This window comes from Eschrichtius robustus, chromosome 3 (genome assembly GCF_028021215.1).
Source record: "Eschrichtius robustus isolate mEscRob2 chromosome 3, mEscRob2.pri, whole genome shotgun sequence".
NCBI lineage: Eukaryota > Metazoa > Chordata > Mammalia > Artiodactyla > Eschrichtiidae > Eschrichtius > Eschrichtius robustus.
The window spans coordinates 126,443,845-126,588,023 of record NC_090826.1 but is presented as its reverse complement, the minus strand read 5'-3'; the positions used below and the strand labels follow the sequence as shown (position 1 = coordinate 126,588,023).

General features: G+C 39.5%; 1 protein-coding gene and 1 pseudogene across 1 annotated transcript; both read left to right on the top strand.

Moving 5' to 3' along the window:
• Nucleotides 1-57,884: 57,884 nt before the first annotated feature.
• DPT (dermatopontin) lies at nucleotides 57,885-99,079 on the top strand. Its single transcript, XM_068541208.1, has 4 exons — nucleotides 57,885-58,254; nucleotides 79,956-80,081; nucleotides 94,209-94,316; nucleotides 97,926-99,079. Exons 1-4 carry the CDS (start codon nucleotides 57,950-57,952, stop codon nucleotides 97,990-97,992), a joined length of 606 nt encoding a protein of 201 aa, XP_068397309.1. The 5' UTR covers nucleotides 57,885-57,949; the 3' UTR covers nucleotides 97,993-99,079.
• A 5,685-nt stretch (nucleotides 99,080-104,764) lies between these two features.
• LOC137761435 (riboflavin kinase pseudogene) lies at nucleotides 104,765-105,429 on the top strand (annotated as a pseudogene).
• The last annotated feature ends 38,750 nt before the right edge of the window (nucleotides 105,430-144,179 follow it).

Sequence of the window (144,179 nt, the reverse complement as noted above, 5' to 3'; positions counted from 1 at the left end):
AATACTTCCCTTGGGAGTGGACCAAACAAAGTTTTGGTCCACTCCCAATCTCTAAACAAATCTAAAAATAGCTTAAAACATCTCCCTCTATGGGCATGAGTGTGGAGGTTTGGTATAGGAGATCCATAGTTAATGTTATCCCTTATGCAATCTCCGCCCACTGTTGTGAGAGAAAAACAAGTTTTCATCCAATGTGTTCTCAATTACTAGGTTCACTTAATGGGAAAACCCCCAGCGATTATGGTAGTTGCCATCAAGAGAATAATGGTAACTAGGAGAAAAGAAACAGGCTTGAGAGGCTTTGTCTAGCCATCTATCTATATTAAGTAAGAGCAAATGACACAACTGATTCCCTCAAACTGGGGTCCAGAAGACTTTTTTAGTAAAACTTAACCATCCACTGATTCTTCCCTTTGGGTGTTTCCCCACTCCTGTTCTCAACTAACTCATATAACTATACTACTGAGAATCTGGATTAGGGCTTCAGATCAAACACCAAAAACAAAATATTAGCTTAAAGTCGCTAAAAAGATAAATTTAATGCTATTTATAAATCTAGAGTTCAACTTCTGTAGCCTTAACAAATATCACAAATGTACACAAGGACAAGTTATAGTTTCTGTAGCCCTAAATTACTGTGGTTCCTAAAAAGATCCTGAGAGGAAGAGATAGAGACACTTATGAGCAAGAACAACTCAGCATGGGGATGGGAGGGTGGGGTGGAATTTCAGGGAGCTTTCTTTGAAATTCTACCTTTTCTTTGGCTCCCTTTAAAATGCAAATATTTTATTTGAGAAACTCGACTAACTGATTCATTGTTACTCACTAAAGTCTCAGCACAGATTCCTTTCTCAGAAAAAGAGAGGGACAGGACCTGAGAAAGAGAAAGAAAGAAAGAAAAAAAAAGAGGGTGGGTGAAGGTTATTTCAGAACAGGTATCTTTTGAAGGGAAAAGATGAGAGAGGTCTGGACCAAGTGGGGTCAGGCCTGGCTAGCACCAGGAAGGAACTGCCAGCTTGAGGGCACAGTGAAGCTTAAGAAAATGACGGCCTCCCAAATAAACTTGACTTCAGCGTTTGACCCTGAACCAGCTCTGACTCTTGTCACCTTTTCTCTCAGGCACATTCTCACTTTCCAGCTCTCTCCTCCCATCTCCCTCACTCTAGCTCCTCTCTTGAGCTTTATCTCCCCAGTGATGGGCCCTCGGTAATGAATTCTTTGATCTGGTTCAGTCAGTGGTTCCCCCAGACGCTTTCTGCCTTTCTTTAGAGAAGATGTGAGTAGAAGAAAGCAAAGTAGAGCCATGACCTCCCCACCAGCAGGCTGGCTGATGTTCCTTACATTGCATTTGTCATTCTGGACATTTGTAGATCTAGAAGATGCATGCCTGGGGGTGGGGGGAGCTGTGACTCAAATTGCAGTCTTTTTTTGGGCTCATGAGTAAGTGCTCTCAGCACCTAAGGAAGGTAGATACAGAAAGGGAGGGGAGGGGGGAGTTAAGAGTCAGTAAAACTGTAACTGTTTGCCGATAACATGATACTATACATAGAGAATCCTAAAGATGGAACCAGAAAACGACAGAGCTAATCAATGAATTTGGTAAAGTTGCAGGATACAAAATTAATGCACAGAAATCTCTTGCATTCCTGTATACTAATGATGAAAAATCTGAAAGAGAAATTAAGGAAACACTCCTATTTACCATTGCAACAAAAAGAATAAAATACCTAGGAATAAACCTACCTAGGGAGACAAAAGACCTGTATGCAGAAAACTATAAGACACTGATGAAAGAAATTAAAGATGATACCAACAGATGGAGAGATATACCATATTCTTGGATTGGAAGAATCGATATTGTGAAAATGACTATATGACCCAAAGCAATCTACAGATTCAATGAAATCCCTATCAAATTACCAATGGCATTTTTTTACAGAACTAGAACAAAAAGTCTTAAAATTTGTGTGGAGACACAAAAGACCCTGAATAGCCAAAGCAGTCTTGAGGGAAAAAAGCAGAGCTGGAGGAAACAGACTCCCTGACTTCAGGCTATACTACAAAGCTACAGTAATTAGGACAATATGGTACTGGCACAAAAACAGAAACATAGGTCAATGGAACAAGATAGAAAGCACAGAGATAAACCCACGCACCTAGGGTCAACTAATCTATGACAAAGGAGGCAAGGATGTACAATGGAGAAAAGACAGCCTCTTTAATAAGTGGCGCTGGGAGAACTGGACAGCTAAATATAAAAGAATGAAATTAGAACACTCCCTAACACCATACACAAAAATAAACTCAAAATGGATTCAAGACCTAAATATAAGACCAGACACTATAAAACTCTTAGAGGAAAACATAGGAAGAACACTCTTTGACATAATTCACAGCAAGATCTTTTTTGATCCACCACCTAGAGTAATGGAAATAAAAACAAAAATAAACAAATGGGACCTAATGAAACTTCAAAGCTTTTGCACAGCAAAGGAAACCATAAACAAGACGAAAAGGCAGCCCTCAGAATGGGAGAAAATATCTGCAAATGAATCCACGGACAAAGGATTAATCTCCAAAATATATAAACAACTCATGCAGTCCAATATTAAAAAAGCAAATAACCCAGTCAAAAAATGGGCTGAATACCTAAATAGACATTTCTTCAAAGAAAACATACAGATGGCCAAAAAGCACATGAAAAGCTGCTCAACATCACTAATTATTAGAGAAATGCAAATCAAAACTACAATGAGGTATCACCTCACACTAGTTAGAATGGGTATCATCAGAAAATCTACAAACAACAAATGTTGGAGAGGGTGTGGAGAAAAGGGAACCCTCTTGCACTGTTGGTGGGAATGTAAATTGATACAGCCACTATGGAGAACAGTATGGAGGTTCCTTAAAAAACTAAAAATAGAATTACCATATGATCCAGTAATCCCACTACTGTGCCTATACCCAGAGATAACTATAATGTGAAAAGATACATGCACCCCAATGTTCATTGCAGCACTATTTACAATAGCCAGGTCATGGAAACAACCTAAATGCCCATCGACAGGTGAGTGGATAAAGAAGATGTGTTACATATATACAATGGAATATTACTCAGCCATAAAAAGGAATGAAATTGGGTCATTTGTAGAGACGTGGATGAATCTAGAGACTGTCATACAGAGTGAAGTAAGTCAGAAAGAGCAAAACAAATATCGTATATTAACGCATATATGTGGAACCTAGAAAAATGGTACATATGAACCAGTTTGCAGGGCAGAAGTTGAGACACAGACGTAGAGAACAAACGTATGGACACCAAGGGGGGAAAGCGATGTGGGAGGGGGGTGGTGTTGTGATGAATTGGGTGATTAGAATTGACATGTATACACTGATGTGTATAAAATTGATGACTAATAAGAACCTGCTGTATAAAAAAGTAAATAAAATAAAATTCAAAAATTCATAAAAAATATTTCCACAAATACAATAAATTCTTCCAAACATTTAAGAAAGAAATATCCAATTTCCCAAAGAATTAAAAAAAAAAAGAGTCCTTGGGTATAGTGATCTGAGGGACATGTAAGAGACCTCTTTCCCCACAATCATGCAAAAAAAAAGTAGCTTCCCCACCAGGCACTATGGTGTGGAAATGCAACTACTAGAAATATGCTTATTTCAGTAATGCATTGCCCTCTCCTCTTGGTCCTTTTAATTTTCTTTTTAATGTAAATATCCTTGAGAGGGATCACTGAGTCACTGATACTTTAATGAGAAAATATACTTATGAAATAATCAGAAATCTTTCTTTAGTCACAGGACAATTGGTGTGAACACCCAGCTGCTGGGTTGGGGATGCTTTGGGGAATAGAGTGACAAAGGTGGATAAAAACAAAAGGACAGGCACAAAAAGGAGAGAAAGGGAGGTCAAAGCATCCTCACTGAGATAAAAGGCTCTCTACCCCACAGCTGGCCAAAATCCTCAGGTCTCTTCTTCTCTTGTCCTCAGTGTCACGTTTTCTGGGGTCATTGTCAACCACAGTGCATGTGTGTGCATGTATGCATGTGTATGTGTGTGTGTATCTTCATAGTAAGTAGCCTATATTCTAGTATTCTAGTATATAGTATATGGTATACAGTGTATAGGAAGTATATACATAGTATACAGGAAGTGTTCTAGAGTTCTATCAATCATGTTACTAATACAGATTTACTTGTGATCACTAAGAAAAAGAAGAGTTCAGAAAGTGACTTTCACTTCACTGCAGAAACTACTAAAAATGACTAATTTTCTTCTCTAGCTATTAAACTGGTAAACTTCATTTCTCTCATAACAGTTTGAAATTGTATCCACAGAGGTGACCTCAAAACAGAGTTAATTGTTCTGGAAGCCGGCTGACACATTTTCCAAAATTCTAGGACAAAGGGACAGTCAGGTATGAAGTTTCTTAATGGCCTATTCCAGAATTTAAAATGTAAAACCATTTTGGAACAAGTTACCTGCAACCCAAGACAGAAAACTATCTTTCCAGAAATGAGGGAGGGGGAAGGTGGGAAGGACTTGGATGATGCAGCAGAAGAAACAGAAAACCAGCAAGTAAAGACAACTTCTGTAGAAGCAGACTTTGCAGTTCACCCTGTTTACTGCTTATTAGACTCTCCTGAGACTCACTCTTGCTCTGACACCTTCAGAAAATTCACAGATTTTAACTTAATGCTACCATAAAAACATTTTATGTCCCTAGGAGGACATAGCTTCCTACGAGATAGCTTCCTACAAAATAGCCTTGCATGAAAAAAAAAAAAGCTTTTAGAGGAACGTTGACAGTAGGGCCCAGGTGGCCCAGGCTATCACTTGAATTCTATTCATTCACTTTTACTCCAATTTCAGGTCTTATAGCTCTGGTACACTCATGTATATTTTGCTTAGAAAAAAAGCCATCACTCTAAAATTATTCAACTCTGAAAATACTGTCATTTTTGTTTCCCAAACTTTCTTCGGCCTATCATCAATCAGTTACACTTCTTTACAGACTTAAACCTAAATAATTTGAAGCAGTTTTGGGTCTTTCCTTGATAGCTGTTGTTTAAATGTAAATCTTGTGAATGAGAATAGATTCTAATTCATATCACCTCAACCAATAATCGAGATTAGCAGATGGCATCTTTTTCTATAAAGGGCCACATAGCAAATATTTTAGGGTTTCAGGGCCCAATGGTATCTGTGGCAAGTACTCAACTTTTCCCTCATAGCTGGAAAGCAGTCATACACAGAGCATAAAGAAATGGGTATGGCTGTGCTCCAATAAAGCTTTACTTAAAAACTCAGGCAGCAGGCTGAATTTGGTGCAGGCCATGGTCACTGACCCCTTATCGAGATGGCTATATAAAACACCCATGACACAGCAGAAGCAAGAAGAACTGCAATTCTGCAGCCTGTGGAAGGAAAACCACATTCACAGAAAGATTGACAAAATGAAAAGGCAGAGGACTTTGTACCAGATGAAGGAACAAGATAAAACCCCAGAAAAACAACTAAATGAAGTGGAGATAGTTAACCTTCCAGAAAAAGAATTCAGGATAATGATAGTGAAGATGATCCAGGACCTCAGAAAAACAATGGAGGCAAAGATCGAGAAGATGCAAGAAATGTTTAACAAAGACCGAAAAGAATTAAGGAACAAACACCTAGAAGAATTAAAGAACAAACAAACAGAGATGAACAATACAATACCTGAAATGAAAAATACACTAGAAGGAATCAATAGCAGAATAACTGAGGCAGAAGAACAGATAAGTGACCTGGAAGACAGAATGGTGGAATTCACTGCTGCAGAACAGAATAAAGAAAAAACAATGAAAAGAAATGAAGACAGCCTAAGAGAACACTGGGACAACATTAAACACAAAAACATTCACATTATAGGGGTCCCAGAGGAGAAGAGAGAGAAAAAGGACCCGAGAAAATATTTGAAGAGATTATAGTCAAAAACTTCCCTGACATGGGAAAGGAAATAGCCACCTAAGTCCAGGCAGCACAGAGAGTCCCAGGCAGGATGAACCCAAGGAGAAACACACCAAGACACATAGTAATCAAATAGACAAAATTTAAAGACAAAGAAAAATTATTGAAAGACACAAGGGAAAAATGACAAATAACATACAAGGGAACTCCTGTAAGATTAATAGCTGATTTTTCAGCAGAAACTCTACAAGCCGGGAGGGAGGGCCATGATATACTTAAAGTGATGAAAGAGAAGAACCTACAACCAAGATAACTCTACTTGGCAAGGATCTCATTCAGATTTGACAGAGAAGTCAAAAGCTTTCAATGCAAACAAAAGCTAAGAGAATTCAGCACCACCAAACCAGCTTTACAACAAATGCTAAAGGAATTTCTCTAAGTGGGAAACACAAGAGCAGGACAGGATCTACAAAAACAAACCCATAACAATTAAGAAAGTTGTAATAGGAATATACATATCAATAATTACCTTAAACATGAATGGATTAAATGCTCCAACCAAAAGACACACGCTTGCTGAATGGATACAAAAACAAGGCCTATATATATGCTGTCTACAAGAGACCCACTTCAGACTTGGGACACATACAGACTCAAAGTGAGGGGATGGAAAAAGATATTCCATGCAAATGGAAATCAAAAGAAAGCTGGAGCAGCAATACCATATCAGATAAAATAAACTTTAAAATAAAGAATGTTACAAGAGACAAGGAAGGACACTACATAATGATCAAGGGATCAATCCAAGAAGAAGATATAACAATTATAAGTATATATGCACCCAACATAGGAGTACGTCAATACACAAGGCAGCTGCTAGCAGCTATAAAAGAGGATATCGAGGGGCTTCCCTGGTGGCGCAGTGGTTGAGAATCTGCCTGCCAATGCAGGGGACACGGGTTCGAGCCGTGGTCTGGGAAGATCCCACATGCCGCGGAGCAACTAGGCCCGTGAGCCACAATTACTGAGCCTGCGTGACTGGAGCCTGTGCTCCGCAACAAGAGAGGCTGCGATAGTGAGAGGCCCGCGCACCGCGATGAAGAGTGGCCCCCACTTGCCGCAACTAGAGAAAGCCCTCGCACAGAAACGAAGACCCAACACAGCCATAAATAAATAAATAAATAAATAAATAAATAAATAAAAATTAAAAAAAAAAAAAAGAGGATATCGAAAGTAACACAATAATAGTAGTAGACTTTAATACCTCATTTACACTAATGGACAGATCATCCACACACAAAATTAATAAGGAAACACAGGCTTTAAATGACACAACAGACCAGATAGATTTAATTGATATTTATCGGACATTCCATCCGGTGCACACGGAACGATCTCCAGGATAGATCATATCTTGGATCACAAATCAAGCCTTGGTAAATTTCAGAAAATTGAAATCATATCAAGCATCTTTTCCGAACACAACGCTATGAGACTGGAAATCAATTACAGAGGAACAAATGTAAAAAACACAAACACATGGAGGCTAAACACTACATTACTAAATAACCAAGAGATCACTGAAGAAATCAAAGAGGAAATCAAAAAATACCTAGAGACAATTACAATGAAAACACAATGATCCAAAACCTATGGGATGCAGCAAAACAGTTCTAAGAGGGAAGTTTATAGCAATACAAGCCTATCTCAAGAAACAAGACAAATGACAAATAAACAATCTAACTATACACCTAAAGGAACCAGAGAAAGAAGAACAAAAAAAAAACCTAAAGTTAGTAGAAGTAAAGAAATCATAAAGATCAGAGCAGAAATAAATGAAATAGAAAGAAAGAAAACAATAGCAAAGATCAATAAAACTAAAAGCTGGTTCTTTGAGAAGATAAACAAAATTGATAAACCTTTAGCCAGACTCATCAAGAAAAAGAGGGAGAGGACTCAAATCAACAAAAATTAGAAATGAAAAAGGAGAAGTTACAACAGACACCACAGAAATACAAAGCATCCTAAAAGACTACTACAAGCAACTCTATGCCAATAAAATGGACAACCTGGAAGATATGGACGAATTCTTAGAAAGGTATAACCTTCCAAGACTGAACCAGGAGGAAATAGAAAATATGAACAGACCAATCACAAGCAATGAAATTGAAACTGTGATTAAAAATCTTCCAACAAACAAAAGTCCAGGACCAGATGGCTTCACAGGTGAATTCTATCAAATATTTAGAGAAGAGCTAACACCAATCTTTCTCAAACTCTTCCAAAAAATTACAGAGGAAGGAACACTCCCAAACTCTTTCTACGAGACCACCATAACCCTGATAGCAAAACCAGACAAAGATACTCCAAAAAAAGAAAATTACAGACCAAAATCACTGCAGAATATAGAAGGAAAACTCCTCAACAGAATACTAGCAAACAGAATCCAACAACATATTAAAATGATCATATACCATGATCAAGTGGGGTTTATCCCAGGGATGCAAGGATTCTTGAATATACACAAATCAATCAATGTGATACACCATATTAACAAATTGAAGAATAAAAACCAAATGATCATCTCAATAGATGCAGAAAAAAGCTTTTGACAAAATTCAACACCCATTTATGATAAAAACTCTCCAGAAAGTGGGCATAGAGGGAACCTCCCTAAACAGAATAAAGGCCATATATGACAAACCCACAGCCAACATCATTCTTAATGGTGAAAAACTGAAAGCATTTCCGCTAAGATCAGGAACAAGACAAGGATGTTCACTCTCGCCACTATTATTCAACATAGTTTGGAAGTCCTAGCGACAGCAATCAGAGAGGAAAAAGAAATAAAAGGAATAGAAATTGGAAAAGAAGAAGTAAAACTGTCACTGTTTGCTGATGACATGATACTATACATAGAGAATCCTAAAAATGCCACCAGAAAACTACTAGAGCTAAGCAATTTGTTTGGTAAAGTTGCAGGGTACAAAATTAATGCACAGAAATCTCTTGCATCCCTATACACTAAGAACGAAAATCAGAAAGAGAAATTAAGGAAACAATCCCATTCACCATTGCAACCAAAAAGTAAAATACCTAGGAATAAACCTAACTAAGGAGACAAAAGACCTGTATGCAGAAAACTATAAGACACTGATCAAAGAAATCAAAGATGACGCAAACAGATGGAGAGATATACCATGTTCTTGGATTGGAAGAATCGATATTGTGAAAATGACTATACTACTCAAAGCAATCTATAGATTCAATGAAATCCCTATCAAATTACCAATGGCATTTTTTACAGAACTAGAACAAAAAATCTTAATATTTGTATGGAGACACAAAAGACCTTGAATAGCCAAAACAATCTTGAGAAAGCAAAATGCAGCTGGAGGAATCAGGATCCTGGACTTCAGATTATACTACAAAGCTCCAGTAATCAAGCCAGTATGGTACTGACACAAAAACAGAAATATAGATCAATGGGACAGGATAGAAAGCCCAGAGATAAACCTATATATTTATGGTTAACTAACCTATGACGAAGGAGGCAAGGATATACAATACAGAAAAGTTAGTCTCTTCAATAAGTGGTGCTGGGAAAACTGGACAGCTACATGGAAAATAATGAAATTACAACACTCCCTAACACCATACACAAAAATAAACTCCAAATGGATTTGAGACCTAAGTGTAAGACCAGACACTATAAAACTCTTAGAGGAAAACATAGGAAGAACATTCTATGACATAAATCACAGCAAGATCCATTTTGACCCACCTCCTAGAGAAATGGAAATAAAAACAAAAATAAACAAATGGGACCTAATGAAACTTAAAAGCTTTTGCACAGCAAAGGAAACCATAAACAAGACGGAAAGACAACCCTCAGAATGGGAGAAAATATTTGCAAATGAATCAATGGACAATGGATTAATCTCCAAAATATATAAAGAGCTCATGCAGCTCCATATTAAAAAAACAAGGAACCCAATCAAAAAATGGCCAGAAGACCTAAATAGACATTTCTCCAAAGAAAACATACTGATGGCCAAGAAGCACATGAAAAGCCTCTCAACATCACTAATTATTAGAGAAAGGCAAATCAAAACTACAATGAGGTATCACCTCACACCAGTTAGAATGGGCATCATCAGAAAATCTACAAACAACAAATGCTGAAGAGGGTGTGGAGAAAAGGGAACACTCTTGCACTGTTGGTAGGAATATAAATTGATACCACCACTATGGAGAACAGTATGGAGGTTCCTTAAAAAGCCAAAAATAGAATTACCATGTGACCCAGCAATCCCACTACTGGGCATATACCCAGAGAAAACCATAATTCATAAAGACACATGCACTCCAATGCTCACTGCAGCACTATTTACAATAGCCAGGTCATGGAAGCAACCTAAATGCCCATCCACAGACAAATGGATAAAGAAGATGTGTTACATATATACAATGGAATATTACTCAGCCATAAAAAGGAACGAAATTGGGTCATTTGTAGAGACGTGGATGGATCCTGAGACTGTCATACAGAGTGAAGTAAGTCAGAAAGAGAAAAACAAATATTGTATATTAATGCATATATGCAGAACCTAAAAAAATGGTAGAGATGAACCGGTTTGCAGGGCAGAAATTGAGACACAGATGTGGAGGACAAACGTATGGACACCAAGGGGACAAAGTAGTTGGGGGTGGTGGTGGTGGTGGTGGTGGTATGAATTGGGAGATACGGATTGACATATATACACTAATATGTATAAAATAGATAACAAATAGATAACCTGCTATATAAAAAAATAAAGTAAAATTCAAAAGAAACCACCCACTACCTTTTATTTTTATGTACTCCTTATTACATTATCTGAGAGTTATGAAAGTCTCCAAATTGCATAAACTATCTATACATTCATGTAAAGTTAAAAAATTTGCAACACAAAAATGTTTTATTTTAAAAAATATTTTTGTCATATACTTACAGATGAAATGCATACAATGTATTCCATCCAGCTAAATTCCAATTATTTTTCTGAATTCATGAACAAATTTTTATGCAGTTGCAATTTGTATATGTACACCATCTTTCGATTTTGTGGTTTACACTCAATACTCTCTTGTAGAGCCTTTGTTTACTATATTGATATACTCTGCTTACTTATTTTTAAAGATTATGCAATAAGTATTTCATTATACTTATAAAGGTGGCTTAGCAAAAATTCTCTTATTGTTAAATATTTGGATTTTTTCCCATGAGCTAAATAGCACTCTATAAAAATCTTTGTGCAAGTGACATACAAGAAAGTTAAAATCTAAATGTAAAAGCCATATTACTTCTTCCAGCTTTATTAATGATTATGCTTGAAACATGGTAACATTATTTACTCAAAAACACAGCCAGATAATTTTTTTTAAAGCAGCCAGATTGTAAATTGTAGATTGTAGATTGTAAATTAATTGAATTGCCTATCATTTTGAATGATCTGTCAGAAGACTATCCTACACAACTTTTTCTAAGAAATGTGATTTGATCTTAAAATTTTTTTCTTTTTCTATAGTTCTCTACAGATATTGTATATTCCTTCACAGATTCAATGCTTTATTTCAGTATTATACAAGCTCACCTGTGCTGATGGCTTAAATACTCCAATCTATGTTCAAATACTGTATTTAGTATTTTAAATAAGACAGCTTCATTGTCAACAGCTACATAATTAACCTCCAGATACTGTCATGCTCAAACTCACAATTTTCTTTTTCCAAATGAAAGAGATTTGAATCTAAAGTTTGGTAGTTTCCTATTAGAATAAAAGACTTTGCTCCAGCTCAGAGCTCAGGCATTGCTTGGTATTTCTAGGGCCAGCAGTAGATTTTTGCCTTGTAGATCCAAAGGACACTGATGTCTGAAATAGCAGAGAGGGTTAGGTGGGAACAGTATAATGATTTCTCTGTAGGAAAAGTCTTTCATCAGGATGGCTTTCATTTGACTGGAGTATTTCAGAAATACAAATCACCCATTTAAAATGACTGAGACAACTAGGCACCCAAATACAGACTGGTTCAAAAATTTTGATCCATCCTATTTGCATCTTCAGACACTTAAGCCAGCAAGGGACACATTTATAGAGAAATGACACATACTCTAGATTAGAGCTTCTCAAGCAATCAGTTGTAAAGAACCAGGTTTTTGTTTGTTTGTTTGTTTGTTTTTCCAAAATGTCTTCAACTGTTTTATAAAACAATAAAAATAATTATCAGAAAAATAAATTAAAAAACAAAGACATGCCAAAGACAAGCCTCTGCCCCAATTTTGCATTTACTATTAGAGACAATTTTTATTTTTTATTATTACAGTTAATATAAATATATTTATTATAATTATGTTAGGTATTATATCAAATTAGGGTTAAATAAATATAATCAGAACAAGCATAGCATAGGTAAAATTATAAAAACTATATTCATGTTTTCATTGAAAGTGTGTGTATTGGTGAATAACATAGACTTTACCTAGCTAACTGTGAAAAATTCTGAGGCCCAAATTTAGAATAGCACCGCTATAGAGGACCTTGGCTTTAGAGTCAAAGATACCTGGTTTTGTCTCAGTCTCTTACTGGCTGTGTGACCTGAGACGACTTACTGTCTTGGCTTCCATTTCTTCATTTGTAGGGTATAGATAAAAAGAAAATCAAGTGGGCTTCCCTGGTGGCGCAGTGGTTGAGAATCTGCCTGCCAATGCAGGGGACACGGGTTCGAGCCCTGGTGTGGGAAGATCCCACGTGCCGCGGAGCAATGGGGCCCGTGAGCCACAACTACTGAGCCTGCGCGTCTGGAGCCTGTGCTCCGCAACAAGAGAGGCCGCGATAATGAGAGGCCTGCGCACCGCGATGAAGAGTGGTCCCCACTTGCCGCAACTAGAGAAAGCCCTAGCACAGAAACGAAGACCCAACACAGCCATAAATAAATAAATAAATAAATAAAATTTAAAAAAAAAATTTTTTTTAAATAAAAAAATAAAATAAAATCAAGTAAGGTTTTTGTAAGGAACTAGTAAGACAATACATGTAAAGTGCTTAGGTTAGTATCTAGCATAGTAAATGCTAAAAATTGATAGCCAGAATTTCTGTTACAGGGTCAGCCATCATGGAAAAGGCTTACGGAGATTTAGTGACAAAAAATGTAAAGAGCAAGCATACATCTGTCTTCAGGGTACCATCTAATAACAGGAGTCAGATGCGTGTTAAAAACCTACAGCATAATAGACTACTAAACTAATAAGAGTTCAGCAAAGCTGCCAGATACAAATTCAATTTACACTATCAATAACCACCAAGAAACTGTAATAGAAATTGAAATGGCATTCACAATATCAAGAATCTCTAAACTTTCCAGGAATAGAAATAACAAGGAATGACAAAATTTTATGGATAAATCTTTCAAATTCTATTAAAAGACATAGAAGACATAAATAATGAATGAATGAAGTGGAATTAGTTGATATTATAAATTTGTCAGTTCTCCCCTAAATTAATGTATATATCTAATATGTTCCAATATAAACTTTAGCTGAAATTTTTGAAAAAGTTGACAAACTGATTCTAAAGTCTATATTGAAGAATTAGGTTTCACAAAGAGTTGTCAATTTTGTGTGTGCATGTGTGTGCACACAAACACATACACACACACACACTCACATACAAAGAGTGAAGAGAGAATAGTATATACCAGCACAGCAGCAGACAAATAAAATGTGGAACAGATGAGAATGCCCAGGAACAGAGCACATGTGTAAAGAAATGGAATATAATAGAGGTGGGGAATAGATAAATTGTTTAGTAGATGGTGTTAAGAAAGCTGGCTCACTTAGGAGAAATAAATATATGCATTCTTATTTCATGCCATGTATACATTGAACTCCAGGTGGCTTAAAGCCCAAAATGTAAAAGGTGAAACTTTAAAGCTAATAGGAAAAAATATGACCCTAGGGTGGAAAAAGTTTTTTTTAAACAAGACTGTATAAACACAAATTATGAGGTAGAAAATTGTTGGATCTGACTACACAAACATTAAAGATTTCTATTCACCTTGGGCCTAATAGGAAGTGTTAACAGATGTGTACCACACCTAGAGAAGAATTTGCAACGTTTAAAATCAATGGGATTAATACATTATAAAAATAATTCCTTTTAATCATTGAAAAAATAGAAAATGAGTAAAAGATATGAATACAATGCACAAAAGGAGAAACCTGAACGACTAAAGTTAAAGAGATTCTCACCCTTACCTGTAATAAGAGATATAAAAATTAAAACAACAATATTATGTCACTTAATACCCACTTAATTAATGTCACTTATGACATATTAATTATGTCACTTCACAAGAGATATAAAAATTAAAACAACAATATTATGTCACTTAATTGAAAAAAAATTAAAACCTAGAGGACTCCAAGTTTTCAACAAGTTGGGAGAAACAGGAATCCACATGCCTAGCTGGTGGGAGTGGGAACTAACACAGTCTTCTTGGAAAGTTATCTGGCAGCTCTGAGGGAAATTAGAAAGTCTATGCACCCTGCAATACAGCAGTCTCTCTCCTGAGAACATGCCTGAGAAAGTCTCACACAAGCCCATGAGGCACCACGTAGAAAAATGTACACAGCAGCATTATTTGTAGCAGCAAATAGCTCTCCATGATTAGATGGAATATTATGCAGCCGTCAAAAGCAATTAACTAGTGGGTACACATTAGAATATAATATTGAGTAAAAAGGTAAGAAATACAATGAGACACCCTTATGGAGCTGAAAGCACGTACATACACAAAACACCACCACATATTTTCTGCAGATACATACATATCAAGAACATATATTAAACATCATAAAGGAGGCGACTTCTCAATGGTAAGGAATAGTAATGGGAAATGGGAGATGCAGGGAAAACTAAAATAAAATAAGAAAGGGACCTCGTGGGATCAAACATAATAGTGTGTTATGAATTAAGAAAGGTGTTTGATTAAATCAAAGCTCTGCACCTAAAATCCAAAAAGTTAAAAAGGAGGGGAAAAAAGGTACATGCAACGTGGAACAGTGTTACCAAGGCACACTTGGTTCCCCGTACATGCTTTACCTAAGCACATGGAAACACTTGAGACCCTCAGGAGAGAAAAATGAGTATTGAAACTCTGTTCAATCATGAACTGTGGTTCTCCCAGACTGGTCTTTGATCCCTTGACGTTCCTTTCAATTCTGCTATATTTGTGATGATTAGCCAAGTGGGAAGCAGAGGGCTTGGTTTCTCTATCCTGAAAAGCTGGTGACAAAGCTATCTCCTGGTTGAGGTATCCTAGAAACGCTCAACTGTGTTCTTGCCTGAGCAGTATTTTCCATGTTTCTCTTGTACTGCTGGCAGTAGCAAATGTCTTTACCATGGCTGCCGTCCAGAGAATTCGAAGCCAGAGCTCTGCTCTGGGCTAACATCCAGAAGAGTAATTTGGATTCCACGGCTGAATAGCCCCAAACTTTAAGGAGGACTCAGAGGCTACACTGACTGCCTCTTCAAGCCTTTGTAAGCAAGAGGGGAAAAGGCTGGAAGCGCTCAGTCACTCTCAAGTCTGTGTGCGGGCCTTACTTCGATTTTTGTTCTTGTTCCAGGAGGCCCAGATATTTGGTGTTTCAAGAGCAAGAGGTGAAGCATTACCAGGATAGGCATATGTTTGTATTTTAGACTTTGCCTCACCTCCACCCTGGATCTGAAGATCAGTTGGGTAACATTTTCCTTATGCATGCTGTGTTCATGAAAAGATTGAAGTGTGATTATCTTTTCAGTGGGTCAACATTCATTGACAAAACAAGCATGTTCCCACACAGGGTGATAAGAGGCATCTGAAAGTTCTTCTAGTCTCACATCAAATGTCCTTCAACAAGCTGAAAGTCCCATTACGTTTATTAATGGTAACTATCATTTAAAATATGTATAGTGTTGTAAGATGTTTATAAACAAAGTCTCATTTTATAATTTTAACAAAACTGCTAATGCTCTTATCATTCCTAGTTTACTAGTAAAAATGGTTTCAGAGAGGTTCCTGCCTCGTCCAAGGTGACACAGCTGGGATACAGCAGATCCAAAATGCAACCCAGGTCTACATGGGTCCATGTGTACAGCCTTACACCATCTCAGTATTGGTATTAAAAGCTTCTGTTGAGATATAGATATATTTTATGCAGCAAATTGGAAGCTAAGTCATCCTCAGCATTCAGTATTATTGATTGGTTAAAATTAGGTGGATGTGGCCTCAAAAATAGGACTTTGAAAGAATGAAGCACAGAAAACATAAAAAGCTTCCAAGCTTGGGACCACTCATCACCTAAGGAGAACAAAATAGTGCACCACATAGGAGAGGCCCAATCAATACAAATTCCCTTCCCTTCTTGTCTTGCATGAGGTACACAGTGGAGTGTTAGAGAGAGGAGGCTGGAGATCCTGGATTATAGGAGAGGGGGTCGACAAAAATTGAGAGTTCTCTGAAAGGGTGATAAGAGATTCTCCAAGGCAAACAGAACCCACTTTTTTCCAAACACACCAAAGGTCAGTCCTCTCTAATCACACAAGGACTGTTCCCTGTGCCATTTTCTAGCTAAGGTTGATGGTCCCAAAGCACAGGACAGGTTTTGATTCTTTCTCATTACCTCTAAGTCTACCTGAGGACTCTACTGATAAGGAGCCTATAGTTTGTCATTGTTATATGTCAGGCATATTGACTTTCATTTGATAGCCAAAATGCCTGGTGATTACAGGTAATAATAATCATAGCTGCAGTGATAGCAAACTCTAGTTAAGCACTTAGTACGTGTTAGATGCAGTGGCAAATGCTATGTGTGTGTGTGTATATATATATATGTATATATGTACAAAATATATACATATATATTATATATGTATACAGCCTCATTTGATACTCTAACAGTCCTCAAAAGTTAATATCATTACTCCTACTTTATATAATTAAAACAGAATGGAAAGGTCAATTAATTTGCCTATGACCACCCAGCTAGTGCGTGGTGGTGTAAAACCAATTTATTTCAGGCTCCAAATGCCATACTCTTGACCCTTACATTATACTCTTTGCTGCTATTACCCTGATCATCTATGATCTGGGGAAACTGAAACACAGAGTATAAATTCATTAGGGTAACAGTTTGTGATATATTTGTGACCTAAAAACATATTTTACTTCTTAATTGTCCAGCCATTTATTTTACTAATATTTACAGTGAGAAATAATTAATTAATATAATTAACATCTGCAGTAAAGTATAATTGAACATGGTAAATATATTACTAGTAAATGAAAAAAAGTAGACATTAAATGCAATCCTATGGGTTATTTCCTCCACAATTTATTGCCTTCCACTCAAAAGCCTTCTTTAATTTCCTCTAAACCAGGGATTCTTAATCTTGGGTCGCAAAGGATTCATGGATAGAATTCCGCGGTGGAAAAGGGAAGATGTACAAAGATTTAGATAGGAAAAAAATGGCATTTTTGTTTCACTGATCTCTAATTGAAATGCAATATGTTTTTCAATGACAAATACTGCCAACAAACTACTGCAGTATTTATGAATATCTAATTGATGACTTTGTCATCAGTAGAAATTGCATATTTTTAAATATTATTGTACAGGTGTGACAAATATCTTGAAATATCATTTGTACATATCTCTACTTAGAAATTGAAGTAGTTATTAGACCCACTGCTAAATCTTTCATCTAATACTTCCATAAAGATACAAACATAATTACTATATAAAAATATTTTAATATTTTGATAAGTGCATTTCAATATAATTTGCCTCTTTTGTAGTCCAATGTAATTGATATATTTAATAACATTATTGAGAAGAGTACATGGGTTTTACCATAGAAAAGTTTGAGAACCTTTCCTTGAAGCTACACATTAGAGGTAACTTCTCTTGCAAGTGGGACAGAGAAGGTAACCGAACCTGACCTCTGCAGAGAATGGGGGTCCTGAACATAAGGCACCCTCTGAAAAACTCGTTCTATCCACCTTGCTCAGACCAGTGAATGTGCAGGTAGAGGTATCTCTTTGGTTAGCTTATTTCTTCACGTTCCTAGAAAGCAGCATGTCCTCCTAGACAGAAAACTCAGCAATTGGTGTCTCTCCATATATTGACTAGGCAGGGTCTGCAGTGCTGGCGGGTACTTCAAGAGTTTGGTGCTGTTGGACCTTCCTATATGATTCTGGGAAAGGTCTTCAAGACTCTGAACCTCAAGTTTGTCTCATCTAAAGTCAGGATAACAAGGCTTGATATTTGTAAAGCACTTTACAGCTTTCAACCTCCCTTTACATTAACACTTCAGCCGCCACAACAGCTCTGAGGTACTGGATAAGCATTATCACCCTTGTGCCACATGTGACAGGACAGGGTAGAGCTGGGACCAGCACCCTTAGCCAACTACCCCTTCCTCAACACAGATGCCCCCGCACTGTTTCCCTGCAGAAGTAGCTTCTGGGCACCTCTCGCCTGCTGCTTCCATCCTTAAAGACACTCTTCCTCCAATGACTCATTTCTTCCCATGATGATCCCTCTCTACCCTGCTCTATGTAGCACCTGACAGCCTACCTCTCATGAATCCATCTTAAATCGTAATATTCTTGTGTGCTCAGGTCTGAATCTCATAACAAATCTCAGTCCACAAATTTATGGACTGGATGAGTCATTTAAGCTGCCTGAGCCTTATTTTCTTATCTATAAACAGGGTATTACTGATTTGAGGTTTGTCATGAAAATAAATGATGTATGAAGATGCTTTTGTAGAATCATACAATACTTTATAAAATGTCACTTGATGCTATCAACAACCAAAGTAAAGACAGACTGGGAGGTGGTGAGGTACAGAATAAGGGTCTGAGGTCGCACAGACCCCTTGGGTCCTAGCTATGACTTTTTACTTGTATTGATATAACCCTGGAAAAATTGTTCCCCCTTCCTGAGCCTTAGTCTTCATCTTTGATAGAAATATTTTTATCTTCCTATTAAAGTTTTGTGAAGCTAAAGGGGATCAATGTATCAAGGACCTTAATACAATGCCTGGCACTTAATAATTTGTGCCGTTATATTTTTCGTGGTGGTGGTGTGGTATGATTATTTTTTTCTTTTTTAGAACAGAATCTTTTTTCATACATTTTATGTCCACAACATTAAGCATAGTGTTTTGCAAATAATAGGTACCCAAATATAATTTTTGAAGGAATGCTTGTTTTTATTTTTTTAAAGCTTTGTTTTTAAAGGGTTTTTTTGATGTGGACCATTTTTAAAGTCTTTATTGAATTTGTTACAATATTGCTTCTGTTTTTATGTTTTGGTTTTTTGGCCGCGAGGCATGTGGGATCTTAGCTCCCCAACCAGGGATCGAACCTGCACCCTCTGCATTGGAAGGCGAAGTCTTAACCACTGGACCGCCAGGGAAGTCCCTTGATTGTTTTTAAATACTATGAGGTAGTCAAGAGATAGGAACCACTGTAAAAATTTTAAAATTCTACCTAAATATCATAACTTCCTATTTTTCTATGTTACAAAGCAGAGTGAACAGGCCTCTGTTCTTGGGGTTCATCCTGGTTATTTTCTCCACTGAAGACTGTAGGATATATAGTCTACATAACACTTCCTTGTTCTACTGCACATGTGACTTTGCAGGCTCCACACCCCCATTAGGTGGTGAGCTCCATGGGAACTGAGTCCACGTTTACAGTTCTTCAATCCTCAGGCATCAGCATAACACAGGGCAAGGGCAAAGGCAAGGCCCTCACAAACGTTTATTGCTGACCACCACCATTCTGCCCATCCCATGGCACAGGGGCCACGCAGAGGCAGCTGCTAAGGCTTTGAATACAGGACCCATTCTCCTTTTCTGAATTCTTTTGAGAAAAGCAGTCCTTAGGTTTAACATAAGAGAACTAAAACACCCATTGAGGATGCTGTGATTTTTACTACAGGAGTTAATTATGAGCTGAATGAAATGAAAAAAGAGAAATGTATATAGGCATTTAATGTTAAATTAATTAAATGCACAGCTTGACACTTCAGTGTCATCCCAGCAGATATAATAAAGTTAAGCATATACCTCTAGCTTATTAATTCTAGGAGCTCATAATGCATGATATTAAACAAGATTGAAAAGGCGTCTATCTAAAATATGATGTTCCTGGAGATGGATATCTAGCTTTTATGTCACATTTAATACTGTACGAATAGCTCTCATCTGCATCATATCATTTAAGTCTCATGACACCCTTGTGGAGTGGATGGCATTATCTCCATTTTTACACGTGAATAAATGGGAGTGTAATGAATTAAATCACTGCTTAAGAATATACAGCCAGTGCATTTTTCATTTATCGCTGTGTAACAAATTACCCAGAAACTTAGAGACTTAAAACAACAAACATTTATTATCTCACAGTTTCTGTAGGTCAAGAATCAGGGCACAGGTGAGCTGGATGTCTCTGGCTCAGAGTCTATCCTGAGGCTACAGTCAAGTTGTTGCTGAAGGCTCACCTGGGGGAGGGCTGGCTTCCAAGCTCACTCTGGGGCAGAATTCAGTTCTCTGCAGCCTGCTAGCCTAAGGATCTCAGTCCCTCACTAACTCTTAGCCAGAGGCCTCCCTCAGTTCCTTGCTGTGTGGGCCTCTCCATAGGACAGGTCACAACAGGGCAGCTGGCTTCCCTCAGTGAGACAGAGAGAACATGGGGGAGGGCACCCAACACAGAGCCACAGTCATTTTACAACCTAACCTTGAAAGTGACATCTGTCATTTCTTCTGTGTTTTATGAAGGGAGTCAATAAATCTCCCACGCTCAAGGGGAGGGGATTAGAGTGAGGCGTGAACTGCAGGAGACAGGGCTCACTGATGAATCATCTTCGAGGTTGTCTACATAGCTAGTTAGTAGTGAAGAAAGGACTCAGATATAGATGAGTGTTTCGTCTAAAACACCGTGATGCTCTAGCCAGGATCCAGGGATTCATTCGAATGTTTACTGCTGGGACTATTCTTGACACAAAAGATTTTAAGATATAATATGTGTCCTCAAGAGACTCACAATATATACATGAAGACTGACTGGACAGTTACAACACATTGGGGCAAAGGCCGTGCTAAAGGAAAGCAACGGGACAGTGGGAAGCACCCAGGAAGGCACACAGCCAAGTCCTGGAGGGACTCAGACGTCTGAGCCAAGTGTTGACAGACTTGACGGACTCTCAGGCCTAGGTGAAGAAAAGAAGGGGAGAAAGGCCTGTCCAGCGCCTGTGAAAGGCAGAAATTTGAGAAAATATCACCGTTCAACAAAGTGTGGATTATTTACTACAACTACTAAGAGGCAAGTAACACATGAGGCTGGAGAATTAACTATGTGCAGTAGCTCTCAACCCTGATTACACTAGAACCACCTGGAAGGCTTTTTAAAATGGCCTATACTTTAAGTTAAATTAATGAAATCCAAATCTCTTGGGGGTGGACATTGGTTTTGGTGGGGATTTTTAGCATTTATTTTGTGGCAGTCTTTTTAATCCTCGTATCTACCCTATGAGGTAGATATTGTTAGTGCCCTCATTTTACAGAGGATTTACTTCTGCATACTTCATTTTATTTCTAAATTTAAGTTACATGGCATCAGACATGTGATCTAAATGCAGTTCCCCCAAATACATTAACTGTGATGAATACATTTGCATTCCTGCCATGGTGCCTTGCAAATAATATTTTCTAAAATAATTGTTTCATTCAAGTTAGCCATCTTGCACATGGCTGATTCACTTTGTTATACAACAGAAACTAACACAGTATTGTGAAGCAATTTTACTCCAATAAAGATCTCTTAAAAAAAAAACAATAACCATCTTTGGGTTGCGAAAAAGCAGTTGATAATAAACTACCAAATACTTTAGCAGGTTAGTCCTACAGGCTCCTCCATGAACCAAATTCTGATTATGAGGAGTGACTGGTGGATGCAAGGGAAGAGAGACCTGGTTCTCTGTCCTCAGTTCGGGATAACTCTGAAGGGCCAATGCAGCCCAGAGCTCCTGTGGGATCAGCTGAGGCCTTTGTTGAGACTGCACTGTAGTTCAGCTTCTCCCTTTACCCAACCCTGCCTCCTTTACTCTCTCACAGGTCTTGATCTCAAGGACTCTCCCCAATAAACTACCAGCACACAGATTTCCATGTCTCCAGAGTCTCCCTCCTGAAGAACCCAACCTAAGAGCAAAGGACTGTGGAAGGACCACATTTATTAACTTTATTTTACCTTTAATAGATACATTGTATATGCTTCATAATCAGAGAGATTGTACATGCTTCATAATCAGAGAGATTGGAGTTTATGAGTTATCATCTCTGGGAAGTTACTTAATCCCTGTTTTCTGATTTCTGAAGAGAATTTTACCAGGATTAAATACAATTCACATAAAGCACCTATTGTGGCATTTGACAAAATACAGGCATGCAGTACATGGAGACCTATAACTTAGTAAAGTAGAATCACTAGAAGACTACATATCTAGGGCACATCTTCTTAACCCCTCCACATTGGTACTTTTTAAATCACTCTAGGAAACTCCAAGATGTTGACAGGGTAAGAACCACTGGACTCAATCATGAAAGGGCCTTGTCAGCTATGCTAAGAAGTTTACATTCTATTTTGAAAATATCAAGGGAGATTTAAAGTAGGGCAGTAGCTTGATTAGGTTTGTATTTTAGAAATATTCTATCTATACAGTCTAGAATATGGAAGAGAGGAGATGAAACTGGAAAGCAGGAGTGGGGTACAGAGGCTAATGCAATAATCCAGCTTAGACCTGAAGGTGAGAAACGGTGAACCAAAACAGCAGTGAAGATATAAGGGAAGGGACAGATTTGAGGATTTTAAGGCAATAAATCTGTTGCATGTGGGGTGTAAGAGGGAGGAATAAGCTAGAGGTGACTGCAGGTTCCTGGCTTGAAACCATGGGGAGACAGTAGTGTGAATCCTCAAGAAAGGGAATGCAAGAGGAGCAGCATGAATGAGTGAGGAAATTGTAGAAATATGAGTTCAGATGGGACAGGACATCCCAGTAGAGATGTTCAACAGGCCACTGGCATTATAGTAAAAGCTGACAAGAAAGATGTGAGCTGGAGATAATTATTTATGGATCACAAAGCCACGGTATTGGATGAAATCAACAAAGAAAGAAGTTAAGGATGGAACCCTGAGGGAGAATATTGTTTAAGATGAAGGCAGAGAAAGGGAAGCTATCCTCCAAGGCTGAGAAACAGCTACCTAAAACTTGAGAAGAAAACCAGAAGAAAGTAGTGGCATCTAGAGCAAAAGAGGAGAAACTTGCAAGAAAAGAAGGTAACCAACAGGGCCAAACCCTACAGAAAAATGAATAGCCCCTCTTTTGAGTAGCAGTTTTGTATCAGGCACTTCACAATTCTTTCAATGAAGAATATTTGCCAGTATATGTGAGAAGAGCCCTGATTTAAATAATTACATTTATTATTTCACATATCAAGATGTCAACAGAGAGAAGGCTCCAGGAATAGTATGCCAGAGCTGATCGGGATTTATCCGTGAGCTGGAATAAGATCACCATCCAGGAGGGTATCCAACCACCTCTAAAAATTGTAAGTTTCTGCTAACAAGTAGGAAGGAGGAAAAATGAATTTTGGGTAGCCAACCAATAGTGTCTGCTACAGAGGATTTACTTTAGGTTCCCTTCACAACAATTGTGCAAGGTAAGGATTATTGTCTCCTTTTTTTTTTTTTAAATAGATAAGGAAACCATGGAAGGCAGAAGTAAGAACATTTCCAAGAACGCACGTCTTAGAAGTGGAAGATCCACAATTCAATTCAAGTCTGTCTGATTACCAAGCCTGTATTTTTGAAATAGCTTATAATGAAAGTTTCTTCTACAGCTCTCCATAAAGGGGCACACAATCTTTTCTTAATATATTTTTTCCTTAGGCACTTATTTCCCCATTCATATGTTTGTGAAGGTGTCCTCTCTAAATAAGCTACTGTGACCTTACATGCCTGCAGCTTCCTCACTTTACAGCTACTTCTCCAGCTTGTCGAGATTATTCAGAATTTTAATTTTACTCTGCAAGGTGTTAGTCATTCCTTATAACTCAGGATTAACTAAAGAGAGAAGCACACTGTCAGGAAACATCTTTCAAGCTGTGACCGCAGTCACCTGTGTGTGCTGGGTGACCAGGACTACTCCTGGAGTGTGATTAGTGGTGCATCTACCTTACAGTGAAATGCCCTCTAGAGACTGAGTTTGCCTAGCTTGTTAGCAAGTTTGCTGTGGCACAGAGTCATATGTCTTATTGATGATAAGATAGTCTGTATTTATTACTTATTTTACCTATAGAGTAGCTCAACAATCTGGCACAGAAGAATATTAAATCAGTTCACATGAAATGGGTTGCAAAGCTGGTTTGTTATAAACAGCTGTGATTGTCCACGTGTTATCAGATTCATCATCTGACTTTCTCTAGGGTGTTTCCGGGAAACCAGGTCACAGTGACTGATCAACCATGTCATGGACTTTTCTTTACATTCCCTCGTTTCCCCTACATCTTCTTTCTTCCTCTGACACTTGCACTTCCTCTGACACTTGCAATTCATTTCCATGAATTTCTTTTCCATAAGAGAGTTCGCCAATTTAACCCTGGAGCCATGCTCAGTGATGAAATAGGCACAAACTTGAATAATGGATTTTTTTTTTTTTTGGCAGCCCCACACAGCTTGCAGGATCTTAGTTCCTGAACCAGGAATTTAACTTGGGCCCTGTGCCCTAACCACTGGACCACCAGGAAATTCCCAATACTGGATTTTAGGTGGACTATTAACCCTCCAGTTTCTATAACCAGTGCCATCCGTGGGCATGTCTGTTCCACATTCCAAAGGGAGTGAAAGGAGAAAATGAAATGGGTGGGCAGCAAATCTAGCACAGTTTGAAGGTAGTATCATTTGATTTAGGTCCCAATGCCCCCATTGGCCAGTGACTTGATCCTTCTTGCTCACTAAATGTTAGTCTTCTACCCCATGAAGGACAGCTATGGGATATGAGCAAGACTGACATACAGTGGGAAGATGTTGATATCAGGAGAATTGTTGATGATAGTAGTAGCTACATTGATTGAGTGATTACTATGTGCCAGGCACGGTGCTCAGCACTTTTCCATACAATAATTCTTTTGATCTTCATAACAACCCTGTGAGGTAACCACTATAAATAGCCCTATTGTACAGCAGAGGAAACTGAGGCTTGGAGAGGTTAAGTAATTTGCCCATGGTCACCCAGCTAGGTAGTGACAACCTGAAATTTCAATACAAGATTTTCTGTCTTCAGAGATAGCAATTCTTAGCCATTCTGCTGCTCTATCTTATATAAGCAATAGCAATCTCCTCTTGACTCATTCATTTAACTCATATATATATTGAAATTTTGCTACTGTACCCAGGACTTGGGTTTAAAAAAGGAATAATACTTTATTGGTTCTCTTGGGTGTATTATTTCTTCAACCCTCCAAATTTTCCTCCATAGAGAGGGTAAAACCCATCTTGGTCTATAACAAAGGTAAAAGTTCTAAGGAAGGCTTTTCAAAGGGGAGGCTGGCTCAGTTCTCACTAATCCTGGACTGATCTGAGTGGAGAGGGGGCTTCCCAGGAGAGATGGGACATGAGCACTGAGTCACCTGTGGCCAAGCACAGAAGGAATACGGGGCTACATATCTTGCGTTTAAGAAGGCAGCGAATGTTTTTTAATAAATTATTAGAGGACAAGTGTAGGCTACTGTGAAAGCTGGAACCCCTGGGAGCCAGAGACACTAAGGCCGTATTCATCCACTTGGAGATTCTTCCCTCTGGACATCTACTGGGTGCTCATGGAAGGTCTGAAGTTAGGGCTAGGGACCCAAGGGAGCATCCATGGATGGTGCAGGCCAGTTGCAGATAAAGCATGAAACATCACCCACTCCCTCTCCTCTAAGGAACCAAAACCTGCAGTTGCTGGTGGGAAGGCAGCTAACTCTGTCACCCCTAGGTCAAAATTGAAGACCCATTGGGGCTGGGAGAAAGCAAAAGAAAAGAAAAAACACTAGCCCCAGGGTAAAGGGATGTAAGTCCCCCTGGGCCAGTTTTTATATGAATCCCACTGCTGAGAGTAGGGCAGGACCAAAGAGAAAGACCCACCCTAACAACCTGAGACCCAGGGCATGCCTAGAGCAGATTAGCAAGCCTCTGGCAACAATTAGCAATAGTCTAGTGCCGGGGATCAAGAGGAAGCAAGGAATGAGATGCTCTCAACCACAAGGGCACAGGAAAACAGGAGGTTTGGGTGGTGCAGGAACACTGAAGAAGACTTTCAGGCTGCCAGCTGTCCCCAAAGATGATGCCAGAAGAATCCGGAGCTGGTGGTGCACTGAAGGTAACAAAAGCTAAAGTCTGATTGGGGTACATTTGGGCTTTCTGAAACTGAAGGTTCGTATCAATCGTCAATTCTTTAAAATAGTGTTGCCTTTTCTCCACTTTCATTCCTGAACTCTGATTAGACCTAAGTTAGTCATCTAGTCTCTATGGTCCATACTCTTCATGTTTCCCATCTCATTGTTTCCCTGTGCTACGTCCTGGCTTATTTCTGCAAATTGATGCTTTCGGTTCACTTATCGTTACAGCTGTGTCTAATCTGTTGCTCAGCCTACTCAATGAGTTTGTACATTTCAAGTATACTTTCTTTTATAGGAGTTCTATTTGATCTTATTTGACTCTCCTTTGTCACTTTTGTAGTCTCTTATTTCTTGCTCATACTTCTGGCATTTTTTAAAATGTATTTAAACTGGGAATTCCCTGGAGGTCCAGTGGTTAGGACTCCGCACTTTCACTGCGGAGGGCCGGGGTTTAATTCCTGGTCAGGGAACTGAGATCCCACAAGCTGCACAGCGCGGCCAAAATCTTAAAAAATGTATTTAAACACTTTAAATATACACACTTTATATACCACAACTAATAAATCCAATATCTGAAATCCTCATGCATCTGATTCTACAACCTGTTTGCTTCTGCTGGCTCTCATCTATGATACCCTGTTTTTTCCATGCTTTTTGATTATATTCTTGTTTGATTTAACTTTATGTGGAAAAGGGTCCTGGTGAAACTATATTCTTCCATAAAGAAATTGTGTTTTGCTTAGCCAGATGATAGGGGGCTACAGATGGAATACCATCTAAAAATAAAGTTTTAACTTGCAGTTTTTTAAAATTAAATAGGTAATATGAATTTGGCAAGAAATCCCAAGAGGGCCAATGTTCAATTAAAAATTCTCAAGGAATAATACTTTTTTTCCTCTCCATCTGTGGCCAAGTTTAAAGCAGCAATTTTCCTTATGGGCCCTATTTGTGTGTGTGTGTGTGTGTGTGTGTGTGTGTGCTTTCTTTCTTGTAACCTAGTCTATTCTTTTGTGAAGAATAGATGGTCTTTAGGGTTCTGGCTTTCCTTACCCTCTCTGATTTGCATGGACTCCTACAACATGGGTGGTCACCCAGATCACCAAGAATTAGCTGATATCTCCAAGACAGCCAGTGGTTTAACTCTTACTCTCCTTTTGGATTCCTGCTTTTTCTTTGTTTTTTATCAAGTTGGAATCACTTACAAAAAATAAAGGAGCAGAATGTCCTAGTGATGCTTTTTAGTCTATTCTCGGGTTTGAACCCCGGGTCTGCTATCTTAATCATTATGCAACCTTAGGTAATCTATCTGCTTTTCTGAATTAGTTTTATCATTTTTAAAACATAACTAAGAATACTTATCTACATATCTGACTCTTAATAAGATTCAAGATAATGACTGCAAAGTACCTAGAACCAAAAGACCTTGCCTGGCTACTAAACAGTGGCAGCTATTACAAGTTTTATTAGTAGGCTCCCTGGAGATAAATGTCCTGAAATCTTTAAAAACTCCAAATTGGCCACTTCAAGGCAGGTCTGCTGCTCACTTAGCCCAGAGTGATAGTAACAAAGGAGAGACCTGGTTTGGAGTCCATGCACTATAATACTATGGGTGAGGGTAGTCGTAAAGGAAATTTATTTTTTTCTCCATCTGTGTCTCAATAAGAAATGACCTGGCAGCATAAATGGCACATCTCATGTATGAATGATTGCCTCTTAAAGAAAATAATAAATAGGATAGGACTCTCAATCAAGAGACCAAGTTTTATTATTATACAGCCTCTTGAAAAGTAACAAGGAGTCTGACTTCAGTGGTATTTGGGCTGTGAAGCAAGCATTTTCCATTTGCCAGGGTGATGGTCTTAATGATTACATACACAACATCCAAAGGGTAATTTAATTCACAAGCTCCTGATCCACTTACACTAATATAATTTGAACTTGGCCTGATAGACACCGATAGACATGACAATAAGATTGCCCTCTCTCCTTTTGGTTAATTTGGCCAGAGGAAAATTAATGGTAACTTAATGTCCATTTGAAAATTCTTAGGTCTATTGGATTTTAACGTGGCAAAACACCATTACTTTTAAAAGTTTTTTTAAAGCTTTTTGATGAATAGTTATGTGTTTATGGCCGCTTTGGATGTTTTTGTTTACTGTGCTCTGCAGCAATCACTTAAATGTCTGTCTTTCAAAGAAATAATAAATTATGACAGCATCATTAATTGGAGGCTGTCCTATATCTTAGGAAATGTTTGCCTATAAAACTATGGAAAGTGGCCATGGTTTCCATTCTTTCCCATCTCTGGAGGGATGTTTATATTAAATTGAATTGATTTTGCTGGCAGCTTTACCCCCTTCCAGTGTTCACTCAGACTTCCACAAATATTATTTGAACCCTACAATGAGTATCTTTTTTGGGTTGGGCTCCCTAGGAAACAGATTTTGCTGGCAGGTCTATTGACAAATGCTTTTGGCTACTACACCTGTTAGTGAGTGAGGAAAGCAGGACTGGGAAAAAGTAGAAGTTGAATTTTGACCCAGTATCAACGAAGGCCTCAGCTAGTCATACAGAAAGTTCTGGAGCTGAGGATGGCCCTTCAGAGTTGTCTTAATTGAGGCAAGGGCCCCAGGCCTTTGTACCACTGTACTGACCAGCCATTGGGCTGCGACTGTAGAGGGGATAAAACCTTGGGCAAGGAACTTTCTTCTACCAGGGGCAATGCCTGAGAAGGCACTCAGCTGTGAACCATCAGCAGCCAACATTCCCAGCAGCTAGGGAAAGTCTATGCTTCCATCCTGAAGGTGGGACATGGGAAATGCATTACAGTGTCCCCTAACCCGGGGATATACCAGTGAGCAAATCAAACATAGTTTCCTGCTTCATGAATATTCAATGTTTCTCTATTTCCTTTACCGTGACCTCCAAAGGTCACACTCATCCTGTGCTTGGTAGCCCTGCTCCACTCTGTCTTCATTTACTTGTTCGGGCTTCCTTTCACTCAAGGACCTTGGAGACAATTATGACCATCGTTAGCAATGTTTGAGTCAGCATTGGGCCCCTTCTTGCTTGAGGAAAGAGTTCTATTAACCCAGTGCTGTGTTCCCAGTGGTTTGGTTCTATCCATGATCTGAAATCACAGCTATAACATGAAGGCATATTTAGGATTGATCCAGGGAATGGGCGCTCTCCAACATCTCCTTTCCTCCAGTGTCTTTTAGATACGGCTCTACACTAGCTGGTCTCAAACTATTGTGAGCATCAGAACTTCTGGAGGCTGTTTTTAATGACACAGAGATATCTGGCCCCAGAGGTTCTGATTTAGCAGGTCCAGGTTGGGTACTGGTACCTGTAATTATAGAAAGATTCTGAATTGGTTCTTATGCATTTCAGATTTGAGAAGCACTTCTCTAATCCTTCTGCTTTGTGATTCTGGGAGTCTCCTCCCCTCACCCAGACTTACATTCCTGACTTGAATATTTTTCTCCTCTGGCCAAATTCTGTTCCACTTTGAAAACTGGGCTCAAGGGTCACCACTGCATTTAAGGGCAAAATAACACCATGATTGAGTAAGGTTTCTGCAATCAGACAGGTGAAATCAAATCTCAACTTATTTTATTGACAACATACAGAAATAAGTTTGCTTATGTAATCTCCCTGAGCTTCAGTTTCTTCTTCTGTTATATGAGAATAATAAAACTATTATCTCACACGGCTCTCAGTGTTGTGATGAGGATTAAATGATATAATATTCAATACATGTAAAGTGTTGAGTACACCACCAGGCACACACTAAGTATGCAATTGTCACTTCCCAGTGGGAAGGCAGCACAGCACAGTGCTGCCAAGTGCAGGTTCTTTGTCTGTATGTGGTCAGAATTGGGACCTCATACAATGTACTTAATGTCTGTGAGCCTCAGTTTCTTCTTTTTAAAATTGGAGTAATACTAACCTCCATCTCAAAAGGTTGTTGTGAGTATTTGAGACAATAATACCTGTAAAGTACTGTGTACTTTCCTGGCACTTAGGAAGGATCTCAGCAAATATCTGTTATCATTACTCTATGAAGATATCCTGCCTTTTTACTCACGATGCAGAATTTACTTTTCCTCTTTGGCATTTCCATAAAACTGTTCATACTCTTATGAAAGTACTCATATTACTTAACAATTATCCCGGAGAGACCTTCAAGACGGCGGAGGAGTAAGACATGGAGATCACCTTCCTCCCCACAAATACATCAGAAATACATCTACATGTGGAACAACTCTTACAGAACACCTACTGAACGCTGGCAGAAGACCTCAGACCTCCCAAAAGGCAAGAAACTCCTCATGTACCTGGGTAGGGCAAAAGAAAAAAGGAAAAACAGACAAAAGAATAAGGATGGGACCTGCACCAGTGGGAGGGAGCCGTGAAGGAGGAAAAGTTTCCACACACTAGGAAACCCCTTCACTGGTGGAGACGGGGGTGGCGGGGGGGAAGCTTTGGAGCCACGGAGGAGAGCGCAGCAACAGGGGTGCAGAGGGCAAAGCGGAGAGATTCCCACACAGAGGATCGGTGCCGACCTGCACTCACCAGCCTGAGAGGCTTGTCTGCTCACCCACCGGGGCGGGTGGGGGCTGGGAGCTGAGGCTCGGGCTTCGGAGGTCGGATCCCAGGGAGAGGACTGGGGTTGGCTGCGTGAACACAGCCTGAAGGGGGCTAGTGCGCCACAGCTAGCTGGGAGGGTGTCCGGGAAAATGTCTGGACCTGCCTAAGAGGCAAGAGACCATTGTTTCGGGGTGCGCGATGAGAGGGGATTCAGAGTTCCGCCTAAATGATCTCCAAAGACTGGCGCGAGCTGCGACTATCAGCACAGATATAAGCGCGGACCCCAGAGACGGGCATGAAATGTTAAGGTTGCTCCTGCAGCCACCAAGAAGCCTGTGTGCAAGCACAGGTCACTCTCCACACTGCCCCTCCCGGGAGCCTGTGCAGCCCGCCACTGCCAGGGTCCCGTGATCCAGGGACAACTTCCCCAGGAGAACACACGGCGCGCCTCAGGCTGCTGCAACGTCATGCCGGTCTCTGCGCTGCAGTCTCGCCCCGCATTCCGTACCCCTCCCTCCCCCTGGCCTGAATGAGGCAGAGCTCCCGAATCAGCTGCTACTTTAACCCAATACTGTCTGAGTGGGGAACAGACGCCCTCAGGTGACCTACATGCAGAGTCAGGGCCAAATCCAAAACTGAACCCCAGGAGCTGTGCGAACAAAGAAGAGAAAGGGAAATTTCTCCCAGCAGCCTCAGGAGCAGTGGATTAAATCTCCACAACCAACTTGATGTGCCTGCATCTGTGGGATACCTGACTAGACAATGAATCATCCCATATTGAGGAGGTGGACTTTGGGAGCAACAGTAGACTTGGGGTTTGCTTTCTGCATCTAATTTGTTTCTGGTCTTACGTTTATCTGAGTTTAGTATTTAGAGTTTATTTTCATTGGTACATTTGTTTATTGATTTGGTTGCTCTCTTCTTTCTTTTTAAAATTATTTTTAATATTTTTTATTTTTAATAATTTTTTAATTTTTAATTTTAATAACTTTTTCTTTCTCTCTCTTTCCTTTCTTTCTTTCTTCTTTCTTTCTTTCTTTCTTTCTTTCTTTCTTTCTTTCTTTCTTTCTTTCTTTCTTTCTTTCTTTCTTTCTTTCTTTCTTTCTTTCTTTCTTTCTTTCTTTCTTTCTTTCTTTCTTTCTCCCTTTGCTTCTGAGCTGTGTGGCTGACAGGGTCTTGGTGCTCCGCCCAGGTGTCAGGGCTGTGCCTCTGAGGTGGGAGAGCTGAGTTCAGGATATTGGTCCACCAGAGACCTCCTAGGTCCACGTAATATCAAATGGTGAAAGCTCTCCCAGAGATCTCCATCTCAGTGATAAGACTGAGCTCCACTCAACGAACAGCAAGCTACAGTGCTGGACACCCTAGGCCAAACAACTAGCAAGACAGGAACACAACCCCATCCATTAGCAGAGAGGCTGCTTAGAATCATAATAAGGTCACAGAGACCCCAAAACACACCACCGGACGTGGTCCTGTCCACCAGAAAGAAAAGATCCAGCCTCATCTACCAGAACACAGGCACTAGTCCCCTCCAACAGGAAGCTTACACAACCCACTGAACCAACCTTAGCCACTAAAGACAGACACCAAAAACAACGGGATCTATGAACCCGCACCTGTGAAAAGGAGATCCCAAAAAAAGTAAGTTAAGCAAAATGAGAGGACAGAGAAACACACAGCAGATGAAGGAGCAAGATAAAAACACACCAGACCAAACAAATGAAGAGGAAATAGGCAGTCTAGCTGAAAAAGAATTCAGAGTAATGATAGTAAAGATGAGCCAAAATCTTGGAAATAGAATGGGGAAAATACAAGAAACATTTAACAAGGACTTAAAAGAAACAAAGAGCAAACAAACAATGATGAACAACACAATAAATGAAATTAAAAATTCTCTAGAAGGAATCAATCACAGAATAACTGAGGCAGAAGAACAGATAAGTGACCTGGAACATAAAATAGTGGAAATAACTACTGCAGAGCAGAATAAAAAAAAAAAGAACGAAAAGAATTGAGGACAGTTTCAGAGACCCCTGGGACACATTAAATGCACCAACATTCGAATTATAGGGGTCCCAGAAGAAGAAGAAAAAAAGAAAGGGACTGAGAAAATATTTGAAGAGATTATAGTTGAAAAATTCCCTAATATGGGAAAGGAAACAGTCAATCAAGTCCAGGAAGTGCAGAGAGTCCCATACAGGATAAATCCAAGGAGAAACACACCAAGACACATATTAATCAAGCTACCAAAAATTAAATACAAAGAAAAAATATTAAAAGCAGCAAGGGAAAAACAACAAATAACATACAAGGGAATCCCCATAAGGTTAACAGCTGATCTTTCAGCAGAAACCCTGCAAGCCAGAAGGGAGTGGCAGGACATATTTAAAGTGATGAAAGGGAAATAACTACAACCAAGATTACTCTACCCAGCAAGGATATCATTCAGATTTGACAGAGAATTTAAAACCTTTAGAGACAAGCAAAAGCTAAGAGAATTCAGCAGCACCAAAACAACTTTACAAAAAATGCTAAAGGAACTTCTCTAAGCAGGAAACACAAGAGGAGGAAAAGACTTACAATAATAAACCCCAAACAATTAAGAAAATGGTAATATGAACATACATATCAATAACTACCTTAAATGTAAATGGATTAAATGCTCCAACGAAAAGACATACTCTGGCTGAATGGATACAAAAACAAGACCCGTATATATATTGTCTAAAAGAGACCCACTTCAGACCTAGGGACACATACAGACTGAAAGTGAGGGAATGGGAAAAGATATTCCATGCAAATGGAAATCAAAAGGAAGCTGACATAGCAATTCTCATATCAGACAAAATAGACTTTAAAATAAAGTCTATTACAAGAGACAAAGGAGGACACTACGTAATGATCAAGGGATCAATCCAAGAAGAAGATATAACAATTGTAAATATTTATGCACCCAACATAGGAGCACCTCAATACATAAGGCAAACACTAACAGTAATAAAAGGGGAAATCGAGAGGGCAGCACAGAGGGAGAAGACTCAAATCAACAGAATTAGAAATGAAAAAGGAGAAGTAACAACTGACACTGCAGAAATAGAAAGGATCATGAGAGATTAACACATGCAACTATATGCTAATAAAATGGACAACCTGGAAGAAATGGACAAATTCTTAGAAAGCACAACCTTCTGAGACTGAACCAGGAAGACATAGAAAATATAAACAGACCAATCACAAGCACTGAAATTGAGACTGTGATTAAAAATCTTCCAACAAACAAAAACCCAGGACCAGATGGCTTCACAGGCGAATTCCATAAAACATTTAGAGAAGAGATAACACTTATCCTTCTCAAACTCTTCCAAAATATAGCAGAGGGATGAATACTCCCAAACTCATTCTATGAGGCCACCATCACCCTGATACCAACACCAGACAAAGATGTTACAAAGAAAGAAGACTACAGGCCAATATCACTGATGAACATAGATGCACAAATCCTCAACAAAATACTAGCAAACAGAATCCAACAGCACATTAAAAGGATCATCCACCATGATCAAGTGGGCTTTATCCCAGGAATGTAAGGATTCTTCAATATACACAAATCAAATCAATCAATGTGATACACCATATTAACAAATTGAAGGAGAAAAACCATATGATCATTTCAACAAAATTCAACACCAATTTATAAGAACCCTCCAGAAAGTAGGCATAGAGGGAACTTACCTCAACATAATAAAGGTAACATAATAAGACAAACTCACAGCCAACATCATTCTCAATGGTGAAAAACTGAAGCCATTCCCTCTAACATCAGGAGCAAGACAAGGTTGTCCACTCTCATCATTATTATTCAACATAGTTCTGGAAGTTTGAGCCACAGCAATCAGAGAAGAAAAAGAAATAAAAGGAATCCAAGTCAGAAAAGAAATAATAAAGCTGTCACTCTTGGCAGATGACATGATACTATACATAGAGAATCCTAAAGATGTTACCAGAAAACTACCAGAGCTAATCAATGAATGTGGTAAAGTAGCAGGATACAAAAGTAATGCACAGAAATCTCTTGCATTCCTATACACCAATGATGAAAAATTTGAAAGAGAAATTAAGGGAACATGACCTTTTACCATTGCAACAAAAAGAATAAGATACCGAGGAATACACCTACCTAAGGAGACAAAAGACCTGTATACAGAAAACTATAAGACACTGATGAAAGAAATTAAAGATGATACAAATAGATGGAGAGATATACCATGTTCTTGGATTGGAAGAATCAACATCGTGAAAATGACTATACTACCCAAAGCAATCTACAGATTCAATGCAATCCCTATCAAACTACCACTGGCATTTTTCACAGAACTGGAACAAAAAATGTCACAATGTGTATGGAAACACAAAAGACCCTGAATTGCCAAAGCAATCTTGAGAAAGAAAAACGCACCTGGAGGAATCAGGCTCCCGGACTTCAGACTATACTACAAAACTACAGTAATCAAGACAGTATGGTACTGGCACAAAAACAGAAATATAAATCAATGGAACAGGATAGAAAGCCCAGAGATAAACCCATACACACATGGTCACCTTATTTTTGATAAAGGAGGCAAGAATGTACAATGGAGAAAAGACAGTCTCTTCAATATGTGGTGCTGGGAAAACTGGACAGCTACATGTAAAAGAATGAAATTAGAACACTCCCTAACACCATACACAAAAATAAACTCAAAATGGATTAAAGACCTAAATATAAGGCCAGACCCTATAAAACTCTTAGAGGAAAACATAGGCAGAACACTCTATGACATAAATCACAGCAAGATCCTTTTTGACCCAACTCCTAGAGAAATGGAAATAAAAACACAAATAAACAAATGGGACCTAATGAAACTTAAAAGCTTTTGCACAGCAAAGGAAACCATAAACAAGACAAAAAGACAGCCCTCAGAGTGGGAGAAAATATTTGCAAAGGAAGCAACTGACAAAGGATTAATCTTCAAAATTTACAAGCAGCTCATGCAGCTCAATATCAAAAAAAAAACAACCCAATCCAAAAATTGGCATAAGACCTAAATAGTCATTTCTCCAAAGAAGATATACAGATTGCCAACAAACACATGAAAGGGTGCTCAACATCACTAATCATTAGAGAAGTGCAAATCAAAACTACAGTGAGGTATCACCTCACACCAGTCAGAATGGCCATCATCAAAATATCTACAAACAATAAATGCTGGAGAGGGTGTGGAGAAAAGGGAACCCTCTTGCACTGTTGGTGGGGATGTAAATTGATACAGCCACTATGGAGAACAGTGTGGCAGTTCCTTAAAAAACTAAAAATAGAACTACCATATGACCCAGCAATCCCACTACTGGGCATATACCCTGAAAAAATCATAATTCAAAAAGAGTCATGTACCACAATGTTCATTGCAGCTCTATTTACGATAGCCAGGATATGGAAGCCACCTAAGTGTCCATCAACAGGTGAATGGATAAAGAAGATGTGGCACATACATACAATGGAATATTACTCAGCCATAAAAAGAAACGAAATTGAGTTATTTGTAGTGAGGTGGATGGACCTAGAGCCTCTTATAGAGTGAAGTAAGTTAGAGAGAGAAAAACAAATACCGTATGCTAACACATATATATGGAATCTAAAAAAAAAAAAAAAAAAAAAAAATGGTTCTGAAGAACCTAGGGGCAGGACAGGAATAAAGAAGCAGATGTAGAGAATGGACTTGAGGACACAGGGAGGGGGAAGGGTAAGCTGGGACGAAGTGAGAGAGTGGCATGGACATATATACACTACCAAATGTAAAATAAATAAGTAGTGGGAAGCAGCTGCATAACACAGGGAGATCAGCTCAGTGCTTTGTGACCACCTAGAGAGGTGGGATAGGAAGGATGGGAGGGAGACGCAAGACGGAGGGGATATGGGGATGTATGTATATGTATAGCTGATTCACTTTGTTATAAAGCAGAAACTAACACATTATTGTAAAGCAAATATACCCCAATAAAAATTTTTTAAAAAGTTAAAAACAATTTTCCCCATGTTTCTTCATTAGGCCTTTTATATTATATTATATTATATTATATTATATTATATTATATTATATTATATTATATCAATTATATTATATTATATTATATGATATTTTATTTTATGTTATGTATATATACACATATAAAACAACCACCACCTCATAGGTATTCCATAAATGTTAATAAATCCCTGAAGCAACGCAAAATAATCAGGTAAGTTTTTTTATTAGATCAACAAGAGGTTCTTTGAGTTGGTCCTTAAAATGGCCAGAAAATCTGGCTTATATGTGACCTGATTTATTTTTGGATAACTAACAACATCCCAGACTCATCATGTGTTTAATGAGAGACAGGAAGTGCATTGCTTTCCTGGAAGAGCTTAATAAAGTCCTCAGTGTATGATGCTAAAAGGGAAGATGAGAAAATGAATAAATTAATGTTTGCCAAGAGCAAGAAGCTCTGGAGAAAACAAAAGTTGCATAATAATATAATGGCTGTGGGTCATGCATGGCCAGAATTTTTCTCCTTTAGTCATTGAGGGAACTCAATCTTTTACAGTAAACAGGTACACTATCTCTACAGCTTTTGTGAGATTGAATTAGGCAGGAGACTCAGATTATTTCCATTCTGCAGATGGGGAAACTGAGGCATGACATAGGCATAGATTTTCCCTACGTCACATACCAATGAAGTGGTGCATGTAATAAAAATAGCTACTGGTTGTGAAGAATCTACTATGTCCCCTCACTCTTAGGCTTATTATAAACATTATCGCTAATTTTCACATCTATGCTGGGAGGTAAATATTAGCAAATTGAAGTTCAGAGGGGTTAAGTGACTTGCCTAAGGTCACAGAGTGATTAAGTGACAGAATTTGGGATCATACTGTATGATTCCAGAGTCCATGCTCTTTGCACTACATCAAGACCAGGCATTCTGATCTCTAGCCTAGAAGATTGCACTGTGGGATAGGGAAACAGTACTGGCTTTTGAAAAACCTGTGATTAAGTTTCAAGATTTCAGAGAGCAGTGCACAGGACATGGTTGAAGGTGAATTTAGCCTCAGGTGAATGCCGCTGCAAAACCAGTTGTTCCTGGTTTAACGAATGTGATTAAGTTGCAGCGGGAAGTGGGGTCGAGAGGAAGAGTTTCAGGGCCCTGCTCTGGCTCAGTGGAATAAATAGTGCAGGGACCCAGCCCTCAGCTGGAAAGAGGAGCCTCTCGCAGGGAATGGACTGCTATCTCTCGCTTGAGTGTCCTGCAGAGGAGCAGGAGAGAGAGGCTGTAAGCTAGTGTGGTCTCGGGGAAAGCGCGGACTGCACAGCCAGACAGGCTAGGTTTGAATCTTCTTTCCGACATTCTCTAGGGTGTGCCTCGGGTATGTTCCTTCACCTAGCTGAGCCACTGCTTCCCAGTTGGGAAATCAGAGACATTCTGATCATTTTCACAGCAATGTGATGATGATTACAAGAACTTATGATTAAGATGCCAGTCGCAGAGCAGGTAGTTTGACCTTCCAGCTCTGGGATGGCTGGGACTCAGAAAGCAGTCAGAAAGCCAAGCTGCTTCACTGGGAGATGAGGTGACCCAGGGCAGCCCAGGCTGGTTTGTGGTTACCAGCATAGGCCAGACCTTGCCTTTACTGCCCTACAGGAAGGAATAGGTCATGGTTCCGGTTCACTAGCTGGTACGAGGTAGTTTCTACCAGGCTAGCATAGAAGAATGAGGCAGTGAGAACAGGAATCGCTCAAGGCGAGATTACGTCCCCGGGAAACAGCACCAGACTGCCTTGCTCTGCCCAGAAAGCAGCAACCTGCAAGCTGGGGCTACAGAGTCCCCGGGTATGGGAAGGGGTAGGAGAGAAATTGTCTACTTCTCAAGGCCACTTGCAGGCCTCTGATACATCACCCACACCTTTGAGCAGAGTGTGAAAATGACACCTAGCCCTGCCAGATCTCCCTCTTTGTATTTTGCCTGATGAACAGCAGGCTTTCAGGGGCACAGCTTTAGAAGAGTGAGAGTTTTCCAAGTCCAGACTAAATGGAGCCGACATGGCACCAGGGCCTTGGCATTTATTATTCCTGGGGAGACTTGAGCTCTCCTGTAATTTGCAATTAATATGGTGAACTGTTTCTCACTTGTCAGCAGCCTAGACTGAGTGCCTGCTCTCTGCAGAGCACAGTTGCACAGACGGACTTAGAGTCCTGACTTTGAAGCACACAGCATGGAATGGGAGCCTGAGCCAGGGCTTACTAACTGAAGGGCTTTGAACTCCCTGAATTTCAATTGCCCCATCTGTAAAATGGGAATAGCATTAATATAACCTGATGCAAATGAACAAATGCATTTTCAGATACTTTCTCTAATGCCTGGCACTTGTTAGATGCTCTGTAAATGCTACCAATACAGTGAATAGTAGAACAGTTGTATTCTCAATGTGGTCACACTGAAAAGCAAAGGAAATAATGATAGAATGAAATGCACAGATTGCATGACTAGAAAGAAACATGGGCTGCAGAATTATGGAGAATGACCTTAAAAGCATTTATTTCAGACAGATGGCCACACTGTCACTGATGAAAGTCAGTCAGCTCTAAGGGGGCCTCGGCTTTAGAACTGCATTTTATATGAGAAGGATTTTTAACTTAGTTATCATATGGCTCAGGGGTGTGGGTGATAATTTTGTTCATTCCACAGATATTTTTAATGCCTCCCATGTACAAAGTTTTCAAAGTAAAACAACTGCCACATCCAGACTAGAGTGATTGGAATTATTTGGGTCGAAACTAAAAAGAAGGTAGTTTACCCTGTGCGTTTTCAACTGGTTCTTTCAGCATTCCCTTTCCGCCGGGTGTCTTCTCCCCCAGCACATCCCATCTCAGCACAAGTGTCCTTAGTCATCTCTTAGGGTCTCCCTCTTTTCCGGATGTCAGTCAGAACTCACCTGTCCTTGCTCATTGTCTTTCGTTTTTCCGGGCCCAGTCTCGGCTAACTATGAGAAATTGAACTGGGAGACCACATTTCACATCATATTAATGATTACAATCCCATTATAGTCTTAACCATCTGAGAAATATTTACAGCATAAACAGGGATGGGTTGGGGACTTCACACACTGGCCCAAGGAACAGAATCTAATAGGATTTCAGACGCTGCAACAGGAAGATGAGGTATGTACAGATATTTTTGCTTCCTACTCTGTCATTTTTTTTGCCAAAAGATGGGAAGAAGGAAGCAAAAAATTTGCAGAAAGAACAATGGGTCAGATGCTGACTTGGGCTTTGGAAATATGTAAATCAATAAGACAGTCTGAACAAGTTTTAAGTAGAAAAAAGGATGTGATTTGGAAGGTGCTAAGATACCTAATACATTTTTCCTCCAAATAGAGCTTTTAGCCATGTTATGATTGTGACATTTTCTTAATATTTCCCCCTCTGTTGAAATCTCCTATGCTTGTCACCTCTCACCACCCACTTAACTCATTTCCTGTTTGACCTCTTGGATCAATCCTTAAAATGCTCCAGGTCACAAAGTAGACATTTAAAAGGAAATTTGTGATTGTACTGACACAGTGCTTCTGCTAAGTGGTCAACCCTTAAGTTTGTTTTTCTGGCATTTTAATACAATGGTCACATCAGGGTGGTTCCTTCAATCAGGCCTATAATAAGGTTTCACAGGTGAATATTGGTTCTTATCAAAATGTGATTGTTTATATTTACAGTCTAGGGTCAAATTTTTTTTCCTGGAGAAATACCTTTGAAATCGTAATTCAAGTAGAAAGTCTGGTTCATTAAGAAAATTTAATTTTATTTACAAATATACAGAAAGGAACCTAAGGCTTATTTGAAGTTGTTTGATTAAAATTTTATAATACCGTATGGGTTAAAATTCAGGAAATATCAGATTTTTAAAGTTTTAACCTGATACTCTCTAGAACATTGAATTTAAAATTAGGTCTTTGAAGGCAGAAGCAGTGCCCTGTGGTTTATCCTCTCTTGGTAGGAATTCATAGTCATAAAATATTAGGAAAGAATCCTTTGGGTTGCAGGGACCCATGGTCTGCGGTTGGATTCAAGGTGTCCGTACCGTCCCTGAAAATGTATGTTAAAAGTCTAATGTATGCACTTTCTTCTGAAAGGAAGGTTTAGTGTTTTCATCAGATTCTCACAGTTGTCTATGATCTTTAGAATGCTAAGCATCACAGTCTTGAAGATAAGCTGCACCGACCTCCTCATTTTACCGGTTGGGAAACTGCTCACTTCCTCCCAAACTTGTACGGTTAAGCAACTTGCCTGACAGTCTGCATGAGTGCAAGGCAGATCCCAGGCATAGACGAAAGTCTGTGGACTTCAGGAGCATAAGAATTAGAACCATCTACACTAACACCAGTATCTGCTGGACCTTTTAGGCAAACGAAAGATACTAAGTTTAGCTTTTTAAAATATTATTTTTAGTTTTTAAAAATATTATTTTTCACCATAATTGTAAATGGCTCATTAACATTGATGAGGAGCTGGAATTGTATCAGTGAAACCCTGCATCACTTAGGTTCACTGGCATCCAGTTTGGCTCTGATTTAGGACAGGGGCTGCATATGTGCTGGAATAAACACCCCCTCCCTCCCTTTCTCCTGCACTGCATCCTGCTCACATGTTTGGTGCCGGTGGCAAGTATTTGGTCTCTTCTGATGAAGCCCTGGAGTTGAGGGATGCTGTCTGCTTTTGTTTCATGGAAAATAACTGCCATATCTCGCCCTGATATCTGAAACCTCATACCATGGTTCTCATCCAACAGGTCTGTCAGGTGTGAGGTGTTTGCACAACAGTTTCTTGGACAATAAGGAGAAGATAAAATTTCCCAGATGAGGAGGAAGTGATATGAGTGGAAACCTGCAGAGGTTTAATTCCCCTCTCTCCTCTCCTCACCTCGTCCCCACCCCTCTCAGAGTCTGTCAGTACAATGCTATCTGCACACATACTACAAGCTGTACAGGGTCCATAAATCATAGTTGTAAATGATCCACCATTTAATATTTATTCAACTTAGTGTGTCAACTGATTTGTCTTTAGCTGAGTAAGAGTAAAGTTGAATTTGAAAGGTTAAACTGTCAGGAGTTGAGTGACCTTGATTCCCTTTCCTGGCAAACCTGGGAAAAATTGCCCAATTCATCGATCTCGATGCTCTCCAAATAACTTGTTTAATATCATTACTCATATTTTTCTCAGTGATTTTTCCTGTAAAATGGAATTTGTACTTGTGTGTTTCAATCATTTCTCACCCTCAATCAATTTCCCGACCACCCATGTCAGGGTGACTGTTAAATCTGATTTGTTTCTTGCCGTTTTAGTTGTTGCTGGGGAGACACAGCACCTCCCTTCCTAGTTATCATGTTTGGCAGAAGGAGTTTTCTGTTTTAATTCATCATTTCAGTTCAGCTCAACAATGGCTTCTGAGCCTTTACTATGTACCCACACTGATTCTGAGGAACTCATGGCTGAAACAAGCAGTCCTTGTCTTCAAGAAGCACACAACTTTGTGTGGGAGTCTCGTGTAAGCTGATAATTTTAACACATGGCAGCATGACAATTTCATGCTGAAAAGAAATACGGGCAATGTGTTACGGCAGCTCAAAGCAATGACATCTTAGTTGTGTGATCAGAAAACTCTTCAGAGAGGGGGATGCATGTGAGTTGAGCTTTTTTTTTTTGCCTAAAATAGTCAACGGGTATCTTTCGTTGAGTGCTTACTATGAAGCATTGTGCATTTTCTCCTTTCATACTCACAACAATCCTATGAAGTAGATACTATTATCCCTATGTTACAACTGGGCAAACACAAACGTAGAGTTCAAATAACCAACTGCCAAAGGCAGTTCTTCTTGCTGACTCCAGAACCCCTCACCTCACCACTCTATCATGCACCTGCTTATTTGAGTAAGTTCTCTAATCAGCAGGAGTTGAAAGCATCCCAGGCTGCACCTCTATGTCTACTGGATGAGCCGTAGAAATGGAGTCTCAGAGGGCAGGACTGTGCAGCCTAGAAAAGAGGACAGGGATTGTCCTCAACTCCTGACTGGTTCCTCTGAGCCAGGCACTGCCTGAGCACTTCACAGACACAATTATCATCTCATCCTCATAATACATTTGAGAACTGGATATTATTATGCCAATTTTTATAATTGAGGAGACTCAGAGAGTTATGTTTACTTACTTGAGGCTTCAAGGAATATTGGAGGGCAGGGACTTGATGTCAAGTCCTGATGATTCCTTTCCAACCTCTCTAATCCATTAGGGGAAGAGTAGGCTCCACAAAACTGATCAAAGACTCCTGGGCTTTTGACCATAAGTATACCTTCACCTTCCTTTCTCCAACCCAGGACTAGAAAGCAAATGAAAAAAAAAAAATAGCCTAGATTCCTTTCATCAAATTGCCTTCCTGTTGTGAGCTGGATTATAAATTGGCAATTAGGAAGAAAAGGGAGTAGATTAATTCTCACCATAACTCCCAAGATGAATACTGATTACCTTATTTTACAATGAAAGCATTTGTACTCAGAGAGTGAAGAAACTTTGTCATGTCGATGAAAATTCAATTAGCTATCAAGAAGAAAAAGAAAGAATTTTAGTCCAGCCAAACTGAGGATTATAACCAGGAAGGCAAATTCTCAGAAAGCTCTGAGAACTGTTCCGCTTGTTAGACGTCAAAGGCACAGTCATGTACATTTTCGAGACAAAGGATCATACATCAAAATGACATACTGATATTTTACATAAAGTTTACCAAGGATATATAGTCCAGGTAAGTGCGTACAAAGCAAGCAGCAAGTCACCATGACCCCCTACAGAGCTGGGAAAGAACACTATTCTTTTGAGAAGTTACATTGCTAGTGTGAGCAGAAAGAAAAAAAAAAATTGATCTTTATGGTTGAACAGGCACTCCTATCTTTAAGGAGCTGTGGTTAATGCAGAGGCACACTGCACATTAGGGAGGGAGGAGGCCCAAATAAACACAGAGAGAATTTTATGTTTAATTTTTTCTTGTCCTGCCTTAAAATGGAAACTTTATTTCATCAGTCGAAATTAGATGGCAATTATTAGAAGCAGAAGGGATGAAGGCATCATTGTTTGATATTTATGGAGATTATCAAGATGTAAAACAATTTGTGTTCAGATATTTATCCCTGGCCTTTTCTGGGCTATTCTTTTAAAGGACTCAAAGTCAAAATTTGCAGATGGATCTCCTCCCTCAAAGTTTGTATTTGGGGTATTCTAGTCCTTGTGGGGTTTGAGGAGCTTTGCATTGGATTTACCATAAATGTTAACAAATTCTCCTTTGCCTTTCTCTCATGAAGTCTTCTTGGAGCAGACCCCATCTGAGGCCACTTTCACAGATCTGGATTATCTCTCCAAAGGAGGTAAGGGAGAATCCCAAGATTCCAGAACCCTAGGGAGACTCTGTGAAATGTACTTCCCATTCCAGAAAAGGGAAAATAGCGTGTTTCTCAGATGGTCCTAGGGTAAGTACCCAAATGCCTTTGGGTAGCCTAACCAAGCTGGTGATTTATGAAGCAGCTCTCCATGACAATGGGCACTGAGAAGAGCTGACTGACAATGACAAATGTGAAAATGTTACTCAGAGGTACTAAATTGTTACTAAACTGTTGAAGATTGTACATGGCTCAGAGTTTACAATTCTACCATAGCAACAATAAATATTTATCAAGCATCAATTATGGGCCAGAAACTCCATTAGAAATAGGACGTAAGGGTGAATAACATAGAATTTCTATCTTCAGGGACCTTACAATCTAGAGAAAGTTTCTAAAAAATAAACAGGCAAGCACACAAGTTTGGGAGGTGGTATAACAGGGGCACTTAAACAGGAATGCACAGGTGAGCACTATCCAGATGGGAGGGTCAGGGAAGGCTTCCCAGGAGAGGTACTGTCTAAGTGGAAGTCTGCACATGGGTTGAGGTGATCCCAGTGAAAGGGGAAGAGGCCATGGAAAGTGTCCTGCACTGTTGGAAGATCACACAAAGGCCAGGAAGTAAGAAAATCATGATATTTCTAGACATCTGAAAGTAATATGGCTCTGGTGAAGAAGTAGGGGGTAGACTATGAGAGGACAGCTCCTAAACTTTCTCAATGATCGATTCTTTTCCAGAACCAATAATTTAATAGTGACTTTGAGGTTTCAGAGACAGAAGCTTTGACAACACTAAAAAGTATCTTTTTTCAAGAATATATTTTAAATATAGAATTACTAAATGTTAGAGATGGAAAGGGTCCCTCATCTGATGCAATCCCCTTGTTTAACAAATGAGGAAACTGAGGCTCAGAGAGGTTTGATGACTTATCCAAGGTCCCAGCAAGCTTTAATAAATGATTTTGCTTTAATAAATGCACAAGTATACTACATTGCTGGATGGGAAGAAAGTACTGTCAAAGTGAATATTTTTTTCCAAATTCAGTTATGGCATTCATACAACTCCAATTAAAGTGGCAAAAGGATTATTTACAAACAATCCAACAAACTCATTCTAGAAATTAGTGACACTTAAATGTTCAAGTCTTTTAGGGTAATTGTCTATTCCATAGTACAGTCTACACAGAAAGGTAGGATGGAAGATATAAGAACCCTTTCCTTCTAACACACAAGGTACTTTCACATGTTATATCCCACTTTCAATGAGTCCAAGTACATTTTAAGAACACACTTTCCAGGGGAAACGTTCTTGTCCTTACTACTGTCCTGCAACCCGACAGCTAGCCAGCAAGCTGATGCGCAGGTAAGCCCTGTGATGACGCCTTCAGTGAAAGGAGCAGCAAAGGCATCATAAGTCATCCCTGACTCAGAGCCTTCCATTCCAGCCCTTAAAAATATTTCCTGTATTAGTTGTTCTTCCTTCCAACTGCAATAAGAATTAATGCTTATATAATGTCTCTCATCCCAGGAGCTCTAAGGGCTTGACTAACATAATGGTGCTTAGTACCTTTCTGATTAGCCATGGGAAAATGTCAGTTTTCATTGCTCAGGAAAATTACTGCTCTTCCTCGTACCCACCCCCGACAGCCTAATTCATCACTCTCAGGCCAGGAGAGCAGAGTCCCTGCACTGGAAGAGCAGACTGAGACCGGAACAAGGGCGGGACTTGCGTCAGGGATTGGGAGGCTGTTTCCGAGGGGTGGTGTTTACACAGGGCTCCGACTCCCCAACGTGAGCAGTGCTTTGGGAGTTCTATTGTTTAGGGAACCTCACCCTCCCCGCTGCTGTCCTTGGCTCACTGCAGTCTGCTTCACTACTGTGCTTTAAAACCATGCGCTTCCTGTAAGCCACCTTGTTGTCTCATGGGTTTGTTTCTGATGCCAAAAGCTCTGTGTGTGTGTTTGTGTGTGTGTGTGTGTGTGTGTGTGTGTGGTTCCTAATTAACAGGGCAAAGGTTGCAGCATATGGACGACCTCCTTTCAGAGCTATGCAATCTCATTTGTAGGGTATCCAAGTACTTTGAAGAAACAGATTACACCTGCGGGGATACTAGTACTTTATACTCTACTCCTTCAGTACTTTTCCATCGTTATAATACAGATGTATTATATGTATATGTAACAATCCACATGATCTAGCGGATAGAAAGAAAATAATTCATTCAGAAAGCACTTAAGTGATGTCATTCCAAGGCAAATTTCCTAATTTGAAATCGGCCTTTTAAATGCTTAAAGCTATGTATATAATCCACATGATCTAGCAGGCAGTAGGTATTCAGTAAATATTTAGTCTCTTTCACTGGCAGGACTATAGAATGAATCAGTGCATCCTTGCATTGATTGGAGGCGGTAAAGCTGGCCTTATTATTTCCACTTTACCAGTTTGGAAATGGAAGCTTTGAGAAGTAATGTCCCAAGTTACAGACATATTGGGTGACAGGGTCTGGATATCAACCCATGTCTCCCAGTTCCAGATTGAGGGTCCTGAAGCACCCCACATTGCTCTGACAGTCAGTCCCAGCACCCCTGCCAGGTGTCTCAGGGGTGTGGAGGACTTGGCATCGTGAGACTCCACGAACATGTCCTGTAGTTCATGCACATTTAACACGTCCTTCCCTCTGACCATCCTGAAGCACGCAGGGGCAGGGTGTTAACAGGGGAAGGAGCCTCCCTGAAGGTGACTTTCCTCTCCAGGGAGAGAGTATTTCCATTGTCTCTGCCAGTTGCTTCCCCAGCACTGTCTGTCTGCCGCTTCCTCTGATCTTGCCTGATTACCTTAACTAAGAGTCACTCTCTTGCTCCCATTCCCGCAGGGACGCCCTTGTACTTCCTTTGGGGTTGTACACTCACTTAACCTTTCTGGCCTTCAGATGATGGACTTGGTCACCTAGGAAGCCTATTGTCTCTCCCAACTCTAAAAACACATGACCACTCCAGATCAGCATTTCTCAAAGTGAGGTCCACAGACCACCTGCATCATAGTCACGGAAAAATGTGCCAAAGGCAGGTTCCTGGAGCCCCATCAACCCTACTGAAGTGCAATCCCTGGGGAAGGGGCCTTAGAACCTGTTTTTAATGAGCTCCCCCACCCCCACTCCCACCATGACTTTCATGCATAACAAAGTCTAGAAGCACAGGGTTAGGTGCATATTCATTCCCTGAGAATGAGTCTGATTTCATATTGTTCCCCGAGTGAGTGAGGCAGAACCACGCAAGGCTCCTCTGCCAACTACCCAGCTGCTGGTCCGGGTCCAGGTGTGTCCCTGGCTCCATGGCACGCGGGCTGCAGTGAGGGCTTTGCACTATAATCCTGTTTTCACGGAGCCCACCCTGGCCTCCTGCTCACACACCGCCCATGCAGACCGTGACAGAGAACTGAGAACCACAGCAAAGGCTGCAGCCCAGCCTTCCTCCCCTCCCTGTCAAGAGCCTGGAGCCAAGCACGCTGGACGCTAATGACTGCTATTTTCTAACCCAGCTTTTTAAAATGCTGCAATATTAACGTCTACCAAAATAATTCAACCCTCTTGGACAGTGGAGTTGCTTCACCTAAGCAGAAGCACTGATTGAGTTGCCAAAGCCATGCAGGGTGTGTGTGTGTGTCTGTATCTGTGTGTCTGTGTGTGTATCTCTGCATGCACGGGTGTGCCCACGTTCATGCACTCATACATATATGCACATACTTTACTTTTAATCTACACAAAATTAAATAAGACAGTATGTAGAAAGGGCTTGAAGAGAGGCTGGTATTAAAAACAAAAAATGAGTTATGGTTTTACAAGGTGACGTGATGGATATTCTCCATTTCTCCTTCCGGATTACTTCTCTTTCCTGCCCTGGGCCCTGAGAAGCGTAATGCACTGCGTGAAAGTGCCCTCCGGCCCTCGGGTCCTCATTAGGCTTGGCCAGTGGGAGGCACCAGGGGAATATTAAAGGATGAGAAGAAAGGGGCAAAATAGTAATTTCCCTGCCCAGCCCTGGTAGGCAGTGACGGGGTTTCTCCCCATGAAGCCTCAGCTTCTGTTGGCTGTCCCCTCTTCTAAGACTAGGTTCCAGTAACATCACCCTTTCCCTGCCCCTTCAGGCCTGGGGGCAGTATTTCAGCTCTTTCTAGTGTAGCTGACCTGGGGGTTCACCTTTAATCCTGCTCACACCTTTGCGCATGGTTCTTTCATTGATTCTCTCCAGTCATCCCTCTTGAATATGTACCTGTTTCTTGCCGGGACCTGGCTGATATAAATGATAAGTGCCTGGATTCAATACAAGGGCAATTCTGAAGCATGGTGACGGTCCTCAGCACTGGACATCTGTCTCCAGTTGCTTGTGGCCCTTGGCTACCCAGTGGGAGAAGAATGTTCTTTTCAGTTGTGTGATGTTGGGAAGCATCACTGTGGTTCCTTGTTCAATGTGAAGCCAGTCCCACTTCCACCCACCAATCTTCTACCCTCAGGGCTCATGCCACTCCATCCAAATGCCCACTTTTGCAACTTGTTCCATTCGGGGAGAGAGCAAAGCTTTGTGTTCCACCAGACTTTAAAACAGATTATCTGTACCAGCTGATAACTTGGGCAAGTTTCTTTCTCAGCATCAGTCACCTCCTTTGAAAAACTGGGAAAAGTTGTCCTTCAAAGAATGCAAAGATGACATTCAAAATCATGAGTATAAAAGTGTGTGCCACAGTTAGACATACTGATGTAAGTGTGCAGGTCTGTGAGATGTCAGTTTTCTTAGTGCCTCCCACTGGCCAAGCCTAATGAGGACCTGAGGGCCGGAGGGCACTTTCACGCAGTGCATTACGCTTCTCAGGGCCCAGGGCAGGAAAGAGAAGTAATCCGGAAAGTGAAATGGAGAATATCCATCACGTCACCTTGCAAAACCATAACTCATTTTTTTTTAATACCAACCTCTCTTCAAGCTCTTTCTACATACTGTCTTATTTAATTTTGTGTAGATTAAAAGTAAAGTATGTGCATATATGTATGAGTGCATGAACGTGGGCACACCCGTGCATGCAGAGATACACACACAGACACACAGATACAGACACACACACACACCCTGCATGGCTTTGGCAACTCAATCAGTGCTTCTGCTTAGGTGAAGCAACTCCACTGTCCAAGAGGGTTGAATTATTTTGGTAGACGTTAATATTGCAGCATTTTAAAAAGCTGGGTTAGAAAATAGCAGTCATTAGCGTCCAGCGTGCTTGGCTCCAGGCTCTTGACAGGGAGGGGAGGAAGGCTGGGCTGCAGCCTTTGCTGTGGTTCTCAGTTCTCTGTCACGGTCTGCATGGGCGGTGTGTGAGCAGGAGGCCAGGGTGGGCTCCGTGAAAACAGGATTATAGTGCAAAGCCCTCACTGCAGCCCGCGTGCCATGGAGCCAGGGACACACCTGGACCCGGACCAGCAGCTGGGTAGTTGGCAGAGGAGCCTTGCGTGGTTCTGCCTCACTCACTCGGGGAACAATATGAAATCAGACTCATTCTCAGGGAATGAGTATGCACCTAACCCTGTGCTTCTAGACTTTGTTATGCATGAAAGTCATGGTGGGAGTGGGGGTGGGGGAGCTCATTAAAAACACAGGTTCCAGGGCCCCGGCCCCAGGGATTGCACTTTAGTAAGGTTGATGGGGCCCCAGGAATCTGCCTTTAGCACATTTTTCCGTGACTATGATGCAGGTGGTCTGTGGACCTCACTTTGAGAAATGCTGATCTGGAGTGGTCATTTGTTTTTAGAGTTGGGAGAGACAGTAGGCTTCCTAGGTAACCAAGTCCATCATCTGAAGGCCAGAAAGGTTAAGTGAATGTACAACTCCAAAGAAGTACAAGTGCATCCCTGTGGGAATGGGAGCGAGAGAGTGACTCTTAGTTAAGGTAGTCAGGCAAGATCAGAGGAAGCGGCAGACAGACAGTGCTGGGGAAGCAACTGGCAGAGACAATGGAAATACTGTCTCCCTGGAGAGGAAAGTCACCTTCAGGGAGGCTCCTTCCTTTGCTAACACCCTGCCCCTGCCTGCTTCAGGATGGTCAGAGGGAAGGGCTTGTTAAATGTGCATGAACTAAAGGACACGTTCGTCGAGTCTCACGATGCCAAGCCCTCCACACCCCTGAGAAACCTGGCAGGGGTGCTGGGACTGACTGTCAGAGCAATGTGGGGTGCTTCAGGACCCTCAATCTGGAACTGGGAGACATGGGTTGATATCCAGACCCTGTCACCCAATATGTCTGTAACTTGGGACATTACTTCTCAAAGCCTCCATTTCCAAACTGGTAAAGTGGAAATAATAAGGCCAGCTTTACCGCCTCCAATCAATGCAAGGATGAACTGATTCATGCTATAGCCCTGCCAATGGAAGAGACTAAATATTTACTGAGTGCCTACTACCTGCTAGATCATGTGGATTATATACATAGCTTTAAGCATTTAAAAGGCCGATTTCAAATTAGGAAATTTGACTTGGAATGACACCACTTAAGTGCTTTCTGAATGAATTATTTTCTTTTTTTCCTCATCTGTATCCATATCTTCCCAATGGGACATTCCTTTCAGCAGTGTTCTCTAGCAGATCATAAGCTCTTCATTACATGTATTCTGATTTCAACATGTTGTTTCACTTACAAGCACATACTATATTTACTACAGTGATATTTCCAGCAGCCTCCATGTCTCTGGGCTTCATTCATCCTCACAGATCCCCAAATACTAATTCGGCACTTAGACCTACCAGCTTCCTTCCATGAGCGTCTCAGACCAACCTGGCTTGGCTCTCCCTTCATAATCTTGGTTCCAGTGCACATGAAGGCCTCCTTCTCCACCATGAAGGCTCCTCCTTCTGCCTGCTGCTTCCGAACCTCCTAAATTCTCCTCCCTCACTCTGTGCCTTCATTGCTCAGCCCTGCAACTCACTCTCAGTGACCTCTGCCATCCACACTCATCACATGGATTAATGGAGCCCCTGACGGTGGTGAAACAACACCCTCCCAGTCTTGCTCATTCCCAGACTAATTCCGCCAGTCACATATCTGCACAAGGATACTCAGCTGCCTGCAGAGCCCTGGGCTGCTCAGTCACACCGATTTGCCTAACGATCCCCTCCGCTCCAGTGTCTAGTGTTTTTCTGAGGTGATAATGACAACCTACGTTTGTGTCAAGCATTACAATTTACAAAGGCTTTGCCAGACCTCAATTTGATATGATTCTCACAGTAATCTCGTGGTGGTTATTATCTCTCATTTTACAGATAATAAAACAGGTTTGTCTAACCCAGTGGTTCTCAACCAGAGATGATTTTATTCCCCAGGGAATGTGTGGCAATGTCTGGAGGTAGTTTTGGTTATCACATTTTGGAGAGGGGAGACCTACTGGCATCTAGTGGATAGAGGCCAGGGATGCTGTTCTACATCCTATAATGTACAGGACAGTCTCCACGGCAAGGAATTATCTGGCTCAAAGTATCAATAGTGCCAAGCAAGATAAGCTGGTCTAATGTCGTTTCATTTACTTGTTGAACCAGGATTCTAACCCAGATATTTGGCGTCCAGGAGCCCCTGCTCTTTTTAGAATCGTGTGCCACTGCTTTCAGGTCCTGCCACTACCTTGGTTAATATCATCTCCTCATTAAGAGAAGAAGACTGATGAATTCAATGAAGTTCCCTTGGTGCTTTGTGCTAGCTGTGAAAATTAGGGTCAGTTATTAATTCTCTCTGAACCTAATTTTCCTCAACCATAAAATGGTTATCCTAGAACTATTGGAAGATTAACTGGTCTGTCACATGTAAAGCACATGGTTGAGTATCCAGCACACAGTAGGTGCACTTTATTCTACCCCTCCCAATCTTCTCTCCTCTCTCTTCTTAACTTCAGCTCTTCCTGAACTTCCTTAACTTTCTCTGCTGCCTGCAGCATGAGCATTTTAAACATTTTAGCTCTCAAGGCTAGCTTCAAATGGCAAAAATGTGGGTTCCATCATAGGAAAGCAAAGGATCACACGAAGAGAGGCAAGCTTCAGGAAGAGGAGGACAGCCTGGGTATACCAGGGCTATTCAAGACCTTCCTCAGCTAAACTGTGAAGCTGGCAAATATTCTTGTTTGGAGGAAAATATGAATGGTTCAGCAGACACTTGCCATCTTTCCTGAGAGTACATATATAAAGACCCTGTATTTTGGTCACATAGTGCTGCAGCCAAATCCTAATTATACACAGACGTTAAAAGGGAAAAAAGAAAGTGCCCCAAAATGGAATCCTCCAATAATTTCCAGTCAATATTTTAGGTTAAGTAATCTGTTCATCTGGGGCTACCACCTTCTCCCAGGCACTAGGATGAGCCATACCTTCTGCCTTTCCAATAGCTTGTCCATGGAGCCAACAGGTCTTATCCAGATTGCTCTAGTAGATGTAGATCTGCTCTGGAGTGACATCGTGAGTATATACTGTTTTAACTAGCAATGTACAACAGGATCTGCCCCAATCCTAAAAGTAACTCACTCAGAGGGATGTGTTGATTCAAAGGCCTTTGTGGAGGTTCCCCATTGAGATCAGGCCAAACAGCATATTCAGAATTTCTCAAGAAGGGATTATATGCCTGAGGAGGCTTCCAGGCAGGAGTGGATCCAGGCTCTAAAAACTCTCACCAGAGCAGCAGTGGCTTTCCATAGCTTTCCGAAGAACGTAGGCCTAATAACAAGTATGGGTGAGGATGTAGAGAAATTGAAACACTCATACCCAGCTGGTAGGAATGTAAAATGGTGCAGCTGCTTTGGAAAGCAGTCTGGCAGTCCCTCAAAAAGTTAAAAACAGAGTTACCATATAGCTCCAAAACTCCACTCTTAGGTACACAGCCAAGGGAAATGAAAACATACGGCCACACAAAAACTTGCATGTAAATGTTCATAGCAACATTGTTCATAGCCAAAAGGTGGAAACAGCCCAAATGTCCATCAATTTGTGATGGATAAATATCATGCAGTATGTCCATACGGTGGAATATTGTTTGGCAATAAAAATAAATGAAGTACTGACACATGCTATAACATGGAAGAACCTTGAAAAAATGCTAACTAAAAAACAATCACAAAAGACCACATATTGAATGATTCCTTTTATATGAAATATCCAGATTAGACAAATCCGTAGAGACAGAAAGTAATTTTGTGGTTACCTAGGGCTAAAGGGTTGAGGAAAAATGGAGAGTGATTGCTAATGGGTACAGAATTTCTTGTTGGATGATAAAAATGTTCTAAAATTGATTGTGGTGATGGTGTTGGAACTCTGTGAATATACCAAAAGTCATTGAATTATATACCTTAAATGGTGAATTGTATGGTGGAAGGAATATAGCTCAATAAAGCTATTAGAAGAAGGAGGAGAAGGATAAGAAAGAAAAGGAGACAAAAAGGAAAAGGAAGAAGAATCATCCAGGCATTGGAATGCTCATTGGCAGTCTCTCCAAAACTTCTCAAGTTCATTACTGCTAGGAAGTGAGACAGTCCAGTGATTACGCTGTGGGCTCTGGAATAAATATGATTGAGCTGGGATCAGATAGGCGTTAGCATGACTGTATTACTCCTTACCAAGTGACTCCTGAAATTTAGGTAGAGTTTTCTGAGATAACTTGTGTGTAGTGGTTCTACAGCATGCATCAGATCACCTGGAGGGCTTGTAAAAATGAATATTGCTGGGCCCCACCCCAGAATGCCTGATTCAGTAGGTCTGGAGTAGGGCCAGAGAATTTGAGTTTCTAACAAGTTCTCAGGTGATGTTGACGCTGCGGGTCCTAGAACCACACTTTGAAAACTACTGATCTAATACTGAGTTCTTGAAGTTCCCCAGGGCCTACTGAGCATACTTTGCCAACAACAGCAGAAATTCATCGTGCAAATTAGTATGTGTGATTTAATATTAATAACCTTATCAATATTTTGCGTGGCAATTATTTCTAAATGTTGATATATAATTAGTGGACTGCAGTTTTGATGAAATGATGAATGGAATCACAGTCTAGGAATCAGAAGACCTGGGGGTCATGCCCTTCCAGCCCTAGGAATTTGAACCAAAAAAGTTCCTGACCACGGTTTTCTCATCTGTGGAAAACAAATCCCAATAATGCCTCACTAATATATACAAGGCTGTGAGAAAGATGATATGATAACCTAGTTGAAAATGCATGGTACATTGCATATGCGTTAAACTTACATTCTTAATGTCTGCTCAGGACAACCAGTCTCTGTGAAACTTCCAGCAATGGGCTGCAAGTCCTCAGTTTCTAGAATCCCCTGAGACACTGCATGAGTTAGGATACTATCAACTTTAAGTAACAAGAATCTATACCCAAACTAGCCTAAACTCTAAAGATGTTTACTTGTGCACATTACAGGGAGTCTAGCCATGGAAGCTGTAAACTATAAGATAAAAGAGGTCTGCAGACAATGGGGAACAGGCAGGGCCTGGAAATTGTTGGGAAATGAATGTATGATAAAGATGAGTGCTTGCAATGATTTGCATTGTCTCTTGGAGCTCTTTAAGTCTTAAGATTACTCACAAGTCATATCCAGAATGCAGGCTATAACTCATGAGCATCAGGATGGTCCATTTTAAAACCTCTACAGTAGTGGTTCTCAACCTTGGCTGTACATGCAAATCATACAGGAAGGTTTTAAAGGATACTCTTGTCTGGACCTGGTTCAAAAGCTTCTGATCTGATGGATCTGGGGTGAGGCTCAGACACTGGTGTCTTTCAAAAGTTCCCCAGGTAATTCTTAAGTGCTGACAGGGTTGAGAATAATTGCTCCAGCATATCATAAACCAAAGTGGTTGCCCTAAGCTTGAAGGACTCCAGTTTCCAGCACTGGGGAGTTACTTAGGGATAGGAGTGATAGGACAGTGGTCCCTAATCTTTCTGGCAGCAGGGACCGGTTTCAAGGAAGGCAGTTTTTCCACGGACCGGCAGGGGAGGGCGGCAGGGGAGCGGGGGAGCTGGGAAGGGTTTTGGGATGATTCAAGTGCTTTACATTTATTGTGCACTTTATTTCTATTATTATTACACTGTAATATATAATGAAATAATTATACAACGCACCATAATGCTGACAGGTGGTGGAGCTCAGGTGGTTATGAGAGCAATGAGAAGCAGCTGTAAACACAGATGAATCTTCGCTCACTCACCCACCATTCACCTCCTGCTGCGTAGCCAAGTTCCTAACAGGCTGCAGACCAGTACCGTCTGCAGCCCAGGGGTTGGGTACCCCTGTTATTGGAGAAGGTGGTACTAAAACAAAACTGGGACTCATGCCTATTCAGCCCAGAGCCTCTTCCCCTCCCTTTGATAACTACATCATCAGAGCAAATTACATGTTCAACACACACACACAAATATACACACATTTGCTTTCCTCCCATGTGTGACTTTCTCCTTCAAGGTTACCTTAATCTAGCCTGAATGCCATCTGGTAAATGTGCTATAAGTTGACAAGGGGTGGAATTCATAGTGTGATTTTTTTCCCCTGGATCCACATTTCTTTAGGAAAGTGGTTATTAAACTTTGGTGTGAGTAAGAATCACGTGGAAGAATTTTTTAATGTAGATACCTGGGCATCACCTGTGAGGTTATGATTTACTAGGTCTGGAGTGGAGTCCAGGAATCTGCATTTTAACAATCTTCACAGGAGCTTGAGAAATCATTGGTCTACAAACACAATTTTAAGAAACTTCCTTAGGGACAGCCCTGATGAAAAATGGGAAATACTACCCACTTAGGAGATGCCCAAAGGGCTCAAGAAATTTGAACAGCTAAATCACCAAAGAAAACAGACAGATGACCAATACACACATGAAAAGATGCTCAAAATCATTAGTCATTATGGAAATGCAAACCAAAACCTCACTGAAATACCACTGGAAACCTACTAACTTGTTAAAATGGTTAAAATAAAAGAAACTGCAATTTTTCTGGGAGGGATGCACAATAGTTCAGCACTTTAGAAATCAGGTAGTTTCTTACAAAGTTAAATATACACTTAATCCAGTATTCTCACTCCTAGATATTTGCCCAAATGAAATAAAAATTTCATCACACAAAAACCTGTTCATGGATGTTTATAGTAGTTTTATTCATAATTACTAAAAGCTAGGGAAAAAAACAAATGTCTTTCAACTGGTAAATGTATAAGCAGTCTGTAGTACCGCCATACCATAGAATACCACTCAACAGTGTAAAGGAATGAACCATTGACACTAACACACAACAATATGGATGGATCCAGAAAGCATTTTTCCTAGTGAAAGGAGTCAGACAAAAGACAACATATTGTATGATTCCATCTATTTGACATCCTGGAAAAGGCAAAACTACAGTGACAGAAAGTAGATCAGTGGTTACCAGGGGCTGGGTATTGGGAAGGACTTGACTACCAAGGGGCATAAGGGGTCTAGAGGGTTGAGGGAACTGTTTTGTGTCTTGATTATGGTACTGGTTGAATGACTGTATGCTGAACATTAGAAGAGATGAATTTTATTATACGTAAATTATACCTCATTGAAAAGAAAACTCAACACAGAGGGGAAAACCACCAAAGAATAAAAAGTGGTTTTATTTAAATTAAACTCATGATGTATTTGACAGCCGAGCACAGTTTCTAGGTGTAGATGGGTCCAATTTCAGCAGCTCAGAAGGATGCTTAAATGTAGTGATAATGCCCAACTTATCTCTCCAGGGGCCCATAGTACTTCCATATGTGACTTAAAAATTCTCAGAGTAGCCTGCAAACTGGCATTCCGTGCTTATACTCGGGGTTAAAAGATGTTGGGCTGAGAACTTAGAGCAGGCATCTAGCCTTGCAGAAATCTAAATAACTCTGACCCTTCAACCTATTATTTTGGTGTTTTGAAATCACTTTCTGCATATTTGTGTGGTCCTGGAAGGCTGGTTTGGAGAACAAACACAGGGGTTTGCTAGTGGTGGGTGGGGTAGGGAAGAGAGAAGTGAAGTGCTAAGAGATGTGGGATAAATTTGCTCCTTTTTTCAAGTGAATGTTTCTGAGGAGTGTGAAGCCATTTGCTTCTATAATCTATCTGCTAAGTTGTTCCTTCTCTAGGGAGTTTCTTCCATTTGCGTGTTCCTTATGTTTTCTTAGAATTCCACCTTAAAACAAACTGAATGTACTTACGGCCAATATCTCCACGCTGAAAAGTTTTGCTTAAACGATGACACACTGCAGTTGGAGCCTGCTCACCCACATCTGGAAGCCACATGTCAGCAGCAGCTCTATAAAACCAGCAGCCCAGCAGACACAGTGTGACATTTTTTGCCAGAAACCCAGACAGCATGGACCTTGCTCTTCTGTGGGTGCTTCTGCCACTGGTCACCGTGGCCTGGGGACAGTATGACGACTACGCGTACTCATATCAGCAGTACCATGACTATAGTGATGATGGGTGGGTGAATCTGTACCGGCAGGGCTTCAGCTACCAGTGTCCCCATGGGGAGGTGGTGGTGGCCGTGAAGAGCATCTTCAACAAGAAGGAAGGTTCTGACAGACAGTGGAACTACGCCTGCATGCCCACGCCTCAGAGCCTCGGGGAGCCTACAGAATGCTGGTGGGAGGAGATCAACAGGGCTGGAATGGAATGGTAAGAGCCAGCAGGCTGCACACGGCCGGTATTATCGCAGCATATCCCTCTCACTGGGGGATGCTTGACGCTCAGGGAACAGCACTTACTGGAGACTGGGCAAGTTCTACAAGGAACCTTTCCATTGCATGCTCTGGGTGGGGCAGGGCCACTGCTGAGCAGACTGCATTACAGGGCAAAAACCCAGAATGGGGGGTGTCCGTGGCAGATGGACTCCTCTGTGGTTCTGTTCCTTCCAGAAGCAGCCCTACTCTCAGTTTGGTCCAGGACTAGTATGGGTCTGCAAAACGTTTACCAGTTCGCCGAAAGTTAAGTACAGAAATTGAAAGTATTTACGGAACTTTATAGCAATTTAACATTGCTGTGACATCCAAGTGACATTTTAGTTTGGTAGTAATTTATTTTGACTGCTTTACAAAAGTATTGGTACCCAATAGTTTGGGGAAAATAAACAATGGGACGTTCACCACAGACAGTTTGAGAAATATTGATTTAGAGCAAACGAATAGGGAGAGGGGTCAAAGAAGCTTAGGCAAAGAGAAGTGAAATTAAATAGCTCTCTCCTGCCCCGATTAAATGTGCTCTCTCAGTTTTGAGTACCAAGGTCCTTCTCTCTGTCTGAATTTAAAATGGGTTTCATTGCTGGGAAATAGTTTACTAAAGTCTTTTGGGGAGAAGGACTGTTCTCTTCTGACTGGGCTCTGCCGTGGTTAAGGACATGGAAATGGTCTGAGCCTGTGTCTTCACTGTGCCGTGTGACTGTCTCACCCTAGTACTTGGTCAGAGCCCATCCTAGGAGCTATGGTCTGTGAGGCCAGTTAATCACAGCAGCCAGGATGAAAGCAGGACCACTGGGTGGGTTGGGGGAATGGGTGGAAACAGACCCTGTGGAAGGTCAGCCTGGGGAAGAGGAAGCCCAACTGGCAGCCTGCTGTTATGGTAACTGTAGAGAGAAGATTCTATGAGGACTCCCAGCACGCATGTGGTATAATGGGGGTTAGGGGTGGTCAAGCACAAAACTCAGAGGGTCACTCCAGCAGCACACAGAACAATGATGGGAGATCAAGAGGAAAAGACTGATGGGTGGAGGGGACCTCTCAGTAATAAAAACAGCGGCCATTGATTGAGTGCTTACCCTGAGCAAGCACCATGCTGGGAGATTTATATGGATTGTCTCATTTAATGCTCAAAACAAATCTCGAAGTCATTTTATAAGTAGACAGAACGCAGTCTAGAGATCAGGGGTTTCCTCAGCTGGGAAGTGGTAGAGCAAGGATTTGGATCCAGTGAGTCTCAGCTCCAAAGTGTATGTGCTTAGCCATGGTGATGTGGGGGACAGACTTGAGAGTCTGCTCCCTCTGCCCAGTGTGGGCTCAGTCAGCACAACCAGGGCCACAGGACTGGACTCAGGGCAGTTCTTCATCCTGGGGAGGGAGGGCTCTGCAAATCACAGCAGAAGCCAGCCCTGGAGGGATTGGACCAGCTTGATTACTACCATGACTGAGGAGGGGCTCAGCCAGCCTGTGGAAGGGATGGGGAGAGGGTCACACAGGCAGCTTCAGGTGGGGGGGGGTCCCATTATTGGGCCTTTCTCATCCCCCCCACTGTCTCTAGTGAGCAGATTTAATTATCCAAAACCCCTTCTGACAGATGGCTGGCTCAGAATCCAGCCTCACCTCAATGACTGACAGTCTCCAGTGGTTCCCAGTAGCCAGGCCAGTTGCCTGCCACAGAGCATGGGGATGACCAAATTACAACTGTCTGTCTAATCCTCCAATTTAGGGGGCTATCATATGGGTGGGGCCCCTCTCTAATGTTCCCCTTGTAGAGCCACAGCAAAACACACTCAGATGATTTCTTAAATCCCAAAGGAAGAACCCTGGGCTCTGAATCAGGAGGCCTGGATTTAGATCCTGGTTCTAAAGACAACTTGCTGGGTGACCTTGAACCACGGGTTCAGCTGTCTAGGCTCCCACCGCATTTGGAAAGTGAGCGGTCAGACTGCATGATCTCGCAAGACTCCATGGCTCCAATTCTCTTTCCTCTGCTTGGCTCTGAAAAGACAGTTGGATTTTTCTTTCATTCTGTTGATTCTTGTGTTTACCCCTGCTAGGGAGAGAAGGCAAGTTACGTTTAGTTTCAAACTTGCCAGCGTGTGACTGGTTTGTCATTAACTCCCAAACTATTTGAAGAAAAGCATGAGAGGGAGTAGAAATTATATGATTTTGTTTGACCAATGCGAGTCGAATGAGAAGCTGACAGGCACGATCTCTCTTCCACCTTCTCTTCTTCCACATTTTTGAGTATGCAGCGTCAAATGATATTTGTTTTCTTTCTCCCTTTCCACCCTCTGTTTTCTCATCTCCTCCTCCATTAATCACAGAGTAAAAAATGTACAAACATGAAAAACAGTAGGACTCAGTTGCCCCAGAACTGATCCCAATTATCCCAGAGGCATTTTTGTTGGATGATTATTGCTTTGAGTTTAGACTCCAGTCTCTGAAAAATCTGGAAGGAAAGAAATAGCTCATAAACAGGGGAGCAGTTATATCTTCCCGTTGGCTGCAGGGTCTTAATCTGTTCCGGAGGAAGAGTTGACAGTTTCGTGCAATTTGGCTGCCTTGTATAACTACATTAGCTTGCAGGCTTATTTTAAAAGGGGACAAGGAATCTTGAACACAGATGTGACAACAGTACATAGGGTCTGCTAAAGACACTTGCTAATTGGAGCGCGGTCTTTAAAAAGTGCTTCTGTCATGGCTGAGTGACTTGTAACACTGCTGTTTTGTTAGGGTTTCTCTGTTGAAAATCACTTCTTCAGTTGGCAGATTCTGAAGTGTGCATGCTGGTCCCTCACTAACAACTGCTTGGAAGCTTTACCTGGGTTCCATGAGTGACATTTTGCCATCTCAGAGCATGCCTCAGTTGTTCTTGGGGAGTCTTCTCAAACCTGGGTTGACCCAGGCTGTAGAACATGTGGGTCCTGTGTGGAACAAGATGAAACTGGAATTTTTTAGTGAGGCTGAGCTGGAGTGTGGTGGAAAGGGCTCTCGTCTTAGAATCAGGAAACTTTGATTTGCAGCTCCTGTTTCTATCATCTCGGAGCTCTGTGGTCTTGGGCATTCAGTTTCTCATTCTGGAAAAAAAGAAAAGAGTGTGACACCCACCTCACAAGCTGTCAGAGGGTGTTACCGTGATGCTTACAGGAGAAAGTGTAGGAGAACTCTAGAACAAATCTAAATCTAAAACAAATTCCTGGCACATCATGGACAGTCAATAAAGATTTTGTGAATCTGAAATTTGATGAGGCTAATTTGAGGCAAACCAGCTTTACATGGAGTCTGAATTCAGAAGAAGAGCATTCAGTATACTGGCATCTGCTTTTTCCCCAGGGCTTCAAAGAATTCCCAAGAAGATATTTCAAAATGGCAGCTTGTTTTAGAGCTAATTATTTGAATTTATGAATTTACCAAAAATACATCACATGATAGAGAAGAGGAAACCATGTTGCTTCCACAACATTCCAAAATCATGAGCTACTCCAAATTTTGGCAGTTTTATCCTTGGCTAAGGTACAAGCCCACATAAGAGCATATAATTCAGCCTGTTAGGCTGAAGTAGCCATAGATAAAGGTACTGCCTCAACAATATCCAAAGAAGTTGCAATAGCATACTCAGCACAATATTTGCCATTGTCACCTTTTAAATAAGAACTACTAGTGAACCATGAATAGTCAACATTACCCAAAGAATTTCCTACAGATCATTTACAAGGAGTCAGTAGGTGATCCATCAGTGTTAAGCAGTCAAGAGGAACTTCATCAGTGACAGAGGGGAGAAGAGTAGTAGAATTAAGATTATTACAACATAAAAGAGTGATGTGAGGAACAGCTAACAAAAGGACTTCTTATGAAGTGAGGAAGCTGAGAAATGTTGAGTGTGATGAGAATTTTCAGGAGAGCTTCTACTGAAATGGTTAAATGGTCCTGGACAAACCTCCACTCTCAGTCCTTAGGTTTTCTCAAAAGTAAAATAAGAGCATTACAGTGACTAGTTAAGGGACAGTGAGGCCTTGAGCCTTGTAATCTTCTAATATGGTTTTTATGCCTTGAAGGGCTTCTTTACTTACAGGATGTTGATTAATTCTGGGAAGAGGTTTTAAGAGATCTATTTGAATCTTGATGGGAGGTGGGCTGTGAATTTTGCCAATAAGGAGGGTGGTAGTTGATTCAATAGGGGCAGATGATCAGTGTCTCCAGAATAAACTCTAGTACCATCAAAAACAAAGCAAATAAAAGATGTCAAAGAGTCATTTAATTCACCTGGTTGGCTGCTTTGATAACTACTGTCAATTCTAGAATTGCTTTCTCCTTTTGGGAGAAAGAAAGTTCTATATACTTCTCTAAGAAGTCTTGACCTAATAAATGGATGGGCAGAGAAACTAAGGAGAAAGAGGTATGTGTCTTTCAAAGGGCCTAAACAAAAGGGAATATGTTCAAGGACAGAAACCTCTTGAGGTTTGTTAGAGATCCCTACTATTTGAATTTTTTTAGTACTACAAGACAAGGGGTGATTGATAGTAGAGGGGTTGAGTACCAGGAGTGTGGTTCCAGTGTCAGTGAGGTCTGGAAGAGATTTATCCCCCATCTGGAGAAACGTTCTTCAAGTCAGTTAAGAGGGAGGATTGGGAAGAGCTCCTATAGTTCCCAGGAGCTCAGTCACTGAGAACTGGGAAGATGTTGGAAAGGCTGATTAGACGGCTGAACGCACCTAAAGCACTTAAATTTGTAGCAAATTCTTTTCCAATGTCCTGGCTTTTTGCAATAATAGCAGAAACTTGGGGTGGGGGTGGGGGTCATTTAGGGGCCTTCACTTGCTGGAGTTGAAGGTTAAGAATTTTGTCAGTCTTCCTTTTAGGTGACTCATTTAAAGTATGAGAGAGCTGGTTTATCAGATTAACTGAATCTGGAGTCGACAAATTTTCCTGTTCCGTCCTGGTCCTTTTTACCAGAAGGGAGATGTTCTGGGTCAGCCTATTACTAAACATAGAGTTACAAGCTACATGGGTGGAATCAACATCTGAAGAAAGACCAGAATTTGCTTTAAAAGTAATATGAAATCAATTGTAATAGTCATAAACATGTTCATCAGATTTTTGTGTGCAAGCCTGAATTTTGTTCCAATCAACAGGCTTTGGAAAAGCCCTAGGAATTGCTCAATGAAGTCACTTATTGATTGCCTGAGCCTGATCATATAATAAGTTAGTGGGCTGGTCTCATGGTTGTACTTCTAGAGACCTTTCGGGCTTTCCTCTACTAACAGTTTTCATTCAATGCTGCTCCTGGTCTTCACCGACAAGCATATGAACAAGCTGATGGAAGTCTTAGAAACCAGGTTGATAAATTTGAATGACTATATTAATTCAGCAAATCTGTGAGGATCTCCACTTACTTTGGGAGAATCTCTGACCATGACTCGCAGTTCAGCGTTAGTCCAGGAAATATAAGAAATTAAGGGTTTAGCCTCTGGATCCCCAAAAGGCTTAATTTTAAAGGGATAGGTTCTGATAAGTTCAGAGGAAAAGGGAGTGGGGAGAGTTTCAGAGAAAAGGGGAAGTCTGGCAAGAGAATTAGTATTGGGGAACTGGGGACGTAAGGGAGGTGTAGGCAGGCAAAAAGAAGGGAAGGGGGAATCTGGCACTGGAGGTGGGGTCCGAGCAGGAGGAGCTGAAGGAGTGAGACAAGATGGTGCTGGAGATGGAGCCTGAGACAGAGAAGCCAAGGAAGAAGAGCCTGAGGCTTCGGGAGCCATGTTATCTTTCTTTAATTGTTTACCTTAATTCATCTTAAAATCTTATTTTGCAAAGATGCAACTTTAGGCTGCTGATAATGTTTGGAAGCCTAAAAGTACCAATCAAAAGAGGCATTCCATTTAGTTTTGGAAATTTTAGAGCTATGGTTGTCCAATTTGGTTTTAAGAGAAGTACGTTTAGGGATTTCAAAAGTTCCTCATAATGGTCATTGATATGCTAAATTGCTTTCGGTTAGGTCAATCCAGTTTGGTTAGACATGCACATGAAGAAGGACCTTGGTTTTCAAACATAAAATGGGCCAGGATCCCTGTAGGAAAGGGGTACCCTCAAAATATTTAGATAACTGGGATCCTATTTCTCAGAGCTTTTTCTCTAGAGTAAAATAATTCTTTTCAAACAACGTAAGCAGCTCAAATAGCTCAAACAGTCTGCAGGCCTAATACCAGCCAGTTCTAAGGGAACAGTCTAGTCCTGGAAGAGCCAGGCAGGAAGCTGCCCAGCACAGTTCCAATAGAACAGCCCTTATTCCTGAATGAATGGGCTGATGGCTAGCCAGTTCAAGCTGGATCAGTCTGATTTCAAAAATCAGGCCGAAGTGCCAAATGAGTAGTCGCATACAGAACAAGGTCTTAACCAAAAAAAATGAAACCTTAAAACAGATCCCAAATAAAACCTGAAGAGCTTCAAAATGCAAAGAGGGTGAAGCTGAGATCCAGGAGAAAGACTTGCCCTCAAACCCCGGGGTCAGTTAGAAAAGCAGTGAGCGACAATGAGCTCAATGTGGTACCAAACCTGTTTGCTTACAAGCCTCAGAGTAATCGGGGGTCTTCACTGGACCCCCATATGGAAGAACAAAATGTTGACCTAAAACAAATAGATGGCCAATTATAACCCCAGAAAAAAATGGGTTTATTTGGAGGAGCAAAGAATTGCAATTTGGGGTCTACAACTATAGTGAGGCATGCACAAGTCCCCCCCAAAGTGGAGAGGAGAAAACTCTTTTATAGAGGGGAAAAGGAAGTTGGGGGGCCCTATAGTAAACAGAGTTCATGGCTTTTCATTGGTTGCATTATGACAATCTCTCATTGGCTGAGCTCTTGCCAGGCAAGAAGAGGAAATCTTTCTTCTTCTGTTGGGCTCTGCTATCTTTGAAGGGTATGAGAGCACCCCTTTCTGGTCTCCTGACTCTAATTGAGGTTTCTGCTTATTAATTTTTTACAGTAGGAACTCAGTTTTCCATAATCTGATTCTAACTGAGACCGAGGTTCTGTCTAGTATGGAGCAATCCGTCCTGATTCATTATTCTGATCATTCAGTACACACAGTGCTCACCTCTTCAGAGAAGTTTTCCCAGACCACCTCCTCTAAACCAAAGTCTCTCACACTCTACTCCCCAAACTGCGTTATGTTTCCTGCAGTGCTCTTGTCATTACATGATTTGTATTTATACTTTGTCCCCTTCAGATTATAAGCTTCATGAATGTAGGGACTTTGTCTCGTTCACCACTGTATAGAATATTGCCCAGCACTAGAATAATGCTGGCACATAGTAGGCCCCACTAAATATGTAGCAAAAGACCAAATAAGACTAGTTAGTGCATCGAGAAGCCCACAGTGTCCTCAACAAAGAAGCCTGAGACCTTCCTGCAAGGGAAACCATTTTGCTTACATTTTTTAATTTAATTTTTTATTTTATATTGGAGTATAGTTGATTTACAATGTTGTGTTAGTCTCAGGTGTACAGCAAAGTAATTCAATTATACATATACATATATCCATTCTTTTTCAAATTCTTTTCCTATATAGGTTATTACAGAATGTTGAGTAGAGTTCCTTGTGCTGTATAGTAGGTCCCTGTTGATTATTTTCTATATAGTAGTGTGTATATGTTAATCCCAAACTCCGAATTTACCCCTCCCCCCCAGTACATATATACAGTGGAATACTACTGAGTCATAAAAAAGAATGAAATAATGCCATTTGCAGCAACATGGATGGACCTAGAGATTATCATACTAAGTGAAATAAGTCAGACAGAGAAAGACAAATATCATATGATATCACTGATATGTGGAATCTAAAAAATGATACAAATGAATTTATTTACAAACAGACAGACTCACAGACTTCAAAAACAAACTTATGCTTACATTTTTGATTCTCAATATTCCAGTGTCTATAATATGGGGCTCAACTTTATTGTACACATCTCATTTTGGCTTCTTGCATTCACCACTATGCAGGATGGTCTTTTTTGACTTCCTGAAGTTCTCTAAACCATGTGCAGAGGATGGCTGACACACTTGTTACCTCAAGAGAAATTCTTTATTAGGTTTCCATTATCCCCCAAATCTTAATGTCCCAATATGCTTTTAAAAATACAATAGTAAAACTCTTTATTGCAAAAGCCATATGGGCTAAATGCTACATGGTATCCTGGTTTGGATCCTGTAACAGAAAAAGTGCATTAGTGGAAAACCTGATAAAACCTAAATGAAGTCTGGAGTTTAGTGGTGTACAATGTTAATTTCTTAGTGTTCATAAAGGCACCAGAGTGATGAAAGATAACTTTAGGGTAAGCTAGGTGAAGGGCATACATGAATCCTATGTATTATCTTTACAAATCTTCTGTATCTCAAAAAATATTTCAGAATTAAAAGATTAAAAAATAAGGATGCAGGCTGGTAGAGTACATATTGGGAGTTTAAAAGGCAGAGCGTAACAGAATCACAAAATCTCAGCACTGGGAGGGATCTCATGTAAAATCTAGAACAACCTCCCTACATCATAGATTAGGAATTAAAGCCAAGAGTGAAGCAATTGAAAAAGCAATGAAACAGGTACATTAAGTATAAGTGCTATTATCTTAATCCTAATTGATATGGTGCTTTATAGTTTATAAAGTATTCCTCATTCATACATTCATTTGCTTATTCATTCACTACCAAATGTTTATTATCACAAACTTTGCCAGACTCCAAGATTATGAAGATAAATAACATACAGTCTATGCCCTTGTACTACTCATGGTCTAATCTTATTTGATCTTCACAATAATATTGCAAGGCAGCATTACTGTTTTCCCCATTTTATACATGAAGGATCATGGTTCAGAAGCATTAGGAGACTTGCCTGCTCATAGCTAGTGCAGAGGTGGAACCCAAGCCACAGTGCTGATGCCACAGTGCTGCCGGTGAATATTAAACGTTGGTGGTATTTTTGGTCTTGAACAAAGTTGTAGTGAGTTCTGGGCTAAAGAAGATATCACATCTATGTAAGATTGGCTTCTGAGGGAAACAAGGTTGAGTGTGGGAGAATAGAGTTATAGCAGATCTAGGATTCTTGCCAACTTTCCATCTTGGTCACTGTCCTGAGATCTAGGAATCAATTGTCTGAGGGAACTTGGGCTTTGCAAAATGGCTCTTGGCTTTGCTCATAAGGATGGTAAACGTTCACTCCTCCCAGTAGGGGATTTGCTTCTGTCTGCATACTTGTCAGATATAATATTCCTAATGAATAAGAGATTTCCACAGAGTTAGGAAACTTTTCTCTCTCTCTCTCTCTCTCTCTCTCTCTCTCTGTGTGTGTGTGTGTGTGTGTGTGTGTGTGAGTTTCTTCGAGGTATCTTGAAGTAATGGAAAGAATATGGACTTTGGAGACAAACAGAACAGTTCTCAAAATGCAGCCCCACTACTAACTTTAGGAAAGTCATGTCAACTTTCTAAGCCTCAGCTTCTACTTCTACAAAGACAATGCCCCAGAATTGTTGTGAGAATTAAATGAGATAATATATATGTATTATTGGCTGTGTGTCCTTTGGGGAATTACTTAACCTCTCTAAACCTGAGTTTCCTTATCCATGAAATGGTGGTGGTGGGGGGGAACTGATTATCCAAGCCCATTTCACGGGATTGTTTTGGTGATTAAAATAATTAATGCAGGTATAGTGCTTAACACAATGCCTGGCACATGGTAAGTCCTTTATAAGAGTTATTTATCCTTACTATTATGACTACTCTCTGGAAACTGAAACTCAAAGAGATAAATATCACACAGTTGGTCAATTATAATGCTGGAGTTGAAATATACAAATTGCTAGATTACAAAGACCACTGATAGGTACCATTTTGTTTTGGGAACATATAATTCAGTATACATATTAAGTGTACAATATGAGTGTCAAATATTTTTCACATTTCAGATAACACAGTGGTAGTATTAGATCTCTTGGTTAACAAATATTGTAAATAATTGACTTCAGGAGCTCCTGTGGTTAATTAAGCCTGAAATCCCTGCATGACCTGGAATTGTTCTCAGGCCAAAAGTGATCTCAGGACATAAATGCATCTCATAATATAACCTGGATCTTCTCAGAGGCCTTTGGGTTAGCCTCTACTGCTTGTATTTTTCTAAAACAGGGCAGGAGTTTGTGTTTTGGGAAGAATTTCTATTTCTCCCTTTTCCTGTCCTATGGCTTTCTATCCAGAGAAGCTGTTCAGCAGTTCATTTCTGATTCACCATCTTGAAACCTGCTAGATACTAGCAGAATTAAAACCCGACATGGAGAAGATAGCAGAACTCTTACCCAGATGTAGGCAGGAAGAGAGTAGACTGCATATAACTCAGCATTATTTAAAGAGACTGTTCATACCCCCATCATTGTGGCAGGGGGACCAGTAATCGGTGGTACAGCGTTTACCTTCAAAACCCCTGCACTATCCCACCATGAGATGGTTCAGAGATAGTACATGTTAGGTGAAATGTGTGATGGTGACATCAACGTGTCATGAGGAAGAAAAATCAGTAAGAGTTAGAACTGTCAAGAAAGGAAGATTTCTTGGAGCAGGTGAGCTTGAAATTATGTTTTATTATCTACTTTCTAAGGCTAATCTCACTGCCCCACTGGAAGAGTTCAACCTTGATAATTCCTAATGTAGGCTCCAACAGGAAGTGTTTTGTGGAGACTAGGCTGTAGCTTCTCTTTCCATTTAACTGCAAATATTTATGATAATAGTAATAAGAACAACTACTACCTTTCCTGCCTTCCTGCCTTTCTTTTTTTTAAAAAAACATCTTTATTGGAGTATAATTGCTTTCCACTGTTGTGTTAGTTTCTGCTGTATAACAAAGTGAATCAGCTATATGTATACATATACCCTATATCCCTTCCCTCCCTCTTGTATCTCCCTCCCACCTTTCCTATCCCACCCCTCTAGGTAGTCACAAAGCACCGAGCTGATCTCCCTGTGCTAAGCAGCTGCTTCCCACTAGCTATCTATTTTACATTTGGTAGTGTATATATGTCCATGCAACTCTCTCACTTTGTCCCAGCTTACCCTTCCCCCTCCCCGGGTCCTCAAGTCCATTCTCTACATCTGAATCTTTATTCCTGTCCTGCCCCTAGGTTCATTGGAACCAATTTTTTTAAGATTCCGTATATATGTGTAAGCATACAGTATTTCTTTTCTCTTTCTGACTTACTTCACTCTGTATGACAGACTCTGGGTCCATCGACCTCACTACAAATAACGCAATTTCGGTTCTTTTTATGGCTGAGTAATATTCCTTTGTATATACGTGCCACGTCATCTTTATCCATTCATCTGTCAATGGACACTAAGGTTGCGTCCATGTCCTGGCTATTGTAAATAGTGCTAAAATGAACATTGTGCTACATGACTTTTTGAATTTTGGTTTTCTCAGGGTATATGCCCACTAGTGGAAATGCTGGGCCAAAGAGTAGTTCTATTTTTAGTTTTCTAAGGAAACTCCATATTGTTCTCCATAGTGGCTGTACCAATTTACATTCCCACCAACAGTGCAAGAGGGTTGCCTTTTCTCCACACCCTCTCCAGCATTTATTGCTTGTAGGTTTTTTATCATGGCCATTCTGACCACTGTGAGGTGATACCTCATTGTAGTTCTGATTTGCATTTCTCTAATGATTAGTGATGTTGAACACTTTCATGTGTTTGTTGGCTACCTGTATATCTTCTATAGAGAAATGTCTATTTAGGTCTTCTGCCCATTTTTGGATTGGGTTGTTTGTTTTTTTGATATTGAGCTGCATGAGCTGCTTGTAAATTTTGGAGATAAATCCTTTGTCAGTTGCTTCATTTGCAAATATTTTCTCCCATTCTGAGGGTTGCCTTTTCGTCTTGTTTATGGTTTCCTTTGCTGTGCAAAAGCTTTTAAGTTTCATTAGGTCCCATTTGTATATTTTTGTTTTTATTTCCATTTCTCTAGGAGGTGGGTCAAAAAGGATCTTGCTGTGCTTTATGTCATAGAGTGTTCTGCCTATGTTTTCCTCTAAGAGTTTTATAGTGTCTGGCCTTATATTTAGGACTTTAATCCATTTTGAGTTTACTTTTGTGTATGGTGTTAGGAAGTGTTCTAATTTCATTCTTTTACATGTAGCTGTCCAGTTTTCCCAGCACCACTTATTGAAGAGACTGTCGTTTCTCCATTGTATATTCTTGCCTCCTTTATCAAAGATAAGGTGACCATATGTGCGTGGGTTTATCTCTGGGCTTTCTATCCTGTTCCATCGATCTATATTTCTGTTTTTGTGCCAGTACCATACTGTCTTGATTACTGTAGCTTTGTAGTATAGTCTGAAGTCAGGAAACCTGATTCCTCCAGCTCCTTTTTTCTTTCTCAATATTGCTTTGGCTCTTCAGGGTCTTTTTGTCTCCATACAAATTTTAAGATTTTGTTCTAGTTCTGTAAAAAAAATTTGATAGGGGTTGCATTGAATCTGTAGATTGCTTTGGGTAGTAGAGTCATTTTCACAATGTTGATTCTTCCAATCCAAGAACAAGGTATATCACTCCATCTGTTTGTATCATCTTTAATTTCTTTCATCAGTGTCTTAGAGTTTTCTGCATACAGGTCTTTTGTCTCCTTAGGTAGGTTTATTCCTAGGTATTTTATTCTTTTTGTTGCAATGGTAAATGGGACTGTTTCCTAATTTCTCTTTCACATTTTTCATCATTAGTGTATAGGAATGCAAGGGATTTCTGTGCATTAATTTTGTATCCTGCTACTTTACCAAATTCATTGATTAGCTCTAGTAGTTTTCTGGTATCATCTTTAGGATTATCTATGTCTAGTATCATGTCATCTGCAAACAGTGACAGCTTTACTTCTTCTTTTCTAATTTGGATTCCTTTTATTTCTTTTTCTTCTCTGATTGCTGTGGCTAAAACTTCCAAAACCATGTTGAATAATCGTGGGGAGATTGGGTAACTTTGTCTTGTTCCTGATCTTAGAGGAAATGGTTTCAGTTTTTCACCATTGAGAACGATGTTGGCTGTGGGTTTGTCATATATGGCCTTTACTATGTTGAGGTAGGTTCCCTCTATGCCTACTATCTAGAGAGTTTTTATCATAAATGGGTGTTGAATTTTGTTGAAAGTTTTTTCTACATCTATTGAGATTATCATATGGGTTTTACCTTTCAGTTTGTTAATATGGTTTATCGCATTGCTTGATTTGCATATATTGAAGGATCCTTGCATTCCTGGGATAAATCCCACTTGATCATGGTGTATGATCCTGCTAATGCGCTATTGGATTCTGTTTGCTAGTATTTTGTTGAGGATTATTGCATCTATGTTCATCAGTGATATTGGCCTGTAGTTCTCTTTTATTGTGACAACTTTGTCTGGTTTTGGTATCAGGGTGATGGTGGCCTCATAGACTGAGTTTGGGAGTGTTCTTCCCTCCGCTATATTTTGGAAGAGTTTGAGAAGGATAGGTGTTAGCTCTTCTCTAAATGTCTGATAGAATCACCTGTGAAGACAGCTGGTCCCAGGCTTTTGTTTGTTGGAAGATTTTTAATCACAATTTCAATTTCAGTGCTTGTGATTGGTCTGTTTATATTTTTTAGCTCTTCCTGGTTCAGTCTTGGAAGATGCTTTTCTAAGAATTTGTCCATTTCTTCCAGGTTGTCCATTTTATTAGCATATAGTTGCATGTACTAATCTCTCATGATCCTTTCTATTTCTGCAGTGTCAGTGGTTATTTCTCCTTTTTCCTTTCTAATTCTGTTGATTTGAGTCTTCTCCCTCTTTTTTGTGATGAGTCTGGCTAATGGTTAATCAATTTTGTTTATCTTCTCAAAGAATCAGCTTTTGGTTTTATTGATCTTTGCTATTGCTTCCTTCATTTTGTTTTCATTTATTTCTGATCTGATCTTTATGATTTCTTCTGCTAACTTTCGGGTTTTTTTTTTGTTCTTCTTTCTCTAATTGCTTTAGGTGAAAGGTTACGTTGTTTATTTGAGATTTTTATTGTTTCTTGAGGTAGGATTGTATTGCTACAAATTTCCCTCTTAGAACTGCTTTTGCTGCATCCCATAGGTATTGGGTTGCTCTGCTTTCATTGTAATTTATTTCTAGGTATTTTTTTATTTCCTCTTTGCTTTCTTCAGTGATCTCTTGGTTATTTAGTAATGTATTGTTTAGCCTCCATCTGTTTGTACTTTTTTACATTTTTTTTCCTGTAATTGATATCTAGTCTCATAGCACTGTCATCAGAAAAAATGCTTGGTAAGATTTCAGTTTTCTTACATTTACTGAGGCTTGATTTGTGACCCAATATATGATCTATCCTGGAGAATGTTCCACGAGCACTTGAGAAGAAAGTGTATTCTGTTGTTTTTGGATGGAATGTCCTATAAATATTAATTAAGTCCATCTTGTTTAATGTGTCATTTAAAGCTTGTGTTTCCTTCTTTATTTTCATTTTGGATGATCTGTCCATTGGTGAAAGTGGGGTGTTAAAGTCCCCTACTATGATTGTGTTACTGTCGATTTCCCCTTTTATGGCTGTTAGCATTTGCCTTATGCATTGATTTGCTCCTATATTGGGTGCATAAATATTTACAATTGTTATATCTTCTTCTTGGATTGATCCGTTGATCATTATGTAGTGTCCTTCTTTGTCTCTTGTAATAGTCTTTATTTTAAAGTCTATTTTGTCTGATATGAGAATTGCTACTCCAGCTTTCTTTTGATTTCCATTTGCATGGAATATCTTTTTCCATCCCCTCACTTTCAGTCTGTATGTATCCTTAGGTCTGAAGTGGGTCTCTTGTAGACAGCATATATACAGGTCTTATTTTTGTATCCATTCAGCCAGTCTATGTCTTTTGGTTGGAGCATTTAATCCATTTACATTTAAGGTAATTATCAATATGTATGTTCCTATTACCATTTTCTTAATTGTTTTGGGTTTGTTATTGTAGGTCTTTTCCTTCTCTTGTGTTTCCTGCCTAGAGAAGTTCCTTTAGCATTTGTTGTAAAGCTGGATGATGGTGCTGAATTCTCTTAGCTTTTGCTTGTCTCTAAAGGTTTTAATTTCTCTGTTGAATCTGAATGAGATCCTTGCTGGGTAGAGTAATCTTGGTTGTAGGTATTTCCCTTTCATCACTTTAAATATGTCTTGCCATTCCTTCTGGCTTGCAGAGTTTCTGCTGAAAGTTCAGCTGTTAACCTTATGGGGATTCCCCTGTATGTTATTTGTTTCTTTTCCCTTGCTGCCTTTACTATTATTTCTTTGTACTTAATTTTTGATAGTTTGATTTTATGTGTCTTGGCATGTTTCTTCTTGGATTTATCCTGTATGGGACTCTCTGTGCTTCCTGGACTTGGATGCCTATTTCCTTTCCCATGTTAGGGAAGTTTTCTACTGTAATCTCTTCAAATATTTTCTCTGTCCCTTTCTTTTTCTCTTTTTCTTCTGGGACCCCTATAATTTGAATGTTGGTGTGTTTAGTGTTGTCCCCGCGGTCTCGGAGACTGTCCTCAATTCTTTTCATTCTTTTTTCTTTATTCTGCTCTGTGGTAGTTATTTCCACTATTTTATCTTCTGGGTCCCTTATCCATTCTTCTGCCTCAGTTTTTCTGCTATTGATTCCTTCTAGAGAATTTTTAATTTCATTTATTGTGTTGTTCATCATTGTTTGTTTGCTCTTTAGTTCTTCTAGGTCCTTGTTAAACATGTCTTGTATTTTCTACATCCTATTTCCAAGATTTTGGAGCATCTTTACTGTCATTACTCTGAATTCTTTTTCAAGTAGACTGCCTATTTCCTCGTCATTTGTTTGGTCTGGTGGGTTTTTATCTTGCTCCTTCATCTGCTGCATATTTCTCTTTCTTCTCATTTTGTTTAACCTAATGTCTTTTGGGTCTCCTTTTCACAGGCTGTAGGTTCATAGTTCCTGTTGTTTTTGGTGTCTTCCCCTAGTGGGCAAGGTTGGTTCAGTAGGTTGTGTAGGCTTGCTGGTGGATGGGACTGGTGCCTGTGTTCTTGTGGATGAGGCTGGGTCTTGTCTTTCTGGTGGGCAGGTCTGTGTCTGGCGGTGTGTTTTGGGGAGTCTGTGACCTTATTGTGATTTTAGGCAGCCTCTCTGCTAATGGGTGGTGTTGTGCTTCCGTCTTGCTAGTTGTTTGGCATTGGGCTTCCAGCACTGGAGTTTGCTTGCTCTTGGGTGGAGCTCAGTCTTAGTGTTCAGACGGAGATCTCTGGGAGAGCTCCTTTCCTGCCCTTTCATAATAAACTTTGTGCTATGCTCTGGGGTAGACACTTGACATATAGCATCTCTTTAATCTTCATGTAATACTATCAGGGTAGAAATTGTTATCTACATTTTGCGGAAGTAGGTATAAATGTCAGCAGAAAGGACAAGATGGGGAATGGAGTCATTCTGTTGGGGCTTAAGAGAGAAATCCAGAACTTTTAAAGCTCCTTTACATAGGCAAACTTGCTCCAAAACTGTTTGCCTCTGCCCCTTGCCATTTCACTGCCCCACCATCCCAAGCCTGTCTCTTGTTTCTCTTCTCTGTCTTTAGTACCAATCTACTTCTTCTCTCCAATATCTGTATTGTTGTGGTGTCTCTTACTAGCACAGTTGTCTGGAAAGGATTGCAGACCAAGTACAGCACAAGACATAGAGTAGATTCTAATGACTATTTGTTGAAAGACTTAACAAACATTCTGAAACTCTGTGACCCATGTTATAAATGTCTGATAGCAACTCTAAGGATTATTCTGGGGAACATAGAATTTACAGGAGTCAAACTTTACTCTAAAAGAATGAGTCTCCTTTGGTGGAATTTATACCCTCATCAAGCTGGGTTGGGAGAGAAACACTGGGGAGTAAGAGCTTTGCCACATGGTCTCCCGTCACATGGAGTGGCCACCAGCCTGGATGATGATCAAAGCTGCTCTTATTCCATATTTGCTATGGAGCTGAAGACTGGCTAGCAGTCCTGGAAACACGTCTGTATGTTTATAGAGCTGGAAGAAAGATACCAGCACAACCAGCCCATCCATTTGATGGGATTGTAAAAGCTCTTAACCAAGATAGTGCTGTTTTCCTTTACCCTGTTCTCCGCTCAACCCAATGCCACCCCCAACTTGCTAAGAGTTTGGACTTTCTTTGAGTTGGGACTGAGACCAGCAGAGACTGGAAGGAGAGACTAAAACTTCACAGAGGAGTTCACCAGCAAAACCAGATATGTGCACACCTTCCAGTCCTGGCCTCCATCATTGGGCCTGGCCAACAGCCCTGGACCCAATGAAGAACACAAAAAACAGTGAGAAAGCCTGGCTGGAGATTGGACCAGAAGCAGAATGACAATACTGGAGCAGCATTTTGTGCTCCCTGAAAGTTCATGAACAGGAGCTTTGGCCTCAGAAATATCTGAGTTTGGATCCTGGATCTTCCTGTTTCCATCTTCACCAAGATTTTTGCAGGCATCATTTTATTTCATCCTCACAGTGACTTAGATGAGGCTCCACACAGCATGTGAAGGTCAGGGCTAGGACCAGAACTCATGTCTGCTGATTCCTCAACAAGGGCTCTTTCCCCTGCATCCTATTGCTTCCATGTTTTGCTATTGTGGACACAGGAGAAGGTTTTGTCTTTGCTTTCAGGGTGAAGGCCCTGAGAGAAACCACTTTCAGAAAGACCGCTTTCTCAGAAAAGATCCATGACTATTGTCAAAGGAGGAGTAACTGTCTGCTGATTTTCCTTCTAGAAAGTTTCTAGTGTCAGGTGGATCATAGCTAACAGTGCTCCAGTTTGTGAAACTGAGCCTCCAGGCTTCAAAGGGATGATAAGAAAGAAAATATGTCTTTTCAAGTGGAGAGGAGAGAGTCCTGAATGAGGGCACCCCAGGGTCCTCAGACTCTGAGGGAATGTTCTCAGGGGGTCTGTGCCTAGGGCTCAGCTGGGGTCCTGTCACTGTTCACCAGGAAAGCTGTAGTCTTGGGCTCAAACTCTTTTCTGTGGACCATTCAGGAGCAACAACCAAGTGCTGGGAAGTAAAGCAGATCCTCAGGAATGTCCTTTCACCATCAACCTTTTTAAAAAATTGAATCTGAATCACTTTAATGATTCAAGTTTTCTCCAACTTCCCCCGCCGCTCCCACTGACAGGCTGCCCTCATTCCCTTTCTCACCTGCCTGGCTCCTGTGTTTGCAATCCTGCAGTTTGTGGCCAAATGTTTAGGTGAGTCTTATTAAATAAGGTACTTTTTAAAAAGGTGATTGAAAGGGAGAGGAATGCCTAAAGCTATATTCATTTTGCACCCTCGTCCTGGAGTAGGCTTTGTTCCTGAAAGAGAAGGTGGAAGTGGGAAGATGGATTGCTCATGTGAGTTCCTGAAAACTACTTGGAGGGAGTTTCAGGGCCCTTCCTGGATTTGAATGACAGGCTTTTAAAAGTCCATTCTGCTTCTGATAATGGAAGATGCCCTGATCATTCATTTGTTCATTCATTCTTCCATCAAACATTTGCTGGACCCCATTGTCAGGTACTGTGGGGAATTCAGATTGAAGATTAAGTGATCTTTCTCCCTCAAGGACTTTACCATCTATTGGGGGCAATAAGTCATACTCAAATATCTATGCTGCAAAGTGGGTGTGTCAGCAACTAAGACAGTCAACTGCTGTGAGCTTTGTTTTAGAGAAACAGCAGCTCAAGGAACACATATGAGTCCACGAGCTTTCCACTGATGGAGACTGGGAAGCCAAGGGCAGATTTCACAGGGTATACTCACAAGTGCCGTGTGGACTAAATGAAAGTATGATGACAATAGTAAGTAATTTATTAACCATTAATAGACACTATCCCCAGAGTTGTATGTACATCGCCTTAGTTGGTCTTCACAATAACTTTAATAAGTACATACTGTTATTATGCCCATTTTACAGATGAGGAAACTGAGACCATTAGAGGGTCTGAAGCCTGTCAAAGGTGACACAGTCAGAAGTGGTTGGAGCATCAGTCCAGCAACATAGCCTATGCTCTTAACCGCCCTGCTGTACTGCTCTCACATGAGTGTGAAAATGTACCCTTACAAAAATCCAATTCTAGAAGGAATAATTTCATTGTGTTGGCCTCATGTACTGCCAAACTCCAGTGCAGGCTCACTCTACTAAAATGTGAGTGCAATGGGACAGAAGCTGGGGGAGGTGAGCTCTGTTTGGTTGTCTAACTTTCATCATATGTTCTTAGGCCCTGGGCCTGTAGTGTCCAAATAATCTTCACAGAGCAGTGTTATCTGAGGTGGTGTGTGAGAGAGTGACACACACACTTCCCATACAGGACTATGGGGTCAGCTGCCTGGCTGGCAGCCGGCGGAGAATTCATGGAACTTGGATGGCCTTCAGAACTGGTATCCCGTGAAACCATTCAGCTTATCTTGCTACATTTATTTTTGCTTATGGGAACTCACCACCCCGGGAATGCTATCCCCGTGATAGTCTGAGTGCACAGGACAAACCAAGACAATGGAACAACAGCTCCAGGGAAACCACAGCCTGGCTCAGTTCTGAAAAGGCTGTTTTAGAGGAAGGCATAATTTTAGTGATGGTAAGGAGGAAGATCACAGAGAGCACCAGTTTGCTGCACCGTCTCTCTCTGGACACATATGAGCTTTGTTTACAACTCTTAGAGCTTTCTGTTGAAGTTGGCTTTCACTTGCATTGCTAGAATTAGGATAGAATAAGACCATGCTGGGAGATCAGCCCCCAAGTCTACCCTTCAGACCTTGGTTGTCCATTCCAAGTGTGTGGCTTCCTGATATGTACCAGGTGTTTTCCAAGGTGGTAATACTCCTGATGAGATGTGAGCACTGGTAGAGCAAAGAAGACTAGATCATCAAAGGGCATAGGTCTCAATTTTTGTCATAAATTGCACTATTGATCTCCTACAGCTGAGCTTTCTAAGGTCTGTCAGAACTTCTTACAGGTCCTGGGAACAGGGAATTCAAGCCAGTTTGTATGGTGACCGAGTACCAAGCCCATCTCTCAATTCTTCTTTCAACACAGAAGCACAGTGATTGATACAGAATAGTGAGGGAGTACAAGTTTGTTGAATGAATGAATGAATGGATAAATAAACACGTTTGAATATATATAAGCATAAATGAATAAATGAATAATAAATGATGAAAAGTACAGATGCTTTCTGACCAGACATGAAATATATTTAATATCTAGTTTTGTCAGATCCAGAAGATCATTTCCAATAATTAAAAACAATGAAATGAAATCCAGTCACTGATGGTTTTATAGTTTGTGTGTCAGCAAGGTCCCTCTCACCTATCAGCATTGGGTACTTATTCTTACTTTATCTATTATATTTTCTGGAAACTTACCTTTCCTTGAAAAGCAGGGTTATATTCCAGCAGCTTTCAGGTCGTGACACAGACAACTGCCTTCTCTGCTTACTCATAAGAGGGAACGTGATCAATGGCCAGGTTGGTAAAAATACAAAGAAGCAGAGGTAGCTAAAGACCTCCTTTGGAAGGTTTTATGAAAGCTCTCACTCTGCCCAAGGTGGGAGCCCACTGTGGCCAGGTGGAGTACAGCAATCTCATCAACACAGCAAAAGGAGCAAGCCTTAAGGCACCGGTGGGATGTGGGGAAGGAGTGGGAGAAAGTGGGACAGGAGATGGAACAAAGGGAGAAATGATTACACTGTTCTAAGCCAACGCTTAGCTAGAAAGGTGCTGTGAAGATGAAACAGGCTGATTCCTAGATCAACAGCAGCCCGGACAGAATGAAAGAGTGAAAATTCATGTGACTGCAGGGAGGGTCTGTGGACTAGAAGAATTAGAACTGAGCAGCTTGGACAGGAAAGGGACCCTTAGAGGATGTTTGAGGAGTTCAGGTGGCCCGTCACCACTCTGTAAGGACTGCCTGCATATGCCAGGACCCACAGTGGGCACTGGGAATAGAATTTTGACCAAAACACTCCCTGACCACGTAGAGCTTGCTGTCTAGTGGGCAATAGAAAGATTCCTGGATAAGTTGTGAGAACTTGGGGCTGTGGTCTCAGCTCCCCACAGCCTGTACTGGGTCACCCTGTACAAATCGCTGTGCCCATCCGGGCTTTGCCTGCTGACTATCTTTGTGCTCAGTCTCCAGGCTTATGCTTCTAAGAAGGTCTTGTGAAAGCTTCTCTTTGTATTCTTTTTAATTCAAGTAATGTGAATTATATTATCTTTTATTTTAAATGGCATGAACAATACAATATTGCATTTGTAAAAATTCTAGATGCCTCTATATCCATTCATTTATGCATTCTTCCATCTAACAATATATTCATAGAGGTCTAACAAGAGCAGAGTTTCCCAATTTTCCTTCGGTTGAAAGACTGTGAACCATTTGAATTTTAATGGTGAGTATACATCATTCCTACCAGTAAAACAAAGTTTTTTTATGATTTGCATAAAAATGGAATAAACTGTAAGGAATCTAGGTCATTGAAAGAGTGGCATGACTCAATAACTGAGGGAGCTGGGATCTTGGAAAGGGGGGGGGGTCTACTTGTGCATCATTGGTTTACTTGGATTTGTTCTCTTCTCTTCAGGTACCAGACGTGCTCCAACAATGGACTGGTGGCAGGGTTCCAGAGCCGCTACTTTGAGTCAGTGCTGGATCGGGAGTGGCAATTTTACTGCTGTCGCTACAGCAAGAGATGCCCATATTCCTGCTGGTGAGTTTAGCAGCCAAACGCAACTCCTCACTGCTTCTGGGGCTGGAGGGAAGCTTGCGGGGGGTTGGGGGTGGCGGTGCTCTGGTCCAGGTTTCTGGCTTCAAATAAACCTGGGCTGTCACAAACAAGTTTTAAATATAGCATCTAGCCTATAGAAGGGGATGAATGGATGGATGGATGGATGGATGGATGGATGGATGGATGAGTGGAAGAAAACACCAGAATAATATTCATACTGGGAGAGACCTTACAGGTCATCAACCCAATGCTCCTATACCCCTCTTTTGGCAGAAAAGGAAACAAACAGAATAGAGCAAGGATGTGACTTGCCCGAAACCACCCAGCTATTTCATGGGGGTTCACTTCTAAGCTGAAGTGTACTGCCTCCTGTTTCAGTGCTCTTTTCCCTCTATCAAAATAACTACTCATCACATCCAAGGCTGCTGAACCCATTTGGGAACCTATGTTTTCCCGCGGGACTTCTTTGGAAGACGCCAACCCTGTTCCAAGTCAGAGTGGCAAACATAGTATATAATTACAGACTGAAAAAGGAGGCTAGTGCTTTCTAGATAACTATGTAATTCCAGTCTGTGAAATTTTGTTCCTTTCCCACTCCCTGGGCTGATACCAAATATCCCCTGACCTAGCCTTTGAGTTGACTAGGAGAATGTGTGTATATTTATTTACCCTGATAACTTACACTGGATGTTGACAACATAACTTGTCCCAAGTTCTTCAGTCTGCAAACAAGTCAGACATTTCTGCTTTGGACAAAGGAATCCAAAAGTGTCAACATTTGAAGGCTGGTGACTCAAAGGATGTATCTCTCCACAGTGTGATGCTTGGAAGAACAGCCTTGTGGGTTATGCTTATTCTCTGCAACCAGAGAGCATTACTCCACAGGTGCCCAAGTGGGGCACAATGTCTCTAGGGATATGCATCTCCAAACTCTTAACATTTTTCTGTTTGAAGCAATGATAAATGGTGAATTCAGAGATCAAGGTCAGCTGATATCAGTAGCTATCTGATGGGGCAGGGACCTCGTCCAGCTTTCCAAAATGCCTCTATAAAGCTTTTCTTACTCCACAACAGCAGGCAAACAGGCATGGATGGCTAGGGTGTAGGATATAACTGTGAAAGGTCCTGACTCCAAGGCCAAAGGGGTTTCACGTGCTGGGGTAGAGTAGAAGGAGCCCACCAATCATTAAGACACTAGGAAATTAATGAACATGGAGCTATGTAGGTAGGTACAAGGTCTTGATATCAAAGACTGACAAATAGAGATGTGCAACTTTTCTTAAGTTGCCCAAGACATTCAAATCTCTGGTAGCAACATTTATCCTTGGCTTTGGTCTGCAATGGTCTGCCCATCCTCCTTCACCACCCCACTCTCTCCCTTCCTCATCACACTACATCACCCAGACATGTCACTGATGGTTGGGAGAACCAAAGGGTGGGGGGAGAGAGGAGAGAATTACTCAGAAAGACACAGCAAGTCAACTTAGAAGCGGTCCCTCTAAGGAAGGCTTCACTTGGCTGCACCTCTTTCTGGCTGCGTGGTGTTAGAGCTGAGAGCTACCACGGTTGTCAAGGAAATGGTACTTTTTCAAAGGGACACTTGGAGCAGCAGCAGAATGAGATTGCCGTGTCACCATGGTAAGCAGTGCATGACTCACTACCCCACTGGTGTGTCTAGACATTTTAGTGGCATCCTTAAATTTCCTGAGTCATGACGGTATATGTTTTTCCAAATTGAATGAAACCTCTAGGGCATGAATTAGGTCATATTTCTTCAGCATCTCAGCATATTGCCTGGCACAAAGTAGGCCCTTAATAAATTTCTCGAATGAATAACAAAACATCACAGGCGCATAGGAACTGTAACAGTGGTGAAACCTGACATTGATATGATGATGTTTTATAGTGGAAAAGGACTTCATTCACGTGCATCATTTTATTTGATCCTTTTAACAGCCCTTTGGAGTGAGAACTGTTTTCCCACACCTTCCCACAGTGAAAACTCCTGATAACTCTCTTATTTGAAACCTTCCCTTACATCACTTTAACTAGCTTGAATCACCTCCCAGGGAACTGGACATGTGTAGATGGGGACGTTTTTCTCTTCCCACTTTGAAGGCCATTCTGCAGCATTGAGCCTGACACTGAGAAGTGAGCATCTATCCTCTCTGTGCTTGCAAGTTTTTAGGGATTCAGGAATAGCACCACTCTGCCCAGGAAAAAAAATAAAAATCATCCAACCAACTCCCACGTAAGTGCGGGATTTATTTGTTTGGTGGGAACCAAGGTGCTGCTCCCATTTCAGTCTCTGCAGTTTCTCATGAGATAATACAGCATCACTGAACTCTGGCAAGAAAGCGAATTCCTGATAGATGCAGACATGGAGTCACTCACCGGTCCCCACTGAGATTGGATACATATGTAAATGTTACACATATTTATTTATATGTGAGAATTAATTCTTTGTCCATTCATCTGCAAACCACAAACACGTCACTGAGGAAGCCACAACCTTTCAGAGACTGTTGGAAATAATTCCTCAGTCTCCAAACAGCTCCAGCGGCTGCATGCCATGCACCAGGCTGTCCCCCATCAGCGCGCTAAGGCTGTCCAGGTGTAGAATATGTCCCAGGAACCGACAGTTTTGAATTGAGCATGTGTTTCCTTTCCTAAATGGTTCTTCTCCAGATTCGTGACCTTTCATCAGGTTCACTGGATAATATGTTTTGACCAAAAAAATAATGTCCTTCCTCAGAATTAACATAGATAACCCGTTAGTTTTCCTTCAGCCTTGAGTTTCTATGACTCTCAGATGTTTCATTCTATTTTCCACTGCCTGGTCCCCCTCTCTCTTCTGCTCAAGCCATAGCCACAGAATTTTTTTTCTTAATTCTTAGATAGCTCTAGCTAACAACAACAACAAAATCGGTTCATCAGAATATTCTCCTCTGTCTACCCCAAAGCACTCCATCAAAGCTAATCTTTAACTCCTACTCTCGTTGTTCAGATTTTAATACAAGATGGATAGTGTCTGCATGACTGTTCCCATGAAATCATGGCAGGGACAAGAATGACCTCATAGGCACCTCCACTGTGGCGTCTGTCACCCCCACCCCAGCTCAGATGCCTGCTGCAGCACTGTTCCCAGAGGTCTGGTAGGAAGGGCAGCTTCTACACTGGTTCTTCTGACCAGCTGGGAAGCTGTTATTATAGAGATGGAGACACCCACACTTTGAGAAATAGGACTGAATGTTAACATTTAAAGCAGCTTGCATTGAGTTTAGATGCTTCGGTGCCCTGGACCAACCATTGCCTGGCATTGCATGATGCACAAAGCACTCATTTTGGGAGACAATGGCCCCTCTGAGCTTGAGCAAAATCAGTCATACCTTTCATCAGTTGGGGTGGCCATCGTAATTACTGTGCCATATTTATAATACAGAAATGTGTTTGCTGCATGCATATCAGTGCTGCCTCCCTTCTTATGCTCAAACTTCAAGAGCAGAAATTTCAGAGATGTCGCTGGTTGTCTAGTAAGTATTGGGTAATGAAGGCCAGGCCCTACTTGCTACTTTAGAACAAAGTAAACCTCGCAATTTGAGACCAAAGTTGTCATTTTGTTCTCTCTAGTCTGCTCCCCTTTACTGTTTTCTAGAAATAATCATTCATTCTTCTATTCATGAATTCATTTAATCAGACTGAATACAAATGAATATAAAATAAGTACAACTCATAGACTTTGATTCAGTTCCTGATGATCACGATGATGATGATAATGATGATTTTTATTTATTGAGCACCTACCATGTTAACACGTTTACTTTTTTTTGAATTATATTTTATTTTTTTAATACAGCAGGCTTTTATCAGTTATTTTATAAATATTAGTGTATATATGTCAATCCCAATCTCTCAATTCATCCCACCACCACCACCACCACCGCTTTCTGCCTTGGTGTCCATAAGTTTGTTCTCTACATCTGTGTCTCTATTTATACCCTGCAAACCGGTTCATCTGTATCATTTTTCTAGGTTCCACATACATGCGTTAATATACGATATTTGTTTTTCTCTTTCTGACTTACTTCACTCTGTATGACAGTCTATAGGTCCATCCACGTATCTGCAAATGACCCAATTTCGTTCCTTTTTATATCTGAGTAATATTCCATTGTATATATGTACCACATCTTCTTTATCCATTCATCTGTCGATGGGCATTTAGGTTGCTTTCATGACCTAGCTATTGTAAATAGAGCTTCAATGAACAGTAGGGTGTATGTGTCTTTTTGAATTACGGTTTTCTCTGGGTATATGCCCAGTAGTGGGACTGCTGGATCATATGGTAATTCTATTATTAGTTTTTTAAGGAACCTCCATACTGTTCTCCATAGTGGCTGTATCAATTTACATTCCCACCAACAGTGCAAGAGGGTTCCCTTTTCTCCACACCCTCTCCAGCATTTGTTGTTTGTAGATTTTCTGATGATGCCCATTCTAACTGGTGTGAGGTGATACCTCATTGTAGTTTTGATTTGCATTTCTCTAATAATTAGTGATGTTGAGCAGCTTTTCATGTGCCTCTTGGCCATCTGTATGTCTTCTTTGGACAAATGTCTATTTAGGTCTTCTCGCCATTTTTTGATTAGGTTGTCTGTATTTTTAATATTGAGCTGCATGAGCTGTTTATATATTTTGGAGATTAATCCTTTGTTTGTTGATTCATTTGCAAATATTTTCTACCATTTTGAGGGTTGTCTTTTCATCTTGTTTGTACTTCCTTTGCTTTGCAAAAGGTTTTAAGTTTCAATAGGTCTCATTTGTTTATTTTGGGGTTTTCTTCCATTACTCTGGCAGTGCATTAAAAAAGATCTTGCTGTGATTTATGTCAAAGAGTGTTCTTCCTATGTTTTCCTCTAAGAGCTTTAGAGTGTCAAGTCTTACATTTAGGTCTTTAATCAATTTGGAGTTTATTTTTGTGTTTGGAGTTAGGTAGTGTTCTAATTTCATTCTTTTCCATATAGCTGTCTAGCTTTCCCAGCATCACTTATTGAAGAGACTGTCATTTCTCCATTGTATATCCTTGCCTCCTTTGTCATAGATTAGTTGACCAGAGGTGTGTGGGTTTATCTGTGGGCTTTCTATCCTGTTCCATTCATCTATATTTCAGTTTTTGTGCCAGTACCATATTATCTTGATTACTGTAGCTTTGTAGTTTAGTCTGAAGTCAGGGAGTCTGATTCCTCCAGCTCCGTTTTTTTCCCTTAAGATTGCTTTGGCTATTTGGGGTCTTTTGTGTCTCCATATAAATTTTAAGATTTTTTGTTCTAGTTCTGTAAAAATGCCATTAGTAATTTGTAGGGATTGCATTGAATCTGTAGATTGATTTGGGTACTATAGTCATTTTCACAATATTGATTCTTCCAATCCAAGAACATGGTATATCTCTCCAACTGTTTGTGTCATCTTTGATTTTTTCATCTGTGTCTTATAGTTTTCTGAGTACAGCTGTTTTACCTCCTTAGGTAGGTTTATTCCTAGGCATTTTGTTCTTTTTGTTGCAGTGGTGAACGGGATTGTTTCCTTAATTTCTCTTTCTGATCTTCTGTTGTTAGTATATAGGAATGCAAGAGATTTCTGTGCATTAATTTTGTATCCTGCAACTTTACCAAATTCATTGATTAGCTCTAGTAGTTTTCTGGTGGCATCTTTAGGATTTTCTATGTATAGTATCATGTCATCTGCAAACAGTGACAGTTTTACTTCTTCTTCTCCAATTTGTATTCCTTTTATTTCTGTTTCTTCTCTCATTGACGTGGCTAGGACTTCCAAAACTATGTTGAATAATAGTGGTGAGAGTGGACTTCCTTGTCTCATTCCTGATCTTAGAGGAAATGGTTTCAGTTTTTCACCATTGAGAATGATGTTTGCTGTGGGTTTGTCGTATACGGCCTTTATTCTCTTGAGGGAGGTTCCCTCTATGCCCACTTGCTGAAGAGATTTTATCATAAATGGATGTTCAATTTTGTCAAAAGCTTTTTCTGCATGTATTGAGATGATCATATGGTTTTATTCTTCAGGTTGTTAATATGGTGTATCACACTGATTTATTTGCATATATTGAAGAATCCTTGTATCCTTGGAATAAATCCCACTTGATCATGGTGTATGATCCTTTTGTGTTGTTGGATTCTGTTTGCTAGTATTTTGTTGAGGATTTTTGCATCTATATTCATCAGTGACATTGGGATGTAATTTTCTTTTTTTGTAGTATCTTTGTCTGGTTTTGGTATCAGTGTGATGGTGGCCTTGTAGACGGAGTTTGGGAGTGTTCCTTCCTCTGTAATTTTTTGGAAGAGTTTGAGAAGGATGGGTGTTAGCTCTTCTCTAAATATTTAATGGAATGTACCTGTGAAGCCATCTGGTCCTTGACTCTTGTTTGTTGGAAGATTTTTAATCGCCGTTTCAATTTCATTACTTGTGATTGGTCTGTTCATATTTTCTGTTTCTTCCTGGCTCAGACTTGGAAGGTTACACCTTTCTAAGAATTTGTCTATTTCTTCCAGGTTGTCCATTTTTTTGGCATAGCGCTGCTTGTAGTAGTGTCTTATGATGCTTTCTATTTGTGCGGTGTCCATTGTAACTTCTCCTTTTTCATTTCTAATTTTATTGATTTGAGTCCTCTCCCTCTTTTTCTTGATGAGTCTGGCTAAAGGTTTATCAATTGTGTTTATCTTTTCAAAGAACTAGTTTTTAGTTGTATTGATCTTTGCTATTGTTTTCTTTGTTTCTGTTTCATTTATTTCTGCTCTGATCTTTATGATTTCTTTCCTTCTACTATCTTTGGGTTTTGTTTGTTCTTCTATCTCTAGTTCTGTTAGGTATAAGGTTAGATTTTTTATTTGAGATTTTTCTTGTTTCTTGAGGTAGGAGTGTATTGCTATAAACTTCCCTCTTAGAACTGCTTTTGCTGCATCCCATAGGTTTTGGATTGTCGTGTTTTTGTTGTCATTTGTCTCTAGGTATTTTTTAATTTCCGTTTTGATTTATTCAGTGATCTCTTGGTTATTTAGTAACGTATTCTTTAGCATCCATGTGTTTGTGGGTTTTTTACGGTTTTTTCCCTGTAATTTGTTTCTAATCTCATAGTGTTCCGGTCAGAAAAGATGCTTGATATGATTTCAATTTTCTTAAATTTACTGAAGCTTGATTTATGACCCAAGATGTGATCTATCCTGGAGAATGTTCCGTTTTCACTTGAGAAGAAAGTGTAATCTGCTGTTTTTGGATGGAATATCCTATAAATATCAATTAAATCTATCTGGTCTATTGTGTCATTTAAAGTCTGTGTTTCCTTATTAATTTTCTGTCTGGATGATCTGTCCATTGGTGTAAGTGAGGTGTTAAAGTTCCCCACTATTATTGTGTTACTGTCGATTTCCTCTTTTATAGCTGTTAGCAGTTGCCTTATGTATTGAGGTGCTCCTATGTTGGGTGCATATATATTTATAATTGTTATATCTTCTTGGATTGATCCCTTGGTCATTCTGTAGTGTCCTTCTTTGTCTCTTGTAACATTCTTTATTTTAAAGTCTATTTTATCTGATATGAGTATTGCTACTCCAGCTTTCTTTTGATTTCCATTGGCGTGGAATATCTTTTTCTATCCCCTCACTTTCAGTCTGTATGTGTCCCTAGGTCTGAAGTGGGTCTCTTGTAGACAGCATATATGTGGGTCTTGTTTTTGTATCCATTCAGTGATCCTGTGTCTTTTGGTTGGAGCATTTAATCCATTCATGTTTAAGGTAATTATTGATATGTATATGCCTATTACCATTTTGTTAATTGTTATGGGTTTGTTTTTGTAGGTCCTTTTCTTCTCCTTGTTTCCCACTTAAAGAAGTTCCTTTAGCATTTGTTGTAGAGCTGGTTTGGTGGTGCTGAATTCTCTTAGCTTTTGCTGCCTTTAAAGCTTTTGACTTCTCCATTGAATCTGAATGTGATCCTTGCTGAGTAGAGTAATCTTGGTTGTAGGTTCTTCCCTTTCATCACTTTAAATGTATTGTGCCACTCCCTTCTGGCTTGTAGAGTTTCTGCTGAAAAATCAGCTATTAACCTTATGGGAGTTCCCTTCTATGTTATTTGTCATTTTTCCCTTGTTGCTTTTAATAATTTTTCTTTGTCTTTAGTTTTTGTCAATTTGATTACTATGTATCTTTGCATGTTTCTGCTTGGGTTTATCCTGCCTGGGACTCTGAGCTACCTGGACTTGGGTGGCTATTTCCTTTCTCCTGTTAGGGAAGTTTTTGACTATAATATCTTCAAATATTTTCTCAGGTCCTTTCTCTCTTTCTTCTCTTTCTGGGACCCCTATAATGCAAATGTTGGTGTGTTTAATGTTGTCCCAGAGGTCTCTTATTCTGTCTTCATTTCTTTTCATTCTTTTTTCTTTATTCTGTTCTATGGCAGTGAATTCCACCATTCTGTCTTCCAGGTCACTTATAAGTTCTTCTGCCTCAGTTATTCTGCTATTGATTCATTATAGTGTATTTTTCATTTCAGTTATTGTATTGTTCATCTCTGTTTGTTTGTTCTTTAATTCTTTCTAGGTGTTTTTTCTTTAATCCTTCTAGATCTTTTTAAAATATTTCTTGCATCTTCTCGATCTTTTCCTCCATTCTTTTTCCAAGGTCCTGGATCATCTTCACTATCATTATTCTGATTTTTTTTTCTGGAAGGTTGCTTGTCTCCACTTCATTTAGTTGTTTTTCTGGGGTCTTATCTTGTTCCTTCATCTGGTACATAGTCTTCTGCCTTTTCATTTTGTTTATCTTTCTGTGAATGTGGTTTTCCTTCCACAGGCTGCAGGAATGTAATTCTCCTTGCTTCTGCTGGCTGCCCTCTGGTGGATGAGGCTATCTAAGAGGCTTGTGCCTCATTTACTTCTTATGCATGTGACTCATGATACTATGACACAGATCAGAGAACTGAGGTGCAGAAATTGTGACTTGTTCAAAGTACTGAACTCAATTCCAACAGGTCTATCTGCTTCCCAATCCCATGTTCTTTGCAGAGAACTGAGCTCTCTGAGTGTTGATAAGGAAATAAGCCCTGGACAGATGAATTATTAGTAACAATACAGTAGGCATCTAGTAGTGAAAACAGAGAAGAAAGTGGTTATTTTTGCTGAAGGGGAGATGTTGCAGGTGAAATTGCCCCCACTGATTGCAGGACCATGGCAACCATGATATAAGGTGGCCAGTGAAAGCCAGCATGAGTCAAAACAAATGTATTTGCTGACCAGCCCTGAGCTTGGACAGTGAGCTGGAAACTCAGTTCTAAGAGAATAATTTGGAAAATACTTAGGGACTTTCCTCTTCTAATTTAAGTCACAGATATCTCTGGAACTGTGTTCCCCATGTTGTGATACATACTTGAACTGTTTGATATATAGATCTCCAAAACCCACCACAAGAGGACAGACATGAACATACTGCATTCTTTCTCATACCCCCAGGGTTCAGGGTCTCTCTGCAGAGAAGGGCACTTTGGTGACTACAGAGTCGTTTAGTCTCACTTGACCACTTTCCCCAGCTCTTTGCAGGAGAAGCCAGGGTGACTGTTCCCTTGAGGTTGCTTTCCTTTATGCATAAGTGCAATTGGGTTTTACTTTTTGCATTTTTGCAAAAATAATTCAAGCAGGTTCTGATACAGCACCTATTGGGGATGCCAGGCCACTGGCAAATTAGCCTAACCTAAAGTTTTCTCATTTCTTGTAGCTTACCTAGGAAAGCATTTATTATGCAAGAGGATTGATCACAAACAGATTCTGTTTATTTAAGACATTTCTCAATGATTTGCCTGTCAGAAAGGGGTATCCTCTTTTTGGCTGGATGCAGAATGTAGGCCAGCTTCAACACATCAAGTCTATAAATGTTGAATTTCTCCTCCATGCCCACTGCTGAACAAGATCATAAAGGTGTATATGACTTCCATGTACCAATGACCCCTCAAAGAGTTCACTCTTTTGATCATCATCAGGAAACAAGATGCTATACAGTATTTTGTTTTTAATCAAATGCTAAATATGTGGTGCTAACAAGTAATAGAACATTAGAATATGATATTTTAAATAAGGTGCTAATTGGGAAGTGGAGAAAATAGGAGCAAAACAGAATTAGAGATTGGACTGACCAGAAGAAGCTTCTCTGAAATGTTGTTTGAGCATGGGCTGAGCTCTAAAAAATGGGATGGAAAACATTGTTTACTCTTGTCTTTAAAAATGCTCAAGTATGGCTTCCTCAGGTACCCCTTTCTGGTTTGTTAACTTGTAAATGCTGAGTTTTCTTCCAGTTTTTATGGTAGAAGTCTGTAGTGTGTGCCTCTCCGGCATCCCACAAAGTGGGATAAGGTTGAGGATGTGACACTAGCTGACTTTGGGCCATGAGACATGGCCCCATTTGTTCATGTGCACTCCATGGCCTGAAAGTGGAGCCTCTAGGATGATCCCAAATAATCCAGCTGTCCTCCCTACCAGCAGGTCAGAAATGTAACAAATAGATGCTGGTGCTATGAAGTCTATGTTCAAGTCTCAGTAATCAATAATAAAGGTGAAGTTTGTTAAAATCTTATACTGAGTCACTTTCTGTTAAAGAATAGAGTCAAAACCCTTTAACTATTAAAAACTGCATAATTTCTTAAGCAAACCTCTGACAAAAAGTAAAATTGTCCTCTTTATCTAACTAAATTCTATCTCTACTCCCCTTTTTAAAATGAATGTGATAACATATATCTGAGTAAGCTCTGTGATATGTCCTATTCTCACAGCGAAGGAGAATGCCATCTATCAGCTGCAGTTCAGTTTGTGGTAATGTATTGGAGAGCAATCATTTATTGATTCTAGTTGGATCTACTGATAATTTCAGAGCTTTAATAACCTTAGACGAGAAAATCCTATATCAGTCTTAAAAATCCCTTCCATTTGCATGGGCTCTCTTCAGTTCATAACTAATTTCTTTCCATCTCCTTCAACCTTATCTCATACAAGAAGTTGTACAAGTGGTTCTATGTTATCAAGTTCTCACTTAGCTTTGGAACAACTTTCTGTCTCTCTCGTCTTGCCTGCATAGGGCATACAAAGTAGTGTAAAGCGAGGAATTGTACCCCAATAGTCACTCATCCAAAAGTGATAGGAGGAACACATACACACACATACGTACTTCTTTGTAAAGGGGTATGTAAGGCTCCTGATAGAAGAGCTTCAGTAATAGACTCACTTCAGTAAATTGAATAAAGACACCTTTCTGACTGACCTTTCCCTTCATCTTGCCAAGCTGAAGGCTTGTTTGATTGTTGTAATTGGTCTAGGAATGTATGTTAATGCTCAGTATGAAGTGTGCTTTGCCAAAAAGCTTCCTGAAGTGACCTGGTAATTCACAAGGAATCTGGAACCACACTGAATTCTCCCCCTCTCTCCCTCTGGAAGCTCATTGCCATAGCTTATGAAACCCTGATCTTCTGCTTCCTTGTAGTCTCTTAATTTCCTGACAAGTCCCTATGCCCTTGTCCCAATACCTAGTTCTGAAAGTTTAAATTCTTTTTTTCCTCTGAGGAGCCATTACTAGGGCTTTCATTTATTAGAATATTTTGTGTGTGCATGATGTCATCATGAACTAAATGGAGACACGTCTATCTGGTTCTAAAATTCAGAATCCTGGAATGTATTGAAACAACAGCCCCCTCTATGAATGGTGTTTGGGAGGTTCACTTTCCTCCCAAAGGGGAGGAAAGGGGCCTTTCTCCCTCTGTATTTTCAGTTTCATAAAGTAGGGATAATTTCTATCAATATCCAAACTCCTTCCCTAGCCCCTTTAATCCAGGATTCTGTAAGATAGTCTAAACTTTATCTCATGATTTTATAAGAAAAACAAAACAAAACAACAACAAACCCCAGAAATCAAGCAAAAACAAAAACTTGCCTGGGATCAAGATGGAAATACACAAATAAGCATGCATAATACCTTCTCCAGGGCATTCTAGAAATTCACTGAACAGCAGTCCCCCACAGAGAAACCTCCCAGTTGAACAGCAGGACCTTTGGTCTGGTCACCTCCAAAAATGAAGCAATAGGGAATGCTTGTTGAAGAAAGCGTTGGATGACTTTTGTCCCCCTTTGAAGCTTAAAACGTCATGATTTTTTTTAAATGCAAGCCTCTTTCCCAATTATTCCAAATGTATTTAACTATCCAAATCATCTGAAGGTAGATCAGTAAAGACTTAAAAAATAAAAGTCTAGCCTAATTATTTCCAATAGTTTTGGCAATTGGATTTAGCCTAATGCAGTATTACCTTATGTAGATTTTGCCTCAGCAGGTATTAAAATGTTTGGCAATTAACTTTTATACGTTGTATCTAAAGAATGCTCTAAAAGTTCTGGAAAATACTTTGTGCTTCCTGATGCAAGAAAAACGCCTCCTACTCCATCTCTTTTAATCCTAATTTGCATTATCAACATTCTCAACAAATCCCTCTTTCTTTGGGTAAACTTGAATCTAGCACTTGTTAGAATCCTCAGGGATCATAAACCAATGGAATCCAAATGACAACCTATTAGGTCCACTTATGAGTCATTTAACATTTTCATTAGAAAGAGAAAGCCCTTGTTCTGGGTCTCTTTAGAAGCACAAAATAGACTTCTGCATTAGCCTTATTTCCTTTCATGAACATTAAGCAGAAATACATGTAACCCACTCCAGGTTGGGTCTGGCATCCTGATAGAGCATAATTATGTCTTGAGAAGAGAAAAATCAGAGAACAAGGACAACTGCATAATGTGGGAAAAGGAATGGTTATGAACAAAGACAGTGAATTTTTAGGGCTCTGGCTAACCCAGGTTACCTTGAGCTAACCATTGATCTTGCTAAATCTAAGCATTGATATTCTCTTGGGAGACCTTCCAGTTTATAAATCAATCTTTTTAAGGTTTCATGACAATCTTGCAGTATTATGACTACACAGAAAGAGATCTTTCTATCATCAACAGACAATGACCTGTGACCCCAAATCACATTAAATTACTAACACTCACTATTTGTTTCCCAAGCAGCCTTGGGGGTGCAGATGAAGACTTTGGGGAACGTATCATAATGAAAGGACTATTTTGGTCCTGAAGAACCAGGAAATTCTAGATTTATTCCAGGGTGGACCACAACGAACCTATTCAGAGAGAGGCCCAGGATTGACTTAATCTTGGAGAAAGAAGGAAAGGAGAAGGAGGAAGAAGAAACAAAATTTCTCCTAATAATTCAACTCCTACCACGTGTCACACATATTTGTATTAGTGCCAATGACAAACCTATAAGGTAGCTTTCATTCTTCTATAGACCAGGAAACTGAGATTAAATGACTCTCCCAAGGCTATTTATTTATTCAGCAAATACTTACTAGGTACCAGGAACTGTTTTAGGTACCAAACAATGGCAGACTAGGTAAAGACTACCCTTGTACAGCTTACCTTTTACTTTAATATTTTTCAAATACCTTTTTGATCATGACTCACAGTAAAAAATGCATATTAAACTATTACACAATGCAAACGTCATATAAATACAAACATGCGTACATACTTGAAGCAAAGTTTTTACACACACACCCAAGAACTTATCTTTAGTGTGTACAATGCAATCTCTGATATTTTCTATTTTATTTCTTCTTTTTCTAAAGTTCATCTGGTACTAACCAATTAAATTGATTTCACGATCTGCTACTAATTCACAATCCACAGTTTGAAAACATGGTTCTAGTGGACTTGAATGGAATGGACTATTATTGATATTAATCAATATTTCCTCAAGGCCTGAGGAGTTATCTACATCTTTTTTAAACTAAGTGTATAGTTTAATGGCAAGAAGGAATATGAGAAGTGCAAGGAAGCTGTCCATCATTTTTCAGCCTGGAATGGCTTGGTGGAGGCCATCCAGCTCTGGTTTGGGTCTCCCATAATGTTCAAACTCCATCTCTCCTTTATAGTATGTCTCTTGTTTGCTCCTGTTTGCCCCCAGCAATAATAGTTTTATCTTTTTCCTCTAACCTTTTGTTCTTCCCACATAGGCTGACAACAGAATATCCAGGCCACTATGGTGAGGAAATGGACATGATTTCCTACAATTATGATCACTATATGCGAGGAGCAACAACCACTTTCTCTTCAGTGGAAAGGTGAGCCTTCACCATGGGCTAGGGTTAGCGAGGTCAGGGATTAGCTCCACACAAGGATCACGCCTGCAGGAACCTTGATCTGGGGTTTTCCCTATTTTAGTTTCCTACTTGGTCTAAGATTAACTGAGAGATTGATGGGACAGTGGAAAGAAATGGGAATTGAACCCATTTCATGCAGCAGCTCGCCCTTGCAGATGAGGTTGTGTTCCAGCTTGCTCAGAGCAGGAAATTCCCAACTTGGTATTCCATGATGTTCTAAGCTCTTCCCTTTACTCAATTTCAAAGAGCACTTTTCCTTACCAAACATTAGGAAGAGAGCACAAAAATGATTGAAAGAGTACCCACTGTCAAGATGAACCCTCTCCAATGCCATTTCTCCCTATGGCCCCCACTTTGGGTTGTGGGAAGGCAGAGAGAAGAGAAGAAGAGGGGGCTGAAGGGGAGAAACACACAAAACTTACCAACCATGTTTAGAAATAAAAAAGGAGAATTTAAATAACGGAAAAGAAAACGGCACTAATTTTTTAAATCTGTTTGCTCTCATAATCAGCTCCCAATCTTATCACAAATATTGACTACATCAAAACAAAACAATAAGAAGAAAATAAAAATTCTTCTCCCTACTGATAAAGAGATATGAATAAATTCAGGTGTTAAAAGGTTGATCTGTCTACTTTTAGTCAGGTGATCATCACTTTACACAGCAAATGAATTCCTGAAAAGTTAGCAATAAATATTTTTCAAATAGGACAAAACCTAACTCATTAACTCATTAAATAATAGATTGACAAATTTGAGTGTGACTTATCTTTTGTGTATATTTATGCTTTTGAGTGCAATGATATCACACCTAACTGAAGTTAAGTTACTTAATATGACCCTTAATTTAAAAAACAAGAATAAAACAGAAAAAAAACCATGAAGTAGCTCTGAAATGACACAATATGTGTTGCCGGTTCCATGAACAAAAACCCTTACATTTACTCATAGGAGAAATTCTTAGTTCTCACACATTAATTAGTTGTATTTTAGATACGTTTTTATCTCGCTTAGTTACTATTTTCTAGAAGGGGCAAATTAAAAAATAAAGAGGGAAGATACTACTTAGAATGAGACTCACTTCACCAGTTAGAAGAAATAGCTGAATGATGTGACACACACAAAAACATACTTAAGAAAAAGAAAGAAAGAAAAGGAAAGACCTAAGAACTCAAAGACTATGGAAGCCCGGTGACATTTAGCAGGAGTGTGTATCCCCAGCGGTCAACACTGGATAACATTATATCAGAGTGCTCAATATTCCTAATGATGTCTCCGAGTCATCATGAAAATTAGTTCTGCATCTCCTGCTTAAGAAGGCAGGAAGGAATACAGTAAAGAAAGCATGCCATCCAAAATTTCCACCAAATAAATACATTTTGGCAGTTAAAATGTCCAACTGCTTGCCTTGGAAATTTTCAGTTATGTGGCTTAACTCAAAATCTTGGAAAACTGAGATACTATGTCATGCATTTGTTTAAAATGAATATACCCATGCAATTCTGCTGCTGTCACTAACAATCAGTGGCTTAAAGGTCCACAACTTGGATTTCTTCCACTCTGCTAAAAGAGGCTGAGGCCACTACCTTGGAGAGATATTGTCAGTGCACAGGACTCACTGGGCAGGAGCTTTTCCTCTACATGCAAATCATAGTGGTTTCCTCCTGGAATGGAGTTGCTCATCTGGGGCACTACTGATAACTGGGGCCAGATACTTCTTTGTTGCAGGAGCCTTTCCTGTGCAGTCTAGATGTTCAGCAGCATCCTGGCCCCTACACACTAGCTGGCAGTAGCAACCCCCACCCATAGTTGTGACAACAACAACAACAACAAACCCTGGGGAGCAAAACTGCCCCTGCTTGAGCACCACTGTCCAGGAAAGAAATCAGCGACTAAGCCTGATTTGAGTACCTTGATTCTTTTACAACCACGTAGTCTACATTTTGCTTAGCATCAATTAAAAGCCTCGTAAAAGGGTAGTGTGAATGCCTGGCTGAAGATCTTATTTACCTGTGTCTGTTGGCACAGAGATAAATAAGACTTGTCTACAGTAATAAAATTCATTTGATAAATACGCATGCCACCAATTTTCTAACCTCCATCTAAAACAAGCCATGTCCTCTGTTGACAACTGCAGGAATAAATACTAATAAATAGTTAGTTATCCAGGCTCTTAAAGATTTGTACTGGAGGACCCTATGCCCAATAACTCTAAACAAACAACCTGGAGCAGCAGACTCAAATTATAAAGGCTGCCTTAGGCTGTTTGTGCAGCATGTACCATAGCTGCTGTTATCTCCCAGAACTGAGAGTGTTCAGTCCCACCTTCCAGATGGATGAAGATCTTATCACTGTTGGTGTTTAAGAGAAATTGATCTGGGAAGAGGCCTTTCAGATTGAAAAGGAAGAAGTATATTCTAAGGTTGAATGACCTCACTGTGCTTGGGAAGCATTTGTGTGATCGTATACGGAATGACTCTTTCTTTTTGCCCTTCATCAAGACTTTGCAAAGGATGTGACAGCCCATGTCCTCGATGGGGTTATGGGTATCAAGTTATGGAGGCATTCTGATATAAGATAAAGAGGAAGGTTAGAGTTCAACAAACTTGGAACCTGAAATTGTCACCTAATTATGTTAATGAAGGTCACTTATTTCTCTGAGTCTGCTTCTCCACCTTAACAGTGACTTATCACAAGGATTAAACAAAAAAATATGTAAAGCATCTAGTGCAATGCTGGATATATTGGAGGACTCAGCAAATAGTAGTTACAATTGTCATTACCATCACCATTATCATTGTTAAACAGTATCAGACCAGAAAAGTGCTGTGCAGAGTAGGATCTCAATAAAGTTTTGTTAAGTGGGTAAACAAAGAACTTAGGCTAGCCCTTAGCAAAGAACATTCCTTGAAATGTATCCACACCATGTTTTTTCAAAATTGAGCAATTCTAGGCCCTCTCATACCCATGCCTGACCATTTAAACAAATACTCAATTCAATTTCTGTTATACAAGAATGGCAGGCATTTTCTTTTTCACTTTATGGTTTTTAGAGTTGTTTCCCTTCCCTTCATTTCCCTATGATAGTGTCTTCTGAAGGGGAACACACAGGGTATAGCATGGAGCCTAGAACATGATAGGTATTTAGGAAAAGAAAGAATGAGCCAATGGATGGCCTAGGTAAGAGAAGATTCTTTACCATGAAGTGGAGACAATGTTGAATAAGTGCTTTTATTACAAGTTGTTAACCTATATGTCCAAGAGGTCCCTTGGAGACAGAGCAGTGGTGAACTGATCACTGGTGATAAACAGGACCTCAACATGCCAGTGACCTAGTTAGTCCCCTCCTAGGTGCAACATGAACTAGGTGAGGAGGTGTCCAGGACTCCTGACCTCATAGAAGATTACTTGTATGTTTTCTAGAGACTTCATAGATGTGTCTTCTGAGAGGAAAGTGAAATTAGTTGGCCTTAAATTCTCCAAAGGTTTTTCATTGCTTTTCTCTTAGCAGTGATTTTTCCTAAGGTGCCTTTTCTCACTGACGTTAGCTCTCTGACTCTCTCCCCACAGGGATCGCCAGTGGAAGTTCATAATGTGCCGGATGACTGACTACAACTGTGAATTTGCAAATGTTTAGATTTGCAACCTACCAATCTGGGTGAAGGGAAGGGGGCCAGGAGACCTGAGGATGTCCACTTATGTTAACATCAGTTGGGACTCCTAAGTGGTTTCTACTGCTCTCTTTTCTTCTCCCTGAGCTGGTTGGTAGTTGCTATGCCAGCTTTCTGGGCCCTTCTGACTAGTATCACACTTATAATAAAATCCACAGTTTCTCACTTTCGACATGTTCCATAGCAACCATTTTATATGAGTGACAATGGCTCTGTTGCACACCATATATTCTGTGTGCATGTTCACAGCCTGAAAAAAAGCCTGGCTGCTGGAGCACCTGTCACAGCCTTGCTGCTGCTTTTACTACCCAATAAGCTGCCTGTTGCTGAGCAGTGTCTGTGAACAGGTTCAGTAGTGGAGTGAAGGGGTAGAAACTGAGGAAGGGGAAGGAAGGTCTGCAGCTATGACTGTTTGAAGGAAACCTAGGGTCGTCACCTAGAACAGACCTTCTGCCTTCAGGGGACGTGCTTCCACTCTCCCCCACCACATGAGCCATGCTTGCCTAGAAGTTCAGCTGCAGAGCTCTGTGCTCCAGGAGGGAGGAGACTGGGAGGTGAAATGAGGAGGTGGAAAAGTTTGGGGGCTGAAAGACTGAGGATTAGAAGAATTTCCTAAATTGGAAGAAGACTACTAGCATACCCAGTAATGAAAATGAGCATAGGAACCAGAGGAACCTGTGGGAATCAGTCTCAAGTAAGATAGAAACAAGAAAGAAGAGAGAGGTCAGAGAATGGGACTCAGATTAGGAACCTGGAGGGAAGGGGAGTGTGGTCAGGTTGCTTTGGAAAACTGAAAAAGGGGCTTAACTCACTGGCACCTGGAAAGGCTGGCATATGCCCTGTAGCTGTGAGAGCTACTGGAAAACTCACTTGGATTGGTCTCAATATTCTGGATGGGAAAGGCTGTCCTGGGGGGTCTACTTCTCTTCTATGTGTCGTTTAGGAGTGTCTTTTGCAGAGGTGGCATTATCTTTCCTCCTCCTGTGATGTCTCTGTCCCCAGCCCTTTGCACTCTCTTCATCATAAAAGGAATAAAAATATTAACATTTACAATGCTGCAAATGTTAAGGGTCAGTTTTCTCTCTCTTCACCTCCCCTTTCTGATTATTCATCTATCCATTCAGAAAATATAGCTTAGCATTGTGATTTGTGCCAAGTACCACGCATGGCACCAGGAATACAGTAATGATAATGACAGAATATGGTTAAGAAATCCAATAAATAAAACATAAAGTGCTAAGTGCTTCCATTAAGGATTGGACAAAGGGTGGAATCACATTTCTTTGCCTTCAAATCCAGCCTGATTTGCCCTCAACGTCCTCCAAACCTCCTCACGCCAATGATTTTTAACCACAGGGAGCCCCTATTTCCTTTATCCATACAGTTGGCCTTTTCTTTTCAGATCTATGCTGCCCTTCCCTTCTCTTCTCTCTCAGGGGACCCAGGAGAGCAGGCAGCCAAGCAAAAGCACAGGGGTCATCCACCTTGTTATGCAAGCCATCTAGGTGGCCAAGATAGTGAATCTCAGCCAGTGATGCTGCATTTCCCACAGTGAGATCCTGGTATTAGGAAGAGGAAGGCAGAGCTAAGGATGTCCTCCTTTGTCTTAATGCTGAGGCCCTTTTTCATATTATGGTTTTGCTTTATTTCTTCCATTTCATTGTTTCCACCTCTGTGGCAACTTTACAGCAAGCTTCACAGTGTTGTTTCACAATGGGCATCATTAATATTTTAGCAGTTGCAGCTCTGGGTCAGGACGGCAGCCAGGAAATGGACTTAGTTGGGTGTGTGGAACACAGCTGGAAGGGAGGTAAGCGACACAGACTGGCTGACTTAGCAGCTATGATGAAAACCAAAGGTGTGTAGGGGGGGTTGCACCTCACCAGGGCTGAGGTTGGAGAGATGCAGCTGGGAGAAGCAGTCCAGGAGACTGCCAGACAGCACAAGTCGAGGAAAACAAAATAATAAAGCAATCCAATAAGTGTCTGTGCCAAGTAGAATAAATGGAGAGAAAAACTATGAGAGAAGCTGTTTTAGCATATAGGCCAAGGACAGTAACACTAAAGACATTATCAACTTGGTTCAAACCTGAATAATTTATACTTTCTATCGTGTCAGTCAGTAAGAACTGGGTGCCAGACTGGGGCTAAATCCCAGATCTTTTGACTGCAAGTTCTCTCTCTGTGCTCTCATTACTCCAATCTTTCTACTTACTTGTCCACAACCTTGGATGAGCTACCTCTCCACTCTAGGAGGACATTTATCTAGGTAATCATTGTGTTTTCTTGCAATCCTAGAATTCCATGAATGCTATCATCTGCCCCAAATTGTTTACAAAGGGCTTTGCTAAGGCATTTTCTTCCAGAGAAGAAGCCTGGGATGAGAGTTGAAAACCTAGGTCCTACCCCTGGCTCTGACAGAAAGCGGCTGTGTAATGCTAGACAAATCCCCAGGCCCACCCTTTCTTCATCTGCCTGGTACGAACAGGAATCCCTTTTCCAATAACTTCACAAGACGGTGATCACATAAAATGGGAAGAAAAGAGACATGATTCTGGCCTCACAGGGCCTACAGTCTGGTAGGGAGAGATGAGAAAACAGACAATGGAGACACAAGTGCAGGAAAGTTTCCTGAGGAAGCCAAGCCTATGGTTAGCCCTGAAGGACCAGGAGAACTTGTGAGGTGAGTGGGGAAATTGTGGGCTCTGGAGTCCAACTGTCTGGGCACAAATCCTGGTTCCATCCCTTATCAACTGAATGACCTTGACTCAGTCACCTACCTTCCCTGAGACTCTATTTCCTTACCAGTAAAGACAATAATAGTACCCACCTCATGGGGTTGTTGTAAGGATTAAATGTGATCTCATAGTGTCTTATACATAATAAGTACCCAATAAATGTAGTAAGAGGAATGGAATATTATTAGTATATATTAGAAAAAAGGTTCCTCAGGTAAGCTGGATATTAGTAGAGATACAGAATAGGAAAATTCATAAAAGAGGTGGGACTTAAGTTTTGCTCTCATTCATTTATTTATTTGTTTATTCATATTCAGTCACTGAATCAATAAATTATTAAGTTCTTATTATATATTAACCACTGTACTAGGCACAGTTCCTGCATTCCAGAGGATTATAAACTAAGGGAGTCAGACAAGCAAACAAATCATTACAGTCCAGATTGATAAGTCAAGAATAGGTATCATTTCAATTGAGAGTGGTGAGAGGTTAGGGTGGGAAAAGGGAAAGTGGCATTTCAGGCAATAGAAGCAACATCATGGAAGGCATAAAAAGATGTATAGGCTTAGGAAAGTTTCCCTAGGAAACACTGATGTCACCAAGGTGTCTCGGAGGCACAAAATGCAGTCATAATGCCCTAAGGATGTACTGGTAGCTCACATCAGCACCATAAATTATTTATGCATATTAATTGCAATTTTTGTATCTATCTAGAACTCAGATTGCAGCTGGGGTCTCCTAGAAATCTAGGGAGAGGGAACTTATCAACTCTTGCCTCTGCTCCTCCATTCCTCTCATATGCACAATACCATGGCCTGGGAAGTTTTCTCTCCATCCTGGGTATTCATCCACATATATTATCTTTATGATCAACTGCTTTGACCCCGACCAGAAACTCAACATTTTTTTTTAGTTCCTTCAGAGGAATGTATTCTCATAAAAGCATTAATGAATGTACAAACTCAAACAAAACAAAAAAAACTTTAAAATTTAGACATTTCCTTCTTCCATGATTTTTTTTATTGTCCATCATGTAGTCAGGGGTTTTCCCTCTCTCTAGCTGGTCCTCCATCTAGCTTCCAACCTACTTGATTCTCTTCTTACACTTCCAGATTCTTCTCCCCCTATTAATGCTCAGTACAGACCGCATCCAAAAACGTATGCATATCAAGGTGGCCAACACAAGCAAAGGCCATATAGTCAATAGAGTCCACTCTTACAAAGAAAATCAAAGAAAAGAAAATCTTACAAAGTTTCAATCAATTTTAATTAAACCTGTTTAGCGCTTCTGTTTAGCACTCTGAAGTTAAACCATTGTGTAAAGAAGTAGTATCAGAGCCTGGTTACCATTCTGGAAGCCAGAGTCATTTAGGTAAGTGAAATCCTTTGCAAAATGGTGTCTGGATCTAACTGGGTGTGTTATCTGTTACCCATTAACGCGTTGAATATATTTTAGCAACTTATTCCCTTGTAAAGCAAGGATAAGAAAACACACCTACCTCAAAAAGTCATTTTAAATAATAATATATTCACGCATAGCTCAGATTTTCATGGAACTTAAACTTTTCACAGGATGAAATAACCACAATCTCCTAAAAACTAAAAGCCAACCAACACTATCTATGTATTTTAAAACCTATTTATTAGATTCTGCTGTGCCTTGCTAAGTACTGGAAATGTACCAATTGTGACTTCCTTCTCCTCCTCTTCCCAATGCACCCAGAAGGAGCCCAGTTGTCTGTGTGAATGAATGAGTATCTGTATCAGTGAAAAATGCTGAATAGAAATATCTTTTAAAAAATGTAAATTCCTGTATTCTCTGAATTCTCTGAATTGTAGCATTACTGTTTATTTCTTTGTTCTTTTTTATACTTTTCTGCCTTTCCCAACTTTAAAAAACAATTTCCATTGATTGTGTTTATAATTTTTTTAAAAAAGTAATTTTAATCTTATGGAACAAAAACAGTCACCAGCTGCCAAGCATTTCAGCCCTAGGACCGTGTTCCAGCTGAAAGGTGAGCATATGGTGACTTCATGGAAAGAAAGATTATAAAACCAGACTCTTTCATCTCACCGGCCGCCTAGTGAGTTATAATTTAATATGCAGAATTACCTGCTCTTTCCAACGTCTCTCACCATCCCCAGAGACAATGGAACAGATGTTCATTCTGTCATATGGCCAATGAGAAACTAATATTTAAAACTCCTCCACTCACCAAAGTCTTACTTGCCCTTCAGGGCCAAGCATGGGCTCAGCTTCCCCAGAAAACTTCCAGTGCTTTCTAAGACTGGTTCAGGGTCCCTCGCTGGCTCCCTCAGTACTCCACATCTTTGTTTTCACTCTCATGAAGGCAGGGGTCCTGCCTCTCTTGTTCATTTGTAGGTTTTTAGTGCCTGGCAAGATGTTTTACACATAGTGGACATCAAAGACATATGTTTTAAAACTAATCTGGATTTCTAGTTGGTTTTCAGTTTTTATTGGGAAAACCGATCAAAGCTCTAAGCAATCAATAATTGAAAACATGAGTAAAGGCACTTTGAAAATTGTGTAGTTCTATTAAGAGGCGTGGTATGATGATGGTGCTGTGGTTTTGAGGGGGGTTAAGGCCATCTCCTGCTCTTTCCCCAGCATCATTGGGTAATCATTAATTTCACCCTTTGCGGAGCTACTCACTAATGATGAGGGAGTTGGAAAACACACCAGTCACAACTGTCACATGTTCAGAAAGTGTGTTACCACACTAATGACCAGAATGTGAATGTTGGTGTTTTTATGACCTTTTCAACTATATTGAAATCAATATCTGAGCAGCAAGGACAGGGCTAGGTATTTGTTGCACATGAGATAGAGCCTAATTAACTAAGCCCTGAAGAGACTGGGGGCTGAGGGGCAAAGGGGCTCAGGTTGGTAAGCTGGTGTAACTCTGTATGAATTTGGATGCTTTTTGAGTCTTATAACAGCATATGAGTTCCAGGGGTCTGGGAGGGCAGTGATTTTTGTTTGATGCATCCCCGATACAACAAATATTTGATGAATAAATAAAAGTAGAGCCCTAAGACAAACGCTAACACAGATTAAAATTTCATGAATACAGACTTTATGACCCTTGTTTTTCCTGGTTATTCCCACTAAAAGTTACTTGTGGGATTAGCTGGACTAATCACCAGCTAATCCCACAGTGAAGCAGTGAAGCCAGTGAAGCAGTGAAGCCAGTTTCTCAGAGTCAGGGTTTCCTGTCTATGAGGTTGCCCGGCAGGCATTCATAAGCCATGCTGGTGTGCCACATCTTCCCTCTCTGTGACTGGTGGATTTCAACTGACCTGGGTGTCTCCTTGGGCCTCTTTTGTTGGCAGACTCAAAGGTGAGCTCATTAGCCATTACCCCTTGGAAAGACGTTTTGGAAATCAAACAGGCTCTGAGTCATACCTGCCTGTCCCCTACCGAGACGGTAGAATGTTATGCAGATTAGTTCTGCCCATTGCTCCCAGGAAAAAGGAATTGAAAATCTCTCACAGTGTAAAACAGCACAGTTCAAGTTGGAGAAGGACTTCCCAGAAATTCAGAGAGAAGGCAGGCTTAGTTCTCCACCTGCGTAGGTAAGCCTTGATAAAAGTCCTTGCAGAGGGAGAGAAAAAAATGGAAAGATGTGGATGAGTGGATTATTGGGGCAGGGCATCAGGTTCAGCCCTTCCCAGAATGGCGCCATTGCTTGTTCTAAATCCATAATCTCACACATCTGTGCTGTTGTACATTTAATGTTGACTTCAACAAGGTATCATTAATCACCTACTTTGTTCCTGGAACAAACTGAAGGAAGCCACAAAGCATAAAACACTCTTGACTTACTTCCGCGGTCGCCGGCGTTCCGGAGCCCAGACGCAGCCTCTGCGTCGCCAGGCACCTTCTGTTCGGTCAGCGGCGTGAAGGTCTCGCCGCAGCGTGTCGTCCGCGCCGCTCGGCCCGTTGTGAGCCCGTGTGCTCGCCGGGTCGGCCAGCAGGCGCAGCTCCAGCCCGTATCCCCCGGCTGGTCCGGGGGGTCCGGGCACCGCCTCGACGGCGCCGCCGCCGGACGCGCGGACTGGACCGCAGCCCGCACCCCGAGCGGACGGCGTCATGAGGCACCTGCCGTACTTCTGCCGCGGGCAGGTGGTGCGGGGCTTCGGTCGCGGCTCCAAGCAGCTGGGCATCCCTACAGCTAACTTTCCTGAACAAGTAGTAGATAATCTTCCAGCTGATGTATCTACTGGCATTTATTATGGTTGGGCCAGTGCTGGAAGTGGAGATGTCCGTAAGACGGTGGTGAGCATAGAATGGAACCCATACTACAAGAATACAAAAAAGTCCATGGAAACTCATATCATGCATACTTTCAAAGAGGACTTCTATGGGGAAATTCTCAATGTGGCCATTGTTGGCTACCTCACACCAGAAAAGAACTTTGATTCTTTAGAGTCACTTATTTCAGCAATTCAAGGTGATACTGAGGAAGCCAAAAAACGACTAGAGTTACCAGAACATTTGAAGCTCAAAGAAGACAATTTCTTCCCGGTTCCTAAAAGCAAAATAGTGAATGGCCACTGATGGAAAAGCATCTTATTTATTCATTCACTATTTTCTAATATTTTACTGCTCATAACTCTACAGTCTCATCTTGGTTATATTTAAAAAATCAAACATTTTCCTACAGCTGTGAATTAGTTTAAACAGTATAATGTAGTTACCATATTATGTTCCAACTGTTCAATTAAACCCATCATGTTACAGTACTAAAAAGTTCATTTTAAAACTCAAGATTCTATTTTATATAATATGTTGATTAAAATGTACCACCAGAAAGGTCTTAAGTGTTTTATAATGGAAATGAAATATATATAAATATGGGTAACAGGCAAGTCATTAGTTTTAGATGAGAACTATAATTCTCATGGTAAAATTCTAGCGTGCATGTACCTGCATAGCGTGCTTTACTAATCAGAAGGCTTATAAAAGTAACTATATTAAGCAGAAGTTTGACAGTTTATTACAAACCTAAGGGGAAAAATCCGGACTTCGTATTTTTGATATTTTGTGCATTTATATATTATTATAGACATGAAGACTTGCGAAATTTCATTTTAATTAGTCATTTCCTTAAAGGGCTCAAATCACTGTACTGTGTTCCATTTTTGTTACAGCTGCCTCAGTTTCAATTGGTCTAGACTCTGTGCCTATTATTTTTTTGTTTTTCTTTTAAAACAGTAAAATGAGTGTTTTTCGAATCTCTAGGTCTCATTTTTGTGTTGTATAACACTTCTCCCTTTTTAAGAGTAGATATTCTTCAAAATTTTTCTTAACCTTTGCTTCCTGTAAACAATTGTCAGTGTCAGTTTTTCCATTTAGAATATCCTACAACTCTACATTTACAAAATGTAGAGTTTCATCTGCGTCTGTATGTACCATCCCATCCCTTCACTATATAAACAGTGATTAAATGCATCTCTCTCTTTTTCTTTGTAGATTTCACATCATTTTTATTAATTAATTACTTTGAGCATCATAATTTATTTAGCCATTAAGGGATTGGGTCCTGTCCCATCGTCAGAATCTTTTCACTTTTTTGTGTGTGAATTTTATTTTATTTATTTTTTATACAACAAGTTCTTATTAGTTATCTATTTTATACATATTACTGTATATATGTCAAACCCAATCTCCCAATTCATCCCACCACCACCACCACCCCGCCACTTTCCCCCCTTGGTGTCCATGCATTTGTTTTCTACATCTGGGTCTCTATTTCTACCCTGCGAACTGGTTCATCTGTATCATTTTTCTAAGTTCCACATATATGCGTTAATATACGATATTTGTTTTTCTCTTTCTGACTTACTTCACTCTGCATGACAGTCTCTATATCTATCCATGTCTCTACAAATGACCCAGTTTCATTCCTTTTTATGGCTGAGTAATATTCCATTGTGTATATGTGCCACATCTTCTTTACCCATTCATCTGTTGATAGGCATTTAGGTGGCTTCCATGACCTGGTTGTTGTAAACAGTGCTGCAATGAACATTGGGGTGCATGTGTCTTTTTGAATTATGGTTTTCTCTGGGTATATGCCCAGTAGTGGGATTGCTGGGTCATATGTATGGTAATTCTATTTTTAGTTTTTTAAGGAACCTCCATACTGTTCTACATAGTGGCAGTATCAATTTACATTCCCACCAACAGTGCAAGAGGGTTCCCTTTTCTCCACACCCTCTCCAGCATTTGTTGTTTGTACATTTTCTGATGATGCCCATTCTAACTGGTGTGAGGTGATACCTCATTGTAGCTTTGATTTGCATTTCTCTAATAATTAGTGATGTTGAGCAGCTTTTCATGTGCTTCTTGGCCATCTATATGTCTTCTTTGGAGAAATGTCTATTTAGGTCTTCTGCCCATTTTTGGATTGGGTTGTTTGTTTTTTTAATATTGAGCTGCATGAGCTGTTTATATATTTTGGAGATTACCCCTTTGTCCATTGATTCATTTGCAAATATTTTCTCCCATTTTGAGGGTTGTCTTTTCATCTTGTTTGTAGTTTCCTTTGCTTTACAAAAGTTTTTAAGTTTCAATAGGTCCCATTTGTTTATTTTTGGGTTTTTTTCCATTACACTGGTGGTGCATCAAAAAAGATCTTGCTGTGATTTATGTCAAAGAGTGTTCTTCCTATATTTTCCTCTAAGAGCTTTATAGTGTCCAGTCTTACATTTAGGTCTTTAATCAATTTGGAGTTTATTTTTGTGTATGGTGTTAGGGAGTGTTGTAATTTCATTCTTTTACATGTAGCTGTCCAGTTCTCCCAGCACCACTTATTGAAGAGACTGTCTTTTCTCCATTGTATATCCTTGCCTCCTTTATCATAGATTAGTTGACCAGAGGTGTGTGGGTTTATCTCTGGGCTTTCTATCCTGTTCCATTGATGTATATTTCTGTTTTTGTGCCAGTACCATATTGTCTTGATTACTGGATTACTGTAGCTTTGTAGTATAATCTAAAGTCAGGGAGTCTGATTCTTCCAGCTCCGTTTTTTTCCCTCAAGACAGCTTTTGCTATTCGGGGTCTTTTGTGTCTCCATACAAATTTTAAGATTTTTCTTGTTCTAGTTCTGTAAAAAATGCCACTGGTAATTTGATAGGGATTGCATTGAATCTGTAGATTGCTTTTTGTAGTACAGTCATTTTCACAAAATTGATTCTTCCAATCCAAGAACATGGTATATCTCTCCATCTGTTTGTGTTATCTTTGATTTCTTTCATCAGTGTCTTATACTTTTCTGAGCACAGCTGGTTTACCTCCTTAGGTAGGTTTATTCCTAGGTATTTTATTCTTTTAGTTGCAATGGTGAATGGGACTGTTTCCTTAATTTCCCTTTCTGATCTTTTGTTGTTAGTGTATAGGAATGCAAGAGATTTCTGTGCATTAATTTTGTATCCTGCTACTTTACCAAATTCATTGATTACCTCTAGTAGTTTTCTGGGGCATCTTTAGGATTCTCTATGTATAGTATCATATCATCGGCAAACAGTGACATTTTTACTTCTTCTTTTCCAGTTTGTATTCCTTTTATTTCTTTTTCTTCTCTGTTTTCTGTGGCTAAGACTTCCAAAACTATGTTGAATAATAGTGGTGAGAGTGGGCATCCTTGTCTCTTTCCTGATCTTAGAGGAAATGGTTTCAGTTTTTCACCTTTGAGAATGATGTTTGCTGTGGGTTTGTCATATATGGCCTTTATTATGTTGAGGTAGGTTCCCTCTATGCCCACTTTCTGAAGAGTTTTTTTCATAAATGGATGTTGAATTTTGTCAAAAGCTTTTTCTGCATCTATTGAGATGATCATATGGTTTTTATTCTTCAATTTGTTAATATGGTGTATCACATTGATTGATTTGCATATATTGAGGAATCTTTGCATCCCTGGGATAAACCCCACTTGATCGTGGTGTATGAGTCTTTTAATGTGTTGCTGGATTATGTTTGGTAGTATTTTGTTGATGATTTTTGCATCTATACTCATCAGTGATATTGGTCTGTAACTTTCTTTTTTTGTAGTATCTTTCTCTGGTATTGGTATCAGGGTGATGGTGGCCTCATAGAATGAGTTTGGGAGTGTTCTTTCCTCTGCAATTTTAGGGAAGATTTTGAGAAGGATGGGTGTTACCGCTTCTCTAAATGTTTGATAGAATTCACCTGTGAAGCCATCTGGTCCTTGACTTTTGTTTGTTGGAAGATTTTTAATCACAGTTTCAATTTCATTACTAGTGATTATTCAGTTCATATTTTCTATTTCTTCCTGGTTCAGTCTTGAAAGATTATACCTCTCTAAGAATTTGTCCATTTCTTCCAGGTTGTCCATTTTATTGGCAGGGAGTTGCTTGTAGTAGTCTCTTAGGATGCTTTGTATTTCTGTGGTGTCCATTGTAACGTCTCCTTTTTATTTCTAATTTTATTGACTTGAGTCCTGTCCCTCTTTTTCTTTATGAGTCTGCCTAAAGGTTTATCAATTTTGTTTATCTTCTCAAAGAATCAGCTTTTAGTTTTATTGATCTTTGCTATTGTTTTCTTTGTTTCTATTTCATTTATTTCTGCTCTGATCTGTATGATTTCTTTCCTTCTACTAACTCTGGGTTTTGTTTGTTCTTCTTTCTCTAGTTCTGTTAGGTGCAAATTTAGATTGTTTATTTGAGATTTTTCTTGTTTCTTGTGGTAGGATTGTATTGCTATAAACTTCCCTCTTAGAACTGCTTTTGCTGCAACCCATAGATTTTGGATCATCGTGTTTTCATTGTCATTTGTCTCTACGTATTTTTTGATTTCTTCAGTGATCTCTTGGTTATTTAGTAACGTATTGTTTAGCCTCCATGTGTTTGTGTTTCTTACATTTTTTTCCCAGTAATTGATTTCTAATCTCATAGCGTTGTGTTCAGAAAAGATGCTTGGTATGATTTCATGTTTCTTAAATTTACCAAGGCCTGATTTGTGACCCAACATGTGATCTATCCTGGAGAATGATCCGTGTGCCCTTGAGAAGAAGGTGTAATCTCTTGTTTTTGGATGGAATGTCCTATAAATATCAATTAAATCTATCTGGTCTGTTGTGTCATTTAAAGCCTGTGTTTCCTTATTAATTTTCTGCCTGGATGATCTGTCCATAGGTATAAGTGAGGTGTTAAAGTCCCCCACTATTAATTGTGTTACACTCAATTTCCTCTTTTATTGCTGTTAGCAGTTGCCTTATGTATTGAGGTGCTCCTATGTTGGGTGCATATGTATTTATAATTGTTATATTTTCTTCTTGAATTTGTCCCTTGATCATTATTTAGTGTCCTTCCTTGTCTCTTGTAACATTCTTTATTTTAAAATCAATTTTATCTGATATGAGTATTGCTACTACAGCTTTCTTTTGATTTCCATTTGCATAGAATATCTTTTTCCATCCCCTCACTTTCAGTCTGTATGTGTCCCTAGGTCTGAAGTGGGTCTCTTGTAGACAGCATATATATGGGTCTTGTTTCTGTATCCATTCAGCTAGCCTGTGTCTTTTGTTTGGAGTATTTAATCCATTCACATTTAAGGTAATTATCGATATGTATGTTCCTATGACCATTTTCTTAATTGTTATAGGTTTGTTTTTGTAGGTTCTTTTCTTCTCTTGTGTTTCCCACTTAGAGAATTTCCTTTAGCATTTGTTGTAGAGCTAGTTTGGTAGTGCTGAATTCTCTTAGCTTTTGCATGTCTGTAAAGCTTTTGATTTCTCCATCGAATCTGAATGAGATCCTTGCCAGGTAGAGTAATCTTGGTTGTAGGTTCTTCCCTTTCATCACTTTAAATATATCATGCCTCTCCCTTCTGGCTTGTAGAGTTTCTGCTGAGAAATCAGCTATTAACCTTATGGGAGTTCCCTTGTATGTTATTTGTCATTTTTCCTTTGTTGCTTTCAATAATTTTTCTTTGTCTTTAATTTTTGTTAATTTGATTACTATGTGTCTCAGCATGTTTCTGCTTGTGTTTATCCTGCCTGGGACTCTCTGGACTTCCTGGACTTGTGTGGGTATTTCGTTTCCCATGTTAGGGAAGTTTTTGACTGTAACCTCTTTTTACATTTTCTCAGGTCCTTTCTCTCTCTCTTCTCCTTCTGGGACCCCTATAATGCGAATATTTTTGCATTTAATATTGTCCCAGAGGTCTCTTAGTCTGTTTTCATTTCTTTTCATTCTTTTTTCTTTGTTCTGTTCTGCAGCAGTGAATTCCACCATCCTGTATTCCAAGTCACTTATCTGTTCTTCTGCCTCAGTTATTCTGCTATTGATTACTTCTAGTGTATTTTTGATTTCAGTTATTGTATTGTTCATCTCTATTTGTTTGTTCTTTAATTCTTCTAGGTGTTTGTTCTTTAATCCTCTAGATCTTTGTTAAACATTTCTTGCATCTTCTCAATCTTTGCGTCCATTCTTTTTCTGAGGTCCTGGATCATCTTCACTGTCATTATTCTGAAATCTTTTCCTGGAAGGTTGCCTATCTCCACTTCATTTAGTTGTTTTTTTGGGCGTTTATCTTGTTCCTTCATCTGGTACATAGTCCTCTGCCTTTTCATTTTGTCTATCTTTCTGTGCCTCTCGTTGTCATTACCTTCACCTCCGCACAGCGGCATCTTTCTCTCCACAGACCTCTGGCAGCACTCAAGCACATATCTCTTACATTTTAGAAAAAACTCCCAAAACTTCATGTTTAGGTTTCCTCAAAGTTTAAACTAGCACCTAGCAGTGCATTTATATATACCAGTTTCTTAAACAACACAAAATACTTGTTTCCCCCTTAGGAAAACTATTGAAGAGCCAACTAGACTATGAAATACAAAGTTATTTGTTTTTAATGTGATTATATGTTCCTGAGCAAATGCAAACTGTTGTAGTTGTGTGTGCACAATATAATTTAAGGCTAAAGAGTGCTATCTAGAAGCTAATTTTAAAGATAACTCTTTATAAAACCATTTTCCCCTAATCCACATAAATGAGAGAACTGATTTTAACAAAACAGTTTATATAATATTTAGAAAAACATCTAAAGTTAATGTTGGAGAAGGGGGAAGCAGCAATAAATTCAGTTGGATTGCTTTGAATTTTTGGTGTATGAATTTACAGCAAACAATGTATTATGTGTTCTTTTCATTTATTCTTTATAGAAATACTTAGAAAATGTAATTTAATGTTAGAAATCCTATACTTGAAAGAAGCCTCAATTATCAGTGGCTCTATGAAACAAAGTTAGAAACAAACATGGAAAGTGTAAAAAAGATTTGTGTTTGTTCAAGTACCTTGCTGCTGATTCTGTCCTCATTGAGTGTGAAAATTCTTTGATATTGTGTTGTCACCTTACATTTTGTTAAATTACTATTGCTTTTGAAAAACCTATAGTGTGTGGTTTAGGAATTAGTTAATAGTGTCTACACTTTTGTAAGTTTTTTATTAAGTATTTATATATTATAAGAAATTGCAGTAGGGCCATTTTCGATTAGTCAATATTTTCAGGCCTTGAAGTAAATCTTATAAATCTTTTTCATAAAACACACACACACACACACACACACACAGACTCCTTTCTTCATGAAGATTTTTGTTCTAGATAGGGAGCCAAGACCTAAAATTCAAGAAAGGTTAAAAATTAAAAGAAGGCTGCTTATAATCAAGTGCTCAGTGAGTGACAATGAAGAGTACGGTGAGTGATACACCCAGGAAATCTCATGTTATTGCAGAGGTAGGAGGATCACTATGGGCTGATGAAATAGAAGACATTGGGACAAGTGAAAAAAGAGTAAGAGTCATGACAGTAGTGGAGATTGTCTGGGCATACCTGTGGAAGTGTGGTGCTTCTCAAGGAGCTGAGGGAAACCCTGGGGCCCATGAGTCCAATTATTACCTCTTACCCATGGAAGGCTGGAGCCCACTGAGGTAAACGACTTGCTCAAGGACACCCTATGAATAAGTGGCAAGGTTGGATCTAGAATTCAAGGCTCTGGTATATTAGCTTGGTTATGTACACTCCGATGTCCCTGTCCAGTGGTTTAGTGAGGTTAAATGAAAGGGTGATTCAGGCCCTTGAACTCTGTGCTCTAACAGGTTTTCCTATTTAACACTTGCAGCTACTCTAGGTAAGCTTGCTTACTGTCATTTTTTAGATGGGTTCAAGGGTTTCTGAAATAGAATGTAACTTGCCCAAGGTCACACAGCTAGTGAGAGTGGACTTGGAACCCAAGTCAGGCTGTTTGCAACACCCAGTTTCTCTCTGCTGTGTCAACCTGGAGTCAAGGGTTTCCAGTGAGAGTAAAGAGACAGAAAGATTTTAGACTCTGTGTTTTATTTTTCAATAGCTGAATGTTGTACAATATAAAGAAAAGATTTACAGATGTATTCCAATATTTTACATATCACCCTTGGAGAGAGAGATACATTGTACAGTAAGTGGAAGAACTTTGTTGGAGGTCTAAAAAGCCAGATGAGTGGTCTGAAAATCATAGCATTACTACTCTACTTTTTCATGTTACTGTAGACTTTACCCATCATAGTAAAATCAGGAACAGATTCAACATCTCCTGTAGTTACAATAACTCTTTGTTGTCTGCCTTCTAAAATGACTCCTACATCACAAACCTTCAATTCCATAAGCTCAATCTAACCCAAGTAAGCAGGATTATTCTGACAACTGAGACAATAATTATCTTTGCTTGGCCCCCAGCCTCCCCAATTATTTCAGCTCCACACAGAGTCACAGCCTGATTTTTTCTTTGCCACATGTGCCCTGGGAAGATTTCTGCCTAGAGAATCATCATGCTTAATAAGTACTACTGTTCTCTTCATTAGATTAAGCCCCAGGATACCCAGTGTGTTAGCAGACTGATAACTGTGTTGGGCTGATATCAAAGCTCTTCTCATGAGGCTCTTTTCCATGAGAAGAGAGGCTCTTTCCAACATTACCATGAAGCTCTTTTCCAACATTATCTTGAAGGATGAATGTTACCTGCATCATAAACCAAATTGATCACTAGAATTTGGCAGTCACAACCTATTCAATAGAAATATAAATTATTTTTTTATTAGCTTTAATCCCAGTGAAGGAATTTGGACCCCTACCCTAATCTAAAGAAGTAGAATAAAGTGTCCCAGATCCATCAGACATTGTAAAGATCTTACTTGCTAAAAGAAAAGTAGAAAATAAGCAAGTTAACAGTACTGGCAATTTTGAGGTTCTTGCACATGAAGTTAGTCGTCCTTAAAGAAGCTGCCTTTGGGCTTCCCTGGTGTCGCAGTAGTTGAGAATCTGCCTGCCGATGCAGGGGACACAGGTTCAAGCCCTGGTCTGGGAAGATCCCACATGCCGCGGAGCAACTAGGCCCGTGAGCCACAATTGCTGAGCCTGCGCGTCTGGAGCCTGTGCTCCACAACAAGAGAGGCCGCGGTAGTGAGAGGCCCGTGCACCGCGATGAAGAAGGCCCCCATTTGCCGCAACTAGAGAAAACCCTCGCACAGAAACGAAGACCCAACACAGCCATAAATAAATAAATAAATAAATAAATAAATAAATAAATAAATAAATAAATAAATAAAATTTAAAAAAAAAAGAAGAAGAAGCTGCCTTTGACCTTAGGTGTCACTTCAGCCCACACAGGCCTCAGTGAATTCAGAGTCGGTCTCCATGTCCTGAGGTAACCAGGTCTTTGATTTACACGTGGCTCTAAATATAGGTACCAAATTGTGATGATGATAACAATTATTTTGTACATACTCTGAGCCGGGTACTTAGCCCTTAAATGCACCTCATTTGAATACTCATAGTAGACTTACAAGGTGGCTATCATTATTCTCATTCTATAAACAAGAAAAACAACAGAGAAATTGAATTACTTTTTCAAGGCCACATACCCTACACATCAGAGCTGACTCAGACCTGGCTGAGTCCAGTGTATGAGTATTGTAATGTAGACTGCGCTATGCTGCTTTTTATAGGTGATGCCGTGGACTGCTAATTTCATTCTTTCTCTCCCCACTTGAGGCCTCAGCCAGCAAGAGCACCAAATCAACTCAACATCTGCAACTATAAAGCCGGTCAGTCTTCCCCTGGTAAACATGGCCCATTACTGTATTCCCAACACCTAGCAGAGTACTTAGTGCATTGTAGGAGATCAAAACGTATTTGTTGAGTGAATGAATGGCTTACTCAGTTGATTATTCTTGGCTAATGCCCTCAGTGGCAGCCCCTTTATTTATCTCTTCTCTCCCATACTCTTTATTCATATTCTTCCAATCATATTATCTCACTATTGCTTTCATTCTCACATCCCCAAACGTTTATACTACCTAAGCTCTTAGAACTTCTATCCCATGGCTCAAAATAAGAAAAAAAGGAAAATAAATAAACATACATTTTTCATCGTTTTCATAGACTCATACCTCGCCTGCTCCTTGTTTTTAGTAAATCCTGGTTTTCCCTGCATTCCTCTTGAGTGGGGGTCATACATTCACATTTGCTCCCAGTACTATGGAATCATCAGTTATAATTTTTGCCTCCTGAGCAATTCTTGAATTTGACCTATTTTACTTAATCTCCAGCTACTACATTTATTTAAACACTAATCATTGCCTCACAGTCTCCTTAGCTACAGTTTTCTTTTGAAATCCATCCATCTGCTGGAAGAAGGTTTTTCCAAACATAAATCTAATATGTTTTGTCCTTGCTTAAAATCTTCACATGATTCCTAAATACATTCCTTTCAGTGATATATATTCTTTCACACTCTGCCCCTCAGGTGTAATTCTGCTCCAGCCATGCAGAATTATTCACATTTCCCTGAAGAGAACATGACATGTCCCTCTATGACTTTGTGTCTTTTATATATTATTTCCCATTCCTGTATTTCCCAGATGCCTCTGTACCTGCACCTTCTTTCCCTGGCTGACTCACAGTGCTGTATCCCTGATTCCCCAGGGTGAGTTAGTAGTCCTTCACTGGTGCTGCCATAATACCTAACTATACCTACTTCACAGCATTTGCCATACTTTTACATTTTTCCTGTTTTGACAAAGACTAAATGTTCTCTTTGTCCCTTTGTACCCACTGTCCCACATACAGTAGGTATTTATTAACTATTAACTATATAAATAAAGTATGAAAGAAGTACCTTCGAACACCAGACAGTCTACAGTTCCATGAAAAATAACTACAAGTAGAACTCATCATCTCTTTTCCAAACTACTGCAACACTTTTCTATTTGGTCTCCTTATCTCCATTCTGACTTGCCTCCTCCAAATTCCACTTACACATGGCTGAGAGAGTGATCTAACATAGTGATCTTTAACTCTTACTTTCTATGCTCCCTATAGTGCATGGGTTTAAGTTCCATTTCCTAATAAAGCAGCACTGTCTTCCATGGGATTGTCCTCTGCTTCTTGTCTCCCCATTCCTTGCCTTCCTTGATCTCTCCCAGGCTGGTTAGGAGACCTTCATGTGGGATCCTACAATACTGTGTATGGAACCATCACTGCCTTTGCCACAATGCTTTATGCTAACTATTTAAAATGATATTCCCACCCTCAGACAGTAGATTCCTTGAGGACAGGGATTGTGTCATATTTATCTCTGAATCCTTGGTAGCTACTACAGGTTATGACCTATAGCAGGTGTTCACCAATGTGTGTTGAATTAATATTATCTGACAACAAACAGAGTAGTTAGATGGCAGGAAAAGTGTTGCAAAAGAAAGCAAACTTTTGAACAAAGATCAGGCCTTCCAGGAGACTTTAAATTTAACGTATCCCAGAATGGTAGGGGACTTGTATTTCTCACCAAAGTTTTCAACTGAAGGCAATACTCTGGTACAAATTGAAATTTGATTATACCATAAAAGTAACAAATAAAAGTGCAGATAATCTTCATAAAATGCAATGAATTTTATAAAGCAAGAAATTTTTAATATACATTTTCAAAACTAACCACATGTAACATTAACATCATTGCATTTATCAGTTAGTATGCACAGCAGCGGATTGCATTCCATTACATGCTCTGTGCCACTGTTTGCCACCACACAATGTCCCCCATCATCAGGCAAGGTTCCAGTCAATTGGTCAGCACGTATTTATTAAAAATATCTTGTGGGGACAGCACCCTTTTGGTTGCAGTGGGGGAATAATGAAATAATAGCACTCAAGCAGCTAGTAATTTATTTGGATAGAAAAAAGATACCCAAGAGCAATAAAAGATAATATATAAATTCAAAATGCAGAAGCTGACCACTGCAGATCTGATGAAAGGAGGCAATCACTGAAAGCTTAACGGAGGAAGTGGAAAGGATTTGGATAGTTGGGAATAGAAAAAAAAGCTCTTATAGTATTTGAGAGTCAATATATGCTTCATTTGTTTGTCTCTTTATTCATCTATCAAGTATGAATTGAAACTAAGAGTCCAGTGCAAATTCATCTCCAGATCCAAGGGCTAGTTTGGTCCCAGTCATGTGTGTTTTATTCATGCTTATTACCAAAGAATGCAAACATAATAAATAACCTGGACAGCTACATGTAAATCAATGAAATTAGAACACTCTCTCACACCATATACAAAAATAAACTCAAAATGATTTAAAGACCTAAATATAAGACATGACACCATAAAACTCCTAGAAGAGAGCATAGGCAAAATATTCTCTGACATAAATCATAGAAATATTTACTTAGATCAGCCTCCCAAGGCAAAAGAAATAAAAGCAAAAATAAACAAATGGGACATAATCAAACTTAAAAGCTTTTGGACAGCAAAGGAAAACATCAACAAAACGAAAAGACAACCTATGGAATGGGAGAAAATATTTGCAAACAATGCAACCAACAGGGGTTAATCTCCAAAATATACAAACACGTCGTATAACTCAATATCAAAAAAACAAAGAACCCAATCAAAAAATGGTCAGAAGACCTAAAAAGGCACTTTTCCAAAGAAGACAGACAGACGGCCAACAGGTACGTGAAAAGATGCTCAACATCACTAATTATTAGAGAAATGCAAATCAAAACCACAATGAGGTGTCACCTCACACCTGTCAGAATGGCCATCATCAAAAAGTCTACAAACAATAAATTCTGGGGAGGGTGTGGAGAAAAGTGAACCCTCCTACACTGCTAGTAGGAATGTAAATTGGTGCAGCCACTATGGAAAACAGTAGGGAAGTTCCTTTAAAAACTAAAAATAGAACTATCATATGATCCAGCAATCCCACTCCTGGGTATATACCCAGAAAAAAACAAAAACTCTAATTCGAAAAGGTACATGTACTCCAGTGTTCATAGCAGCACTATTTGCCATAGCCAAGACATGGAAACAACCCAAGTGTTCATCAACAGACAATTGGCTTAAGAAGATAAGTGTATATATATATATATATATATCTATATATATATATATATATATATATATATAAAATTGAATATTATTCAGCCATAAAAAAGAATGAAATATTGCCTTTTGCAGCATGAATGGACCTAGGGAATATTATACTTAGTGAAGTAAGTCAGACAGAAAAAGATAAATACTAAATGATATTATTTATATGTGGAATCTAAAAATAATACAAATAAAAAAAATAACAACCATATAGCTCTTCTACAGACCTGTGTGGTAGGTATTATTGCCCCTATTTTACAAATGAGGAAGTAGACACCCAGAGATTGTGACTTGACTGAGTTTACATAGTTACATGAGATAGGACTAAGACTTGAACTCAACTTCTGACTCCAAAGCCCAAGCTCTTTCCAGCATTGTGCAAGAGGCAAATGTCAAATTTTGCCAAAAAGTATCATTGGCCCTTCCAAATACCTTCCGGCATGAGATTTTATAGACGATACTTGTAAAAGTATAGTTGATTACAAACATTGGACAAGGAAATCTATACTGTGTTTTCCAATCTAAAAAGTAATAATCCTCTCTAGACCGTATTTATGGGCACCAATTCTGCCATAATTCAGCCATTATGACTGAACTGTTCCATCAAGCAACCAATCAGGCCAATGAAGAAACAAACAATATATCTGATTTATTTAACTGGGTGATTTAAGCACAATGGTTAAACCATTTAAGAGTGAAACAAAACCATAGTTTTGGCCGAGCTTAGTATTACCTCATTCTTTCAGTGTTATGACATACAATACGCTGGATTCCTGTTTGTAAACAGCACCATGCCCTCATTAAAACTGAATTTTGGCTATTAGAGGTTCTAAAATAATTCACTTTGGCTACTCAAAAATGTTCACATTAGTCTCTTTTGGTTTCTTTCATATCTCTATACTCTTACACAATACCTTATTATTTATTTGTTTAATTTTTAATACACTGCTGAATGTGTTATTATTGCTATGACTTGAGCATTATGTAATTACTAAATGTTCACAGAATTCTCCACTTTTCTATGACATTATAAGTGTGCCTTAAACTATTAATCTGAATTGCTATGAAGAGAATCTTTTGGGGCTTCTAGTTTCACTTTTTTTTTTTTTCTTGATGGGAAGACAGTGTCAAATGTTTGAGGCAAATGTTCGGCTTTCATCCAACTCCTGTATGTATGGGCATTCTTTTTCCCTAGGGTGTATCCCTGCTTCCTCAAGGAACCAGCATTATTAGGAATGATTTTGAAATAGCACAACAAGAGAGACCTCCTAAGTGTACCTCACGAGTATCAACCTCTTTGCCTTCAACAGCTTTGTGCTGGACTACAGCTACTAAGATGCCCCCTGGGCACCTGTTGGCTGCATTCTACCTTGCCCTGACTTCCAAGCTTGGACACTTGGTGTAGGTGCTAAATTCCAAGACAACCATTTTCTCTGAAGGGCAATATTTTAACTTAAAATGAAAACAATCCACCCCTAACCAAGACCATGAGTCTTACGTAAATTTAGTTCAGAAAAGAAAAGCAGAAAAAGAATTTCTTTACAATGAGAGCTCTTGTTTCTAGGGCAAAGTATGACTCCTCATGCCTTTGTTCAGATGTACAGATATAGAGGAGATTTTGTAGGGAAATATTTCATCAATTGGGTTGGGAAGATAACAGCTCAGCACCATTGGGAGAGTATGGGACAGAGTCAGGTTACCTGGTTCTCATTCTGCCTCTGCAATGTTCAGTCTGCACAACTTTGGAAAAGTAACTCAATCCTCATGAGTTAAAGTCTTTCTCTGTAAGATGAGGATAACTATAATAATTCCTCCCTGCCTCAATGAGTTGTTGTGAGGGTCAACTTAGATATGATAAAACATACCATAAATACCAAATGCTGATTTTGTTATTAGTATTAATTTTACATTCTGATCTGCCATTCAAGATTGCCTGAGGAGATCCTTCTTTTCAGACCCCGTAAATGCTTTCAGTTTTGAATAGGAAAGAGTTTGAAAGCAAGTATTCGTTGAGTACCAAGTGTGGGTCCCACACTTTGCTAGGAGCTACAAGGATTAACAATAAATAAATAAATATATTGTAATCCTAACCCTAAAAATCTCATAATCTAGTCATGGAGAAGGTATGGATACAAAAGAATACTGAAAAAATCAGGATAATGTAGATTTAGGGCCAATTAGGTGAGACCTAATGGATGGAGTCATACATAGCAGAGGTGGAGGGTAGACAGTGCTGAGGCAAAAATTTGTGAAAGAGGCACACAAGCTGGGTGCAGATATGGGCATCTGGAGAGATTAAACTAAAGGAAAACTCACCCCTTAGTTGAGCCACTCCTGAGCTGAGACCAGTGTTAAAAGATAAACTGAGGCATATTTAAAATGTTTGAGTTTATTGAGCAAAAATTGATTCAAATTGGGCAGTATCCAATCTAGCAGATAGAAAGGAGCTCTCAGAAGTTGTACAAAATGACTTTCATAGGCAGACTGCAACAGGGAAGTTACACTAGGCAAAAAAGTGCATTGGTTATTGCAAAGTTACTTTCCTTTAGGGGATGGTAGAGGTCTATCAGGCAGTTTACCTAACTAGTGCTGATCAGGCAATTTTTGATTGACAGGTTTCAGATTTCATCCCTGGAAAAGCTGAAACTATAATTAAGTCTCAGTCTGGTGACATGGAACTTAGCATGAACAACTCCACTTTGGGCTGGTTTTCTCGTTTTTAACACCAGAAAGGAATGACAAAGTAATTGAAGAGAAACAAAAAGATGGAATCCAAAATTAAGATCTTAGCACAGGATTTCTATCTTCCTAGAAAAAGGTGGAAACATTAGCAAATGTATAAGAAAACATATTCAGTGAAGTTGACTGCAAGGTTGAATAGAATATTCAGTGAAACCAAACACAATGAAATGCTCACCTAAGTACCAATTCTATCACACAAACTAGGAAAAATTATTTTACTAGAGGATTACATTTCATATTTTCAAGTATCCATATCTCTTTTAAAAATGATGAACATTTTTTGAGTCTGTAACTTGTCCAAGATAACTATACTAAGGTCTTTACAGATATCATCTAACATATTATCTAGTTTAATATAACTACCCAGTGAGATAAGTTTTATATCCCCATTTTACTGATGGTAAAACCAACTGAAGCTTTAGAGCAGTGGATTAACTTGCCCACATGAGTGAGGATTCCAAGAGATGTTTTCAATCATCTTAACAAATATTTCTTTTCCTTTTTCTTTTTCATGAGCCACTTGTCCATTCAGATGTTGAAAGGTTGCCAAACATTTATGAGAGAAACAGCTAAAATTGGATAGCTATTCTGTAATTTTGTTTTCTCTGTGAATTGGGATGTAACCTCCATTATTCTATTTTAGTGACAGAACACTTCAGCACTAAACATTTCAGACATGGAACGTGGTATGTTCCCTGTAGGAGCTTGGTTTGAAAACCACTGCTAAGCAAATTAAAAAAGCTGAGAAAGGCAGAAGCAAGAATCCTTGCCTGGCACCAAGAACATTCCTGGCAGCAAATTAATTGGCCTTCTTTAGCATTTTTGCAGTGCCAGGGGCTGGGATCCCAGGCAGCACCAAGAAAATCACTGCTGGGCTTTGTGAGATTTCATCTCCATTACTGACATCTGGGTAAAATACGGTTTTAAAAACCCCAACATTTTTTTTTCTACATTACCCTGAGTTCTAGCTGGCAGCTCTGGATATTTCCACCTCTGTTGCCACTACTAAACTGAAAATCTCCCAATATCAAAGGAAAACCATTCCACCTAGCCACAGCAGCTCTTCCTCTCTGTGAAAGTTGCATGCATGCTGCATTAGCCTGAGCAGCCTTGTATCATGGGGATGAGGGAGGTCACGACCTTCGAAACTTGCTAGACAGCATCTTCTCTTTCCATTTGACCCAGACTCCATTTGCCATCCCTGCAGGTACTTTTGTGTTCCACAAACATGCTCATAGGTCACGGTGTAATTCAGTGTGGCTGAAATGTTATTCAGGAAATAGATTGCTTTTTGTTGTTGTTTTAGATTGCTTCGTTTTGTTTTCATAGAAGTGTTCGAAGTTTTGGAGAAACTTTTTTATAACCAACCAGGTGTCACATAACACGCTCCATCCTGACTCAAGCCCCTGAGTGGAGAGATGGGATTGGGACCTCATCAGTAATGAAATAAGGGGAAGTTCATTTCTGGAGATGAGTGGTGAGGACCACTTGTAGGCAGACCCTTAAGAAATAAGGAATTCCATGAAAGGTACAGGGAAGTGAAGACCAAAGATGATTCTTAAGAGGTCTAGCCAGAGCTTCTTATATTTAATAACACTCCTGAGGGAGAGAGCCTGTTTTCCTTGTTGGCCTCGGTTGGAGCATTTCACAGACAGCTCTAGCTCAGGACAAACTCCTTCTTTTGCATGTGTCCAAATATAGGGAAGACGGCAATGATCAGATTATTCACGGCCCATGCGTACCTCTGCCTAGTTTCAAGTTGCCAACAATAACAAACCTCTTTGCCTAGATTGTCCAGACAACTGCCTCAATTTCTCCTTTCTGTTGTGAAGCTCAATATCACATCTTTAATTTGGCTCTAAGTGAATGGCCAGCTTAAAGTGTGCTGAGAGGGAGAAGGAGGAACAGAGTGGAGAGAGAAAGGTATCCTTTGGGAAACCTGTGGCAGAATCTTGGTGAGCAGAGGTAGTTATGCCAAATTAGAAGAAGAGTCTCACAGTGTGTATTTACCAACCAGGCAATGACTTTGATTTTTTTTTTGGAGTATAGGGACTTCTTTATACTGCAGGATGACCAACCATCCTAGTTTGCCCAGGATTATCCAGTTTTAGCGTTGAAGGTCTCCTGTCTGGAGAAACTCTTCCCTGGTAAGCAGAAAGTCCAAATGGCGATGGGTGTGGAAAGTTAAGGAAAAAGTACAAAACCCATAGAGTGACCAAAAAAATAGAGCTGAAAGTAACTCTGTTTTTTGTGTCAATTGAAAGCAACACATTATGTGCCTTCTATAGTGACTATTGCTGCTTTTTGCCATGATCTCTCTCTTAGTCTGTGCTGCTCTAACAAAATACCATAGACTGGGTAGCTTATAAAGAGCAGAAATTAATTTCTCACAGTTCTGGAGGACAGAATTCCAAGATCAAGGCATGGGCAGATTCAGTGTCTGGTGAGATCCAACTTTCTGCTGCATAGACGGTGCATTTTGGCTGTGTCCTCACATAGCAGAAAATTGCAAAAGAGCTCTCTTGGACATCTTTTATAAGGGCACTAATCCCATTCAAGAGGCAGGACCCTTGTGTCCTTATCACCTCCCAATGGCTGAACACTACCTTCACCTTCGGGGTTAGGTTACATATTTGGAGTTCACAATAATGAGTCATCCTCTGTTGCATTGCTCCAGGTAATAACACTTAAGTGTGCAACTTAAGAGCATGGTAATCATAAGAATTAACAGTCCATTTTTTACTTTGCCTATGGATCAATAATTGTGCTTTGTATCAATATAGAGCTAGTTAAATTTTTTCACATTGTGACTGTTGTGACCCTGTTTCCTGAGTTCAGATAATGAAAATAAGAATGATTACAATATCTTTTGAATTATGGTTTTTTCAAGGTATATGCCCAGTAGTGGGATTGCTGGATCATATGGTAGTTCTATTTTTAGTTTTTTAAGGAACCTCCATACTGTTCTCCATAGTGGCTGCACCAATTTACATTCCCACCAACAGTGCAAGAGGGTTCCCTTTCCCCCACACCCTCTCCAGCATTTGTTGTTTGTAGATGTTTTCATGATGGCTATCTGAACTGTGTGAGGTGATACCTTACTGTAGTTTTGATTTGCATTTCTCTAATAATTAGTTACATGTACCCCAATGTTCATTGCAGCACTATTTACAATAGCCAGGACATGGAAACAACCTAAATGTCCAAAGGTAGATGAGCGGATAAAGAAGATGTGGTACATATATACAATGGACTATTAGTCAGCCATAAAAAGGAATGAAACTGGGTCATTTGTAGAGAATTGGATGGACCTAGAATCTGTCATACAGAGTGAAGTAAGCCAGAAAGAGAAAAACAAATATCGTATATTAACGTATATATGTGGAATCTAGAAAAATGGTACAGATGAACCTATTTGTATGGCAGGAATAGAGATGTAGATCCAGAGAACGGACATGTGGACACAGTGGGGGAAGGGGAGGGTGGGACGAATTGGGAGATTAGGTTTGACATAAATACACTACCATGTGTAAAATACATAGCTAGTGGGAACCTGCTGTATAGCGCAAGGAGCTCGGCTTGGTGCTCTGTGATGACCTAGATGGGTGGGATGGGAGGGTGGGGGGGAGATTCAAGAGGGAGGGGATATATGTATACATATAGCTGATTCACTTCACTGTGCAGCAGAAACTAACACAACCTTCTAAAGCAATTTTACTCCAATAAAAAAATACATTAAAAAGGAATGATTACAATAGTATAATCATATACTATAATCAATTACTATAGCAGCATGACCCAGATATTGCCAAAAGAGAAGGCTAACTAACTGTGCTGTTTTAATGATTGATGGAAAGACAGGTACAACTGCATTGGGATGGGGGGTGGGGGCATACGTAACCAAAATAGAGCACAGTGCACAATCTGAGAAAATAATTTGGAGTTGGCATGGCATAGGGACATTTATGGTGAAAGCACTGACTTGGAGACTGAATCTCACAAGCCCAAAATGAGACACAAAAGTATTTCTTTCAATTAAAGCGTTTTTGTTGTTGTTGTTGTTATTTTGTCTTCTAAAAAGACACCAATGCTCAGCTGAAAATTAGCATAGGCACACCACACCAATGAACATACATTATCATATCTTTGCCTTGATTTCTCTATGAAACTGAGTAAAGCTACGTTTTCTGATTCATAGATTACAACTGAAATGTCTATTGTTGCATAATATAGAAATTTCTGATAATAGATAATAGTAAAGAATTGATTCTGTCAAATTTTACTGAAAACCATATTTTCTACAGTTTATTAGGTGGTAAGTTGAATCAAGGCAACAACAACAAAAAAATTCCCTCTATGTCTTCAGTATTTCAGTTTGAAAAATGGATTTTCCAATTATTTTCTTGAATTCTATGAAGATTTTTTTTTAAACCACAGAAAATATTTTTTAAAATTTTATTTTATTTATTTATTTTTTATACAGCAGGTTCTTATTAGTTATCTATTTTATACATAGTAGTGTATATATGTCAATCCTAATCTCCCAATTCATCACACCACCACCACCCACTTTCCCCCCTTGGTGTCCATACATTCGTTCTCTATGTCTGTGTCTCTATTTCTGCTTTGCAAACTGCTTTGCATATATTCTGCTTTGTTATTACTTTGCAAAAAATATATCTATTCTCATAGCGTTGTTGTCAAAAAAGATACTTGATATGATTTCAATTTTTAAATTTACCAAGGCTTGATTTGCGACCCAAGATATGATCTATCCTGGAGAATATCCCATTAGCACTTGAGAAATGCATGATCTACTGTTTTTGGATGGAATGTCTTATAAATATCAATTATCCATGTTGTTTAATGTACCATTTAAAGGTTGTATTCCTTATTTATTTTCATTTTCGATGATCTGTCCATTGGTGACAGTGGGGTGTTAAAGTTCCCTACTATGATTGTGTTACTGTCAATTTCCCCTTTGATAGCTGTTAGTATTTACCTTATGTATAGAGGTGCTCCTATGTTGGGTGCATAAATATTTACAATTGTTATATCTTCTTCTTGGATTGATCCCTTGATCATTATGTAATGTCCTTCTTTGTCTCTTGTAATAGACTTTATTTTAAAGTCTATTTTGTCTGATATGAGAATTGCTACTCCAGTTTTCTTTTGATTCCCATTTTCATGGAATATCTTTTTCCATCCCCACACTTTCAGTCTGTATGTGTCCTTAGGTCTGAAGTGGGTCTCTTGTAGACAGCATATGTACATGTCTTGTTTTTGTATCCATTCAGCAAACCTGTGTCTTTTCTTTGGAGCATTTAATCCATTTACATTTAAGATAGTTATCAATATGTATGTTCCTATACCACTTTCTTAATTGTTTTCGATTTGTTATTGTAAGTGTTTTCCTTCTCTTGTGTTTCCTGCCCAGATAAGTTCCTTTAGCATTTGTTGTAGAGCTGGTTTGGTGGTGCTGAATTCTCTTAGCATTTGTTTGTCTGTAAATGTTTTAATTTCTCCATCAAATCTGAATGAGATCCTTGCTGGGTAGAGTAATCTTGGTTGTAGGTTTTTCCCTTTCCTCACTTTAAAGATGTCCTGCCACACCCTTCTGGTTTGCAGAGTTTCTGCTGAAAGATCAGCTGTTAACCTTATGGGGATTCCCTTGTATGTTAATTGTTGCTTTTCCCCTGTTGCTTTTAATATTTTTTCTTTGTATTTAATTTTTGATAGTTTGATTAATATTTCTTGGCATGTTTCTCCTTGGTTTTATCCTGTATGGGACTCTCTGCGCTTCCTGGACTTGATTGACTATTTCCTTTCCCATATTAGGGAAATTTTCAACTATTATCCTTTCAAATATTTTCTCAGTCCCTTTTCTTTTTTTTTTCTTCTTCTTCTGTGACCCTTATAATTCGAATGTTGGTGCATTTAATGTTATCCCAGAGGTCTCTGAGATTGTCCTCAATTCTTTTCATTCTTTTTTCTTTATTCTGCCCTGTGGTAGTTATTTCCACTATTTTGTCTTCCAGGTGAAGGTCACTTATCTGTTCTTCTGCTTCAGTTATTCTGCTCTTGATTCTTTCTAGAGAATTTTTAATTCCATTTGTTGTGTTGTTCATCATTGTTTGTTTGCTCTTTAGTTCTTCTAGGTCCTTGTTAAACGTTTCGTGTATTTTCTCCATTCTATTTCCAAGATTTTGGATCATCTTTACTATCATTACTCTGAATTCTTTTTCAGCTAGATTGCCTATTTCCTCTTCATTTGTTTGGTCTGGTGGGTTTTTATCTTGCTCCTTCATCTGCTGTGTATTTCTCTGTCTTCTCATTTTGTTTAACTTACTGTGTTTGGGGTCTCCTTTTCGCAGGCTTCAGGTTCATAGTTCCCATTGTTTTTGGTGTCTGCTCCTTGTGGGTAAGTTTGGTTCAGTGGGCCGTGTAAGCTTCGTGGTGGAGGGGACTTGTGCCTGTGTTCTGGTGGATGAGGCTGGATCTTGTCTTTCTGGTGTGCAGGACCACGTCCAGTGGTGTGTTTTGGGGTGTCTGTGAACTTATTATGATTTTATCAGCCATTATTTCTTTAAATAAGATTTCTACCCTTTTCTCTCTGTCTTCTCCTTCTGTAAGTGTGATAATTTGCAAATGGTTCTTTTGATGGTATCCTATTGATTATGTAGGCTTTCTTCCCCCTTTTCCATCCTTTTTTTCATTTTGCTTCTCTAATTGGATAATTTTAATTGATCTGTTCAAGCTAACTTACTCTTTCTTCTGCCTCATCTAGCCTGCTCTTGAAATGCTCTATAACATTCTTCAGTTTAGTCATATATCCCTCAGCTCCAAATTTTTTATTCTTTTTTATATTTTCTATTCCTTTTTTTTAACTTCTCATTTTGTTTTTGTATCCTTTTCCTGATATCATTAAATTGTTGTGTTCTCTGAGCCTCTTTAGAACAATTATTTTGAGTTCCTTTTCAGGCAATTTTTGGCTCCCCATGTCTTTGGAGAAGCTATTGGAGATTTACTGTATTATTTTGATGGAGTTATATTTCCCTGATTTTTCATGATTCCTGTAGCCTGTGTAGGTGTCTTCACATTTGAAGAAGCAGTCACCTCTTCTAGACTTTATGGACTAACTTCAGTATGGGAAGATTTTCACCTACAGATAGGGCACACTGGGGTATGCTGTGACCCTGTGTCTAGTGGTACAGGGTACCAGCTGTGAGAGAACATAGTGGCACCAGGTTCAGAGAGATGTGATGTTTCTTCAGCTCAGGTTCCTGGGGTCCACAGCATTGACAACTATGTGGTCCTTGGCAAGCACAGCAGAGGATCTGCAGTGGCTGCAAGGGCTATTGTGGTCTTCAGTGTTGTCTCCAGGCCCATTGGCTAGAGACCATGACAGGAAATGATGGTGGCTAGAGCTGGTGGTTTGCACACACTCAGCTGTGGGGGCCAGCTGCAGGTGCCTGTGCAGTAGAAGAGGCCAGTTTCAGACACACTTAGGGTGGGGGCTAAGGTGGGCAGCAAGAACCAAAGCCACTTACAGGCACACTCTTAGCTGCAGGGGCCCTGGATGTCAACTACCATGGCTCCTGGGTCTTGTCATGGATACATAGTAGTGGAGGCCATTGACAAGAGTCAGGCTGGGGGCATGCAGGTGCATAGCTAGAGAGACTAGCTACAGATGAGTGCAGTAGTGCAGGCCAGTGACCAAAGACAAGGCTTGATCCAGGCCCATAAGCAGCTACAAGAGCCTTGGCTTTTGGCATGCTTTCTCATGGCTACACAGTCTCCACTCAGGCATGCACACTGAAGTGGAGGCCAGTGAAGGGCATCAGATTAGGAACATGCAAGTACACAGCTGGAGGGTCTCCCCGCAAGTGTGTGCACAGTGGTGTGGATGAAACATAGGTTTCTTTGGCTCATGTCTTGCTGCAGAGCCTGTGTTGGCAGCCAGTGCTCTGCCCATGTTATGTCAAGGGCAGGAAGGAAAGTGCAGGAATGGACACAGGCAGCTGGTGTCGTGAACATGAAAGCCTGTGGGGCAAAACTGGTGAAATCTGCAGGGTTCTGCAGAGGCTGTGCTGGCCACTGGCTTCTTCAGCAGTGAAATCTGCTGGGTTTGTCTGCAGAGCAGGTCACTGGGAACCACAGTAGGTCCTGCAGCATGGCTGCTTTTGGTAGTACCTGCTTTTCCCCTTGTTCCTGGATTCGCTGGTATGGGGTGGGTAAAACCAAAGCAGGATCTTCGTGTGGCATCCAGAAAGGCTGGGGAAGCTGGCCACTCACCCCATTCTTCCTTTCCTGGTGAGGGGACCTGTTTCTAGCTGAGGTTCCCTCTTGGCACTGAGCAATGCTGGCTTGGGGGATGGGATAAGAGGCAAAATGAAGCTGTCTTTCTTCTCTTTTGGTGCAGTAATTTTCAGGGTTTTTTTTCCCTACTGTGTTGCTAAAGTTGCTTAAGTTTACCCTTGAGCTCCTCCAGAGCTATTTTTGTTCCTGGGTAGCTGTCTAATTGTTGATCTTTGTGGAGGGACAGAGGCTGGGACCTCCTTTATCACCATTCTTCCAGACTTGAGCCTTGAGATGACTGCAGCCCTGACTGACAGCTTGTTGACAGTGCTCTGAGAGACCCTGAGCCAGAGGTGCTCAGCTCATCTAAGCTGTGCTGTATTCCTGACCCAGAGAAACTGTGAAACCATAAATATTCATTGTTTTAAGTTGCTAAGTTTGGAGTAATTTGTTACATAGCAATAAACAACTAATACCGTGCAGGACTTTCTATAAGTCATCCTGCCACTTGACCTACTTTGTAGCTCATCCTTTCCCTCTCCACTCTTGCCACTTTTCTAATTCAAATCACCAACAAATGCTCTGAACTCATCTCCCTCTGCTTTCTTGGGGGATCTCACCTTACCGATTAGTTACTGCCTCTGTCCTGAATCTTTAGCACCTCCCTCTCTGCTTCTATTATCACAACATTTAACAGTGCTCAAAATTTTCTCACAATAAACCCATCCTCAGCTGACATTTCCCCCCAAGTGACTTCTCTATCCTGTCTATCTCTTTTATAAGTGTTGACCTTCCTAAAACAATGACCTTCATTTCTTTAAGTTGCATTTACAAACATCACAGCCCCTGTATTTGAGAGATTTCAGTTCAGATCTCATTCCTGAATTCCAGAAACTTAACTCCAGTGGCTTATTATACATCTTTCATTGGATGTCCTACATTTGCCTCAAACTCAGTATAGGCAAAACTGAAATCATCTTCCTTTACAAACTTGGGATTCCTCTTGTTTCTATCTCAGGAACAGCTTTAAGTTTCAAGGCCTGAGTATAGTCTTCTGTGGTTCAAGGCTTCACCCTCTGGACCCACAGCTTCATCACCCCCTGCACCCTTGGCAGCAGCTCCACTGCCTGCTCTACCCTCAGCAGCTGCTCCATTACCCCCATTCTCTGGACCCACAGCTCCACCCACTGAGGCAGTCTTCCTTTTTCTTAAAGGGTAGGACGTGCTTGCAGCCTAGTAGCTCTATTGGCTCATTTCCTGCCTATCGAATTTGGGGAATCTGACAACCATTTTTATTTTTGTCCACTCACTGTCCTTTACAGTCCAAGGTGGAAGTGTTTCTGCTAATATCTCCCAAAACCGCATGGGTCTCCAATGTATGTTAAAGGGATCCATGCATTAGACAAGAGAGGTCTACACAGATTCTTCCTGGATAACCCCTTCTCTACTCCTAGCTTCTTCTGGGGTGGTTGATTGAATCCACGTGTCTCATACCTAATCTGTTTAACAAAAGGATATCCAGCCATACCCTTGACCTTCTCTCTATAGTATGTTTTACAAAAGTAAATTTACTAATTTTTGCACCCTTTGCAATCTGGATAGGTTTAGAACCTCCCAAATTGTCCAATCCTGGGGCAGGAAAGGGTTGCTTAATATGTTTGACTTCAATTTATCTCTTTCTCATTTTACTATAAGCAACAAAAAGAAAACATTCTGCACCTTCCATACTTTGCTTGGAAATCACCTCAGCTAAATATAAAATTTCATCATTTACACATTTTGCTTCTCACCCAGCACTAGAATACAATTCAGCCAAATTTTCTGCCATTTTATAAAAAGGACTGTCTTTCCTCCAATTTTAAATAACATATTCTTCATATCCTTGAGACCTCACCAGAAGCACATTTGACTTTTTTTTTTTTAATATACTGCAGGTTCTTATTAGTCATCAATTTCATTCACATCAGTGTATACATGTCAATCCCAATCGTCCAATTCAGCACACCACCATCCCCACCCCACCACGGTTTTCCCCCTTGGTGTCCACACTTTTGTTCTCTACATCTGTGTCTCAACATCGGCCCTGCAAACCGGTTCATCTGTACCATTTTTCTAGGTTCCACATACATGCATTAATATACGATATTTGTTTTTCTCTTTATGACTTACTTCACTCTGTATGAGAGTCTTTAGATCCATCCACGTCTCAACAAATGACTCAATTTCATTCCTTTTTATGGCTGAGTAATATTCCATTGTATATACGTACCACATCTTCTTAATCCATTCATCTGTCGATGGGCATTTAGGTTGCTTCCATTACCTGGCTATTGTAAATAGTGTCGCAATGAACATTGGGGTGTATGGGCCTTTTTGAATTATGGTTTTCTCTGGGTATATGCCCAGTAGTGGGATTGCTGGGTCATATGTATGGTAATTCTATTTTTAGTTTTTTAAGGAACCTCCATACTGTTCTCCACAGTGGCTGTATCAATTTACATTCCCACCAACAGTGCAAGAGGGTTCCCTTTTCTCCACACCCTCTCCAACATTTATTGTTTGTAGATTTTCTGATGATGTCCATTCTAACTGGTGTGAGGTGATACCTCATTGTAGTTTTGATTTGCATTTCTCTAATAATCAGTGATGTTGAGCAGCTTTTCATGTGCTTTTTGGCCATCTGTATGTCTTCTTTGGAGAAATGTCTATTTAGGTCTTCTGCCCATTTTTCGATTAGGTTGTTTGTTTCTTTAATATTGAGCTGCACGAGCTCTTTATATATTTTGGAGATTAAACCTTTGTCTGTTGATTCGTTTGCAAATATTTTCTCCCATTCTGAGGGTTGTCTTTTCATCTTGCTTATGGTTTCCTTTGCTGTGCAAAAGCTTTTAAGTTTCATTGGGTCCCATTTGTTTATTTTTGTTTTTATTTCCATTACTCTAGGAGGTGGGTCAAAAAAGATCTTGCTGTGATCTATGTCAAAGAGTGTTCTTCCTATGTTTTCCTCTAAAAGTTTTTTAGTGTCCGGTCTTACATTTAGGTCTGGAATCCATTTTGAGTCTATTTTGTGTATGGTGTTAGGGAGTGTTCTAATTTCATTCTTTTACATGTAGCTGTCCAGTTTTCCCAGCACCACTTATCGAAGAGACTGCCTTTTCTCCATTGTATATCCTTGCCTCCTTTGTCACAGATTAGTTGACCATAGATGTGTGGGTTTATCTCTGGGCTTTCTATCTTGCTCCATTTATCTATGTTTCTGTTTTTGAGCCAGTACCATATTGTCTTGATTACTGTAGCTTTGTAGTATAGTCTGAAGTCAGGGAGTCTGATTCCTCCAGCTCCGTTTTTTTCCTTCAAGACTACTTTGGCTATTGAGGGTCTTTTGTGTCTCCATACAAATTTTAAGATGATTTGTTCTAGTTCTGCAAAAAATGCCATTGGTAATTTGATAGGGATTGCATTGAATGTGTAGATTGCTTTGGGTAGTATAGTCATTTTCACAATATTGATTCTTCCAATCCAAGAACATGGTATATCTCTCCATCTGTTGGTATCACCTTTAATTTCTTTCATCAGTGTCTTATAGTTTTCTGCATACAGGTCTTTCATCTCCCTAGGTAGGTTTATTCCTAGGTATTTTATTCTTTTTGTTGCAATGCTAAATGGGGTGTTTCCATAATTTCTCTTTCAGAATTTTCATCATTAGTGTATAGGAATGCAAGAGATTTCTGTGCATTAATTATGTATCCTGCAACTTTACCAAATTCATTGATTAGCTCTAGTAGTTTTCTGGTGGCATCTTTAGGATTCTCTATGTATAACATCATGGCATGTGCAAACAGTGACAGATTTACTTCTTTTCCAATTTGTATTCCTTTTATTTCTTTTTTTCTCTGATTGCTGTGGCTAGGACTTCCAAAACTATGTTGAATAATAGTGGCGAGAGTGGACATCCTTGTCTCGTTCCTGATCTTAGAGGAAATGCTTTCAGTTTTTCACCATTGAGAATGATGTTTGCTGTGGGTTTGTCATATATGGCCTTTATTATGTTGAGGTAGGTTCCCTCTATGCCCACTTTCTGGAGAGTTTTTATCAGAAATGGGTGTTGAATTTTGTCAAAAGCTTTTTCTGCATCTATTGAGATGATCATATGGTTTTTATTCTTCAATTTGTTAATATGGTGTATCACATTGATTGATTTGCATATATTGAAGAATCCTTGCATCCCTCAGATAAATCCCACTTGATCATGGTGTATGATCCTTTTAATGTGTTGTTGGATTCTGTTTGCTAGTATTTTGTTGAGGACTTTTGCATCTATATTCATCAGTGATATTGGTCTGTAATTTTCTTTTTTTGTAGTATCTTTGTCTGGTTTTCGTATTAGGGTGATGGTGGCCTCATAGAATGAGTTTGGGAGTGTTCCTTCCTCCACAATTTTTGGGAAGATTTTGAGAAGGATGGGTGTTAGCTCTTCTCTAAATGTTTGATAGAATTCACCTGTGAAGCCATCCGGTCCTGGACTTTTGTTTGTTGGAAGATTTTTAATCACAGTTTCAATTTCATTACTTGTGATTTGTCTGTTCATATTTTCTATCTCTTCCTGGTTCAATCTTGGAAGGTTATACCTTTCTAAGAATTTGTCCGTTTCTTCCAGGTTGTCCATTTTATTGGCATAAATTTGCTTGTAGTAGTCCCTTAGGATGCTTTGTATTTCTGCAGTGTCTGTTGTAACTTCTCCTTTTTCATTTCTGATATTATTGATTTGAGGTCTCTCCCTCTTTTTCTTGATGGGTCTGGCTAATGGTTTATTAATTTTGTTTATCTTCTCAAAGAACCAGCTTTTAGTTTTGTTGATCTTTGCTATTGTTTTCTTTGTTTCTATTTCATTTATTTCTGCTCTGATCTGTATGATTTCCTTCCTTCTGCGAAATTTTGGTTCTGTTTGTTCTTCTTTCTCTAGTTCCTTTAGGTGTAGGGATGAATTGTTTACTTGAGATTTTTCTTGATTCTTGAGGTAGGCTTGTATAGCTATAAACTTCCCTCTTAGAACTGCTTTTGCTGCATCCCATAGGTTTCGGATGGTCGTGTTTTCATTGTCATTTGTCTCTACATATTTTTTGATTTCCTCTTTGATTTCTTCAGTGATCTCTTGGTTATTTAGTAACGTATTGTTTAGCCTCCATGTGTTTGTGTTTTTTACGGTTTTTTCCCTGTAATTCATTTCTAATCTCATAGCATTGTGGTCAGAAAAGATGCTTGATATGATTTCAATTTTCTTAAATTTACTGAGACTTGATTGGTGACCCAAGATGTGATCTATCCTGGAGAATGTTCCGTGCGCACTTGAGAAGAAAGTGTAATCTGCTTTTTTTGGATGGAATGCCCTATAGATATCAATTAAATCTATCTGGTTTACTGTGTCATTTAATGCTTCTGTTTCCTTATTTATTTTCATTTTGGATGATCTGTCCTTTGGTGTAAGTGAGGTGTTAACGTCCCCCACTATTATTGTGTTACTGTTGATTTCCTCTTTTATAGCTGTTAGCAGTTGCCTTATGAATTGGCATGCTCCTATGTTGGGTGCATATATATTTATAATCGTTTTATCTTCTTCTTGGATTGATCCCTTGATCATTACGTAGTGTCCTGCCTTGTCTCTTGTAACATTCTTTATTTTAAAGTCTATTTTATCTGATATGAGTATAGTTACTCCAGCTTTCCTTTGATTTTCCATTTGCATGGAATATCTTTTTCCATCCCCTCACTTTCAGTCTGTATGTGTCCCTAGGTCTGAAGTGGGTCTCTAGTAGACAGCATATATATGGGTCTTGTTTTTGTGTCCATTCAGCAAGCCTGTGTCTTTTGGTTGGAGCATTTAATCCATTCACTTTTAAGGTAATTATCGATATGTATGTTCCTGTGACCATTTTCTTAATTGTTTTGGGTTTGTTTTTGTAGGTCCTTTTCTTCTTTTGTGTTTCCCACTTAGAGAAGTTCCTTTAGCATTTGTTGTAGAGCTGGTTTGGTGGTGCTGAATTCTCTTAGCTTTTGCTTGTCTGTAAAGCTTTTGATTTTTCCTTCGAATCTGAATGAGAGCCTTGCCGGGTAGAGTAATCTTGGTTGTAGGTTCTTCCCTTTCATCACTTTAAGTATATCATGCCACTCCCTTCTGGCTTGTAGAGTTTCTGCTGAGAAATCAGCTGTTAACCTTATGAGAGTTCCCTTGTATGTTATTTGTCGTTTTTCCCTTGCTGCTTTCAATATTTTTTCTTTGTCTTTAATTTTTGCCAATTTGATTACTATGTGTCTCAGCGTGTTTCTCCTTGGGTTTATCCTGTATGGGACTCACTGCGCTTCCTGGACTTGGGTGGCTATTTCCTTTCCCGTGTTAGGGACGTTTTCGACTATAATCTCTTCAAATATGTTCTTGGGTCCTTTCTCTCTGTCTTCTCCTTCTGCGACCCGTATAATGCGAATGTTGTTGCCTTTAATGTTGTCCCAGAAGTGTCTTAGGCTGTCTTTATTTCTTTTCATTCTTTTTTCTTTATTCTGTTCTGCAGCAGTGAATTCCACCATTCTGTCTTCCAGGTCACTTATGCGTTCTTCTGCCTCAGTTATTCTGCTATTTATTCCTTCTAGTGTAGTTTTCATTTCAATTATTGTATTGTTCATCTCTGTTTGTTTGTTCTTTAATTCTTCTAGGTCTTTTTTAACCATTTCTTGCATTTTCTCGATCTTTGCCTCCATTCTTTTTCCGAGGTCTTGGATCATCTTCACTATCATTATTCTGAATTCTTTTGCTGAAAGGTTGCCTATCTCCACTTCATTGACTTGTTTTTCTGGGGTTTTAGCTTATTCCTTCATCTGGTACATAGCCCTCTGCCTTTTCATCTTTTCTATCTTTCTGTGAATGTGGTTTTTGTTCCACAGGCTGCAGGATTGTAGTTCTTCTTGCTTCTGCTGTCTGCCCCCTGGTCTTGACTTTCATATTTCTACTAATAGTCTCTTTAAGACAGTCTAAGCATTTTCTATCATGCTTCTCAAAATTCTTCCAGTTTCTACTCATTACCCAATTCTAAAGCCACTTCCACATTTGTAGGTATTTGTTAAAACAACACCCCACTTCCCAGTATCCAAAAGATCTGTATCAGTAAGGGTTCTAGCAGAAAAACAGAACCAGAAGAGAGAGAGAGAGAGAAAGAGATGGGGAGGGAGAGAGAGAGAGAGAGAGAGTGAGAGAAAGAAAGGAAGACTTATTTCAAGAAATGTTTTCTATGATAGTAGGGTCAGGCAAGTCCTGTCTGTAGGTCAGGCCAGCTGAATGGAAACTCTAAGGCAGGAACTGGCACTGCATTGTACAGGCAGAATTTCTTCTACTTCAGGGAAATCTGTTTTGCACATGAAGGCTTTCAGCTGATTAAATGAGGCCCGCCAGATTATCAAGGACAATCTTCTTTATTTTTTTTTTAAGCGAATGGTGTTTATTTGTTGTTGTTGTTTTTAATTTATTTTATTTTTGGCTGCATTGGGTCTTTGTTGCTGCGTGTGGGCTTTTCTCTAGTTGTGGTGAGGGGGGGCTACTCATCCTTGCAGTGCGTGGGCTTCTCATTGTGGTGGCTTCTCTTGTTGTGGAGCATAGGCTCTAGGCTCTCAGGCTCAGTAGTTGTGGCGCACAGGCTTTGTTGCTCCATGGCATGTGGGATCTTCCCTAACCAGGGCTCAAACCCATGTCCCCTGCATTGGCAGGTGGATTCTTACCCACTACACCATCAGGGAAGCCCTGACAATCTTCTTTAAAGCCAACTGATTGTAGATGTTAACCACATCTACAAAATACTTCTACAACACCTAGATTAGTGTTTAATTAAATAACTTGTTACTCTATCCTATGCAAGTTGACCCATAAAACAGATTATATCATAGTGAAGTATGAATCTGCATGAAGGATTTAATTCTTCCTGGCTTTTACAGCCCTTTATATGGTAAAAATATTGACTTTCAAAATGAATATATTTGACTGCCAAATTTGATAGAAAATATATCTGCACATTTTATGACTCTGTTCATAAAAGAATATAGTGAACAGCAAAGACGTATCACTTACATTATTTTTGCCACTTTTCACTGCTTCCCCTGACTGATAAATTAAAAGAACTTGGGTTGAGGGGTAAGCTCGTGTCTTGTCCCTTGGTTCCTTGAAATGGCACTCAAGTTGAAATGTTATAATCCTTTGCATTACTGCCCAGAACACTACAGCTAAAGCATTCCTTTAAATTCTAATGTACCACATAGAGGGAGTTCTTCCATATTTCTCAAATTATGGTTGAAAGTACTAAAATAATTAATAATTGTACTTACTAAAGCATTGTCTTCAAACATTTCCTGTGATGCTTTGGGAAGAAGGCTTAAAGAATTGGGCTGGCATTTGTATATACTTTTATTAGGTGATTTTTGCCTAAAAACTTTCCTATAAATTCTTTGATTTTAATTTGATTATCAAGTCAATTTAAAATATATGGGCTACAATCTGAAAAAGAATGGATATATGTATATGTATAAGTGAACCATTTTGCTGTACATCTGAAACTAACACAATATTGTAAATCAACTATACCCCAATATAAAATAAAATAAAATAAAATAAAATAAAATATATGGGCTACATATGTGTTCCTGTTATATTTAAATAAGCATTGTCAAAGACTACATAGAAAGGGATTTTTGCAAATTTAGGGGAGGTTACTTGTTGCACAAGTTAAGATAACACTGTCCTCACAAATATTGAAAAAATACTTCGTTTGTTGAGTTTGCTATAGTTCAGTGTCTGACCTTCAGCTACACAGGCTCAAAGACTCCATCTCTTCAGTGCCCTGGAGTTTATTTAACTTGGGAAGCTGATTCAAGCTAAGTTCACAAGAAAACAGTTTATAAAACCATAATATCGATGTATTAATTTAAAATAAAATTATACTAAGTGAACTAGATGCTTGCATCCACCTGACCATCCCTTTCTTTCTTTGTAGAAAAGCCTCATTAGAAAGCCTCATTCTTAAGGGATGGCTTGGTGATCATAAAATGAGATCAAGGGAAACTGAAATAATCAAATACTGAGTGAACATCAGGATTTGCTAACTGATGCTTCCATTTCTACAGTAAGGATTTACCTGTCAGAATAACTAAATACTTGTTTCTACCTAAATCCCTCTTCTTTAGAAAGGGCTTGAATGGCACATTGCCAATATCTAAATCCATGACTCTATTTCTATGTTACTAAGGCAGATGACCTTCATGTACAATGTAATTGACACCTTGTTCAGGCATGTTAACGTTTTCAATCTGGTTATAGTCAATAGTCATGTTGGCCTGTGAACCAATCACTTTCTTTAAGATGTAGTTATTATAAAGAGCCCTTCTGAGCACCTGCGCTTCAGAGTCTCCTTGAGTTTGGTGGGACCATGTGACTAATACGTTTGATCAATACTTTTCAAGTGGAGGAATATAAGTCACTTCCGACTGGAACATTTAAATACCAGTGCAAAACTCTCCTGAGTTCTCTTTATCTGCCAAGATACCCAACAGCAGCCAATGCTCCAGATAGGATCTGCTCTGGGTCCCAAGGGCAAGAAAATATGGAACATAGGCCTCCAGATATCTTGTGACGGACACATGTTATGAACAAGAAACAAACCTTGATGTTTTAACCATGGAGATCTTGGGGCTGTTTTTCACTATAAAAAAAACCCTTGCCTATCCTAAATAATTAAAAATGGCATCACATATTTTGTCTTTGACATTAGGTTATTTTCGATGGCAATTTTATTTCCTTTTTTTTCGAAGTTTTTGGCAAACACATCACTATTGTTTATGTCCACATATCACCTATGAAGTCATAAATAAATAAATTCTATATAGGTAGTGTTTATGAAGCTAAAGGATACTTACCCATCAAATCCTATCTCTGTATATATACCCTGAATTGCCACAGAAGACCCAATATTTCAAACATTTTCATCCAATTATGATTGCTAAATAATTTGAAATTTTCAAATAGAACTTCATTTACCATGTTTTTCTATCAAAATAACTAAGAAGGGACTGGGAATTATGACCAATTAGTATTTTATTTTTGTCCAACTTTTGGTTAGAGAGATCTATAAAGATGTTAGGTTAGTTCTTCCTATCTTTTAAATGACATAGTTCACCTTCTTCTCCAACCACTAGACTTTTTTTTTATATATTGGAGTATAGCCGATTAACAATGTTGTGATAGTTTCAGGTGCACAGCAAAGCGACTCAGCCATATGTATACATGTATCCATTCTCCCCCAGAATCCACTCCTATTCAGGCTGCCACATAACATTGAGCAGAGCTCCCTGTGCTATATAGTAGGTCCTTGTCCAACCACTAGACTTGACCATGAACCCTGATGATTGTCCCAAACGATAGGAAATGTGTTCCAAGGGCTGATTATATCAAGACTCAGCCTGCCATGAAGGAGAACTCTGTGTACATGCAGGTAACTAAGAAAGGATACTTGAATCTCTTTATCTCTTCCCTTCCCCTGAAGGAAGCTTCAGCATCACGATCTTTTTCTCTTGTCTGTTTGTGGAAGAAAAGGGAATGGGGAAGAGACTTTGAAAGGAACTTCCCAAATCAAAGACTCTAGTTTGCTACAATTGAATCAGCATTTTTATCTAAACACCTCCCTCTTTTTTTTAAGGAAACTTTAGCTCTGTGAAGATACAGAAGGAGAATTCTGTATCCTTTTGGATAAAGGACTTAAAACCTGTGAGTACTATATAAATGTTATTTCTTATTTTGGGGGACTAACAATTCATATGTCAGAAATATAATCAAGGTATACATTATCTTCCATGTGTAATTTTCAATGTGATTATATTCAAAGTCATAATTATATAAGGGAAATTAACTTCTCCTTGTAGCTTCTTACTTTCCTTTGATAAGTTCCTTTGAGGTGACTTGCTTAAATGCTCCAGAAATTAAGGCTATAAATAACAATCACTGCAGAAGAGAAGAATGCTGGGCTTAAAGCCTTGGGAATGTTGCCACCGAGTCACCAAGTCCTTCATCTCAGTGTCTCTGGTCAGCATCCAGCAGATGTTGGCAGCATGCAGACAGTTCATCCCTTGCCCCATTACCAAGTCGAGGCCATTAAGGGATGAGTCAATAATTATTTTAACCAATTCCCAGGGATTTATATACTAAACACTACTCTTTCATGATTATAATACAAATTTAGGGTTAGAATGGGCCAAGGATCCAGGAAAATCTTTAATAACAAGTGACTAAAAATCATTTGGACTACTCTATTAGCCAGTGAGAAATCTGTTCCACAGTATATCTGATAAGTAATGTGTTAAAGGAATTGAGTCTTATATGCAATAGTTAATAGCTATAATGACTATCATTTATTGAGTTATTAGAAACTAGGGAAGGGGTCCTCACCAAAATCCTATAAGGCAAGTAATTTTAGTGCTTTCATTTTACAAATGAAGACCTTGAGGTTTAGAAGAATGCCAAATAATTTACCTGAGATCTCAGATTACATGAAGCCAACTCTGGCAGTTTCTAAATTTCATGCTTATAACCTAATTTACATTGCTTCTATCAAGTAATCATTAAAGACTTTGAAGTTGAGAGTGACATAACCAGGCTTTTTTTTTTTTAAAGAAGATGACTTTAATACCACAGAAACAGGAGAGTTTATAAAAAGCCAGAGAAAGTCCTAATTTCAAAAAGGGAGAGGAAACAAAACTAACACATCATATTAATGTCTAGGTGAGAAATCAACTGGAAAGTAAAATTTGCACAAAATCTTGAGATTTTAACAAAGGGAGTTTTATCTTAAGATTTTAACAAAAGGAGTTTAACAATGGGTAAAATGAGATCTAACTGAAACATACATATATAATTGATTTTTGTAATTCATATGCTTGTGTATTTCCCATTGACCTCATTTCCTTACCTCTTATAATTCTTGTTCATCTCTGTAAGCTCAATGACTGGCATATACCCAAGTGAGATAGACAGTAAAAAGTTGTTAGTTGACAAAGGATTCAGAGTGACAGTTAGTTCTCTATTGTTCTTTGGTCATTTGATTTTATTTTAACCACAATTTCACTTGCTTCAAGCAACCCTATATTGAAGTCTTACTTCGAGTAAATACTACTCTCACTTACATTTTTAAATAGCATTATTATATTTTAATCTCACAAATGCCAAAGTTGCTATGTTAAAGATAGATATTTTTAAAAATTCAGATTTAAGCCCTTCTTATTGATGGCAATGAATAAGTTAGGAACATTTATAGAGAAAAGGAGACACTGAAACTTTCATCCATGCCTTTGGGCAACCTTAAGCCCAGAGTCCTCCAAACACTACTGTGTTCCTTTAAAGCAATCATTATCCTTCAAACTCTAAATAGTTGAACAAGTCAGATTCTAAAGGGTTTGTTGTACATGTCTCTAAATATACATATATATATATATATATATATATATATATATATATATATATATATATATCTCAAAGGAAAAGAAGCAATAGTAAATAGCTCTGATCAGAGAAACCATTTAGAAACAAATAATAAAATTCAAGGCATATGTCATTTTGGCAAATGGTAAGTACTGTCATCTCAGTTTTAAGAAAGGAAATATGGTAAGCATAAGTCCTCCCTGTGATACAAGATGCATGTCCTATGAAGAGTGAGCCAGCATGGTTATCTTCATTAATTAGGTATGGCAATCATTTTTCATGGTGTTACATCTACTTTTTGGAAAAAAAGGATTAGATAAATGCAAACTCTCAAGAGAGAAGTTAGCCAGCACTTCTAGAATCACTACTAAGTGTGAGTCATTCAATTCATCTCTGATTAATAGTCTTGATGTTGCAGGCTGCCATGATACCAGAGAGAAGAGTAGAAAATTATTCCTTGGCTGGGACATAAAATATTAAGAGACACCAAAATTCAATATGGTAACTGATGCATTTTGAGACCCTCAGCACCCTAGGAAATAAAAAATCGCCTCTCCAATTCTCTTTCCACTGATAGGTCACTTGTATAAAAGACCTTCTAAAGCTATGTTAGCTCATCTAGAAAACATTTGACCTTGTCCTCATGAATTGCTTGTTCTGTTATCTTCATATTTTAAAGGAAATGTTTGCTATTCTTAAATGAGTCCAAAAATAAATGGTTGATTTGACCTACTCGACTAACTAGCAAATTTAGTGAGGAAATAAAACAAACAAACAAGCAAAAAACATTTGAACAAGTAGTGAAGATACCTATGCAGGAATTGCTCCTTCAAATCTCTTGCCCCATTCACATGAGTATGGAGGAAGTCACCACCTACATACAAAGAAATCACATTCTCTTGCAAGCACAAGGTCATTACCCTCCTCACATGAACACAAGGTCATCACGCTCCCCATGTGTACAACGTAACCACACTGCAACCACAGCTGATTGTCTCAAGAGTAGATAAGTGGCCCACATTAATTAGTCAATTTCTTTAGATTTCCTTGTGTACTTGGGACAAGGTTAACCCAGTCCTTTTCAGGTGACCAAAACTATACGGTATAAAATTTAAAAACTGACCACAACCATATTTTCTCATCTGTGGAAAGGATGACCTGTGGTAGAAGACGAGAAAAAAGCTGACATTTGGAAAAAAGCAGAATTAAAAGACAGAAAGATCCCTGAGCACATTTCAGTCTTTGACTCAGTTGCCCCTAAGAGTCTGATGCATCCAAGCCCTTTAATGGTTTTGGCTGTTCAACTTTCCCTTAATCTATTAGATAAATCCAGCATGCTTTCAATAAAATCTCTTTTTATATTAGGATACTTGCAACTTGGTTCTTCTAGGCTCTAATAACAGTTTCCATTTCTATATCAGTTAATAAGTATAAATTTTACTGAAGTAACAAAGAAACTTTGAATGGCTTTCAAAGTTTAGATTTTTGCTCTCACCTCTTTACTATAAAATCCAAGTTGATTAAACAGCCACCATCTCAAATATTGCTGCTCGCTGTGGAAAGAAAAAAAAAAAATTCTGAGGGTCTCACTTTGTTTAGAACTTATGGGTCGGAAATAGCCACAGACCTACCCAACCACAAAGAGGCCTGGAAGTACAGTTCCACCGAGTAACTAGGATATGAAGAGCTAGAAATAATGGGGAAATATCTCTAATCACCACCACACCCAAGTTTCAATGTTAACAGAATTGAAGCTGATATTATATTGATCAAATATAATATGTATTGAAGCCAGAAGAAATCACTGTCCTACTCATTTTGTTGTGGACCTCAAATATTCAGTTCCTTAGTAATTAGGTAAGCTTTGCTGAATAATACTGATATATTGGCACCATTACACTCAGGACTAGAGTTTGCTAATTTAAAAAATGAGATAGTTTCAGCTGTGAGCTTTTTTCTATTTGTTTGAGTGAAAATAATGAGAACGTTAAAAGTGAAAATAAATTGTTTATTTTTTAGCTTAGAGGCCAAAGTACCTAACATACAGGCAACACAATTGATACTAAGGTTGAAAATTGTGTAAGATACACAATAACCATTATCTATTGCATTAATATTTGCATGGGGAGTGGGTGCAGAAGATGAGAAGCAAAACTCCCCCACCTCAGCCAATCTACATTAGACATATAGTGTGAGCAAAAAATAAAACTTTGCATTTAAAAGCCATTTGAAGTTTCTTTATTACTTCAACAAAATCTATACTATCTAACTGGTACAGAAATTGAAACTGTTATTGGAGGCTGGAACAATGTTGACAGGGACAAAACATTTGATAAAACTCCTGCCTGTAATAACTTAGAAGGCAAATGAGGTCCCTAATGAACGTTCACATATCAGAGAAGATGCTGTAAAAAGGATAATAGT

Coding starts and splice junctions, on each gene's coding strand:
- DPT (XM_068541208.1), top strand. CDS start 57,950: ATGGACCTTGCTCTTCTGTGGGTGCTTCTGCCACTGGTCACCGTGGCC. Junction 58,255..79,955: donor AACAGGGCTGGAATGGAATG/GTAAGAGCCAGC, acceptor TCTTCTCTTCAG/GTACCAGACGTGCTCCAACA. Junction 80,082..94,208: donor AGATGCCCATATTCCTGCTG/GTGAGTTTAGCA, acceptor CTTCCCACATAG/GCTGACAACAGAATATCCAG.